General features: G+C 41.2%; 1 protein-coding gene and 2 pseudogenes across 1 annotated transcript; 1 reads left to right on the forward strand and 2 right to left on the reverse strand.

Moving 5' to 3' along the window:
• Positions 1–1,105: 1,105 nt before the first annotated feature.
• On the forward strand, positions 1,106–113,319 carry LOC109261428 (ankyrin repeat domain-containing protein 26-like). The gene is made up of 22 exons (XM_053902241.1): positions 1,106–1,371; positions 6,360–6,474; positions 6,622–6,795; positions 12,754–12,860; positions 16,769–16,839; positions 25,095–25,131; positions 30,516–30,588; positions 37,361–37,490; positions 37,810–37,871; positions 43,797–43,963; positions 54,689–54,859; positions 56,833–56,866; positions 57,444–57,594; positions 75,375–75,588; positions 77,758–77,941; positions 80,024–80,980; positions 82,754–82,895; positions 90,873–90,877; positions 104,859–105,149; positions 105,685–105,899; positions 107,139–107,367; positions 113,040–113,319. The coding sequence occupies exons 1-22, from the start codon at positions 1,121–1,123 to the stop codon at positions 113,121–113,123; spliced, it is 3,864 nt and encodes a 1,287-aa protein (XP_053758216.1). The 5' UTR covers positions 1,106–1,120; the 3' UTR covers positions 113,124–113,319.
• LOC128777030 (40S ribosomal protein S15a-like) lies at positions 58,034–59,086 on the reverse strand (annotated as a pseudogene).
• Positions 68,587–71,650, reverse strand: LOC109261188 (dnaJ homolog subfamily C member 10-like; annotated as a pseudogene).
• Positions 113,320–144,179: the final 30,860 nt, after the last annotated feature.

Raw genomic sequence — 144,179 nt, forward strand, 5'->3', positions numbered from 1 at the left:
GCGTGGGGCGAGAAGGGTGCCCAGGCAAGACCCGAGCACGGCGAGCAGAGGTGCTGGCTCTCGCTGGGTTCCGCCGCTTGCCCCCCCCTCCCGCTCACTGGAGCCCCCTCCCCTCCGTTCGCTGCACTGCGCTGGGCCTGGGTGGGGGCGCGTCGGAGCTGAGTAGTCTCCCTGGCATCCCGCCCCCACCTCCCTGTCTCGAAGCGCCCAACCCTAGGGCCTGGGACTCCCGCTCCCGCTGCCGTACCTGGGGTCACTCTCAGGGAGGGAGGGGGCTGTGGGAGCCCTGACGGCGTGGGGTGGGGGTTGTGCCGGGAGCACGGAGATGGAGGCGGAGGGCCAGGAGTGCGTGGATGGAGGGGCTGCAGCGCGGGTCCCCCGGGACGCCAGGGTCAACTCACCCATCTCCAGCCTGGTCTCAGCAGTGGAGGCAGCGGCGGCGGCGGCGGCGGCATCGTTGGCTCCGCGGCCCCGGAGCCCCAGGCTGGGAGATGCTGGCTTCCGCCGCAGCCTCTCGCCCCATCCCGGGATCCGGTGGCGGCTGCAGCGGGCTCCAGGCTTCGCGGGCATCGCCGGGCCCGGTCCCTATCCCCGCCTCACGCCCCCACCTCCACCCCTTCCCGCGGTCCGGGCACGGCCGCCTGGCTGCACCCCGGGCTGCGGCGCGGGGGAGGGGCCCCCCGGAGGCGCGCGTGGGGCGAGAAGTGTGCCGAGGTGACACCGGAGCGTAGCGAGCAAGGTGCTGGCTCCCGCTGGGTTCCGCGGCCTGGGCCCCCGCCCCACCCCCTACTCCCCACCGGAGCCCCCTCCCCTCCGTTCGCTGCGCCACGCCGGGCGTGGGGGGGGGGGGGTGGGCGTCGGGGCTGTGGGTACCGTTGACAGTTAGGCCTCTGTGCGCACGCGCAGTGACTGCCTCTTCTGAAGTGCGCAAGCGCGCTTGTGTTTGGCGGTATTGCTTGCGGCGGGTTTCTGAGAAGTGGCAGCTACCCAAACGCGGCTCCTCACTGCTGGGGTGTTGTGGCCAGGCGGGTTTGGCCTATCTCCGGCGCTAGTGTTGGGCTCGGGAGGTAGTGGAAAGGGAGGGCGGGGTGAAGTCTCTGGGGAGCCCGCAGGCTTCGCAATGAAGAGGGTTTCGGGGTTCGGGAGGGAGAAAGGCCCGTCGCCCTTGGGCTCCGCTTCTGGCTTGCCGAGGCAGGGCGGGGGCGTTGGGCAGAAGAATAATAGAATTGACAACTCGCTGCTGGGTTACCACGTCCGAGACAGAGATCTCAGAAAGATCCACAAGGCTGCCTGCGTGGGCAACGTAGCGCAAGTGCAGCAGATTCTGTTCTTGGGGGAAAATGGCGTGGATGATAGAGACAAGATGAACAGGTAATAGGGGCTTGGAGGCTGGCAGGGAGGAGGCGGGACGGACCTGGGAGAAGAGCACACCTGGCCTAGCTCTACCTGTGCGTCCGAGCCCTCCCTCGGGGATCTGGGTTCTCTTCCCTCCTGAGGTCCTGCTGCCCCTCGGTCGTGGGAACCCTACGTGGTCTAGCACCCAGGCCGACAGCGTGAGCGGCAAAAACAAAATCTTCAGCTGCCCTGGCACGTACACGTTAATTCCTGAATAGACCACTTGACTCTCAAGTTTGACGTGATTTACCCAAATTTCAATAGTAATACACACGAAATTAAGTGTCGGCAACATGTTGTTTTTAATGGACTCATTTTCATACCATAATGTCATACATAGAAAAGTGCGTGATGGGAGAAATAATTCCTGTAATCAACTCCTGGGCTAGAAATTCTTGGGACAGAATCCAGTATCCAGTTTATGTCTGTGTACACTTAGGTATGTGTGCTGTTTACTGAGGCGCCTTGGAAGGACCTTTTGAAGTGGAAGATGGCTCTGAATAGGAGGACTCCTTTTTCTCAAAATGTGTACCCTTCCTGTATTTGTCAGTTTTAGGTAAAGCAAATGAAAGCATCCTGGTTTTAAGAATTTTGAGCTACACAGGCTCTTCTTGTGATGTCATTAAGGAAATTTTTGGACTCACTGTCTTGTACATCTGGAACTGATAGAACACTGTATGTTAACGAACTGGAATTAACCTAAGAACTTATGTTTTTATATAGGAGGTAGATTTGCCCTTCCAGATATCCAAATGTACCTGAAATTTCCACAAATTATTCATTTACAAACAGCTGAAAAGACAGATAAAGGAGTGGTGCAGAGTAGAACATGACCAACGCTCAAATATACATAAGACTTTAGAATTTGATACTGGTGACCTTTCATATTAGTAGGAAAAGGTGAATTATTCGTAAGTAGTGGAAAAACAGCCGATTTGGAGAAAACTTGTTAGAATTTTATCTCCCTAAAATAGGTTCCAGATGGGATATAAATTTAAAAATTGTAATATGCAAAATAAGAAAAGTAACAGAAAAAACACCCACAAATGCCTCTTTACCCATCCTAAAAATGACTTGAAAAGCAAGACTTTCGGGGGGTGCCTGGGTGGCTCAGTCAGTTAAGCCTCTGACTCTTGATTTCGGCTCAGGTCATAATCTCAGGGGTTCGTGGGTTCAAGCCCTTCACCGAGCTCCCTGCTGTCAATGTGGAGCATGCTTGGGATTCTGTTTGGCCTCTCTCTCTCTCTTTCCTTCTCTCTCTCTCTCTCTCCCTCCCGCTCTCTCTCTCTCTCTCTCTCTCTATTTCTCTCTCTCAAAAAAAAAAAAAAAAAAATCGGGGCCCCTGGGTGGCTCAGTCGGTTGAGCGGTCTGACTTTGGCCCAGGTCATGATCCCGTGCTTTGTGGGTTCGAGCCCCGCTTCAGGCTCTGTGCTGACAGCTCAGATTCTGTGTCTCCCTCTCCCTCTGCCCCTCCCTTGCTTGCACGCTGTGTCTCTGTCTCCCAAAAATAAATAAATATTAAAAAAATTTAAATCAAGAATTCTGGAGATTGGTTTAGCAACATAAAAACCTAAAAGCCTCTATCAGAAAATAATATTATTAAAATAAAAGACAATGCACTTGCAAATATTTACAACATATTTGTATCAGACAACAGGGTATATCTTCGTTTTACAGGGAAGTCTTTGAAATCAAAACGAACAAAAAATCTGTAATTTGAAATCGTGCAAAGTACTTCTTTGCATATCTACAAGGGGCCAGTGGACATAGGGAAATATAGTGTCCCTGGGAAAAAAGAAATTTAAGTTAAAAAGGGACTGAAATACCGTTTTCCATCTACAACCTTTGTGAAAATAGAGTGATGGTGCTTATACTGCCGCTTAAAGTTTAAGTTGTTTTCGGCTTTCCAATAGACAGTTTGGTGTAAGTACCACATTTAAAAAATATGTATTCCTTTTACCCATCAATTTTATTTCTACTAAAATATCTTTAAGAAATCACTAGGGATAAATGACATACACTTTGCTTTTCTCAGCACTATTTAAAGTAGCAATGTATTAAGAAGAACTCGTCTAATGGCTTTTATAAGTAAATGGCATTACATCCATAAGATGGATATGTGATCATTGAAGGTGGCATAGATAATAGATATACACAGAGACGCAGAGCTGTGCTTTAGTTGATCATCAAGTGAGAACAAAAATCAGTGTGATCATAGGTACACACAAGCAGACTATGGTTTTATGTTAAGCCCAAAAATGCACAAAATGTGATGACATTTGTGATTTCTGAACCTTTGTATTTACATGCATTTGTCTTTTCCTTCAAAGAAAATCTGTGCTTTCTACAGGAAAAGGTGTATAAAGGTCCTATTAAAAGTTTATTATCAACAGAAAGGGTTTATTATCGTTGAAGTAATCCTGGAGAAGAGCAAGAATATGAATCTTATATACATAAAAATAATTTCTCACTTTGTGTTACAAAATATTTTTGGATGTAAAATAAGAAAAATGAGTTAATTAAAATGTCTTTTGAGGATTGGCATATCTGGACAACTTTTGGCCTCTTCAGAAGTAAAGGGAGTATTTTTATTTGCACTTGCAGATTTTATTATGCATATATTAAGCATATACATATGTTTTCTGTTATAGGTAGCTTTATTACATGTAATAGGTAAATGATTTATATTAATCATGAAAATAAAATATATTAGTTGTGTGCTTATGAAAAAAAATAAGCCCTAGCAAATATAAGTGATTATTTACTGTTTCAGAAGTATGCTTTCCTTTATATACCTTTTCTTTAAAACTATTGAACTCTCCAACTGTATTTATCCACTCTTTCCATCCATTTATTTATCAACTAGAACCTGCACATATATTATATAGCGGACATGCTCTACCCGAGATCCTTTTGTTCTCAAAGACTTCATTTTGCACAGTATGAGCAGGATGAGAAATTTTATTGATTTATTTTCTAAAGATTTTATTTTTTTAAGTTTCTTTCTTTATTTATTTTTTGAGAGGGGTGGGGTGGGGGTGGGGGGTGGGGGGAATGGAGGGACAGAGAGAGAATGCCAAGCAGACCCCGTGCTGAAAGCAGGAACTTTTCCAATACACTTTTCAAAGAGTCCCAGCACGGGGCTTGAGCCAGTGAACATGAGCTCGTGACTTGAGCCCAAATCAAGAGCTGCACCCTTAACAGACTGAGCCACCCAGCAGGTGCCCCAGCTTTTATCTTGTTTACTTTATGTTTTAAGTGTTGTTTATTGTTGAGGGTGAAAGCATGAGCAGGGGGAGGGGGACAGGGAGAGGAGGGACAGAGCATCGAAAGCAGGCTCTGCACCAGATTTTATTTTATTTTATTTTATTTTTTTTTTTAATTTATTTTTGGGTCAGAGAGAGACAGAGCATGAACGGGGGAGAGGCAGAGAGAGAGGGAGACACAGAATTGGAAACAGGCTCCAGGCTCCAAGCCATCAGCCCAGAGCCTGACGCAGGGCTCGAACTCACGGACCGCGAGATCGTGACCTGGCTGAAGTCGGACGCTTAACCGACTGCGCCACCCAGGCGCCCCTGCACCAGATTTTATTTTTAAGTAGTGTCTATACCCATCGTGGGGCGAATTTACAACCCTGAGATCAAGGTCCTATGCTCTACTGACTGAACCGGCAAGGCACCCCTAAGATGAGAAATTTTACATTGAAGTATTAGGACTTAATCTCAATGGAAGTTTTCCTCCTTCCTTTCAAAGTTTCTGAAGCTAGGAAATTGTAAAAGATAACCTTTACCTGCCCTTTTGAAATTTATGAGAGGAGTAAGTACTAATATTGATCATTGGAAATACTTGATTTTCGTACAATCTGTAGACCTCAATATTTAATAAAATGAGCTGTTCCTGGTCATTGGAATCCTGAGTTTCCTTTGGCTTAAACTTTCTTGAGAGGCAAAGTAAGAAGTCCTTAAAAATGTTTTCCTTTTGTTAATTTAGTCCTCTTTTCCTATAATGCTTTTCAGAACTAAAATTTATTTAAATGCCAATCATATGACTAGAACTGCAATAGACCTATTGTATATACCATCATTTCACATAATGGAAGGCACCAAGATTCTATGGTGTCCCACTATTCTATGTACCAATAATTTTTTTTAAAGTCCTGCCAGTTACAGTTGTAAGACATTGTGAGTTATAAATTGCATTCCAATGTCAGAGATATTAAAATGTGACAAAATGAGCATCTTAGAATCATTGGAATGCAGTATTCTTGCTAATCCTTAAAACATGTCTGCAAAGTAGGTGTAATTGTATCAAGGTACCTAATTGAAGTGTTGTCTATGTAAAGCAGTAGTAATGGTAAAAATTATATTATCCAACAACTATTGAGATGTTATTTGTGCTAGGAAGTGTTCTAAATACTTGCATAGATCCTCACTTAAGCATCACAACGAGGTCTTGTGAGATAACTACTATGTATTTTATTTTATTTTATTTCATTTCATTTTATTTCATTTTATTTTATTTTGTTATTTTTTTTATTTTTATTTTTTTAGTAATCTCTACACCTACCGTGGGGCTTCAAACTCACGACCCTGAGATCAAGAGTTACATGCTCTTCAGACTGAGCTAGCCAGGTGACCCGAGACAACGACTATTTTTATCCCCTTTTGTTGAGGACATTGAGGATAAGTCTAAGCAATAACTAGTGAGTGGCAGAGTTAAACTAGGACTGAAACCCTAGTGGAGCTGAATCCCGAGGTCATGCTCTTTCTCTTCAAACAGGCTGCTCTTTTATTAGTGTGAGGAGTCATCACTACTAAATATTGTACTTTCTCCAGAGGAAAACTGAATCTTTGTTTTGGAGGCATAGGAATAACATGCTACTTAATGTTTACAATTTCCTGAATTAACTGCATGTTTTGAGAGAGTGCACTATCATTTCCTAAAAAGTCCTCTCACTTTTTTAGGACTGCTCTCCATTTGGCCTGTGCCAATGGCCATCCAGAAGTGGTGACCCTCCTAGTAGAGAGGAAATGCCATCTTAACCTCTGTGATCATGAAAACAGGACAGCTCTCATGAAGGTGTGTAGTAGCAGCTATGTCTGCCTGAGATGGATTTGATGTCATTACTTAGAATGAAATGAACTTATTGCCTTGAAACAAAACGAATCGGTGAAACCTGTGGCATGCTTACTTTAAATTCTCTGTTTCTTGGCATATCACTGACAGGCCGTACAGTGCCAGGAAGAGAAATGTGTAAACATACTATTGGAAAATGGTGCCGATCCAAATATTAGGGATGTGAGTGGCAACACTGCTCTCCACTATGCGGCCTTTGGTGATAATATATCCATAATAGAGACGCTGCTGCTATACAATGCGAATACTGAAGCAAGAAATAAGGTAAAGAACTAATTTATACATTATTTGAAATTTTATATATATATATATATATATATATATATATATATATATATGAATATTTTACCCTCAAAATGTTTTATTTCACACACACACACACACACACACACACACACACACTCACTCACTGAATTCTATCCATCAGGCCCTGTCATCATAGAAATAACTCCAATGCCAAGTCAGGGAGGGCTAGAAAAAGGTAGTGCCCACAGAAAGGGCAAAGTTGTATCTCCCAGCCACCGTTCCACCCCAGAAAGAAAATGTTTCCATTAGTGCCTATAAGTGGATGGTAGTCTCAGAGCCCATAAAGGACTAAAGGTCTAGTGAGGGGAGTGAGGTGATGATGGAGGCTGGGTGCTATGCAGGGGCTTAGGCAAGGGGTGCTGCTGGGGATAGGTGGGAGGAGGAATGGAGACCCAGACCCAGCAGGGAGAGCTTGGATGTGTGCAAGCGGGAGGAGAAAGCAACAGGTTGTAGGTGCTGGGCACTGCAGGCCCCAGTGCTCTGAAGATGAGGGCATTGGGGTCAGGTCATGTCTTGACATCCAGCAAGGCATCTACTTGTGTTGGTAGCCACTCGGCCAGCCATGTACCATGTTGGGGTGTCCCACTTCAGAGAGTAGCTCCCGCTCAACCTTGTGTAGCTCCTCAGCAGGGTTGTAGCTGTACATGGGGAGTAGATGATGGCCATACTTGCTGGCCCACCTGCCTTTTCTTTGACATGCATTACCTCTCACTGCTGAAGCCCCTGAAGGAACACCCTTGGTTGACATGGGTAGGGTCAATTTTACGTATTTGGAAGTTCAAGTATTCCCTGAATGAAACTATTTGGAAACAACTTATTTATCTAAGATTTCTTCTTTCTTTCTTTCTTTCTTTCTTTCTTTCGTTCTTTCGTTCTTTCGTTCTTTCTTTCGTCCTTTCTTTCTTTCGTTCTTTCTTTTGTTCTTTCTTCCTTCTTATTATTTTTTATTTGTTTTTGAGAGAGAGAGAGACAGAGACAGAACAAGAGTGGGAGAGGGGCAGAGAGAGAGAGGGAGACACAGAATCGGAAGCAGGCTCCAGGCTCCCAGCTGTCAGCACAGAGCCCAATGCAGGTCATGAACTCATGAGCCGTGAGATCAAGACCTGAGTCGAAGTTGGATGCTCTACCAACTGAGCCACCTAGGCACCCCTAAGATTTCATTTTAAATAAGGATACTTCTAAAGAAACATTAGAGAATACTGCTTTGTTTTATGTATTTATGGCAAATATTTATGAAAACAATATATTTGCTAAAGGTAAAACTTATTTTGTTTTCAAATATTTTTTCCCATCCAATTTTTTTTATTAGTGAAAAACAACACAGGAAAGCAAAATTTGCCCTAGGCTTTGTCTTAAAACTCAAAGAAAACAAATGCATTTTACAATAAAAAATATTGCTGCTGTTGACAAGTTCACATTTGATAAAAAAGTGATTTATAAAAATGGGATTTATCTTTTATTGGCCAAGGCTTAAGAGGAAAAAGGGGAAAGGAGGGAGCAGTAAGAACTAAGTGGGCCAATTTGGAAATTTGGCAAGTGAGAGAAAATAACAAGAAGAGGCTGTTTGTTTTATTATTTTTTTTCCCTTCAGTTTATATGTTTAGTCAAGGAGTCTTCAATTTTCGAGGGGAATAATTGTTACTTAGGGAAAGAGTGAGTTGTAAACCTGCCTAGAGACCAAGTGTAAGAGGACTCAGAGGCAATCAGATTGGCAGTGAACAGGTGGTTGATGAAGTGGGCAAGGAGAGGAAAGAACAAATAATTAACTGTCATATAATCCTATTCTGGCAGAAACAGCCACTTAGATAAGAGTCTAAACTCTGTTCTGAAATCTAGAATATCTTGGTGGGAAGTAAGAAGTTTAAAAGTAATGAAATCAAGTTGCATTTTGTCTTTACATTTAGTCCCTGTTCTCCCTCTGCTCAGGGGAATTAAAGGCAGTTTTGATAAGTCATTCTTTTGGCTAAATCTTCAAATGATAGAGGGAGTTGGCCACATAGATGAGACTGATGTGATTGGCTGCTGCACCAGCTCTCACCTGGAATCGTGGTGGTGAATCCCAGTGCCCTGGGGAAGTTGCAATTTTTTTTTACAAGCCTAAACTCTCCCCTGAAGAGTTTGAGTAAATCTCGTAACATGTATACATAGACATGGATATTTAGAAATATTTTTTTTGAGACTGTGCTACAACTCTTGGTTAAGAACTACTGGAGTGTGTGGGTGGCTCAGTCGGTTAAGCGTCTGACTTCAGGCTCAGGTCATCATCTCACGGTTCACAAGTTCTCGCCCCGTGTTGGGCTCTGTGCTGACAGCTTAGACAGAGCCTGGAGCCTGCTTCATATTCTGTAGTCTCCCTCTCTTTTTGCCCCTCCCCTGCTCGTGCTCTTTCTCTCTCTTTCACAAATAAGTGGACATTTAAAAAAGAAAAAAAAAAGCTAACTACTGAAGGGAGGGGTACCCGGGTTGTTCGGTTGATGAAACGTCCGACTTCCACTCAGGTTGTGCTCTCATGGTTTGTGAGTTTGAGCCCCACATTGGGCTCTGCACTGATGGTGCAGAGACACATGAGTCTCTCTCCCTGCCCCTCCCCCACTCGCTCACACTTGCTCTCTCTCTCTCTCTCTCTTATATTCATAGCCATTTGGTTATTACAAGCAGTGTTTTCATGACTGCAATAGGAGAAAATCTTGAATCTTTTTTATTAGTTGAAGTTATGTGACAGACTGTCTTATGATGTCTGTTAAGTTCATATAGCCCTGGCATAATCCAAATGGTAGTTTTAAACATGGAAATGTAGTTAGTGACAATAGAGTTGGGAATTGTTTTAATAATTTAGTTTCAGCATAGTTGTGAACTAATTTGTCTATTTAACAGTCTGGGAGAATTAAACACAGATAGATTGCAGTTTTAATAAGCGTTGGAAAAAATCTTAAAGTGGGTGTTACGAGTCTTTTTGTTGTGATTCTTTTAGACAGAGAGAGTGTGAGTGGGGGAGAGGGGCAGAGGGAGAGAGGGAGAACCTCAGGCAGGCTCCAAGCTCAGTGCCAAGCCTGATGCAGGACTCAGGCCCACAACCCTGGGATCATGACCTGACCTGAAGTCAAGCGTCAGATGCTCAATTGACTAAGCCACCCAGGCTCCCCTCTTATGAGTCTGAATAGCAATTTTTATTACATGTTGGGGCCTAAGTGTTTGGTAAAACGTGATACTGATACTTCAGGAAAGATTTACATACAAATATTTACTTTATGCATAACCAAGATACCCGTGGGCTATTGACGAAATTTGGCCCCTGGATGTGTTTAGTTTCCTCCATAAATTGAGTCAACGTTACAAATTATGGCACTCATGCAGAAATCTGGATTTCAGACTTTTCTTATAGAATTATACCTGGTACTTTGAGCCCATACTACTGTTTGGTATGCATTCCAGTGGCTGCCTTTTTATATGAGGCGTGTGTGTCTCCAGTTTGCTACTGTCCCCACTTGGGTTCTTCACTTACCCGAGTCACCTACTTTGCCTCCATAAGCATTGCGTTTGCAATTACTGTTTTATGATCTATCTATATACATATACATATACATATACACACACATATACATATATATACGTATATACATATATACATATACATGTACATATATACATATACATGTATATATGTATATACATATACATATACATATATATGTACATATATACATATACATACATATACACGTATATGTATATATCTAAGCTACCAGGCGCCTGAGCTACCCAGGCGCCTCTGTTTTATGGTCTATTTTGATAAAGATTTCAAGGTTTTCAAGGCAATCCATATTGATTTCTAATATATATTTTGTATTTTATGTTAATGTCTTCGGAATAGGATTGAATTTTCCAAGTTAGACTTTCTAAGTTGTTTTTGTATTGTATTTATTTTTTTAATGTTTATTGATTTTTGAAGGAGAGAGAGCACGTGCATGAGTGGGGGAGGGGCAGAGAGAAAGGGAGACACAGAATCCCAAGCAGGCTCCAGGCTGAGCTGTCAGCATAGAGCCCAATGCAGGTCTTGAACTCACAAACCATGACATCATGACCTGAGCCAAAGTCGGCCTTTTAACTGACTGAGCCACCCAGGTGCCCCATAAGTTAGTTTGAAAACAAGACACTTTTTCCTTCTGTGTACTGTAAATCATCGTATTCCTGGGGCGCCTGGGTGGCTCAGTCGGTTGAGCGTCCGACTTCGGCTCAGGTCATGATCTCGTGGTCTGTGAGTTCGAGCCCCGTGTGGGGCTCTGTGCTGACAGCTCAGAGCCTGTAGCCTGCTTTGGATTCTGTGTCTCCCTCTCTCTCTGCCCCTTGCCCGCTCATGCTCTGTCTCTCTCTCTCTCTCTGTCAAAAATAAATAAACATTAACAGAAACAAAATTTGAATAATCGTATTCCTATTGGAATATTTGCAAACCGTATTACATTAATCATGGTTACAGTTGAATAGGTTATGCCTATTGCAGGCAATATTCTCTTTCTCCTCATCATTGTTCCCTAAAAATGCAAATAATGTAGTCACTTTCATTATGCTAAAAATGATCTGTAGAAACCAGTGTTTGAATTTTTATTGATAAGCCATTATATTTTTATTTCCGATTTATATTTTGCCTAAAATATAAAGTAAGTAGCTATTCCAGTGGAAACTGGAATACCGCTAGGATACAAACAGTTTTTTTTTAGAAGTAGATATGCATTAGGGTCCCAGGATTATTATAATTGAGAATAAAATTTCATATTGAGCTTCCTAACAGTTAAGATAAAACTTTAGCATTTTATAATAGGAGAAAGCCCAGGGGCTATTTAATGTTAAGGAATCAAAGTTCATTTGAAGCTTATCTCTTGGAGTTCTGAGCCCGTCTCCTTAGTGACCCATTTGGAGCAGGAATGCCTTACGTTGACATCTCGGATGTCAGTGGATCCTGATACCACTGACAGAAGACAAGCAAGTTTGTATAACTTGGGGAAAAGCTTCACCTTTATCGGAAAGCTCTCCAAACTATATCCCTGAAACTCTGATTCCTCAAATGTGAATGTTTGCCACAAAAAGGATTGTCAAATGGGGATTGAGCAGATTTAAATGGATTTCTGTAATGCCAGACATATAATGCAGTTTTATAATATTTCTCAAACATAGGTGATCATGAAATCTTTCCATTGGGACATAGTACTTACCTTCTGGCAAAGTATGTATTCTTTGGAAGATAATTTAAGAAACACTACTCCAGAGATCATCATTTAGGTTATTAGTTCAGTAAAAGTACGTAAAGCATTTACTGCTGCGTTTTGGAGTTTGGAGATATAGAGATAAGAAATAGCCCCTGCTCTCAAGAAGCTCTTGGTTTAGACAGGGAACAATAACTACAGTATACCATCATAAGTAATGTGATACAGGCAACGATCTTGGAACCAGTCAGTGTTTGAAGTGAATTTGGGAGAATGACTGCATATAATCTGTTGAAGAAGGTGGAGGAGGGCTATTTTATCAAAAACAATTTTTAATGTGTATTTCTTTTTGAGAGAGAGAGAGAGAGAGAGCGAGGGGAGAGAGAGAGAGAGTGAGACACAGAATCTGGAACAGGCTCCAGGCCGTGCGCTGTCAGCATAGAGCACAATGCAGGGATCAAACTCACAAACCCTGAGATCATGACCTGAGCTGCAGTTGGTCACCTAACCAACTGAGCCACCCAGGTGCCCCAGTGGAGGAGGGCTAGTTTAAAGAGGAGCAGCAGCAGGTGAAAGCACAGGGGTGGGAAGGAAGAGGCCATTTTTTATTTACTTTTTGTATTATATGTTTAAGTTTAGAGGATCTTTTGTATGTTTTAAAATTCCGTATGGAAAGGTGTAATTTTGTAAATTCTAAATTGTTTTTGCTCTTTTACAGGATAACTTCACACCACTTCTAGTTGCTGTAAATGAAAACAAACAGCAAATAGTGGAAGTTTTAGTAGAAAAGGCAGCAAATATACATGCAGAGGATAAATCAAAAAGGTGCAGTAGTTTTCTTTTAAACCTTAGTATGGTTCTAGAGTGGTAATAATTACTCAAGTCAGGAAGATTAACTTCAGAAGAAGAAGATTAATTTATAATTATATAGTGAAAACTGTCAACACATCACCAGTTAGGCAGAAAGCAATTATTCTGACTGGGCCACATGAAGAACAGGGTATAGCAGAATTCATATTCCTTGATGATGTTGACTCGTGTCATTTGCAGTGTTTATTTTTAAGCAGGTTCCATGCTCGGCCTGGAGTCCAACGCTGGGCCTGAACTCATGACTCTGAGATCAAGACCCGAGCTGAGGTCAGGAGTCTGATGCTCAACCAACTGAGTCCCCCAGTTGCTCCTGCAGTGGGTTTTTCTGTTTGTGTGTTTGTTTTTTCTGCCACATGATTTTGTGTTAACTGAAGGGATTTCATATTAGTTTTATAAAGGGTGGACTCTCAGCTCTTAATTTACTTTATGACACAATATTGGCCTTCTTAACCCTTTTATGGTATTGTTTTAAACTTCTACTTCATAGAGGCACCTGGGTGGCTCAGTTAGGTAAGCATCCAACTTTGGCTCAGGTGATCATCTCATGGTTCGTGGGTTGAACCCCACATCAGGCTCTGTGCTGACAGTGCAGAGCCTGCTTCAGATTCTCAATCTCTCTCTCTGTCTCTGCCCCTTGCCCACATTCTCGCGTGCACTCTCTCTCTTTCTCAAAATAAATCGTAAATAAACTTAAAACAAAAAGAACTTCTACTTCATATAGATTTTTCCTTCAAAGATGTATATTGGGGTGCCTGGGTGGCTCAGTTGGTTAAGTCTATGACTTTGGCTGTGGTCATGGTGTCATGGTTCGTGGGTTCGAGCCCCACGTCGGGCTCTGAGCTGACGGCTCGGAGCCTGGAGCTGCTTTGGATTCTGTGTATCCCTCTCTCTCTCACTCTCCCTCTCCCTTGCTTGAGCTCTGTCTCTCAAAAGCAAATAAATGTTTGAAAAAAGATGCGTATTAAATATAAATAGGAGTTGTTTTGTCTTTTGGATGACGCTTTTCTTTAAATTGCTTTTTTTTTTCTTTTTTGAGGAATACTGATGTCGTTAGGTGATCTCTAAGTGATGATTAATTGCTATTACCAGGTCTCATCAGGTTTTACCCTTTTTCATGTCCAGTATATGTATTTTTGATTTTATTTTTAATTGGTAGGAGTAGAAAGATGAAAGATAACTTTAACTGAATAGACTTTTCCTTTAATGAGGATAAGTTATAGGTGGGTGATAAAGAAGGAAGAGATGTGCTTTAGATTCACACAAGACTAGGTTGATTCATAGCTTTCCTACTGGCTAGGTGTTGTGACCTTGGGAGAGTTACGTATCATCACTAGATATGTTTCCTGATATGAAAAGGATGATGATAATATATCCTTCAAGGGTGGTTGTGCGTAAATAATATTTTATATACATAGCATTTAACTTAGTGCCTACCATACGCTTATCAGCATTGTTAACTATAATTATGCCTATTTTGTTAGCATTCGCATTAAAATATTATCATTTTAAGCCTGCAGATAGTTTCTATACTTACGTGACCTCTAGATGGCTTTGAAGTGCACTGTATCAGATTAAGGAAGACATGGGGAATTCGTTTTTAAAATCTTTACCTATTCGGATAAGTGACCTCAGCATAGTTTCTTGTTTATCAAAGGACTTTAAATTAGCAGCTCTATAATACATCACCCAAGTGGGACAAGAAGCTTCCTTTTTGTCCCTTCATTTTAGCCTTGGAGATCATTTACAAAGATGAACACTGAAACATGTAAATGGTCGATTCTGAACAGATAGGCAAGATATTAACCTGATAAAGTGTATCAAATTAGCTGTTTAAACAACTCTAGATTCCTAAGAGTGGAGTTATCTCTGTTATTTTAGAACAGCCTTCATGCTTGCTGTAAATTATGACTCAACAAATGTAGTCAGGCTTCTTCTTCAGCAAGGTATTGACCCTTTTCCTCAAGATGTATATGGATGGGCTGCAGATGAATATGCTTATATTAAGGGTTTTAATCTGTAAGTGTTTGTATTAAAATGCTAGTTATTACTAAACTGAGGTTTAAAATAATTTAACTGTTATCTTCGTATGTAACAGATGGGATTTCGTAGTTTGGTCAGGCAGTTTTGGAATGGCAGTCGGCTAGTCCACAACATGAGCCAGAAATCAAGCAAAGCACTAGACTAGTTGGAAGTAGGAATGTGTGCAGGATTCTTTATCTCAGGACTTTTGAGACCTTTATCCTCCAGGATTATGCATTTCATTTCAAGTATAAGCCCTCTGCATGGGGCACAAATAATGTTACATCTCTGTGTTTTCTAACTAGTAACCTGGGTCTTGAAATGTTCAGTTTTGTAGAAGACCCTATACTTTCCTTTGAGGGCTATCTCCTGTACTCTGTCCCTTGAATTTTCCAAGAACCTAAGGAGCACCCTAAGACCAAAGAGACAGTCCTCTTTCACAAGTCATTTGGAGGGGACAAAAGGGCATCTGATCATTCTACAGTTTTGTTTGATTCTGTTTCTGCGGCATTGCTGTTGAAACTGGTGCTGCAGTCTGGTCGTGATTGACCTTTGCTCCCAGGATTCCCTGGCTGATCCAGATTTTTCAGTCTTCGTGGTGATCCACACTTAGATTTCAAAGTTACAAAGTTTCTTTTGTTCACTGCACATGCACATATGCTCAGCAGCTATCCCAAAGCACCAGCACCCTGTTGGGGCAGCTGGGCCTCCTGGCTTTTGCCATACACCCCTGTCCCTCCACGCTCAAAGACCTTATGTGGAACCCATACCTTAGCCTAGACTTTCCTTATGAGTTACCCTTTGAGGATCTTGTTTGTCTTTTTTTGGCCAGAAGATGTTAGTTGGGACCATTCTAAGCTGTCAGAGAGGTTCAAATGATGCTGCAGGAAGAGATCGGACTTCCCTTTCTCCTTTGTTAGTAGATCTGTACACCTGCCTTTTTTTTTTAAGTAGGCTCCATGCCCAGCGTGGAGTCCACCATGGGGCTCGAACTCACGAGCCTGAGATCAAGACCCAAGCTGAGATCAAGAGTTGGATGCCCAACGGACTGAGCCACCCAGGTGCCCCTGGACCACCGCTTTAAATCCTGTGGAGCATCTTTTCTGAGGTCATGGAAGGTCTCATCTTGCCCTTCCCAGAGTAAAGAGCATCACCTAAGAGGCCATGGCCTGACAGGCCATGTTTTGGGTATAATATCTCATTAAATCCTCTTATCAACCTTGTAAACTAAGGCAGTAATTTCCCTTGTTTTATAGAGGGAGATTTTGAGCCAAAGAGAAGTGGCTTCTCCAAGAACAAATAGCTATAGGTTATAGAGCTAGGACTTCTGAGTTCCAAACACTTTCCATTCTGGCAAGCGAATTCTAATTATTCTCATTACTATTTGATGTGTATTTACTTTTGATAGAGGGAGATGGAGTACGAGCTGGGGTGGGGGGTGGTTGCAGAGAGAGAGGGAGACACAGAATCCAAAGCTGCCTCCAGGCTCTGCGCTATCAGCACAGAGCCCGACGTGGGGCTCAAAGGCATAAACCGTGAGATCGTGACCTGAGCTAAAGTTGGGCGCTTACCTACCCAGGTGCCCCGGGCAAGCTAGTTCTAATTTACTAAGCTAGAATGCCCTCAATTCATGACTGGCTCATCTTCCTGTTTTTTTCTTCTTTAAGTACAGACTTAATGAAAAGCTTCCAGAATGTACAAATTTGAAGTATATGGGGTAATTCAAGTTTTGGTATTTGCTCTGATATTATTTGAAATACTCTAAGAATTTGATGTATTTGGTAAATGTTTTTCATGTCAGCATTAAAATAGTAATATTATTTATCACCCTTTTTTATACATAGCAGTTACGAAATAATTTGCCACCATAAAGAAGAAATCATGCTTAAAAATTCTTTGCAAAATAGCAATCCAGGTAAGACTTTACATAGTGAATTGCTCTTGGTGGTCCTAACATAGGTAAAGTCAGAGTAAGGGTGTTTTGATAATGAAAGAACAATGAAGAAAAGAACACCAATGTGTAAATTGCATGTGTATTTATTTTCTTTCTTAATTTCTTTCTTTAGAGTCTAATGTTCAGAATGATTTAAGAAGTTAACTGTAGGTAATTGAAAATATGAGGCAGTATTATCTGAGAAGAAATTCATTATTTTAGTCATGACCCCTAAAATACCATGTGACATCTTTGTGTAATAAATACGAAAATGCTTTGTTAACTGTGTATTTAATTTTGAGAGAGAGAGAGAGAGAGAGACAGAGAGAGAGAGACAGAGAGAGAGCAGGAGTGGGGCAGAGGGAGGTAGACAGAGGATCCAAAGCAGGCTTCACCACTGACAGCAGAGAGACCAATGTGCGGCTCGAACTCATGAGCTGCGAGATCACGACCTGAGCCAAGGTCAGATGCTTCACCAACTGAGCCATCCAGGTGCCCAGAGGAAAAAAGATTTTTAAGTTAGTAGGTTTTATGTTTCCTCCATAAACATATTATAACAAATTGCACTTGCTATAAAAATGGATCTTTTATAAAATGTTTACAAATGGATTATATTTAGTAAATATTGTTACCTAGTGATTTGTCTCATTAAAAAATGAACCAGCCCTAAAACTGGGAATTCTACAGTACTTTCCTGGTACCATAAACAAATGGCAAATCATAAGAACTGCAAAACTTAGCTAGTGTGCAGCAATGCCAACGAGATTGTTTTTTACAGATAGCTGCCAGTAGTACCGAAGAAAAGCAATGCCCTGTTGAGAGGCATAGGTTATTTCACATACTGTATCAACAAGGTCTCACCATTATCAACTTCGCTCCTCATAAATCAAAACAGAAAGAGAGGGGTGCTTGGGTGGCTGCGCCGGTTAGGTGTCCAACTCTTGATTTCAGCTCAGGTCATCATCATCTCACAGTTGGTGAGTTGGAGTCCTGTGTCAGACTTCTCTGTCGGGCTCTTTGCTGACAGCTCAGAGCCTGTGTGGCATTTTCCCTTTTCCTTCTCTCTCTGCCCCTCCCCTGTACATGCATGCTCTGTCTCTTTCAAAATAAATAAACATTTAAAAACAACAACAACAACAACAAATCCAGAATGAGATATGTTGACTTCATTAGAACAATGTTTTCTTCTGTTTCTTGGAGAATTGTCATGACACTGTAATTTTGTTAGAATCAGATACTCCGTTGCCATTAGTCAAAATTTTATCTTCATAAGTATTCAAGTAGGGCAACTTGGGCTCCAGGAATTATAATAAAAGCACAAAGATGTTTCACAATCACACACACACACACACACACACACACACACACACACACAAACGCTACTGTTGCTCCCTAGTTGTGGCACCTAGTGCACTGTACAATCTGAAAAGTAGGATGAAAGCTTTAACTTGGTAGACTGTTACCAAAGACCTTCTGTAAGTCAGTTTTGGAAGTTACAGGAAAGGCAAAGATCGAGCAGACAGCGTTTGGACCACGAAGGTGCTCATAACAGAATAGAGCTGTCCCTGCGGTTTTTGAAACAGAAAAGTTTCTGTGGTTTTTAAAAATAATTTTCAAAGGAATCATTTTTATTCACGTCCATTTGTTAACTTCACAAGTCACTCTTAAGTGCCTTTTAGCTACTAAGTGTTATCCCGTTGTAGAATACAAACATTCAAAAACCAGTCTCTGCACCCGAGGAGTTTGTTGTTATCCCTGTCATTTGTATTATTTACTCTCTTTAGTGCTTACTGGGTGCCAGAGTCTCGTGGAGCTTATAATTACCATTGTTACTTTGTATTGGCATTTGTTCCAGTTACCGTAAGTTCATGGTGAGGAATCAGTTTTCAAAGACTGGGTAGAATCTACGGTAAGCATGCAGGGTGAGTAGTTCAGTTTGCCAGGTAGAGAGGCAGAATGACAATGTTTGGCAGGACCAACATTTGTATGTTTGACAATGTTTGTAAAGTGTCACGATTACGTGTTTGGCGGAGTACACAGCAGTGCAGAGGCGAAGGTGTAGGAGTGAACTTAGCAGGATTTATGAGCAGTTGGGTTTTGCTGGTAGAAAACGTGTGCTATGGGAATGGTTGAGAATGAGGTGAATACCTAGGTAAGACAAGCTTATGGAAGTTTGTTAGTGCTATAGAAAGGAGTAGATCTTACCCGATGGGCCTTGGGTGTTTCTTCGGTAGAATGCTTTTAGCAGCAAATAATAGGTGACTTCTAACAGTGACGAAAACAGTAGGAACCAGAAATGTTTTGATGGTTCGGTGATGTCATCAGGATCCCCGTCGTCTCTTGTTCAGTTTTGGAGTTGGTGGTGTTTTTATTTCTCTTTCCGGGGTGGCTAATTAGCAACTGCTCCAGGTATCATATTCTCACATGGCAACATCCAGTGGGTGGGAAGGACTGCTTTTCTTTAGGTGTTTCTTTTCACTAGGAAGAGTCTTGCAGTAGACTTCCTCTAGCATTTTAAAGACTAGGTTACATCACATACTCACTCCTAAACTGGTCCCTGGTAAATCAGGTACTGTGATTAGCTTAGAATAATCCTTTCTCTTTTTGAAGCCAGGGTGAGGCCACCTTCTTTGTGTATGGAGACAGTAATGTCCAAATAAAGTTGTGATTCTCTAGGAAGAATGAAGAATATGGAATGGCTCTTAGGGAGGGAGGCAGCAGTATTTGATGCAGGGATTTTGGAGAATTTGAAGCAGAAGACTAAGAAGATTAGATTTGAGTTAGGACACTCTGGTTATGGCATAAAATACAGATCACCAAGCCTTTTTCCTAAAGAGCCAGTGAATATTTTAGGTGATGTGGTCTCTCAGCTCTGCCCTTGTAGTGTGAAAGCAGCCGTAGCAATATGTAAGTGAAGACATGGGACTAGGCCCCAATAAAACATTATTTACAGAACCAGATGGCAGGTTGGATTTGGCCTGTGGCTGTAGTTTGCTGAACCCTCATATGGAGGATAGGTTATAGGAAACCACATAAAGAGACTGGGAGGCAAAGGAAGCTCTTGTTTTCTTAGCCTGGTATTAGTCCATTGTGAAACTTTCAGCTGTGTAGATTGAAAACGTCAGGGGGTTCAGTTTATTCCATTAATTTTTTTTTTCTGGGCCTTGTGTCTTTCTCATTTGTTTTGCTGAAAATTTTTTATTCGTTTAAGAAATAACAATAATATTTGGTGGCTTTTTTTTTCCCTGTGAAAATCATCAGTTAAGAACTCATGTTTGACTAGGGCAGTAGCAGGGGAAACATAAAGCAGAGACAGAAACAGTACAGTTAATATGAGTTTGTGATTCCTGAATATAAAAAGTTAGGGGGTGAGAGAGAACTCTCAGAAGATTCAGAGGTTTCCAGGTTGTGCGCCAGCATTTAAATTGGACATGAAGAATGAGTAGGACTTTATCAGATGAACAGAGGAGAGCAGCAGGAATGAGGAAGACCAGTAGTTTTCTGTATATGTTGACTTTGATGGAATATCCATGTAGGATATTCTCAGTCATTGGATAATTGAATAATAGGAGTTTCCAGCTGGAGATAGACCTTCAAGATTGGAGGTGCAGATTTGAAATAATCTGCTGAGAATTATTAGGCAGAGTCATAGCTTGGATAAAGATTGAACTTGTCCATGATGGAGAACATGGAGAATGCGAAGGCCAGTGAACAAACCCTGGGAATACCAATTTAGAGAGAATGGATGGAAGAGTGGCAGTTAGTAAAGAAGACTGAGGAGTGCTAGGGAAAAAGTAGGCGAGGAATTAGAGGAAGTGATGTTGAGAAAACTTTTAAAAATTTCAAGCAGGAGTATTTTATCAAATTACTACCAACAAAGTTGGATTTAACTTTTAAAAGTTCTCTGGTGGTAACCTTTTCAAAAGAACAATTTGTGAGTTGTAAGGCCTTTTATTTACGTGGTTGGTGCTTTCGGTGTCCAAATGTGGAAAAATAACATATCCACCAAGGTCCTATCTAACTTTTTGTAAATGCAACACCTACCCAGGCAGGGTCAAGGGAAAATGGTCTAGCCTGGTGAGTATACTTGCCCAGCGTTTTTCCATAATCGTCAAAACCTAGGAGTCAAGTGTGAGGAAAAGTGTTGTCGTTCTTACCTGCTTCTTGTGGGAGTACTTGAGGTTTTCCTCAAGTCTTTGAAGAACTCTTCTGGATGAATACTGAGACAAAAATCTGGCAGCAACAGCTGGAAGCCACTGTCAGGCCCTGTCTCTGGAATGGAATCCCGAGACAGCTGTACTTTTAATAGTTTGAAGTTTTGATCAGAAATAGTTTCCAGAGCAGCAGGTTGGAGAAACTGACCTCGTGTCAATATGTTATTGCAGAAAACTAATATCATAACAAGGAGAAAATGTCAGGTGATGCGCTGAACCTACTAGTTCTCAGTAGTTTGGGAATTCTAGTGATGTCAGTAAAAAAGTCAATACGGGATTATTTTTGCTTGTGTCTTTTTTGTTATGTTGGAATACCTGACTGTATTTTGTTAGTGCTGTCTCTCTTTATTTTCTTTTGATTGGCCTTCTTCTGATATCTCTCCTTTTAGTCTGCCTTTCTGAATTTCATCCCTAAAGAAAGCTCTAAGGAAAATTGTCTTGGAATCTACTACTATTAGAATACATTTCCACCATATGCATGTTGAACGTATATGTATGTTTCCTTCTAAGGCATTGGTCTACCTAATCTCAAGTTCGTGTCATCTTTATGAGTTTCTTAGGCAAAACGACTTTCTACCTGTACACACAGTGATAGTGATAGTGTCAGTGATGATGCTCTGTCAGGATTGAAAGCATTTTCTGGATCGTCAGGTAGAAATTTTTGTAGGGTACAGTTTTAAAGTGAACTGCTTTAATATTTTTTTCAGAAATTGGTAAGCTGTGACTTAACAAGAATACATGCCCAATTGGAATACCAAGTTTTGAACCAATTATATATAAGATAACTCACTTTGCCTTCCCCCAAAAGGGTCCTATTGATCTTTAATTCTCAAATCTGCTGTTTTCAGGGTGGAGTGGATAATTCCCCTGACAATTTGGACACAGTAATTATGACTTTTTGATTATTTTGGCAATAACTGCCTTTAATAGGTGAACTATATTTTTAATTTTCTAAGACATTAAGGAAAAGAAACAAAAAAAAATATAATCGGTAGTATGTTTTTATACTGGGTCTGATAGTTCTGTTTTTTCTAGAACGATCCCTGTTACTTCTTTGATTCCTATCTGCCAGAAAAATGAACTAAGTCCTAGTGAGTTGGAGAAAATGAACAGATTTTTCATATTTGAGAGGAACTTGTATATGGTAGAACATAGTGGCAACCACCAGGATTCTCTCTCTTTTGTTTTTCTGAGTAAAATAGGATTGTTGCTTGTTTCACACTTTCTGACATCATGATTTCATCTATTCCTTTGAAACCTTTCTTCAAATGGATATATAGGAATGTAGGAATTTTCTAGGCAAATACCAAGAAAAAGAGATTCCAGGACAGGTATTCTGTGACATAACCTTCTGACTGTAACCACGTGTAAGACATCGACCCAAATAATAAAAATGTCATATAACACAGTTGTGTTAGAGGCACCCCAACGACACCCAGATTTGATTATTCACTAGAAGAGCTCACAGGACTCAGCATATAGTTGCACTCATGCCTGTGGTTTGGTATGGGGACAGGCTAGAAAGGCCAATCAGCACAGAGAAAAGGTGCATGGGGTGAAGTCCAGAGGAGACCAAGCGCAGGCTTCCGGGAATCCTTTCTCTATGGAGTTAGCAGGATGTGCTTAACTCCTCCAGCACGAAATTAGGACAGCACAAGTGAAATGTTGTCTGCCAGTACGAGGCTTATGGATACTCAGTGCCCAAGGTTTTCATCAAACGCTAATCACATAGGCATCTTCTCCTTAGCATGTCCCAAAGTTCCAGGTTTCCAGAAGGAAATCAAGTGTACGGCCTTAAGCACATTGATTGTACCAGCACTTAGGCACAGTGAGCCACTCTTGACCAGGTAGGGAATGGTGGGAACCCTCCTTAAATCCACGATCCCAGGGAACAACCAAGGGCCAGTCATTCAAGTAGGATGTTCTGAGGGTAGCCATCTTTGGCCTGCTGGATGAAACCTGTTCTGCATAGGAATTATAGCCCTGACTTAATATTTGGTGGTGTCTTAAAATTTTATTTTACTAGCAAGTAATATGATGGTTACCATGGTACTGGTTTCAGTTTCATCATGCATATGAAGTAGGTATTTGTACAAAAAAGACTAGGGCCATATTAGGTCATTATAATCTTTTTTGATGTGATTAAGCTTTCCTTACGATTCTTAGATACGATCAACATAATGATTTTTTATTTAAAATTAGAATAAAATCTCTTAATTATATGCAAAACCCAGGTTTGATTCATATAGTGCTGAATTCCTGTGTATAGTTATAAGATATTTGATCCTATTCACCAATTGTTTTCTTTCCTAAGTATACAAATAACTTTTGTATTTTTGTATGTTGCCTTATGTATTTTCATATAATTCCATATGGGAGACAGTACCCCTACTGTGTTACTTTCATATCTATCTTAATTTTCAAGGTGACTGTATCATGCGTTAATATATGGTAAGAGTAGCTTCAATGGATACCGTGTTTTGTTGTTGTTGTTGTTTTTTACATTTAATGAGCCTTATTGTTACAGCAGTTTTAAGTTCACAGCAAAATATGATAGAAAGTACAGAGAGTCTCCATATGCCATACCATGCTCCCGTACACGCCTAGCCTCCCCTGTTGTCAACATCTTGCATGACAGTGGTCCATTTTGAGTAGTATCTTTTTCTCAGTTCCTTTGTTTAGTTTTGAGTGAGAGAGCATGCATGCGTGTGAGCAGCAAAGGGGCAGAGGGAGAGAGGAGAAAGAATCCTGTGCTGTCAGCAAAGAGCCTGATGCAGGACTTGATCCCATGAACTGTGAGGTCATGACCTGAGCTCAGATCCAGACTTGGACGCTGAACCAACTGAGTCACCCAGGCACCCTGACAACAGTGGTGCATTTTATACGGACACTAACTCATCATTTTCAGGCAAAGTCTCTAATTTGCATTAGTGTTCAGCCTTGGTGTTATATATCCTATGAGTTTTAACAAATGTGTAATGATGTGAATCCACCTTTGCGGTATCGTGTGAAAGAGCTTCACTGCCTTCAAGGTCCTCTGTGCTGTGCCCCTTTATCCCTACATTCACCCCAACCCTTACCTCCATAGTCTTGCTCTTTCCAGAGTGTCATATAGTAAGAATCATGCAGTGGGCATCTTGAATGTTTAGAAAATTAAAATTGCCCCGTACTTGAATGTAGGCATTCCAGATATTCTTTGCCCTTGGTTTTGTTTTGTTGCTCATCAGTAGAGGATCTGATAATATATGCCTTCCATGAAAAAAAAGCATGATTTCTCTAGATGTGTGTGACCTAATGGGGAGGGTTGAGAAAAATGACATCATGAACCACTACATAGCATTGGGATCATTGGGATCATCCTCCTCTGTGATGTGCGGTGGGACTAGACAGACTCTCTAGCAATGGAAGGAGACAGTCTCAAGAGGTTAGAACTTTATCAAACTGGACTGCCAAATCCTTCTTCCTTAACTTCCCATTGGAAATAAGGCCAGGGAGAGTCTGTTTGCTATGGTTTGGCCATGCTGCAAAGTACAATAGCTATAGAGCACACTTTGTGAGGGGGTGTTTCATCCTAAAACTGAACAGTGTGTACTCAAGGGCTGGGGAAGTTCTGCCGTGTTGCAGCAAAAATAAACATACTCTCTTTTAACTCCTCTAGTAGTGGAAGTCCAGAAAAATCATGCTAGTTTCAGTTTGACATTGTCAGCTTAGGATAATCATTCTCCTAATGATACCGTTTTCCTTCAGTGTCGTAGAGTCGGTTAGTGATGGTCATTGTAAACATCAGTCCACCTGTAAGTGTCAAATTCCGATAAAACCCATTCTTGCTTTTGGTCAATATAGAGGAGAAAGTCAGATTTCTTAGTGCTTTAAGCCTAACAATGGTATAATTACCATTCAGTGTAGTGTGGTTTCCAGGTGTGGTCCCAAAGGAAGACTTTTGAACAAATCATTAGCCATACACTTGTAATTTCCTATATTTTTCGATTGTTGATTAAACACGTATTTTGCTTTTTTCTTTAGGAGCAGATAAGAATGCTGAGGAAGACTCTATCACCAGGTAGGATTTTTATGGATTTGTAATCATGGCATTTATTGGGGCATCTGGGTGGCTCAGTCAGTTAAGGGTGTGACTCTTGATTTCAACTCAGGTTTGTGAGTTCAAGCCCCACATCGGGATTTGCGCTGACAGCCTCCTCGTGGTATCTTTCCCTCTTTCTGTGTGCACTCACTCTCAAAGTATAAAGGAATGAAATGAAAGGAAACGGAAAATGAAAGGAAAGGAAATGAAATGAATGAACTGAAAATTATGTGTTTCCTAAGGGAACGCAGAGAACAAAAGCAGTTTTGAGTCTTCTACCCTTGACTGGACATTATATCATATGCATAACATCTGTTAAGTTATATAGTCATTGCATAGCTTTACAAAGTAGCTGTGTTATTGTAGCCTACTTTTAATTACTCTGGCAACTGTGGTTCAGGGAGGTTGATTACTCGCCCCATGATTCCGTAGTTAATGAGCAGCTGAGGGGGTTTGGCCATCAGCCTGTGTAGCTTCCACATCCATTCTCTGGTTCCTCAGCAGCACTGAGATGAAGACACAGATCGTAGGACAGATCAACTCAGAATGTCAAAGGTAATGATGTCGGAACTCTAATTTGGGGTTTTCTTAAGAAACCAGGTTAGTGCAAGCATTTGCCCTTATATGTTTGACCACTAGTTCTCACAAAAGTAATTAGTGCAGTGGTAACTAGTCCCTTGTTTTTGCCATCAGAGATTTTAGGGTGGATGTCAGCTATGGCCATGGTGTCACGCTTTATACATAATAAGCAAGATCGAGTCAGGCAGGTCCTTAGATGTGGTGATATCCCATCTTCTTGAGACAAATGAGTTTTCTGTAAGGGAAGGATACCTAGTTGTAGACCATGTTACGTTAATTAAATTCAGCCTCTATCTCGAAGATATTGCTGTAAGATTCTCTGTTGCCTAAGTTCCCAGTCTGGTTTCCTTTTGGGCTAGTACCCTTGACTAGTTCTAGGAAACTTTTTCTTTTTTTCGAGATTTCTTTCCCCATGACTTTTCCGTACTGTGGTTTTACCTTTTTACTTTCTTCTCTGGTTTTCTTGGTATTTCTTTTTTTTTTCCATTAACTTTTCCACTTCTGCCAGCTAAGGACTCTCCATTTTTCCAGAGGCCAAATCAAAAGCACTTAGAATCTCAAGATGTAGGGAACCTCAGAGATTAACTCATCAAAATACCCTCTGGTACTTCAACCTATGTTTAACCTCCTTGCCCAATGGTTGTTTCCATGGAGAATTTGAAACTCAAAAGAGATTGAAGTGACCTATTTGGATATGATAACTGACAGAAATGAGATTTAAATTCGGGTTTTCTTTCTTTCTTTCTTTCTTTCTTTCTTTCTTTCTTTCCTTTCTTTGGTTTTGTCTTCATCTTGCAGGCAAATGTCTTAATAAGAGAAAGCTGGGGAGTGGGTCTAATGAATACAATGAAGGAGGGTAAGAATGGAATTAGCAGAGGAGACCAGGTTTCAAGAAGGACAACACTGAGTTGGATAGGAATAAGAGTTTTAGAAAAGATGTCAGAATATGGGGGTTTATGCCAAGTGAGATAAAGGTGAATGACAGGAATGAAGGACCCAGGATCAGGGGAGTTGTTTAGAAAGGCATATTCAAATAGAGAGTTCAAGAGGATCCTGACCAGGTTTCTGCTTTTGTGTGTGTTGGTTTCATTGAAGGTGCGAGCATACCTCAGATTTTCTGAGGAGAGAGATGAAAAATCATTTGAGCTGCTGGGAAGAGTCTGTTTACAGCAAATAGAAATATGATATCCTCTCCTTCCACCCCCACTAAGGGAGGAAGGCTTAGATCGTCTCAAGGAATTGGGGGTGGGGGGTTGGAGATTCTGAACTACAGAGATGTATGGCCCAAGGCAAGCTGTCTCCTCACTCCACCTCTGTTCCTAAATCTGTGATGCCCTTCCCATGTACCTGTAGGGCTGGGCAGGGGTAGGACTGACTTGTCAAATCAGTAGGGGAGCTTCATCTGGATAGGTGATAACATGCGTAAGTTGAGGTGACTGTGTGGATGACTGAGACTCTCAATTAGCTTGTTCCCCAGGAGCAGGACATGGCTCCTACCCTCGGTCATTTGAGCCCATCCTTGTTGTAGGAGTCTGTGCCTTCCTAGGCTAAAGATTGAAAGGTTGGAGAATGTCACTGAACCATGCCAGAGAGTGATGGAGGAGTGGGAGCTCATAGGGAAGAAAATATTCAGGCAGCATAGAGAGAAATGGAGGCACAACTACCAGGACCATTTTGATCGCAGTCTCTCTCCTTGGGTAGCTGAATGCCCCTGAAGGCTTGGAAGGGCTTGCTAGTTATTATGGACCTCAATACGGCAAGACCAGTGTAGGAACAAAGTTGGCCTTGGGAACTTTTAATCTTTTAATCTCTAGTTAGTACTTCCACTCATAACATAGAAACCTTCACTTTGGCATATTTACTTAAACGGAGGTCTACCAGACACACAATGTAATAGGTGATGCAACAACTCTGGATGCTCCACCATGCTCGCCATAAGTGTCGCTCCCATCTGTTAATGTATAATGCTATTACGATATCACTGACTAGATTCTCTATGGTGTACCTTTGAGCCTTGTGATTTATTTACTCTGTAACTGGAACCCTGATCTTCCCTTTCCCCTTCACCCATTTTGTCCATCCCCCCTCCTCCCCTCCCTCCTGGCAACAGTCAATTCTCTGCATTTATGGGTCTGTTTCTGCTGTTTCTCTGTTTGTTCATTTGTTCCCCTTTGTAGATTCTACATAGAAGTGAAATCATATAGGATTTGTCTTTCTCTGTCTGACTTATTTCACTTAGCCTCATACCGTCTAGGTATGTCCATGATGTTGCAGATGGCAAGATCTCATTCTGTTTTATAGCTGCGTAATATTCCAGTGTGTGTGTGTGTGTGTGTGTGTGTGTGTGTGTGTGTGTGTATGGGTGTGTGTGTACGTGGTCTGTTCATGTATCGATGGACACTTGGGTTGCTTCCATATCTTGTCTATTGTCAATAATGCTATAATAAATATATGGGTGCATATATCTTTTCAAATTAGTATTTCCATTTCCCTTGGGTAAATAAATACCCAGTAGTGGAATTACTGGATCCTATGGTATTTGAGTTTTTAATTTGCTGAGGCCCCTCCATACTGGCTTTCGCTGTGGCGATACCAATTTACATCCCATGACCAGTGCACAAGGGTTTTTTTTCTCCACACCCTGAGCAACCCTTGTTGTTTCCTGTGTGTTGAAACTGAGCCATTCTGACAGATGTGAGGTGAGAAGTCATTGTGGTAACTTTTATACATTTAATTCTCAACCATTTCAGAAAATTCCCTGCCTGTCACACTTGGTTATGGAAACTCAGACTGGGTCTTTCCTGGAGATTTCACAGGTTAGGAGAGGTGGAGGCAAAATAGCGAACTGAAAGCTTTTTTAACACAGGGTCCAAAGTATGAAAGACCTGTACCCTGGAAATCGTAAAACACTGACGAAAGAAATTGAAGATGACGGAAAGAAAGAGAAAGACATCCGATGCTCACAGATGGGAAGAATACATATTTTTAAAGTGTCGACACTACCCAAAGCGATCTACCGATGTAATGCAATCCCGGTCAACATACCAACAGCATTTGCCACAGAGCTAGACAAACAATCCTAAACGTTGTATAGAACCACAAAACCTTGAATGGCCAAAGCAATATTGCAAAAGAGGAAAACTGGAGGTATCGCAATCAGATTTCAAGTTTTATTCCAAAGCTGTAGTAATCCAAACAGTATGGTGGGTCCTGGTGTAAAAAATAGCCACACAGCTCAATGGAATAGAACCGAAAACCCAGAAAGAAATCCACAACTGTATGGGCAGTTAATCCTCCACACACAGGAAAGACTATCCAGTGGGGAAAAGGCAGTCTCTTCACCAAATGGTGCTGGGAAAACTGGACAAGCCACATGCCAAAGAATGAACCTGGACCAATTTCTTTACCATAGACAGAAATAAACTCAAAATGAATTAAAGACCTAAGTGTGAGACCTGAAACCATAAAAAATCCTTGAAGAGGGCACAGGCCGTCATTTCTCTGACATTTGGCTGTAGCAACATTTTACTAGTTATGTCTCCTGAGCCAAGGGAAATAAAGCAAGAATAAACTATGGGGACTACATCAAACTACAAAGCTTTCGCACAGTGAAGGAAACTGTCAAAACTAAAAGGCAACCTCTGGGATGGGAGAACACATTTGCAAATGTTTTGCAAATCCTGTAAAGGGTTAGTATCCACAATGTATAAAAAATTGATACAAGGCAACATACCCCCCTCCAAAAAAGCCCAGTTTAAAAATGAGCAGAAGACATAGCCAGACATTTTTCCAAAGACAACATGCAGATGGTCAACAGACACATGAAAAGATGTTCCCCAAAACTACAACGAGATACCCCGTTCACACCTGTCAGAATGGCTAAACTCCAAGACACGAGAATCAAGTGTTTGCGAGGATGTGGAGACAAAGGAAACCTCTGGCACTGTGGGTGGAAATGCAAATGGGTGAGGCCCCTGTGGAAAACAGTATAGAGGTTCCTCAAAAAATTGAAAACAGAACTATCCTATGATCCAGTAATTGCACTACTGGATACTACCCAAAAGAATACAAAAACTCGAATTCCATGAGACACAGGCACCCCTGTGTTTATTGCAGCATTATTTCCAATAGGCAGCACAAGTGTCCATGGACAAACGAGTGAACGAAGAAGTCCTATATTTATGTATGTGTGTGTATAAGTATATCCGTACACACACACACACACACACACACACACACACACATACACACACACACACACACACACACACTGGAATATTACTCAACCATAAAACAATGAAATCTTGTCATTTGCAATGACCTGGTTGAAGCCAGAGAGTAGTATGGTAAGCAAAGTCAGGGAAAGAAAAATACCATATGATTTTACTCATGTAGCACTTAAGAAACAACAAATGAGCAAAGGGAGAAAAAAAAGGGAGAGACAAACCAAGAAATAGGCTCTTAACTGCAGAGAACAAACAGATGGTTCCCAGAGGAGGTGAGTGGTGGGAGGGGTGAAAGAGGTGATGGAGATGAAGGAGTGCCCTTGTCATGATGAGCACAGGGTGAGTATGGAGTTGGTGAATCACTATATTCATAAACTAATATAACACTGGATGTTACTATTACTGGAATTAAAGTAAAACTTAATGAAGAAAACAGAGGCCGTTTAATTATACCAAGAAACTTGGTTGAAGAAACAGATAGCCGACCTTTCCCTTAATTTTTGAAATTTTGTTTTTCAATAAATGAACATGTTTTTGTTGTATATTTTTGCTCTAAAGGCTTTCTGAGAAACCTGGTCCTGATGATTCATGGCCTACATCAGCTAGCCAAGACTTCGATTTTGGTACCGAGGTAAAGTACCCTCCTGTGAAACTCACTTTCCTGCTCTGAATTTAGTTTTCTCTCTTACTTACTCTGAAAATTTAACAGTAGCCTGTGTATCATCATTTTACGTGTGTAACGGAAAGTTAGCAAGAACAAACCACTTTACAGATACATGACGCGTTGAATGTTTTGTTTTGTTTGGTTTTCCTTTGGTAAATCCTAGAGGTGGAGGCTGATCAAAGAATGGGCTGGAAAATATATAATGACCGTGCAATTATATTGGGAAAAGCTTTCCCATAATGGAGGAAATATGACATTTGGTTAAGGATAAGGATTCTTACTGTGATACTAACATGACTGATAATACTCATGACTAAATGAAATCTTATTGGATCCAAGTATCTATTGTAGGTTGCGCTCCGCCCCAGGAGTTTTTATTTTGGTGAGATACAGGATCTTCCCTTGTCTCTATCCTTTGTTCTACATTTAGACTAAAATAATATTAGAAAATGTAGAAATTTAGGTGTTTACCTTATTTCTCAACATTTACCTTACAAAAGTGTTCCCCTGTATTTTTGAAATAACTCCACGAAGAGTAAGTTACAATTGTGCATCTCCCTGAAGAATACGTATTTTGCTGAAGAGAGTAGCTCTATGAGCAGAGGCTCTTCGTAGCCAAGTTGTCAAATTTCTAATTTCAGAAATCTTTCCTATTCTAGCTTTTAAAACTATCTCCTCCTAGTCCTTGTGTCAGATTCTAAAATTTAAAGTTTCAGACATCTGATATTTATTTAAATATTCATTCCAAAGCCCCTAAATCATTAGAAGCTACTGCAGGTTAGGAAACATACTTGTTTGACTCGTGGAGCTCCTAGAATAAAGTCTTGCTTGGAAGAAGCAATGTCATAGTTTTTGAATGTGAATAAATGAGTAGGGAAATGGAATTCCGTAGAATGGAATTTGAAAAGTAACGAAATACACATGATATATCACAATTAAATATGTGAATTTAAAAAGTAAGGCTTCAGTTTATATTCCGTTTTGGTGTTTTATATGTAAAAACGCAAATGAATTCTATTGAGGAAATCAGCAGTTACATAAGAAAGAAGGTTACAGTATATTTTTAGTATCCTCCCATTGTGAGCTTAGAATTGCAGAGAAAAACTCCTCAGCCTTTGTTTTGTTAACCCCATCTGTGTCCCATTACATACATCCTTTGAAGGTTCACATTTCTTCCTAGAATTCTCATTCCCAATTCTTTCTCCATAGTGAAAGTTGATGTGTTAGGAACCTTTCTTGTTCTGTTCTTTTGTTAGTGTAGTAATAATTTATAGCTCTTAGGAAGTGATAGATGCCAGTAATTGAACAATTTCTTTTAGAGTGAAAAAAATTAAATTCTTTATTACAGTATTTATAACCAGATAACTGTAGAGTGATAAAAGTCAGTATTATCAGGGGTATTCTGTGAATCAAAGACTCTGTTTTATGTATACACTACATATATATATATATATATATATATATATGGGGCTCAAACCCACAATCCGTGAGATCATGACTCATGAGCTGAAGGTGGACGTTGAACTGACTGAGCCACCTATGTGTTTCCCCCACCATGCTCTTTTTTAATCGTTTACCCGTAGCCTAATGTTTCCTTGCAGAAACCATTTCTTTAGTGTCTGTTCTTTTAGTACATCACTTTCTGTCAACTCCCTTGTCAACATATTGGTTATGGAATTCTACGGTCTGTGTGTGGTTTTCGTCCATGACTCATTGCCCCACAAGGTTTATTATTCTTCTTTCCTCTTTGTTGGAAGGAGCTGAGCTAAATGTTTTTGTAATGTTTGTATTTCTCTTGGAAAGGGAGGGAGAGAGGGAAAGAATGAGCAAGTGCTCGTTGTTGTGATCTGAAAATATGCAAGGTATGATCTCAGTCCTTTTATATTTGTGGAGGGCTGTTTTGCGACCCAGGATGTCATTGATATTGGAGAATGTTCTATGTACACTTAAGAAGAATGTGCATTCTGCTGCTGTTAAATGAAAAGATCTCACTACATCTGTATTGATATCCATGTATCTAAATGCGTATGTTAAGTCCAATATATATCTATGTATATCTGAATACATCTGGTCCAATGACACATTGGTCCATCCAATTGGACCATCTGGTCCAATCCAACACATTGGATCTGTGTTTCCTTACTGATTTTCTACCTTGATGATCCGCCTATTGCCATGCGTGGAGTCTTAAAGTCGGCTACAACCATGGTATTTGTATGTATACATTTATTCATGTTTGTGATTAATGGATTCATCTGTGTGGGCCTTTCACTTTGGGGACATAAACATTTGCAATTGTTAGCTCCTCTTGATGGATAGACCCCTTAATTATGATTAAATGCCCTTCTGAATCTGTTACTACAGTCTTTGGTTTAAAATCTAGTCTGTCTGGTGGAAGTATGGCGACTCCAGCTTTCTTTTGACTTCTAGTAGCATGATAGGTGGCTCCCATTACCTTCACTTTGAATCTGGAGGTGTCCTGGGGTCAAAAATCAGTGTCTTGTTGACAGCATGTAGATGGATCTTGTTCTTTGGTTTTGTTTTGTGTTTTATCCATTCTGATTCCCTGTGTCTTTTGATTGGGGCATTGAGTGCATTCACATGCAGAGTGATTAGTGAAAGATACGGATTTAGTGTCATTGTGTTATCTGAAGGTTTCATGCTTTAGGTGAGGCCTCTGGTCCTTCTTAGTCTCTGCTGCTTTCCACTCACAGAGTTGCCCCTTAGGATCTCCTGCAGGGCTGGTTTAGTGGTCATGAACTCCATTAGGTTTTGTCTGTCTGGGAAAGCCTTTCTCTCTCTTTCGATTCTAAATGACAGCCTTGCTGGGGAAAGGATTCTTCGCTGCATATGTTCCCATTCAGCACATTGACCGTTTCCTACCCCTCCCTTCTGCCCTGCCAAGTTTCATGGGACAGGTCTCCTGCTACCCTTATGTGTCTTCCCTTGTAGATTAAGTAAGACCCGTTTGTCCCTAGCTGCTTTCAGAATTCGCTCTTTATCTTTGTAGTTTTCCGGTTTCGCTATGACATGTCGTGGTGTTGACCTGGTTTTGTTGATTTGGAAGGGAATTCTCTGTGCCGCCAGGACTTGGATGCCTGTTTCCTTCCCCAGATGAGGGAAGGTCTCAGCTATAAGTTGTTCAAATAAACCTTCTGCCCCTTTCTCTCACTCTTCTTCTTCTGGGGCTCCTGTGATGTGGCTATTATTTCATCTCACCGAATCACTTAGGTCTCTGGTACCTGCCTCGTAGTCTAGTAATTTCCTTTCTTTCCTTTCTCTGCTTCATCTTTGTCCATAATTGTATCTTCTATTTCACCTATTCTGTCTGCTGCTTCTCCCATCCTTGCTGTCACTGCATCTAGTTTATTTTGTATCTCCTTTACAACATTTCATTTTCAGCATTCATCGTGATGATTCGTTAGGTCCTTGATCTCTGAAGCAGCTTGGTTTCAAGCCCAGCTATGAGTCTTCTGAGTGTTATTCCAAAACCTTGATGAGATATATTGTTTCTGTCTCTTTCGAGCACTTCTCTGGCTGTCTTTCTTCCTGGAATTTTTTTTTTTTTTTGAGGAGAATTCTTCTGATTTGTCGTTTTGGCTAGTTTCCTGTCCTTTATGTGTTTTACTAGCTTGTTCTGTGTCCCACACCTGCGAGTACTACTATATTACAAAGGGGTCCTACACTCTCCAGGGCCTGACAGTTGAACACGTGTTTTTGGAGTGTGTCGTGTGCACTCTGTTGGTGCGTCTTTGGCTGCTTTTCTGGCTACTTGGAGTGGTGGTTTGGGCCTTCCACCCAGTGTGCTTTGATTTGTTTGTTGAAGTAATCTTGGAAAAAAGGAGAAGAGGGTGGTGAAGAATCCTTAGCCCAAACAAGAGAGAAATGACAGGAGTGGAAAAAGAGACCAGGCAGTGACTCAAAGGAGCTATAGGGCTTAATCCAGAAACAGAGGGAGGAAAATGAAGAAGGAGATCTGGAAAAGTATAGAGAACGTCCCCGATGAAAGCAACAAACAAAGAACCAGAACAGAAGAACAGAGGGGAAATATAAATACATATAAATAGCTTTGACCCAAAGTCAACCCGAGACTACTGGGCTGATTCCCAAGGGAGAAGAGGAAAGAGGAGAGTAGAAAGAGAAAAAAGGGAAAAGAGAAGAAAGGGAAAGAAAAGGAGAGAAAAGATGGGCTCCTGGGTGGCTCAGTTGGTGAAGCGTCTGACTCTTGAATTTGGCTCAGGTCATGTTGTCGCTGTAGGTGGGTTCGAAACCCCCATCGGGCTCTGCAGTGAGAGCATGGATCCTGCTCGGATTCTCTCTCTCTCCCTCTGTCGGCACCTCTCCTGCTTGATCACTGTCTCTCTCTCTCTCCAAATAAAGAAATAAACATTCAAAACGAAAAGAAAAAAGAATAATAATTCAAATGAAAACAAACAAACAAACTAACTAACTGAGATAGAAAACCAGAGGAGCGTTGTCTATTGGTGGCTGGGACTGGTGGCTGTGCTGGTCTAGGGGAGGGGCTGTCTGGTCCCATCAGTGTCAGTCTCACTCCCATAGAGAAGCAGTTACCAGGCACAGAGAGGCAAGGTTTGGTGTCATGGGCCTGCCTCCACTGAGGCTCACTGTCCATCCCCTGAAGCCCCACGATGTTGGTCATGGGGAGAGAAATGGCGACACCCCAGTCTCTCCTGCCCACACGAGGTGTCTCAAAACTCACTGTTTAGGCCGTCCTCACAGAATAGCCTGGGGGGCCAGCTTGCCTTGCTGCACAGTCTCCTGTGCTCCCTGAGCGCTGAGCTGGAATTCAAAACCCTGTAGGATCCCGCTTTGCTCAGACCTGGTTCTGGAGTAGCGCCACTCTGCACAGTGGACAAAGGGCCTCTGGGTCGTGCCTGCAGGTTCTTTTTCCCTTGGGGAGGGCAATACCTCCTCTTTCCACCATACTCAAGGTGTTCTCTCCCAGTGTTGCCCTGAGAGCCTACGGGCGACTCCCTCCCCACCAGGCATGGGAGGTGGCAGCTCTGGTCCAGAGAAAGTCTGGCAGCCTTGAAAATTTTTTTTTTAGCTTCTAAGGCTGTTTTGCAAAGTAGAAACTGGCTCTCTGGACATCTCCTTGGTCTGTGGTCCGGACAGGTTTTCTCATATCCAAATACACTTCCCACAGCCTCTCTCTCTCTTCCTTTCGTTGCTCCACCAAAGGGCTTCCCCCACTCCATGCCTGAGCTGTCCATTTTATTTCTGCCAATTCGCATACACACCCTTCTGTCCTGCCACGCTGTCTCTTTGCACCTGTGGAGATTTTCCTGTCCCTCTGCAGCCTGTATTGCTGGTATTCCAAGTGTTGTGACCTCAATACTGCTGTGTTTGAGGGACAAGGGAAATTCTGATCCCCCTCCTCTGCCATCCTAACTCCTCCCGCCTCCTTTTACTTTCCTTTTCACAATTTCACAGTTCTGTGTAGGATTGCATTATTATATCAGTTTCATATGTTTTATAGATATTTCAGATGGCCTTTTCTTACTTGAAATTCATTGATCTGAACTTTCTTTTTGTTTTTTTAAAGTTTATTCATTTATTAATTGGAGAGAGAGACAGAGTGAGCACACGTGGGGAGGGGTAGAGAGACAGAGGGTGAGAGAGAAAATCGCAAGCAGACCCTGCACTGTCAGCGCAGAACCAGACGGGGGCCTTGAACCCTTGAACTGTGAGATCATGACTGGAGCCAAAATCAAGAGTCAGGTGCTAACGGAATGAGGCATTCAGGCGGCCCTAACATTTTCTTTGGAAGTCCCCTGGGCACTTTAAATTTAATATGCCCTAGTTTCAAGACATTGTTTCTGACCCTTTCCCTTTCCTCTTTCCTGACTGTAATCTGCTCTGTCCTTTGTGTTCCCTAGCCTAAAAAATAGCAGCCCTGAAACAGGAAAAGTCCTGGACTCTGAACTGCCCTGAAATGACCGCATCCAGTCACTCACCACATTCGATATTTTGTACCTGCTGACCATTTTTCATATGTTATTCCTGTAATTCACTCGCTCACCTATAATTTTGCAGTACTCTTCTGGTTTTGCTTCCTTTACGTTCATCCTACATTGCTGCCAGGGTGACCTTTCTAAAATATACTTGTGACAATGTCACTCCTCTGCTTATTCAATGCATCCCCATTACCTGAAGGAGAAAATTCATGTTCTAGCATAACACTGCTCTTTGTTTTTTTTTTTTTTTTGTTTCGTCCTGATGTTCCAGTAATATCTCTCTATCTATCCAATTCCCAATAACTCTGTTCCAGTTTTGCCATATTGCATAGGTGTTGTCACTTACTATATTATTTCATAGTTGATCCTTTTGCTCATTCTAGAATGCCCTTCACACCCTCCCCGTGTACTTTGTCTGTCTTTTAAGATACAGCCCTATCTTCCCAGCTGAGCTGGGAAGTTTGCTGAGCTTCCCAAATGTAAGTGTTTTCTCCTTTGTGCGTTCACTGTACGTGATTCACTTCCCTTGCAGAACTAGTGGATGGTATTGTTCTGTCCTTACCTGTTTTCATGCGTCTCTACCGCTACTAGCATATAGAACAGACTCTGTCTTTTATTTATATTTCCAGCTCGTCCCCGGATCGTGGCTATGACTTGACAGATACAGTATGTGCTTGTCTTTCTGAGTGGGTGAGTGCGTGAAAAAGAATTAATGTGATGTTTTTCTGAAGTTGGGTTTTTGTTTTGTGCTGTTTTTCTAGGAAGGAACAGCAAAGTCAGCAATGGAAGCAAAGGAAGATGGTGTTGGTATTATTGAAAATGTGCCACCAGAGCAAACAGTTAATGACAGTTTGACTTCTGCTGGTGGAGTGCATGAAAATTACAGAAGTGGTAAGCTAGCGAATCTCTGTGAGTTATTTTCCTATGATGAAATGCCAGTATGAGAAAAATCTGAAAGTATGTAGATCCAAATATATTATCCTTTTTTCTTGAAGATATTTTTCTGTTGCTATCTTTCTTTATAAGTATCCCAGGTACTGCCCCCTTTTGCTTCCGGAAACTCTTGAACCCCCTGAACATCTTTTCTGCTATTGCTTTTATTTTATTGAAATAGTCATGAACGGAGATAGACATGTGTCTGTGTTTAAAATTCATAGTAACACATATTTTTCCTGTAACACATTAATTTATCTGTGACCGTATCCTATAGATATGATGTCAGCATTAGAATTGGGAGAAGAGGAAGATGTAGAATCAACTTCTCTTCCTGAGGTACTGTCTTCTTCTTAGTTTTAAGTATAAGCATGGAGGAGTGATGGTAAAACGTCCACGAGGTGCTTTGACCCTGACTTTTGGATAATTAAAATAACATCGCAGTCATACTTGTAGTAATATAAGTAAAGTAATGATGACCTATTCTAAGGTGACAACTAGGGAAGGAGGTAAAAAGGTCCTGATCTCTTAGGCTCAGGCAGCTGCTGCATAATGCTACAAGCACTGTATTTGAAATCAAAAGACATGCTAGCATCTTGGTTCCGTCACTTCCTAGCTGTGGGACCTTGGAAAAACTTGCTTGAATGTCAATGACCTCGTTCCTAAAAATGGCACTAATACCCACCTCTTGGTTATGTGTAATGAACAAATGTGGCAACGTTTTGTAACCTGTAAAGGGTGCTATAGAAATAGAAGACAAAATGATCACAGTGGCATATATTGACTTAGTAAATATTGAGGATACTTTTTTTTGGTGAATGTTTGTTTAGTGTTGAGAGGGGGTGGGGGGACAGAAGATCCGAAGCAGGCTCTGCACTGAGAGCAAGGAGCCCAATGCAGGACTTGAACTCATGAACTGTGAGAACACGAGCTGAGCCAAAGTTGGGCGCCTAAGTGACTAAGTCACCCAGGCCCGCCAAGAATACTTGTTTTAAATGTGAAGATGTCTGAAGGCCAATAAAATGGCAGTAGTGTCCAGAAAAGAATGGGAAAGTAGGAATGGGTGTTTGATTTTCTAATCTGGGGCTATGTGAAGTTCCTGTAGTCTCTTAGTGGAGACATCATATAGGTATACAGTTGACCCTTGAACCAGATGGGTTTGGACTGTGGGAGTCCACTTACACACAGATATTTTTCAGTAAATAGAGTGCCATCCTGTAAATGTATTTTCTGTGCCTTATGATTTCTTTTTCTTTTCATTATTTCTTTTGAGAGAGAGAGTGAGGACAGAGCACGTGGGTAGGTGAGGGCAGGGTGAGAGAGAGAATCTTAAGCCGATTCACACTGCCAGCGCATTTCTTTCTCTTTGATATTAGTTGATTTGGCTGCTAATAATTTAAAGTTATCCAATTCTCTCGTTATTAATCTTTAAAAAGTACTCAAATGCACTTTAGTGCTTGTTATAAGGGATGGTAAGCTAAATAGTTTTTAAGGTTTGTAACATTAAAAACCATCTAACTTAATTTTTTGGTCGATTTAACATGTAATGAATTGTCCAATTCCAAAAACTGACAAGCTGAAGTTTATGAGTTCATATTTTTCTTCTGTCTTAGGCTGAGCCAAGTTAGTTTTCACTTCTTACAGGAAGTTACAATCCAGTGACTTGGGAACAACTAAACATAGATTAAGAAAGTTAACAGTAAAATTGTAATTATTTTCTCATTTTTCTTTGTCCATACTTGATTACTTAAGGATAAGGTGTTTTTACAAACATGTATCCTGGCAGAAAATTCATGTGAAAATCAAAACAAGGAAGTTAACCATCCATTTTTGCAACTGCAAAAAGTGACTCAAGGACCAGCAATGGATAAGGAATGTGATAGGGAGAATGATATATCTGTACATTTAAGACATGCTTCTATGCAAAACTTTGAGGAAATGTGGATCAAATAAGGCAAATTAGACTGGAAAAAGAGCTTAAAACTCATCGCCAGTGAGTGAAAGCAGAAGTTTGGTGAAATTTGTTAACAATACAGCATTCCTACTCATCTTGAAGAAGAACCACCACAGGGTCACTCTAACAAGGAACCAACTGAAAGGAAATACCTTCGAATTGGACAAATACGGAAGAAGGTGCATTTGGAGTGTCTGCCTCGGTAGTATTTCAGGCATTTCCTGAACAAAAAGAGCCTAGTCTTGAAAATGTCATTCTCTCTCATTCATACTCTGGGTCCCCAGAATATGCTTGCCAGTCATCTTCTAAGCTTTCTTTAAATGAAAGCAAATCATCAGGGACATATAAATCAAAACCACACTGAGATATCACCTCACACCGGTCAAGAGTGGCTAAATGAACAAATCGGGAGACTATGGATGCTGGCGAGGATTGTGGAGAAACAAGAACCCTCTTGCACTGTTGGTGGGAATGCAAACTGGTGCAGCCACTCTGGAAAACAGTGTGGAGGTTCCTCAAAAAATTAAAAATAGATCTACCCTATGACCCAGCAATAGCACTGCTAGGAATTTGCCCAGGGGATACAGGAGTGCTGATGCATAGGGGCACTTGTAACCCTATGTTTATAGCAGCACTTTCTTTTTCTTTTCTTTTCTTTTTTTAACGTTTTTATTTATTTTTGAGACAGAGAGAGACAGAGCATGAGCAGGGGAGAGGCAGAGAGAGAGGGAGACACAGAATGCGAAGCAGGCTCCAGGCTCTGAGCTGTCAGCACAGAGCCTGACGTGGGGCTCGAACCCACAGACTGTGAGATCATGACCTGAGCTGAAGTCGGACGTTTAACCGACTGAGCCACCCAGGTGCCCCTATAGCAGCACTTTCAACAATCGCCAAATTATGGAAAGAGTCTAAATGTCCATCACCCGATGAATGGATAAAGACATTGTGGTTTATATACACAATGGAATACTACTTGGCCATGAGAAAGAATGAAATATGGTCTTTTGTAGCAACGTGGATGGAACTGGAGAGTGTGATGCTAAGTGAAATAAGCCATACAGAGAAAGACAGATACCGTATGTTTTCACTCTTTTGTGGTTCCTGAGAAACTTAACAGAAGACCATGAGGGAGGGGAAGTGAAAACAAAAACAAAAAAACAACAAAAACAACCTTAGAGAGGGAGAGAGCCAAACCATAAGAGACTCTTACAAACAGAATAAACTGAGGATTGATGGGGGATGGGAGGGAGGGAAGGGTGGGTGATGGGCACTGAGGAGGGCACCTGTTGGGATGAACCCTGGGTGTTGTATGGAAACCAATTTGACAATACATTTCATATTAAAAAAAAAGAAAGAAAGATAGTAATCAGACTATGAAAATGAGAACAAACCAGACATTGAGCATCTTTTTAACAACAATGAGGATTTTTAAAATGATATAGAAGATAAAAAAAGCAAGGAACCCACTAGTTACATTTAAAGTGAAAGAAGGCCAAGAGTTTGACATGCAAATGGCAAAAAATATGGACCCAAATACCACCGATTGTAAATTAGACCTCAGTCTAGTGATTCAGAGAGCCTTTTTGATTTGTGGCTTGCCTGCTGCGATGTGATGAAACGCACGGTTCAAACAAAAAGGGATGATATTTCTGCTGTCACAAACACTTACGAGAAAACAAACCAGTACAAGACTTTTTTCCAGAAGCCATTATATACAGATAATGCCAGTACTCATAACTATAAAAGTATTGATTCTGAATTAGAAATTGTGAGTTCTTCTTCAGCATCTCGTTTTCCAGCATCTGAAGTATATCTAAGTGAAGAATTACATCAAGATATGCAAAGGTTTAAGAATGAGATAGGCATGTCACAAGTAGAGTTCCTGTCTTTGGAAAGAGAGAAAGTTCAACCTCCAAAAGAGATAGAGGTCCGCCTTGCTGTTACTCTTGTTTTTTCTCTTTAGCAATTATCTGATCCATTCTGATTTTCCACTCAAGAGAACAAGAGTGTGCATACAATGGAATTGTCTAAATAAGTAATTGTGTCTGGAAATAGATTATTTCTGCTATCTAACAAATAGGAGTTCAGGAAAACATTCTTATGATTTGTTTTCCTTAAAGTTTCTGTGTCAGTCTTCCAAGTAGTATATGAACTGGGAAACCAACTTAGCTATGTAAGTACCATGTGACCTCATGAACCAGAATAACCAATAAAGAAACTGCTTAAAAAACATAATAATCTTCAGGTTTTTTTACAAAACATATTGGCTTAAATATAAATTGCATTTCCGTAAACAATAAAATGGGAAAGAAGCAATAACTAAGAGAAGGAATATACACAAATGTTCCCAGCTAAAGCAGTCTATTTATTGCTTCAGTATGTGTCTGTAGACTCTGGGTCTAGGGTTCTTGCTTGTCTAGCAAGACAGCAGCGGGATGGAGGGTTACAATGGGAGAGACAGCTAATGTCCCCGAGAACACAGGAGCCCGGATTAAGGGTCCTTGCTCTGTTTTTATTAGGATCAGAAGGCTTCCAAACATGGTGATGGACGTGCACAAAGAGACAATCAATCTGTGAACATGAACTCATGGGCATGAGGGAAAGGGGGTTTGAAGATACAGGGTGTTGGGGGTTTGGGTCAATATAAAACAAAATCCTGGCGCCTGGCAGATGGTTGTTAACAGCAGACCTGAGGCAGCTTCTCTGTTTATCTTAGCTAGTCTAGGGGAGAAGAGGGATGCTACCTCAGGATCCACAAGGCACCTTTCTTTTGCTAATTAGCTCCCCTCTGGGCATCTTCACCCTGCAGCCTACAGCCTATAGCCCTATTTACCTGTTTACCTAATTTGGTCCTTCCTTCCTGTGAAAGCAGCTTTCTGCCATAGTACTAAATTGGGGAGTGTGTCCTCCTGCATATCTAATCTGGTTTCCCTCACACACCTTTGTCTTGGAGCCTTTGCCCCGCCCTCTCTCTACTTAGTTACCTAATCTTGTTTACCCAAACTTGGGTGTGAGCATCCTATGGCTTTGTAATATTTTATGCCTGGTTAACCCATCAGTGCAGGCTCAGGGAATTCCTAAGCTTATTGCCCACAAATATATGCAGTCTTGTCTGCTTTACTCACAATCTTGGAACTTAGAATTTCAACAGGACCCCTTTGAGATAGGCTCAATAACAGCTATTTGTATTATCACTGCTTTTTTCCCCACATTTTTAAAATCATCATTCTCAGATGTTTCTGTTGAGTCAACCCTTCACTTTATGTTCAATAAAGTATGATACCTTTTGGCCTGTATGATTTTTACCATGTAGGTAGCACAAACCTTCAGCAAAGCTTCAGTATTGAACTCCAAGGGAGAAAACTGAGTTTTGAGATGTGTGGAGTTTAGAAATAGACAAAACCTAGAGATACCCTCCTTTAGAAGAATAAGTAGCTAATCCCCTCGTCCCCTATCAAGGTATTAATTTACTGTGCCAAAGGCACACTTTTCATGCGTCTGATTAATTTAATGAATTTGTGGTCATTTCTCTGAGTCAGCATTCAAGAATTGTATCATCTCTTTTGGCGCCATAGAATGCTAGGTAATGCCACTTTAGGAACTTGGGACAAATCATTTAACCTTTTCGAGTTTTACTCGCGTTATCAGTAGCAAATGGAATTAAAGGTGATCATTACGTTTATACCCTCTCCCTATAAAATGTTATGGTTATTGAATGTGAGATTCGGAGAGCATTACTAATGTCCCAGAATTCCACCCTAACGTCCGTTTCACTTTGTTCCTTTTGTGTTGTGGCAAACTTTGGTTCATAAATTTTAGGGGACACTGTCACTGTTTTTGAGAACCTTAGGATCCGAAAGAAAAAGAATTGTAAAAGGCAGTCAGGGAAAGAATAGCTCCGTGCAGAAAGAGGAAAGCTCCCTGTTTTTGTTACTGGAGCACCTCCATGTCCCATGTTTTAAATCTGGCTGTTGTGTAAAACCCAGGTGGTAAGGATAGCAAAGGACAAATTTTGTCTTTTGTCTTTTTATTTCTTTGTATCTCTTGGTCAGATGGGGTGGGGGTGGGTGGGGAATGTGGACATGAATAAGAGTACAAAATTAAGAAAGCCCTTTTAGAAATATTGGTAACTTTTGCTTTTTTTAAATTTCAACAGAAATGAAGCAGAGTTTATAAAAATTACAGTTACTTGTAATGATAAAGTAAACACAAAATATTTTCCTCCATTGAATTTATGACAAACTAAGTGTCAACTGATGAAACTAATGAAAAAACTTCTTTTTATTGACTGAAGTAACAATTACCTTTAGTATCAAGTTCCATTAAAGGTTGAAGAAAAAAAGAAGCACAGAGGAAGTGACATGGAAGTATCAGAAAACATACATGATGCTGCGGCTGCTGGATTAATTCCACAAAGACAGAATGGAAAAACTGATAACCATCAATTGCCTATTGGAGAAAAAAAAGATTCCGATAGGTAAGCCTATAGCAATATTTAAATAGTAGGTCATTGTTATTTTCCTATGCAACAAACTTTTCTAGTTTGAGCTAATGTTCACGATGAACAAATTTCGTATTTTTCGTGGAGATATTTCATCCTACGTGCTAATGAGAAAAATGTAAATACCAACGAGATACCATTTTTTGCAGTCATAGTGATAAATATTTTATTAAAAAAATAACCAAAGTTACGAAATGTGAGGAAAATGACATTCTTAGACACTGTGGCTGGATGAAATTGGTGACTCCTTTTGGAAAGGTGATTTAACGGTGTATTTCAAAATTTCAAATATGTCGGGGCACCTGGGTGGCTCAGTTGGTTAAGCGTCCAACTTCGGCTCAGGTCATGATCTTGCACTTCACGAGCTTGAGCCTTGCGTCAGGCTCTGTGCTAACAGCTCAGAGCCTGGAGCCTGCTTCAGATTCTGTGTCTCCCTCTCTCTCTGCCCCTCCCCTGCTTGTGCTCTGTCTCTGTCACTGTCAAAAATAAATAATATAACATGAGAAAAATATTTCAGGTAGGTCATCCCTTTATTCCAATGGTTTCGTTGCCAGGACTGGGTCCTTCTGAAATACGTGACTTCTATAAGCAAGGGCGTGCGCCTGTGCGTGCAAACACACACACACACACACACACACACACACACTGTAAGGGCATTTATTATATATTATTACATATACAAAATAGGACAGATATATTAAGGTTACTTATATAAATATGTTACATGTATATGTGAAGGATATTTATTATAGCTTTCCCATATCAAACATTTGGAGACAGTCTAAATGCTTATTTACTTCTTTTGAGAGACAGACAGAGAATGTGCACACTCAGAAGCCCAAGCATCGAGGGGGGGCAGAGACTGAGAGGGAGAGAGAGAGAATCCCAAGGAGACTCCACGTTAACAGTGCAGAGGCCAACACAGGGCTCGATCTCACGACCACAAGATCATGACCTGAGCCAACATCAACAGTCGGATGCTCACCAGACTGAGCCACCTAGGTGCCCCAGAGATAGGCGAAATATCCATTCATTAATAAGGAAGTTAAGTTTCACTTCTCTAAAGTAATGGAATAGGTGACCATTTTAAAAAATGAATTTAGGTCTATGTGTCCTGCTGGTTTAACAAAGTATATTTAAAGCATTTGGTTTGGTTTGATGTCATGTCTTATGCACATTTTGTTAGAATACTTTTAATATCTACTGAATTGCAAAAGGAAGTTCCCTGCTACACTGGCAGTCTACTTCATTACCAACAAAATTGCTAGCTATTAGATTTTTGGTTTTGTTTCCCAGTGCATGAGTGCTCCAATGTTGGACCCTCAGCTTAATCTGAATATTGCCAAGAGGTTTCACGTGGCAACATGTCTCATATTCTATATAAACATTTCATGACCCCTGTGCTATAAACCAAGATGCTGATAATGCAATGAATTGTTTTCATAAAGGTACCTTGCTTGCATTCCATTATCCTGCCTTTTTAGAGAATATATTTCAACATGCCCCACACCAAATTTTTCAACAGTGCCTTCATGTTATGCAATTGATGACAATTCAGTTCACAAAGTAGGACTATTTTCTGCATTCCCACCCCCTTTTACTTCTGTGTATAAAATTTTAATGGGACTAATTACTTTGGATAGTATGTAATAGCCTGGAGTTAGGTGACTTTTTTAAAAGTGTTTGTTTATTTTGAGAGAGAGAGTGAGCGAGCATGCACACATGAGTGGGGGAGGGGCAAAGAGAGAGGGAGAGAGAGAATCCCAAGGAGGCTCCGTGCTGTCAGTGCAGAGCTCGATGCTAGAGATCCTAGAGATCATGACCTGAGCCGAAATCAAGAGCTGGATGCTTCATGGACTGGGCCACCCAGGTGCCCTTAGAGTTCCATAATTTTTATCAAGCACAAATACTGCCCTTGAAACTTAGTTTTTCCGTGGTCTTTCTAAGCATGAGAAAAATGGTAATCAGCTTATATAATATTATATATCTAGAAAAATTTTAAGGATTCTTCTCATTGTATAATTTTGTGAGTTATTTAGTACCTTGGTGTGGCATTTAAAAAAAGCAAAACACACAAAAAAAACTAGTGTTACATATATGCAATTTTAAGACTTCCAAATATTGCAAATTACTACCTAATCATTATGTAACAATTGAAAACTACAGCAATAATAGAAAATTAGATCAACCATGACCACTCCACTTAGCTATGAAATCCTTCAAGAGCCTTCTTCACTCTTTGATCCTGATTTCCCTCCCTCCCATCCACTCTTGAATTCATTGTAGCAATTTTCCCTCTCGCTCCTCCAGAATTGTTTTTTCAAGGTTACCACCAATTTTCACTTTACTAAATCTAAACCTAATTTCATACATCTCATTTGACTTAACCTTTCAGAAATATTACACCCAATGGAAAACTCTCTCCTCCCAAGTTCTGTCTCCATGTTGCTTGTAGGATATCACTCACTCACCTGATTTTGCCGCTGCCTTTCTAGTCTGTACACCTCAGCCTGATTTGCTTGTTTCTCCTCGTCCCCCACCTTTTAACCCATTGATGTCTTCCAGGAATTGGCCTTTGATTTTCCTTCTCTTGACTTTTACTATCTTGTATATTCTAATGATCCTCAAGTTTATATCTCCAGCCCGGTTCTCTCTCCATAATTCCAGGCCCGCATATCAAACTGCCTACTTGATACCTCTTTCTGGATAGCTATTGCAAACTTAACATGTCCCAAATTGAACTCCTGATATTCTTTCTTAATATTTGCCTTTCATGTCTTTCCTAATTGGGTTAATAACAGTTCTATGAGTTGCTCTGCTAAAAAACTTGGTATTATCTTTGAGTCCTGTCTTTCTTTTTCTTTCTATTTTTCTTTCTCTTTTCTTTTTCTTTTTCATACACATCACATCTCATCTGTCAGCGAATCTTGTCCGGTCTTCCTTCAAATATATCCAGAATCCAAACACATCTTCCATGGCCAAGAGACTATCATCTGTTGTTTATATTGGAGTACTAGGTAACTAACTGGTCTTCTTGTTTGTTTGTTTCTTTTGTTTTTCCTCTGTTTCCGTTAATTCTAAACACATTGGATCTAGTAAAACGTAAGTCAGATTGTGTCCTTCCTCTGCTCAAGCCTAATTGCCTCCCATTTCACTCAGAGTACATGCCAAAACTCTTCCTAATGCCGACAAGGCCTGTATATGATCAGGTGTCTCCTCCTCTCTCTCTCTGATTTGAACTTTTTTCTACCCCTTTCATTCTGTCCAGCTATACTGAATTTCTCACTACTCTTTCAGTACTTTGGACATACTTCTGTACTTGCTGTTGACTCTATCTGGAATGCTTTCCCTCAGATACCTCATGGCTTGCTTTTTCCTTTTTTGTTTGTTTTTTCTTTCAGGTTTTTGCTTAAAAGTCACTTTCTCAGCAAGGCCTTTCTTGGCCATCCTGACTAGTACTGCAACCCCCTTTTCCCTATAACACCTCAAAATGTGATTTCTCTGCTTTAGTTTTTCTCCTCTAATACTGTATGTTTGGCCTGTGTAGCTTATTGTTATTGTAGGTTTACTTCACTCATGAGTAGGATTGTTATCTGTTCATTGCCATGTCCTCAGTGCCTAGAAAATGTTCTAGTCTATATAGTACTTATTCGGTAATGTTTATTGAGTGAACGGAGTTTAACCTGTGTGTATTGTTTCTAACATAATACTAGTCCTCACTTTTACAAAGTTTGGCATGGGTTCATTCTGACAACTAAACCTGCCAGTTGTATACATTTTTGGGGGGGGGGGTTTGGGCGGCCCAATATTGTGTTTACTTGCTACTTATTCTTTTAGTTGTATTTATGTTAGTTTTAATTATGGTGAAATGTATCAAAGGAATAGCAAACTTCCTTTATATTTATTAAGGAAACTAAAATATGGTGGCAAATTATTATACGACTTTAAAGATTCTTGCCAAAGGATTCTGAGCCCTCAAGATCTGAAATAAAAAGATGAAGTTGGCATTTATCGCTTACAAATAAGAGCGAGCTATGCTGGTTAGGTATAGTCTTTTCTAACAGAGGAGTCTGCTATTCTTATACAGGGTTTGGGGAAGAGTGGAGTTTAAGGATTGGGGGACTTTCAGAAAATTAAATGGTTTGTCATCATTTGAAGCACCATGCTTATTCGGGTGCTTGGAGACTGTTGTGGATTGGTTGGCAGCACACGCTGAAGCATGTGTATTGGAGTGGTTTTTGTCCTTTATTGGCTGTCTTTCAGAAGGAAGGAGCTGAAATGGATTGGTTGGTGAGTAGGGCTGGTGGGCATTGATTAACACGTTTAAAACTGATTCTGGTGGCTTCTTGTTACCATGGCTACGTGTTAGGGGGGTTTTGTTTTGTTTTGTTTTGTTTTGTTTTGTTTTGTGTTTTTCTAAGTTTGCGGTGGCTTTCACCAGATGTTTTCTACTTAAAAGTTGCTTGTATTGACTGGGTTCAAAATGAAAGCCATTTTAAATTCTATAATTACAGATTCATTTTTGATGTTTGGGTCGAGAGGAATTGTTTGATAATTGCTTTCAGAAAGATTCTTCTTTTCTTGGATGTTATTTCAACAAGAAAAGTTATCTGTATAACAGTTTTTTGAAAAAAACACAATTGCTAGTTTTGTTTTTGTTTTTGGTGCTCTTCGGGGCTCATGTTTAAGTCCTAAATAATCTGTGGGAAATTTCATTCTTTTTGGAAATGTACGTAGCTGTATGGTAATAATATTCTGTTGCATGCATTTAGCCCATGAAAAAAGAATTATAATTTTCTTTTTGGTGAATCTCCCAGTGTTTTCTATCAGGACTAGATATTAGGCTAAAAGTATACAAAAGTTACCAAATCATTTTTTTTAAATTTTTTTAAACGTTTATTCATTTGGAGAGAGACAAAGTGAGAGTGGGGGAGGGGCAGAGGGAGGGTTCCGAAGCAGGCTCCAGGCTCTGGGCTGTCAGCACACAGCCCGATGTGGGGCTCGAAGCCACAAACCCTTAGATCACAAACTGAGCCAAAGTCATACACTTAATGGACTCAGCCAATATGAGTACTTTTGAATTTTTGAAGTTTTTCCAGATTTATGAGATATAAGTAACATACATCTGTGTAACTGTAAGGTATACGTGTATTAATTTGGTACATTTTTATATTGTCAAATGATTACCACAATAGTGTTAATACTTCCATCAGCTCACATAATTATCCTCTCTTGTTTGTGATGATCTACTCTTGTAGCAACTTTCAAATGATATGATACAGTATTGTCCACTGTAGTCACCATCCTGCACATTAAATCCCCAGAATTTATTAATCTTGTAACAGGTAGTTTGTACCCTTTGACCAATATCTACCCATTTCTCACAGCCTCCTAACCCTGGCAACACCAGTCTGTTCTGTTTTCCGTGCATTTTTTTTTTAATTCCACATATAAGTCAGATCATACAGTATTTGTCTTCCTGTGTCTGACTTCTTTTCACTAAGCATAAAGCCCTCAAGTTTCACTCATGTTGTCACAAATGGCAGGATTTCCTTCTTGCTTGTGGCTGAAAGTATTCCATTGTAAATATATACCATATTTTTTAATGCATGGATCCATTGATGGATGCTTAGGTTGTTTCTTGACTATTGTAAATAATGCTGCAATAAACAGAGGGCTGCAGCTATCTCTCCAAGGTAAGGATGTCATGTCTTTAAGATATATACCCAGAAATGGGATTATTGGCTCATATGGAGGTTCTATTTTTAGTGTGTTGAGGAGCCACCATACTGTTTTACATAGCGGCTGTCCCAATTTACAGTCCTGCAGCAGTACAAGGAATTCCTTTCCTGTACATCCTTGCCAACGATATCTCTTGTCTTTTTGACAATAGCCATTTTAATAGGGCAAAGTGATATCTATATACTGCAGTTTTGATTTGCATTGCCCTGATGAATAGTGATATCGAGCACCTTCTTGTGTACCCTTGGCCATCTGAATATGTTCTGAGGAGAGACGTCTATGAAGGTGCCTTGCCCAGTTTTTAATTATATTTGTTTTTAGCTGTTGAGTTGTACGAATTCGTTACACATTTTAGATATTGACGTTTTTCATATTTGTAGCTTGCGAATGTTTTCATCCTTTCCATAGGTTGCCTTTCCGTCATGTTGCTTGTTTCTTTTGCTGTGCGGAAACATTGTTGATTGCATCGGTTGTTTTTGCTTTTATTGCTTGTACTTTGGATGTCCTATCCTAAATCATTCGTAAGATCTATGCCAAGGAGCTTTTATCCTGTGTTTTCTTCTAGGAGTTTTATGATTTAAGATTTTATATGGAAGTCGTTATTTGAGTTTGGGTTAACTTTTGTGAGTGGTGTAAGGTAGAGGCACAGTTTTATTCTGTTGCATGTTAATGTCCACTTTTCTCAGCATCATGTATTGAAGAGATTACCTTTTCTCTTGTGAGTATTCTCGGGTCTCTTAACAAAGAGACTTTATGCATGGGTTTTTAGTTGACTTCATGCATGGGTTTATTTCTGGGTTCTTGATTCTGTTTCATTCATGTTTGTGTTTGTTTTTGTGCAACTTCATACGGTTTTTATTACCATAACTTTGTAATAGTTTGACACCAGCAAGTGTGATGCTTCCAGCTTTGTTCTTCTTTCTTAGGATTGCTTTGGCTATTTGGGGTCTTTTTTGTTCCTTACACATTTGAGGAATGCTTTTCCTATTTCTGTGAAAAAGGTCATTGGAATTTTGACAAGGATTGCATTGACTCTGTAGGTGGTTTCAGGTAATGTGGATATTTAATGATACTAATTTTTCTAATCCATAAACAACGGGGTATCTTCCCATTTGTTTGTGTCTCTGCTGTTTCTTTTCCAATGTCTTGTAGTCTTTACTGTACCTATCTTTCAGAAAGTCCTTGATTAAATTTATTCCAAAGTATTTTGTTCTTTTTGATGTTTGGGGGAAGGGGATTTTTTCCTTATATTTCTTTTTCAGCTATTTCATTGTTAGTGTGTAGAAATGCAACTGATTTCTTGATGTTGATTTCGTAATTTTTTTTACTAAATATAATCTATTGTCAAATTGGTTTCCGTACAACACCCACTGCTCGTCCCAACAGGTGCCCTTCTCAATGCCCATCACCCACTTTCCCCTCTCCCCCATCTCCTATCAACGCTTAGTTGATTCTCAGTGTTTACGAGTCTCTTATTGTTTGCCTCCCTCCCTCTCTGTAACATTTTCCCCCTGCCCCACCCCCCCCATGGTCTCCTGTTAAGTTTCTCAGGATCCAGATATAAGTGAAAACATATGGTATCTGTCTTTCTCTGCCTGACTTATTTCACTTCGCATAATACCCTCCAGTTCCATCCACGTTGTTGCAAATGGTCAGATTTCACTGTTTCTCATTGCCAAGTAGTATTCCACTGTATATATAAACCACATCTTCTTTCTCCATTCGTCGGGTGATGGACATTTAGGCTCTTCCCATAATTTGGCGATTGTTGAAAGTGCTGCTGTAAACATTGGGGTACATGTGCCCCTATGCATCAGCACTCCTTATCCGTTGGGTAAATTCCCAGCAGTGCTATTGCTGGGTCATAGGGTAGTTCTATTTGTAATCATTTGAGGAACCTCCACATTGTTTTCCAGAGTGGCTGCACCAGTTTGCATTGCCACCAACAGTGCAAGAGGGTTCCTGTTTCTCCACATCTTCGCCAGCATCTATAGTCTCCTGATTTGTTCATTTTAGCCGCTCTGACCAGCGTGAGGTGGTATCTCAGTGTGGTTTTGATTTGTATTTCCCTGATGAGGAGTGACATTGGGCATCTTTCCATGTGTCTGTTGTCCATCTGGATGTCTTCTTTGGAAAAGTGTCTATTCATGTCTTCTGCCCATTTCTTCCCTGGATTATTTGTTTTGTGGGTGTGGAGTTTGGTGAGTTCTTTACAGATTCTGGACATTAGCCCTTCCTTTATCCGATATGTCATTTGCAAATATCTTCTCCCATTCTGTCGGTTACTTTTTGGTTTTGTTGATTGATTCCTTTGCAGTGCAGAAGCTTTTTATCTTGACGAGGTCCCAATAGTTCATTTTTGCTTTTAATTCCCTTGCCTTTTGAGATGTGTTGAGTAAGAAATTGCTGCAGCGGAGGTCAAAGAGGTTTTTCCAGCTTTCTCCTCTAGGGTTTTGATGGTTTCCTGTCTCACATTCAGGTCCTTCATCCATTTTGAGTTTATTTGTGTGTATGGTGTAAGAAAGTGGTCTAGTTCCATTCTTCTGCATGTTGCTGTCCAGTTCTCCCAGAAGAAAGAGACTGTCTTTTTTTTTTTTTCCGTTGGATACTCTTTCCTGCTTTGTCAGTGCTTAGTTGGCCATACATTTGTGACCCCAGAATAGAGACTTCTGGGGTCTCTATTCTATTCCATTGGTCTGTGTGTCTGTTTTTGTGCCAATACCATACTGTCTTGATGATCACAGCTTTGTAGTAGAGGCTAAAGACAGCTTTGTAGTAGAGGCTAAAGAGACAGAGTGTGGACAGGGGAGGGCCAGAGAGAGAGAGAGAGAGAGAGAGAGAGAGAGAGAGAGAATCCAAAGCAGGCTCCAGGCTCTGAGCTGTCAGCACAGAGCCCAATAGAGGGCTTGAACCGCAAACCACGAGATCATGACCTTAGCCGACATCAGAAGCTTAACTGACTGAGCCACCCAGGCACCCCTGCATCTTTATGTTAATTTTGTATGCTTCATCCTTTGAAAAGAAAAGCTTTTTGGTGGTATCTTCAGGATTTTCTATATATAAGAACATATCATCTGCAAACAAAGACGGTTTTATGTCTTCTTTTCTGATTTGGATGCCTTTCATTTCCTTTTCTTGCCTGACTGCTTTGGCTAGGACTTCCCGTATCCTGTTGAATAGGAGTGGTCAAGTGGGCAACTTTGCCTTGTTCTTGAACTTAGAGTAAAAGCTTTCAGTTTTTTACCACTGCATATGATGTTGGCCATGGGCTTATCATATTGGACTTCACTATGTCCAGGTGTGATAATTCAGTACCCACTTTATTGAGAGTTTTTATCCTGAAAAGATGTTGAATTTTGTCAAATGCTTTTTCCTCACATGCTGGGATGATCATATGATTTTTTTATCCTGTTAATGCAGTGTATCAAATGTATTTATTTGACTTGATTTCCGAAGGGTAATTTTGCTGAGTAAAGTATTCTTGATTGGTAGTCTTTTTTCTCTTAGCACTTTGAATATGTATAATCCCACTGCCTCCTGGTATGTAAGGTTTCTGCTGAGAAATTGCTAGTAGCCTTATGAGGGTTCACTTGTAGTCACATAGTCTTCCCTCACTCTTTTTCATTCTTTTTACTTTGTTCTCTGCTGACTGGATAATTTGATAGTTCCTGTCTTTAAATTCACATTTTTTTTTGCTTGATCCATTTCCTGTCAGTGATCACTCTTGCTTTATTCATCTCCTTCATTATACACTTCAGCTCCAGGATTTTTGTTTAGTCAGTTTTTACTATTTCCAGCTCTTTGTTAAGCTTCTCATTTTATTCATAGAGTGTTTTTCTGATTTTAATGAGTTGGCTTTTTGTGTTTTTCTTGTAGCTCACTGAGTTTCCTGAAAACTGCTGTTTTTGAATTCTCTTTTGAATAAATTACAGATCTCCATGTGTTTCCGATTGATTACTGGAAGATTATTGTGATCCTTTGATGGTATCATATTTCCTTGATATTTTATATTCTTTGCAATTTTGCATTGCTGTCTTTGCATTTGAAGTAGCAGTCACCTCCTCCAGTCTTTAATGACTACCTCTTCAGTGTGTCCAACCCTGATTTTTTTGCTCCAGTGGTATGCTGGAAATTCTCTGCAGGACACCTGGTTTTCCAAAAAAGGCTCTCTCATCCACGGGTGATTATCCTAGACAGTGTTTTCTAGGGAGGGACTCCCAGATGTGGCTGAGAGGGAGGGACTGGAGGCACTTTATGGGCTATTGCTAGGTCCACAGTTTAGACTGTAGTATGTATGCCTGTTACCTGATGCACGGGTAGGCAAGACTTTTCCTCGGTCCCTCGGAATATGGTGCTAGATTCCCACAGCTCCTGCAAAGGTAGTTTTGCCCTTGGGTGGATAAGATGCCAGTTTGTTGCAGGTGGGGAGACGCAACAAGGTACATCTTACTCAGCTATGATACTGATATTGCTCTGACATATGGGTATTTTAAAAGTAGTTTTGCCCCTAAGATATTTCCCTGATTTCTTCTTTCATGTTATATGGACCTCATGCTATTTCAAAACTTTGTTGAAATGAAGCATTTTTATATTTAAAACAAAAGCCGAAAATATAGCACAAATCTAGTTATTACTTCCATGTCTGAGTCAGAATTTCTTTCCTGACTCTTACTACTTGGTTCCATGTATCTTATGCTTTTTTTCCAAGTTCCTAAAAGTATACTTTTCCTTTCAAGGCACCTAGATGACATCTATGTAATCTTTGTGCTTACATTCTAATCTCTAAGAAAATGGTTTTCTCCCGTTTCTTTTCCTGGTGACCTCTCCTGTTTCCTTTCCCTCTTCAATAAAGCCTTTCTTGTTCAGAACTTGATGAAAATTGTCTTTTTATTCTTTATCAGCAAAATTATTAGAAAACATTGGCTTTTTTATGGCTTTTTAATGGCTTTTTTTTTTAAGGAGTGAACCTGGTTTACATATGAAGAAGTTAAAGGAAGGTGAAAATGAAAAAGGGACATCAAAAGGATCTGTGATCACACCAGTGTTGAAGAAGGCCGATTCCCTAACTGGTGGTCCACTACAAAAGAATGATGGCAGCCATTTCAGTGAAAAGGATCAGCATGAAAGCAGGTGAAATCTATAAATTCTTTATGTGCCTGTGAAGGAATTTTAGCAGTGATTACCTTTTGTGGAAATAAGATGCTGTAGTGTAGGTAGGTCCAAGCTAAAGCAAGAAATAACTCAACATATCAAACACACTGCTTGAAAAGTTGTGATGAGGGTAAGTGACTTTGTCAAGGAGCAGTTTCAGTAGTCACCATGGAAGCGTGGAAGATGAGTAAGTGTAAACAACTCCTTAGAGCATTTTAATTGGGAAAGGTAATAGAGAAATGGATGATAACTGAAAAAGAATGTGAGTTGCAAAGGCATTTTCTTGCTCTTTTTATTTTAAGATGGGAGCTTTTAGAGTATGTATGCTGTTGGAAATGATCAATAGAGATAGACATGGTTAGTTAATTTAATTTTGTTTGCGTTTCCAAACATTAGGAAGTTTGTTGAGTGTATTACAGTATCTTTTAAAGATTATAGTAACTGTCTTTAGTACTCCTATTCATGTAATTTTGTGGAAGAAGTTGGTTTATTCAGAATTGGTTCCACAATGGGGTATTCTCCTATAATTGAATGTGCAGATTTAAAAATATATATATGTATGTATGCAAGTATATATATATATATGTATACCTGTGTGTAAATTCTATATGTATATATAAGTATATGTGTGTGTGTGTATGTATATGTACATATATATACATACATATATATATATATGTATATATATATATATACATACACACACACACTCACACTTATAATAAATGTATGCAAACACTGAGGCCATTCTGAACAGAACTAATCCTTCCTTGATGATTTTAGATATTCAGTGCCTTTGATAGCGTCATGAATAGCTATGATTTTGTTAGGGACTTGAAAGTATCTGGTTATATCAAGTTAATATTTATTTACTTTCTGGGGAAAGGGGAAGATTTTGTTTCTTTACAATTGGAAAATAAACTAGTAACCCATCACAGATTATTCCTTTTGGACTGGAAAGCTCTAAATTACAAAAGCCATGCTTCCTGTACCAACAGTGTCATTGACACAGATTATATGTTCAAGAAGTATGTGTTGAATGTGGGAATAAACAGTTGAATGAACAAATGAATGCCTGTTGATGAACTTCTGTAGAAGAAGCAAATCTGCAGTTTATTGAAAGTAGATTTCCAATATTGCCTAGGCATAAAGTCTCTTAAAAGAATGTGTAAGATTCAGAAATTGTTATGTACAGCTATAGCTAGAAATAGAATAATAATGTAGATTCATTTGCTATTATATTAGTTAGAAACACTTAAGTATTACTTTAACCACATGTTATCAAACACATGCTTTGAAGGCACATTCCTGGGTTTGAATTCAGGGTGTGTTCTTGGCCAGCGATTAGGGCTTCTTGGGCAAGTCACTTCGACTTTCTGTGCCTCATTTTCTTCCTGTGTACAATACCGACTATAATAACCTACTTCATAAGATTGTTGTGGGGCTTCAAATACCTTGAAGACATGTAAAGTGCTCATAGTAATGCCTAGAGAGTAGTTGCACAGTGAGTCTTCAACACGTTAATATCACGATTGTTAAAAAGGGGTCCTTTCATATAGGGACTTAACTTGCACTTTCCAAATAGGTTTTAGTGCTTGTAAAAGCTTATTTTTAGTAAAAATGGCAACAACAAAAACAATGGTATCATGCCTATCAAATAATGCAAGTAGCCTTAGGATTTTCCTTTGCTTTTGTTAGTTTTTATCTAAATTTAGTACTTTGTTGTTCTCGCTTCAGCAGCACATATATTACAACTGGATACATCTAATCCTTTGTTAATATTAGTAGTAGTATATTTTCTATGCTGTTTAATGTTACTCTATTGTTTAATCCCCTTTGTAGAAAATTAGTTTCAAATGCAGAGATTTTATATCAGAAACAATAGGTTTAAGTATTCTTTGTATTTTAAGTATTTAATATTTGCCTGAAAAGAATTGTTGGGTTTTTTTCAGACCTGCAAAGAAAATTTCTAAGAAAAAGAACAAGGTAAGAAAAAATAGACAATGTAATTTTATTTTATTTATTTATTTTATTTTTACTTTATTATATTATTTTGATAAATATTTATTAGAGATATTGTTCGGTGGTAAAAAAAATACTTTATGAAAGATGTAGTGAAAAAATAGAAAATCTTCCTTTGTTGTAGAGACATTTGCTGTGAAAAAGTTACTTAGAAATACTAGCTATTGATAACGGTGTCTTTTTGATAAAAATCCGTTCTTTTAAAAAGTCTCTGTGATTTCGCTTTTAAATGTTTATTCACTTATTTTTAAAATGTATTTTGAGAGAGAGCATGCACGAGTGGGGTGGGGCATGGGGAGAGGGAGAGAGAGAATCCCAAGCAGGCTCCATGCTGACATTGTGGAGATCAACGTGGGACTCAAACTCAGGAACCCTGAGGTCATGACCTGAGCCACAATGGAGTCGGATGCTCAACCGACTGAGCCACTCAGGTGCCCCTGTGTTTGCTTTTATAAAAAGATGGGTATTTATCGCTTCTCTACACCCTGTATATTTTATAAATATTTGGGGGACATTTTGAAATGGTATTCTTTATTTGTAGGTCAAAAAGCAAATTACTTCTATGGATGACCTTGTCGACTTCATTCATCTGAATGATTCATCTGAATCTGAAACAGCCTCAGAGGATTGTGAGTTGCCTTACTCTAAGAATTTCATGTTGCTGATTGAACAACTTGGCATGGATTGTAAAGGTAGGAAGGCTTTTTACGTATATGGCTGTAGCGATATGTGCACACCTTGCCTAGTACTGCACCATAGAACACTGCTGTATTGTAGAGCTGCTCATCTCAGAAATATGTTTTATATTAAAATAAAAGGAGAACTATTGTATCCTCTCAGCCAAAGAGTCATCATTTCTACTGTACCTTTCTTAGTGGAAATGGCACATCTAACGTGTTTGTTAACTCTGCTTCTCTTCTGTGCCTTCACCCAGGTCAGGTCATTATTTTTCTCCTAGATGACTGAGATAACCTCAGGACTGTTTTCCCTGCCGTTCAACCTCCCAGGACCTTGGTCTGCACTGCAACCATAATTATTATATATTTTTTAAAAAATGTGTATTTCTTCATGTTACCTCCTTGCTTAAAGCTTAGCTGTTACTTCTCATTGCTATTAGGTTAAAAGGCCACAGTCCTCTGGCTTCGTCTTGCATTGTTTGACATCCTTCTTTCCGTCTGTGTCTTATCCACTGTTTTAGACGTTTCTTCCTGTGAAAGAGCTTTTCGTTTCCAACAGCTTTAGTTAGGTAAACTGCACATATATGAAGTGTGTCATTTGATAGTTTTGACATATGTTTACACGTATGAAACGATAACCGCAATCCAGACAGTTAACATATTCATCACCCTTAAAAATCTCATGTCCCTTTATATTCCCTTATTATGAAGCTGCCAAATCGTTTTCTAAAGGAGTTGTACCGTTTTCCATTCCCACCAGCAGTCTGTGAGAGCACCAATTCCTACATACATATTCATGAACACTTAGTATTGTCAGCTTTTTAAATCCTAGCCATTCGGATGGATATTTTATATATCATTATGGTTTGAATATACATTTTCCTAATAACTGACGATGTTGACCATATTTTCACATGCTTGCTTGCCATCTGTATATCTTCTTTGAATTGTCCAAATCATTTTTTATTTTAAAAATTTGTTTGTTTTCTTGTTGAGTTTTCAGAATTCTTTGTATATTCTAGACACAGTTCCTTCTTATTTTGTTTTCTTTTTGGGTTTTTTTTGTGGTTGTTTTTGTTTTTGTTTTCCATTGAGGCATTTTATTTGCACATACGTATTACATCCCTAGAAAAAGAATCCCAGGATTTCCCCTTCTGTGTGTTTTCATCTTGCTTCTTCATGGTCCATGACTGTAGCTGAGGTGGTCAGTATAATGAAATCAAACTGAGCAGATTATTCTGCCATTTTTCTAGATCTTTGCATTGTCCATCAGTTCTGGGGCCAGTCACTCCATGCTTGCTTAACCTGCCTGTGAGGTTCACAACAATTTTCCCAACTCTGTGATCATCAATGATTTTAAATTCACCAGTGTAACCATGCTTCATCATCACAGTTAGAAAGTGGACAATGTCTTTGGAGCACGGCCTAGTAAGAACCTGGCGTTTGCTTCTCTTTTCAGTATTGTTATGCTTTGGGGAGCATCTGCCATGACATTCACATGCATCATGATGGTGGCACAGAAAGATGGTGGAAAGAGCTAGATACAGTTCCTTTATCACCTCTCTTTTTTTTTTTTGCAAGGTTTTTCTTGTCCCAGTCTGTGACTTTTCCTTCTCTCAACAGTGTTTTTGAAGAGCAGTTTTTCTTTTTGGTGAAGTCCAGTGTACGCATTCATTTGTTTTTGTATGATTGTAGGTTTTGGTTTCCATATCTAAGAAATCTTTGCCTAGCACAAGGTCACAAAGTTTTTCTCTCATGCTTTCTTTTAGAAGTGTTATAGTTTGAGGTCTCACATTTAGATCTATGACCCATTTTATATTCTTTTTTTATGATGTAAAGTATGGATACAAGTTCATTCTTTTGCATATGGATATCCAGTTGTTCCAGCACCGTTTATTGAAAAGGCTGTGTTTTCTCCACTTTATGCCATTGCTCCTTTGTCATAATCAGTTGGCCATATATGTGTGGGTTTATTTATGGGCTCTATTCTGTCTCATTGATCTCTTTGGCCATCTTTGGACCAATATTATGCTGTTTTAATCACTGCCAGCTTGTAAGAATTTTTGAAATCAGGTAGTGTTAGTCGTCCTGCTTGGTTCTTTTCAGTGTTCTTTTGCTACACTGGATCCTTTGCATTTCCATGTGAATTTTAGAATAGTTTGTCAGTTTCTTAAAAAAACAAACAAACAAACAAAAACCCCAACTCTGGTGGTCTCCGGGAAATGAAGTTTAGATTATGTTGAATCTACAGATTTATTTGGGAAGAATTGACTTCTTGACAATATTGAATTTTTTAACCCCTGAGCAGAGGATGTATCTCTCCCTTGATATAGGTCTTTTAAAATTTTCTCAGTAATATTTTGTAGTTTTTAATATATAGGTCTTTCTGTCTTTTATGATATTAACTGTGATTATTTTTTATTTTCAGTGCAGTTGTAAATAATATATCTTAAATTTAAATTTTTTTTGTACTGTTTACCCTTGAGAGAGAGACAGAGCATGAGCTGGGGAGGGGCAGAGAGAGAGGGAGACAGAATCTGAAGCAGGCTCCAGGCTCCAAGCTGTCAGTACAGAGCCGACGTGGGGCTTGAACTCACCAACGTTGAGCTCATGACCTTAGCCAGAGGCCAGCGCTTAACCAACTGAGGCACACGGGTGCCGTGAAATTTTAATTTTTGATTTTTTATAGCTAGTATATAGAAATACAGTTGATTTTTGTGTAATGATTCTGTATCTTCCAACCTTGATAAATTTATATGTATACATATATTTAATTTTAGAGAGAGTACATGAGCAGGGGAGAGGGGCAGAGAGAGAGAGAGAGAGAGAGAGAGAGAGAGACAGGGAGAATCTTAAGCAGTCTCCATGCTCAGTGCAAGCCTGTCATAGGGCTCCATCCCATGACTCTGGGATCATAGCCTGAGCTGAAATCAAGAGACACTCAACCGACTGAGTCATCCATGTACCGCTATAAATTCATTAATTCTAGTAGCATTTTTCTTAATTCTGTCAGATTTTCTACATAAGCAAAGTTCATTAAAATTCATTTTTAATTACTATTTTACTAACAATGGTAAATATTGTAGACTTGTAGCTAATACATTCTCTGTCGCAACTAAACAGCTTTGCCATTGTACTATAAGGTTAGTCAATAGATACTGCATACATTAATGGACATGGCTGTATTGGATAAAATTTAATTTACCAAAACAAGTAACGTGGCCCACAGGTGGGAGTTTGCCAACTTCTATTTTGTGACCATGGCATTGCTATAGAGACAGTTTCACTTCATTTTCTATTTGGATGTCCTTTGTTGCTTCCTCTTGTTTGATTGCGTTGGCTAGAACTGCTAGTATAGTGCTGAAGAGAAGAAGTCATTCAGTGAATGTCCTACTTGTCTTCTTCCTGATCTTCTAAGTGCATTCAGTTTTTTACCATTACATGTAACGTTAGCTGTAGAGTTATCATGAGTTGTTTTGTTTTGTTTTAAATCATATTGAAGTTCCCTTGTATTCCAGGACTGCTGAAAGTTTTTATCTGGAATGCGATGTTGAATTTTGACAAGGGACTTATTTAACCTACGGAGATGATCATATAATTTTCCTTTTTTAAAAGTTTGTTAATATGGTGAATAACACTAATTGGTTTTTGAATCTTAAACCAACTCTGCATTTCTTGGATAAAAACCATTTGGTCATAACAAATTTTCCCTTAGTGTATTGTTAGATTCCACCCCCCCACACACACACGGCTATATTTTAATTAATTAATTAATTAATTAAATATAATTTATTGTCAAGTTAGCTAGCATACAGTGTATACATTGTGCTCTTGGCTTTGGGAGTATATTCCCATGATTCATTACTTACATACAACACCCAGTGCTCATCCCAACAAGTGCCCTCCTCAATGCTCATCACCCATTCTCCCCTTTACCCAACCCTCCATGAACCTTCAGTTTGTTCTCTGCATTTAAGTGTTTCTCATGGTTTGCCTCCCTGTCTGAAATGATTTTTCCCTCTTCTGTTCCCCCATGTTCTTCTGTTACGTTTCTCAAAATCCACATATGAGTGAAAACATGGTATCTGTTTTTCTCTGACTGCCTTATTTCACTTCACATACTACCCTCCAGTTCCATCCATGTTGTTGCAAATGGCACGATTTCATTCTTTCTCACTGCCAAGTAATATCCATCGTATATATGAACCATGTCTTCTTTACCCATTCATCAGTGGATGGACATTTGGGCTCTTTCCATAATATGGCAATTGTTGATAGTGCTGCTATACACGTTGGGGTACATGTGCCCCTTTGAATCAGCACTCCCGTATCCCTTGGATAAATGCCTAGTAGTGCAATTCCTGGGTTGTAGGGTAATTCTATTTTTATTTTTTTGAGGAACCTCCACACTGTTTTCCAGAGCAGCTGCACCAACTGTGCATTCCCATCGACAGTGCAAGAGAGTTCCCATTTCTGCACATCCTCACCAACATCTGTTGTTTCCTGAGCTGTTAATTTTATCGACTCTGACCGGTGTGAGGTGGTATCTCAATGTGGTTTTGATTTGTATTTCCCTGATGATGAGCGACGTTGAACATCCTTTCATGTGCCTGTTGGCCATCTGGACGTCTTCTTTGGAAAAGTGTCTATTCATGTCTTCTGCCCATTCTTTCCCTGGATTATTTGTTTTTCAGGTGTTGAGTTTGGTAAATTCTTTATAGAGTATGGATACTAATCCTTTATGTCATTTGCAAATATCTTCTCCCGTCCCATTGGTGCCTTTTAATTTTGTGGATTGTTTCCTTTGCAGTGCAGAAGCTTTTTACCTTGATGAGGTCCCAATAGTCCAATTTTGCTTTTATGTCCCTTGCCTTCAGAGATGTGTTGAGTAGAAGTTGCTGTGGCCAAGGTCAAAGAGGTTGTGGCCTGTGTTCTCCTCTAGGGTTTTGATGGTTTCCTCTCTCACATTGAGGTCTTTCATCCATTTTGAGTTTATGTATGGCGTAAGAAACTGGTCCAGTTTCATTCTTCCGCACGGTGCTGTCCAGCTCTTCCAGCACCATTTGCTAAAGAACCTATCTTTTTTCCATTGGATACTCTTTCCTGCTTTGCCAAGGTTTAGTTGGCCATACATTTGTGGGTCCATTTCTGGATTCTCTATTCGGTTCCATTCGCCTTTGTGTCTCTTTTTGTGCCGATAGTATACTCTCTTGATGATTGCAGCTTTGTAGTAGAGGCTAAAGTCTGCGATTGTGACGCCTCCAGCTTTGGTTTTCTTTTTCAACATTACTTTGGCTATCTGGGATCTTTTGTGGTTCCATACAAATTTTAGGATTGTTTGTTCTAGCTCTGAGAAGAGTGCCAGTGCAATGTTGATTGGGATTGCATGGAATGTGTAGATTGCTTTGGGTCGTATCGACATTTTCATAATATTTCTTCTTCTAGTCCATGAGCATGGAATGTTTTTCCATTTCTTTGTGTCTTCTTCAATTTCTTTGATATTTTTCTATAGTTTTCAGGATACAAATCTCTTATATCTTTGGTTAGGTTGATTCCTAGGTATTTTATGGTTCTTGGTGTAATTGTAAATGAGCTCAGTTTCTTGATTTCTCTTTCTGTGGCTTCATTATTGGTATATAGAAGTGCAATCAATTTCTGTGTGTTGATTTTTGTATCCTGTGACTTTGCTGAATTCATGTATCAGTTCGAGCAGCTTTTTGGTGGAGTCTTTCAGGTATTCCATGTAGAGTATCATGTCATCTGCGAAAAGTGAAAGTTTAACTTCTTCTTTGCCAATTTGGATGAGTTTTATTTCATTTTGTTGGGATTGCTGAGGCTAGGACTTCCAACACTATGGTAAACAACACTGGTGAGAGTGGACATCCCTTTCATGTTCCTTATCTCCGGTGGGGGTGGGGCAGGAAGTTCTCTGTTTCTCCCCATTGAGGATGCTATTAGCAGCGAGCTTCTCATATATGGCTTTTATGATGTTAAGGTATGTTCCTTCTATCCCAACTTTCTTGAAGGTTTTTCTTAACAAAGGATGCCGTAGTTTGTCAAATGTTTTTTTCTGCATTTATTGACAGGATCATATGGATGATCGTATCCTTTCTTCTATTAATGTGATGTATCATTTTGATTGATTTGCGAATATTGAACCAGCCCTGTAGCCCAGGAATGAATCCCACTTGATCATGGTGAAGAGTTCTTTCATGCACTGCCGAATTGGATTTGCTAGTGTCTTGTTAAGAATTTTGGCATCCATGTACATCAGGAACATTGGCCTGTCATTCTCCTTTTTAGTGGGGTCTCTATCTGTTGGGGAATCAAGGGAATGCTAGTTTCACAGAGTGAGTCCGGAAGCTTTTCTTCCATTTCTTTGTTCAACAGATTGAAAAGTATAGGTATTAACTCTGCTTTCAATGTCTTGTAGAATTCCCCTGGGAAGACTTCTGGCCCAGGACTCCTATTTATTGGGAGATTTTTGATAACTGATTGGATTTCTTCGCTGGTTATGGGTCTGTTCAAATTTTCTATTTCTTCCCATTTGAGTTTGGGTAGTGTGTGGTTGTCTAGGTATTTGTCCATTTCTTCCAGGTTGTCCAGTTTGTTGGCATATAAATTTTCGTAGTATTCTCTAATAATTGAATTTCTGTGGTGTTGATTGTGATCTCTCCTCTTTCATTCATGATTTCATCTCTTTGGATTCTCTTTTCTTTCTGAGAAAGCTGGCTAGGGGGTTATCAAGTTTATTTCTTCGTTAAAAAAAAAAGCAGCTCTTAGATTCACTGATCTGTTCTACCCTTTTGTGTTTTGTGTTTTGTTTTTTGGGGTTTTTTTTTTGGATTCTATAGTGTTTATTTCTGCTCTAATCTTTATTATTTCTTCTAATGGCTGTAGGGTTTCTTTGCTCTTCTTCTTCTAGTTTCTTTAGGTGTGAGGTTCGATTTTGTATTTTGGATTGTTCTTATTTCTTGAGAAATGCCTGGATTGCAATGCGTTTTCCTTTTAGGGATGCCTTTGCTGCATCCCAAAGGGTTTGGACTGTCATGTTTTCATTTTCATTTGCCTCCATATTTTTTAAATTTCTCTTTTCATCGTCTGGTCGACCCATTCTTTCTCCAATAGGATGTTCTTTAACCTCCATGCGTTCAGAGGCTTTCCAAACTTTTTCTTTTGTTTGATTTCAAGTTTCATAGTGTTGTGATCTGAAAATATGCATGGTACGATCTCAGTTCTTTTATATTTATTGAGGGCTGTTTTGTGACCCGCTGTGTGACCTGTTTTGGAGAATGTTCCACGTGTACTCGAGAAGAATGTGTATTCTGCTGCTGTTGGATGAAAAGTTCTGAATAGATCTGTCAAATCCATCTGGTCCAGTGTATCCTTCAAAGCCTTTGTTTCTTTCTTGATTTTCTGCCTAGATGATCTGTCCATTGTTGTAAGGGAGTATTAAAGTCACCTACAATTTCCATATGATTATCAATAAGATTGCTTATGTTTGTGATTAATCAATTTATATATTTGTGGGGTCTCAAGTTGGGGCCACCAACATTTACAATTGTTAGCTCTTCTTGATGGATAGATCCCTCAACTATGACATATTGCCCTTCTTCATCTCTTGTTAGAGTCTGTAGTTTGAAATCTCATTTGTCTCATCTAAGTATGGCTACTCCAGCTTTCTTTTGATTTCCAGTCGCATAATACATGGTACTCCATTCCCTAACCTTCAATCTAATGGTGTCCTCATGTCTAAAATAAGTCTCTTGGGGCGCCTGGGTGGCTCAGTCGGTTAAGCGTCCGACTTCAGCTCAGGTCACGATCTCGCGGTCCGTGAGTTCGAGCCCCACGTCGGGCTCTGGGCTGATGGCTCAGAGCCTGGAGCCTGTTTCCGGTTCTGTGTCTCCCTCTCTCTCTGCCCCTCCCCCGTTCATGCTCTGTCTCTCTCTGTCTCAAAAATAAACATTTTAAAAAAATTAAAAAAAATAAATAAAATAAAATAAAATAAGTCTCTTGTAGACAGCATATAGATGGATTTTGTTGTTGTTGTTGTTGTTGTTGTTGTTGTTGTTTTAATCCATTCTGATACCCTGTGTGTTTTGATAGGGGCATTTAGTCCATTCACATTCAGAGTGATTATTTAAAGATATGGATTTAGTGTCATTGTGTTGTCTGTAGGTTTCATGCTTGTGGTGATGTTTCTGGTCCTTTGTAGACTTGGCAACATTCCATTCACGTAGTCTTCCTGCGGATCTCCTGCAGGGCTGGTTTAGTGGTCATGAGCCCTTTTAGTTTTTTTCTGGGAAAGCTTCTCTCTCCTATTCTGAATGACAGCCTTGCTGGAGAAAGGATTCTTAGCTGCATATTTTCCTATTCAGCACATGGACTTTCTCCTACCATCCCCTCCTGGCCTGCCAAGTTTCAGTGGACAGGTCTGCTACTACCCATATGTGTCTACCCTTGCATGTTAAGGCCCGTTTGTCCCTTGCTGCTTTCAGAATTCTCTCTTTCTCTTTGTAACTTGCCAGTTTTACTATGATATGCTGTGGAGAAGACCTATTCCTGTTGAATCTGAAGGGAGTTGTCTGTGCCTGCTGGATTTGGATGTCTGCTTCCTTCTCCAGATTAAGGAAGTTGTCACCTATAATTTGCTCAAGTAAACCTTCTGCCCTTTTCTCTCTCTCTTATGCTGGAACTTTGATGATATGGATATTATTACATTTCATTGAATCACTTAGTTTTCTAATACTCCCCTCATGGTCTAATATTTTCTTATCACCCTTTTTCTTGGCTTCATCATTTTCCATAATTTCATCCTCTATGTCACTTATTCTCCCCTCTGTTTCCTCCATCCTTGCCATTACTGCATCTAGTTTATTTTGCATCTTATTTCCAATATTTCTTAATTGTTGTGACTATTTCTTAGTTCCTTGATCCCTGCAGCAATAGATTCTCTGCTGTCTTCTATGCTTTTTTGTAAGCTCAGCTGTTAATCTTACAACTATTATTCTAAATTCTTGAACCAGTATATTTATTGTCTATATCTGTTTGGAGCAGTTCTCTAGCTGTCATTTCTTCCTGGAGTTTCTTTTGATGAGAATTCTTCCATTTCATCAGTGTTCAGTACTTTATGTGTTTTCCTACTTGTCATGTGTCCTGCACCTGAGAGCACTACTATTTTAAAAAGGGGTCATACACTGTCCAGGGCCTGGCCCTTCAACAGGTATTTTTGGAGTGTGTTTCATACTCTCTGTTGTTGTGACTCTGGTTGCTTTATTTCCCTACTCCTATTGGTGGGTTGGCCATTCCACTAGGTGTGCTTAGATTTCTTCATAATGTAACCTTGGAAAAGAATTTAAAGTGTGGGGGGAGGGCGGTGGTGATGGAAGATGTCTTATCCCATACAAAGGGAGAAATGACAGGGGCAAGGGAAAAGAGAAGAAGACAAAAAATTGACCAGGCAGAGAATCAGAGAAACTATACAACTTAATCCAAGGAGGGAAGAGAGAGAGAGACCGAGAGAGAGAGAGAGAGAGAGAGGAAAGTAAAGAAGAAGGAGATACAGAAGAGGTGCAGAAAATATAGATTAAAAATCTCCATGACCTGGCAAGTTGTCCCCCCGGGCCCCTGGAGATGTTTATGTCACTCTGTAGCCCGGATTCCTATATTTCCACATCTTCTTGCCTCACTGCTGTGTTTGAGGGATGCGGTAATTTCACGTCCCCCTACTTCTCTGTCATGTTGACTCACCCCCTCTTTAATGTAGTGTTAGATTTGATTTGTGGATGGTTTCTTCAGAAATTTTACTCCCATGTTTATGACAGAATTTTCTTTCTTATAGTATCTTTGTCTAGTTTTGGTTTCAGGTAATGCTAGCATTATAGAATGAGGGGAGAAATATTTCTCCCCTCCATTTTTGGGGGAGACTTTGTGTAGAATAGATGACATCTGTTCCTAAAATGTTGGTTGAATTTACCAGGGTAGCCACGTGGCCCTGGAATTGTTTTGTGTGGAAAGATCTTTAACTAAGACTTTAGTTTCTTTTATAGTTATAGAGTTAGTTAGCTAATCTATTCTTTTTTTTCCTTTATTCTATTTTTTATTTCATTTCATTTCATTTCATTTTACTTTATTTTATTTTTAAGCAATCTTTATACCCAACATGGGGCTTGAACTCACAATCTAGAGATCAAGAGTCACATGCTCTACCAACTGAGCCAGCCAGGTACCCCTTATTCTTGATTGAGCTTTGCTAATTTCTGTCTTCCACGGGATTTACCCACTGCATCTGAGTTGTCGAATTAATTATATAAAGTTCATAATATTACTTTGTTATTTTTTTAGTATCTGTGAATCTCTAGTAATGGTACATTACTAATTTCTCATATATTGTTAATATTTCCTTTGTTTCTCTTCATTTCAGGATCAGTCTTGGTAGAAATTTATCCCTTTTTTCACCTCCTGAAAGCATTTAGTTTCATCGGTTATTCTCTATCATTTTTCTGCTTTCTTTCATGTGATTTTGTCTTTGAGTTTTATTAGTTCCTTTTGTCTGCTTGGTTGGCTTTAATTTGTTTTCTTTTTCTAGTTTCTAAAGGTGGAACCAACAGACCTCTCTTCTTCCTCATCCTCTTCTTCTTCTTCCTCTTCTTCCTCTCCTTCTTCCTCCCCTCCTTCTTCATCCCCCTCCCATTCTTCTTCTTCTTCTTCTTCTTCTTCTTCTTCTTCTTCTTCTTCTTCTTCTTTCTTCTTCTTTCTTCTCCTTCTTCTTCCAGATGCTGTAGAAATCTACTGGAGTTATGTTACCAAAATTTTTCTCAATTGTGAAAAATTAAATTCAGTTCTTCAACCTTTAGAAAGAAAGAAGAAGAAAATCTCTTCACTAAAATACAGCATGAAAATCAGGTATCTGCTGGCCACATGGTGGCCATTTCACACAATTTTTAAGACAGGTAACTAAATACCAAGTTATTTCCTTTCAGGCCAGCCACAAACCTTTAAGGAATAGACCCTAGACATATATGTACATGACAGAGCAGGCTCCTGTTTGAGCCAGGCAGTTTTAGTATCATTGCCAGGGCTTAGCAATCTATGGCCCATGGACTGAATGTGGCTTGGCCTGTTTGTGTATGGCCCTGAGCCAAGAAAAGTTTTCAGACTTTTTAAAGGGTTGTAAACAAAGCAAAAACAAAGGACTATGTGACAAATGTAAATGGTCTACAAAGCCTAAAATATTTACAGTTTGGCCTTTTACAGAAAAAGCTTGCAGACCCTTCATTTATACCAATGTTGTACAGAATTCAGATGGTGCGATTCCACTTCTGAGATAATGTTCCTTTATTCCGACCCAGAATGTAGCAACATCCTACAAAGTTGATCCTCTGATGTCATGTGTTAGAATTCCTTTTCTCTTTTTTCTTCATCTTCACATCATTAAAGTTCATCCTTATCTCTCTTTCCATGAGTGTGGAGATTTTTCAGTTTTTCATATATTAAGGCAGCGATCGCTTTTGCATCTCTGGCATCTATTTGCTCTCCCCAAATGTTTCTCTTTGCTTTTGCGTAGGGATAACATTTAACAGTCGGATAGGCTCTGATGCCAGCTTTCTGGCATGTTTGAGCGTAAGCCTGACAGTCAACTTTTCTAGCTTTCACTTTTCCTTTCATCATCCTAGCCAAGAGCTCAAACTCGGGAGCAAAATTTTGGCAAGGTCCACACCAAGGAGCATAGAATTCAATCCCCCAGTGATTTTTCCCTTGCATAACTTTTTCATCGAAATTCTGAGGCATTAGATCTGTGGATGCTTGAGGTAGAAATCCTAGACACCAAGTCTCTCTTCTAACCATTGTAACTGTGATACTTAAAAGCTTTATTTGGTTTGGGGGGAAAAATCTTATCTCAGGGTATCCCTGAACATTTTCTTGGGCACAAAAAGAACAATACTGTTGGCAGTCTATACTGCCCACAGTAACTGTCCAGTTAGTGTCCGGGCCATTCTTTTCCATTCTGGCATTAGGCCTTGACATGGATGACACCATGGGGAGTAGAAGTCAACCATCCAGACTTCATCATGTTTTCTTTGTTTAACTAGTTCATTGGAAGTGGTGGGCGTCAGGGAGATCACTGAAGGAGTCCTAAGATCCTCTATGAATTCCAAGATCTGTTGTTCAGCAGAGTGATGTCTTTCATATTCATGAATCTTGGATTGGTTCAATGCCACTGTTGTTGGATCCGCCTGAATGCTTTATGTGTTACAGGGTCCCTCGTGAACCGTACAATCTAGTGTACCAAACGTAAGCTGACCACACAGATGCTTTGAGGCTTTTCGTAACTCTGGCAATAAAGCTCGACATGGTGGACAACATGGCACAAACAAATCAACAAGCCACGGTTCCTTGTCATCGGCAGGAAAAATTTGAGGTCCAGGCGTGGCAACATGAGAATTACTACTTTCTTTGGCAAAGGCCAGTATATCATATAGAATCTTCTTTCCGTGATGAATTTCATATTCTTTGCTTCCTTGTCCTTTAAATACTGCTAGACATGGCTGAAATACAGAGAGATTACTACAGATGTCTGGTGCAGAGGCACAGTCAGCCTTGCCAACTTGAATATGTTCACTTTGGAGTAGAGTTTTGAGTTTCTTCAACTCAGGATCATTTGAATTTTCATGTTTTCCAAAACTAAACAATAAGAGCCACCAATGACGAGCCAATCGACCCATTAGTGTATTTGCCGAAAGCAGTTCAAAATCTGGAAGATGATGCACGATTTCCAAATATATTTCTCTAGCATCCAATGAATTAAGGAACAAAACGCTGCTTTTCTCTCTGTTATTTAATGTGGCGCCAGGAGGAAAATAGGCAGTAATACTTGTCATAATACCAAACTTTTACACAGTTTGTCCTGGGTGGCACAGTCCATCCGTCCTACATTAACAACACTATCCAACATGCCGCTGAGCCTGAGTCGTGTCTATGAAGTTAAACAATCTCCTCCTTTGCAACAAAAAATGATCAGCCGGCCAACGCCAGCAGCAAAAGCAGTTTCTATGGAGTGAACAAAATTTCCTGTCCATAATTCCGTCACTGTGCTTCTAACACGCTGCATGGGTAAACTCACCAAACTTTCCTTTGATCTGTCACCGTGATATTTCACTGTGGCCATTCCAGACCTGAAAGGGAAGAGGCTGGGAGATCCGTTGACTCCTTTCATTCGGGAAAGCAGTCTATCATCACCACAGTTAACAGCACCAATTCGAAGTAATCCATCTACTTCTGTAGCACAGTCTCTCCATGTGGGAGCGAATTCATGGCAGTGTGAACATCCTGGGGAGTAAAAGTTCACAAACCACAGTTCTCCAGAATTAACAGCAGCATCCAGTTCTCTTCTATCCAATGTTCTGCTTTCAGGATCATCGTCATAAATACCAAAGTCATAACAACCATAATCCCAGCTTTCATACGGGCCATTTTCTGCATTATCTGCAAGTCCCTTTTCTCCATATTTGTCATACTTTTCCCACAGATCTTCATCTTTGAGTACCTCATATGCTCTATTTATTTTTGAAAAATCACTCCGTACTTTAGGGTTATTCATTTGTTTGTTTGGTTGATTTATTTATTTATTTATTATTTTTTTAATGTTTATTTACTTTTGAGAGAGGCAGAGACGGAATGCAAGTGGGTTGGGGCAGAGAGAGACGGAGACACAGAATCCAAAGCAGGCCCCTGGCTCCAAGGCATCAGCACAGAGCAGGACGCGGGGATCCAACCCACAACCTGTGAGATCATGACCCGAGTGAGCAGGAGGTGGACGCTCTGATTGAGCCACCCAGGCGCCCCGGGTTATTTGTGTTTTTTTTTTTTCTTTTTTTAATCAGGATGTAGCTTCAATGCCAATTTCATGAAAGCTTGTCTTATTTCTCTACTGCTTGCAGTGCTGGATACTCCAAGTAAACTGTAAAAATCCCGATCTGTGCCCACTAAAATGTCCATATACACTATTAGGAACCAGAATGACCCTTTTCAGATCTCGGAGGTAGTCATTTTTGTTGAACCAGACTCCCATTCTTTCTCTTATACAAGTTCTGATGGAAGTGAACATTCAGATATACAGCTGGTTCCAGCTGAGAGAATATGCAGGTTTGAGAACTTGTGTTTACGTTACCCCAAGAGCGAATCAAGCATCATGAAATTTTCTCCCAAAGTGTCAATCTGTGTAGGGTCAGTAATCTGCACTTCCTCAGATCACAAAAGATATCAAAATACTTTGAGAAATCTAACCTTCTTAACATTCTGTTTCTCCTTTCTTCCTTTAATCCTAAATGTCGAAGTCTTCTCCTTGCCTGCAAATGGTCTCTGGCTCATTTCTAACTCCTTGTCATGCAACCAGAACATACCTTTGTAAAGTATAGCGGTGGAGAGTAACAAGTATTCAGACTAAAATAAACAACCCCAGGAAAACAGAGAACATCTTGTCCAATACCACCATGGGACAAGTGGTTCTCCTAGGGGTCCTTCGCAGCGTGGGCGTGGGCGTGGTGGACTTGATCTGCGCCAAGCCTCAGGGCCAGGTGGAAACTGCCGGTAAACGCAATAGGAAGGATTTCTGGCTGCCATCAGCCCCGAATAGGATGTGGGGAGAGGGGAAGGACGGGGACATCCCATGAAAGAGACTATTAAGTGCTGCTGGTTGTGCGAAGTCTCTGGCAGGACTAGGGTGAAAAGAGCCTGAGTAACTGAGGCTTAAGTGAGAGAAACTGTGGCAAGAAGCTGGGAAACGAGGCCGGCTGGAAGAAGGGTGATGATGTAGGTAATCAGAAAAAGATGGGAGCTAGAACACAAAACCCATGGCAGGGGTGGAGAGGAAGGGAGGGGAGACAGGTGCACAGACATTGGGCTCTCCCTTCCAGAAGGGCCCATGCCTCTGCCACTGTCGCCGCCTGGGCTCCAGCAGAAGGGGGGAGGGTGGCGGGGGCGGGCGTTGGCGCTGGCGGGGTGGTGGGGGTGGGGAGTGGTGGGGGGGGTGGCGGGGCCTGGTGGAGTGGGGGGCGGGGGGGTCCGTCCCCTGCCCACCTCAGGGTAGGGTGGTCGCCTCCTGCAGCTACTCTCCCACCTTCAATTCCGGGCAGGTGGCGCACCCCGCCCCCACCAGGCTGAAAGCCAGCTCTGTGGGCAGGTGAACAAAGTTCTAGCTCTCCAGCTGCCACAGGGGCAGGGTGGGGAGGGGCGCCTGGGAAGCAGCGGAGGAGCCACAAAGGCAGCAAGGAGCATCGCACTTCCCTCTTCTTTTTTAATGTATACATTCAGTGCCATCAGTCTTCATGTGAGTGCTACTAAAGCAGGACTCTACAAATTCTACTGTGGTTTCATTCTCATTCAGTTCAGAATCCTTTCTAATTTTGTTCTCTTTTCATTACTTCTTTGACCCAGGGGATATTTCGATGTGTTGTGTAGTTTGCAAATAGTTGAGTATTTTCCAGAGATATTTTTGTTCTTGATTTCTGATTTGATTGCTTTGTGGTCAGGGGACACACTTTTATGACTTCAGGCCTCTTCTTCCTTTTATTAAGATTTATTTTATGACCCAGAGTATAGTCTCTTTTGGTAAGTGTTCCATGGATCCTTGGGAAGAATAGTGGTGGTCAAGTCTACTGTGTCCTTGCTGATGTTGTGCCTATTGAAACATCAGACTATAATTGTGAATTGGCCTATTTCGCTTTTCAGTTCTATCAATTTTTGCTCCAGGTACTTTGAAGCTATTAACAGAGCCATGAACATTTAAGATTGCTATTCATTGACCCTTTTATGATTATACAATGACCTGTTGTTTATTGCTGGTAATAATTTTTTGTTTTGAAACTGTTTTGTCTGGTATTCATATAGCCACTCTAGCTCAGCCTTCTTTGGTCAAGTGTTAGTGTGCTATGTCATATTTCTGCCTTTTGAACAAATTTCTGTCTTGACATTTTAAGTGCATTTTGTATAGGTAGCATATAGCTGAGTCTTCCTTTTTTATCCATTCTGACACTCTGCGTCTTAGTTGAGGCTTTTAGACCGTTTTCATTTGCTGTGATTATTGATATAGTTGATTTGAATCTGTCATCATGCTGTTTGATTTGCATTTGTTTGATTTGAATCTGTCATCATGCTGTTTGAATGCATTTGCATTTGTCCTATCTGCTCCTTGTTCCTGTTCTCTTCTTTTTCCGCTTTCTTTTAATCGAGTCATTTTTATGATTCAGTTTTATCCATTTCTTATTTATTTATTTATTCACTTATTCACTTATTCACTTATTTATTTAGGTTTCCTAGCTAGAACTTTTCAGTTTTGCTATTGTGGTGGTTGGTTTAGGTTTTATAGTCTGTGGGTTAAACAACACAGTCTAGCTTCCATTAATGTTATACCACATCGTATATAGTTTAGGAAAATTACAAGAGTTGACTTCCATTTCTTCTTTCCTAGACAGATCCTTCCTGGGTCGGTGGGATTATCGTTTTCATGAGGTTTAGGAATATTTGGGCCATTTTTTTTCCCTGTCCCTTTCCCCTGCCTCTTTGGGCAATTGTGTATTTCCCCCTTGAAGTTTTCTCCCAGGTTTCCAATGTTAAACTTCAGTCTTTTGTTTTGTGATGTCTAACATGTGTTTATTCCTGTCCATCGTATTGTTCATGTCTAACATAATTTACATCTCTGTAAGTGCTATTTGGTTTTTAAAACAGTAGCTTCTATGCCTCTAGTTATCTTTTCATGCTTTGTTTGGAGATATAGTTAGGTTACTTACAAACAGATGGATCCTTTAGTGTTGCTATTACGAATTATTGGATGAATCCAGAGAGGTGATCAGCCTAAAGCAAATTATGAGTTTTTCTATCCTAGCTAATGTGAATAGATACTGTCTCTAGTGCTGTGGGAGCACCAGGCAGCGTTTCCTCTATCTTTTCAGATTTTTTTCCCTTGATGACTTCCTTCCATGTATGCATTGGTTGTTACTCTGCTGAGTAGCCAAAGGGGACCCTCTGCAGATGTCCAGGGTTCTTTCTGTGTTCTGCTTTCTCCTCTCCTGGATGCTGACCTGTCATCTCTATGTGCCTTGAATTCACCAGACTCTCAGTTTCGTCACCTCGACTCAAGGAGTCTGGTGGAGTCTATTTAAATCATTTATGTCTCCTGGGTCGTAGCCCGAAAACTCTCTCAAGGCAGTGAGCTTGGGCATGTGTTAGGCTAACGTGTTTTGTTTTCAGGGATCATTGTCCTTCATTGTCTGAAGTTCTGTGTCTTGAAAATCATGTTAAAATTGTAATTTGTCTGTTTTGGTTTTGCCTGCTTCAGGTAGGAAGATCAATCAGTACGTGTTACTCCATGTCGGCCAGAAGCAGGTTACAGTGGAACTTCGGCACATGCTCTAGACTGTCGAGAGTGCTTGTCTTCCTCCTTTGCTTAATTGGCTCCTGCTCATCCTTCATTCCTCAGTATAGTTACCTCTTCTTCAGGGAAATCTATCTTTCTTGGGCCCAATCTGGATCAAGTTATGATCACAAAACTCTGTTTTCTAATAGGAACTATCTGAATTTAGACTTATCATTTGAGTTGTCTTTCTCCTTCACTAAACTTTAAGCTAATCGAGAACCAGGGGTCTTCTCTAGTGTATCTGTAGAGCTGACTATAATGTCTTCCATTGAAGGTATATATTTATTCAACGTGTGGATGAGTGAATTGAAGATGCACCGTCCTGTATATGCAAGAAGTACTCATATATTTTATTTCTGTTTCTGTTTCTCCTCTGATGCAGATTCTGCTGGCTTCTTAAATATCCAAAATATACTTGTTTCCAATGAAAGATTAAAGAAACGTAACAAAAATCACTGTAAACTACTTACCGGAAAAATTAAAAAAATGGAAAAAACGGTTAGTGCACTACAAAACGAGCTACGAGAAGCCAAAGACGTGATATCACGGTTAGAGCATCAAAAAGTGGAATGGGAACATGAAGTATGCAGTTTGAGGTATAGCATGTCGGTTTTAAAGAAATATTTGAACTCTTTACTTTTGTACGACAGATGTGTAGGGGCAGTTTTGTAACTGCAAACTTAACCTTAAAGGATTTTCCAGGAAAGAAGCCTTCTTTAGTGTTGTGAAGTGTGAGATTCTTGGAAATAACACAGCACGTTCTTAACAGTGAATACTTCTAATAATTTAATGTCTATTCCAAATCACAATTTTAATGGCCATGGAAAAGTCCACCATAGTCCAAGAAACATCATTATTTAACCGATTGAATTCTGCTTGTTTTTCATCTTTCTGTATTTTAATTAGTGCTGTCAAGAATGTCTTTTATAGACAGATACCATATGGTTTCACTCTTATGTGGATCCTGAGAAACATAACAGAAACCCATGGGGGAGGGGAAGGAAAAAAAAAAAAAAAAGAGGTTAGAGTGGGAGAGAGCCAAAGCATAAGAGACTGTTAAAAACTGAGAACAAACTGAGGGTTGATGGGGGGTGGGAGGGAGGGCAGGGTGGGAGGGAGGGCAGGGTGGGTGATGGGTATTGAGGAGGGCACCTTTTGGGATGAGCACTGGGTGTTATATGGAAACCAATTTGACAGTAAATTTCATATATTAAAAAATAAAAAAAAATAAAAAAAAAAAAAAGAATGTCTTTTATATAAATCTGTTTCTGCATTTCTGGTTACTTGGAATAAATTCTTCAATGTAATATAATTTGGTTAAAGTATAAAAATTTTAAAAAAGGTCTTTGATCCATATTTTTAAATTGTTCTCAGGAAACCTTATATTAATTTCTGTACCTACCAACAGAGTATAAAGTGGTCATTTTTCTCAAGACAGTAAAATTCCCGAAAATTGATTCCATTTGATTCTTAACATGCAGGGGTTAAAAGGTAAAGTGGGGGTGCCTGGGTGGCTCAGTTGGTTAAGCATCTGGCTTCGGCTCAGGTGATGATCTCGTGAGTTTGAGCCCAGCTTTGGGTGGGCTCAAGCCCTGCTTGGGGTGAGCACGAGCCCCACTTCGGGTGAGCCCCTCTTCTCTCTCTCTCTCTCTCTGTCTCTCCCTCGCTCTCTGCCCCTCGTGGGATTCTGTCTCTCTTTCTCTCTCTCTGCCCTCGTTCACTTGTGTCATCTCTCCCTCAAGAAAAAATTTAAACAAAGGAAAATGGGGGTGCCTGGGTGGCTCAGTCATTCAAGCGTCTGACTTTGGCTCAGGTCATGATCTCAGGGTTCGTGAGTTCGAGCCCCGCATTGAGCTCTCTGCTGTCAGTGCAGAGCCCGCTTTGGATTTTCTGTCTCCCTCTCTCTCTCTCTCTCTCTGCCCCTCCTTTGTTTGCATGGGCTCTCCCTTTCTCTCTCAAAAATGAATAAACATTTTTAAAAAAAGTAATACGGAAAGTGATTACTGATAAGTTTTTCCAACATGTCTGTCATAGGTAGATAAAATTAATTCAAAAGTGTATGCTGAAAGCTCATATTACTCTCTATTGTTTACTTAATTGATATGTATCCTGTGTTGTTCTAGAAGGGATTTTTAAGTGATTCATAAAGTAGGTAATCATCAACAAGGTAAGTTGCAAGTGTTGGGAAGAAGAAACAAAATGTATAGGGCAACAGATATTAGACTTGCTAGCCTAGACTTGGATGACAGTCATCTGCATGTGTATGTTGTGTAAACAACATCTGCAGATGCTCTCTTACACTGCACATCATTTTTGGAGGTACCTATAATGTTTTGTCAAGTGGAAATTGTATTTCCAGTGAATTGATAAACTTGTTTATAAACAGCAACTTCTCTTTTTAATGAGTAACTGAATTATCTGTCCTGTGGAGGAATAATTATACCTGTGGGAAAAGGGGTAATTTTCAACTCTCACTTTCTTGAATAATTTCAAACTTCTTTCCTACAACATCTACCAGAGTTATTACTGACTAAAAGTAACTAAGTTGCATAATGCTTTGTCCTTGCTTCTTTTCAATGGTATATATGTTTTGGAAGAGATTGAAGTGACAAATTAAAAACATGAGCCCTAGAAAGGAAAAAAAAAAAACTTGAGAACATAGAAATTTCATTTGGACAGTAAGCCAACATATGTGGAACCAGATCATAAGAGGAACTTTTTATTTCTATCAAAACAAATTTTAAAATAAGCACATTTAATTGCAGATTTACTTTAAAACAAGAGGAAGAAAAAAGAAGAAATGCTGATATGTTGTATGAAAAAATTAGGGAGAAGTTAAGAAGAATAGAAGACCAATATAAGGAAGAAGTTGAAGCAAAACAAGAATTTGAACTCACTCTTAGAACACTAAACATGGAATTGAAGGCCGCAAAAGATAATTTGAATCAGGTAAATTAGTTTTTGATAAAAAATTGTATATTTCCATCAATATTATATAGTGTATTATACGTATATTTTATGGTATCCCTTTGATTCAATATATATTATTTAGGTTTAAAATAAATTAAAACATGAGATCATGTTCCTTGGAACATTTGTCTAAAGCTTTCCTCTTCAGCTTTTGACTTTTTTTTTAACGGTATGAGACCAAAATCGTGATGAAATGTATCTCCAGGTTGTAGAAAAGCGCAGTGACAGTGGCAACTTTCTCCAGATCAGAAGGCCAGAGTATTACAAGATGGAAGTCTAAACAATCACTTTTACAAGCAAAAGGTGCTAGAAATGGCTCATAAGAAAACGAATTCTGAAATATCTTCTTTAGTCATTTTGAAGTACATGTGTGTATGTATTTGTATACATTCTATTTTTTAATTATTATTACTTTTTCTCCATGTATGTATATATAAATTTTAAAAACCCAACACTGTACATCATGGAAACTACAGAGGGTTTTAAGAGCACATATATTTTTGGGGAGGGGCATGGGGGACGGTGGCATTTTTGTTTCATCGGATAAAATAATATTCTTGATTAAATGCATTTGTCTGCAACAACTAGTGACATTCATAATGTCCTCACCCAAAGGAGAGGCTTTTATTACTTTCTGTAGGAATCGATGAGCTTTCCCTAATCTCAAAACTATTGCTACTAGCAACATGTGTTTTGGTTTTGAACAGTTACTTCACTGCCTTGATATATTAATAGATCAGTTGAACACTTCCCCTAATGGACAGGAGGACGAGTATAGCCAGTTCCCAGATCATATTGTCGGTATCAAGTCTCCTACTTTTGAGAAAAGTAACAGTTTGCTTCAAGTAGCATCCTCTTTCATTACAAGGAACTTTTGAAAACAATGGTATGCTACAGTATACACTTGATGACAATTTATTGATAGGTATTTTATTCCTAATAAAATAGTGGAGTGTCTCTCCCCTCTTTTATATTTATTACTATTTTCAACATGAAGAGGAAATACAAGGTATTGCAGCAGTAAATAATTTCATGATTTTCTAAGAGATGTATAAATTTCACCTTATTTCCTGTCAGCAGTTTGAAATCCAAGACTTCTTTCATATTTGTGTATTTACACTAGAGAAGTAGCAGTGGTTGGTGCAAGAGCACTAGTTGTGGAGTGAGAAGACCTGGGGAGAGTCCTGCAGCTCACCGTTTTAATCTCTCCATTCTAGAATTGTGATAACCAAATGAGTTCTTTGATATATGGAGAAGTGTTTATATTATAATACATTGCCTAGATTTGTCAGTTATCAATAGATCTATTCTTATAACTGACTATAGAAATGTTAGCAAAGTAGATATCTATGAAATATTCTCAGGAAGAAAAGAATTTTAGGAAATGTAATCTGTCCAAGTAGATGCAGAGCTAACGATTTTACTGTGGGGTAGCTGTGTTTTTGATATCTACTGTAAACTCAATTTTTAAGTGTAGTCAGAGTTATTAATCTTTTATTTCAGGCCTTCTGGTTTGTTGTAAATCAGAGAAAGGCTTTTCCAATTCTGAGATTCTGAAAACTTCTCACGAATTCTTTTTTACTTTTATGCCTTCATTATCTTCAGTTAAAGTTCTGAACTTTTGGGAACTTATGCTTGTATAAAATTTGGGATTTGGAGCCAACTGCATTTTTTTCCAGTTGGATATTCACTTACTATAATCTTTCTTTCTTCCTTCCTTCCTTCCTTCCTTCCTTCCTTCCTTCCTTCCTTCCTATGATTCTTTTTTCATTAGAGAGAGAGAGAGAACGCAAGCAGAAGAGGGGCAGGGAGAGGGAGAGCGAGAATCCTGAGCAGGCTCCTGACTGTCAGCACAGAGCCTGACGTGGGGCTTGAACCCACAGAATGTGAGATCATTCCCTGAGCCAAAATCAAGAGTCAGACACTTAACCAACTGAGCCACCCTGGCACCTCCTGTAACCTTTTCATTGTTTAAACATAGATTATGCTTTAATTTCAAAGAAAAGCATGATAATGTCATTTTATTGAATGTGATCTGAAAATGTCCTTTGTTTTACTTAGCTTTCTGATAGTCGTGAGAAAATACAAGATCTGTTGCATAAAAACTACATGTTGCAGGATGAAATCGCCATGCTAAGACTGGAAAGAGACACCATAAAAAATCAGAACCAGAGAAAGGAAAGGAAATATTGTGAAGACATTGAAAGTGTAAAGGAAAAGAATGACAACCTTCAAAAGACCATAAAACAGAATGAGGAAACATTATCAAAAACAATATTCCGATATAGTGGACAGCTTAATGTTCTGACTGCTGAGATTACGATGCTAAAGTCTAAACTGGAGAATGAAAAACAAAACAAAGAGAGCCTGGAAGCAGAAGTTGAATCATACCGTGCTAGACTGGCTACTGCTGTACACGATCATGATCAGAGTCAGACATCAAGAAGAGACCTAGAACTTGCTTTCCAGAGAGCAAGAGATGAATGGTTTCACTTACAGGACAAGATGAATTTTGATGTGTCTAAACTACAAGATAACAATGAAGTTCTTTCTCGGCAACTTTCTCAAGATGAAAGTAAATTCAATGCCCTGGAAATTGAGCTCCATCACATAAAAGATGCTCTCCGAGAAAAGACTTTACTTTTAGAATGTGTACAAAGGGACCTAAGCCAAACACAATGCCAGAAGATGGAAATTGAACACACGTATCAGAACGAACAAAGTAAAGTGAATAACTACATTGCAAAGCAGGAATCCTTCGAGGAAAGGTTATCTCAACTACAAAGTGAAAATATGTTGCTTAGACAGCAACTAGATGATGCTCACAACGAAGCTGACAGTAAAGAAAAGCTAGGGATTAATATCCAAGACCCGTTTCAGAATATCCAAAAAAACCTTAAAGCTAAACGTGGAGAACAAGGTCTTATGCTGGGAGAAAGAAATAAAGAGTTAATCGATGAATGTAAACACTTAAAAGAAAGAATGTATAAGTATAAAAATGAGAAAGCAAAATTAAAAGTAAGTATCCAGAAAGATAAAAATTTTTCAGATTTCCAGAAAGAAAACTCAGGTAATATTTGATTATGGCTGACTTGTGAATCTAGTTGAATATTAAAAAAAAAGACTATAAATCAACAAAAAGCATAACTCGTATGCAGCAAATAAAAATTAGACCTGAGAGGTGTTTTGATTTGAGTACAGATACTATGTCACCTATGAAACTTTAAGAGGTTAAGTTATACACTGTTACTAGTCTTACACTGCTATAATAATATATTTTTTAAGTTTCTTTTGAGAGAGAGTCGGAGAGAGAACATGAGCTGGGGAGGGGCAGAGAGAGAGAATGCCAAGGAGGCTCTGCACTGCCAGCGTGGAGCCCGACACAGGACTCTCAAAGTCAGGAGCTGTGAGATTCATGACCTGAGCTGAAATCAAGAGTTGCTTGCTTAATCGAGAAAGCCACCCAGGCACCCCTACAATAATAATTGTAATCTTTGCCACCACATTTTATTACTGTGGTGAGCTGGTAAATGAAAATGCTGAAAGGTAAAATGAGTATTTTGAAACTTAGATTCAATTAATTGAGTTAACTGGACAGTCACTTCAGATTTCCCAGATGAAATGAAGTGTAGGTGCTCTTTCTGGTAGTACTTTTCCTTTGGTAGCTTTTTATACATTTTAAGTTGGTATGATTTTATTTTTATTCACATAAATTTCAATTTTCAGTCTCAAATCATGTGTTCCTACAACCTCCTAATTGTTTAAAGGTATCTACTTTTCACTAAATCATAATTTGGGACAACTGTGGTGAGTGTCAGGAAAGCCATGTTTGAGTAATCTTCCCACTGCTGTTTATAAGTTATTTTAAATATTTTTACAAATAATTTGCTCATTTCGAAGCTCAGTAACTGTCATGTGGGCATAAGTTTGTCCAGTACAAAGAGAATTGTATCTCTCTGTGATTTATTAATTTGGCATTGGATCTCCATTTTCAGACCAAGGAGGGGTTGCAGGATTCTTGCTTAGCAGGAATGGAGTGAGTAGGGGAGAGAGCTGTAGGAGCTGAGGTCAGGGGAGGGGGGTGGAAGCAGGGGCCATTGGAATGACTTTACTTTGGTTCCGAGATAGGAGTCTATTAGAAGGATAAGAGCAGAGGATTGGATATGTGAGGAACTCTGATGGTAACTTAAGCCTGCCATAAAAAAAAGAGAGAAAACCTTTCATAATAGAGAATTTACGACTGCTGTGCCCACTATGTCCCCATTTCTTTTTGAGACTTCCATAGGTTATGAAGCTTTGCAAATTCACCAGTGGAGAATGGATAGTGAGGCTGAATTCATTATCTAAGTGACATCATCCTGACTAGGCAGGAAGATAACACTTTTTGTTCTTTAACTGAATTCAGTGAACAGGAAAGTGTATGTGTTGCTAAAATAAGGTGAATTGGGGCGCCTGGGTGGCTTGGTCGGCTAGGCGTCCGACTTCGGCTCAGGTCATGATTTCACGGTCCGTGATTTCGAGCCCCGCGTCGGGCTCTGTGCTGACGGCTCAGAGCCTGGAGCCTGTTTCAGATTCTGTGTCTTCCTCTCTCTCTTCCCCTCTCCTGTTCATGCTCTGTCTCTCTCTGTCTCAAGAATAAATAAACGTTAAAAAAATTAAAAAAAAAATAAAAGAAGGTGAACTGATGTATGTGGTGATATTTCTCAAAGTACGCATGTTAGAGTTGTCTATTATTAACATAATTTAATAATAAGATGATTTAGAAAATCAGTAACAGAAATGTCTTATTAGGTAGTTGTGAGACAACTTCAACAAGGACTGGCTGATACTCTGAAGAAACAGTCTATGTCGGAGGCTTCCCCCGAGGTTACGTCACATCTTCGTCTGGAAGATGAGACACGGGATCTCAAGAAGAAATTAGGTCGAATCAGAAGTCAGATATGTAGTAAATGTAACCTGTCAACAGTTAACTTATAGCTGGTTAAATAATATAAGGTGTTTTAGAATACTAATTTCCATGGACCGCTTTCTTTTGTATTTTCATTATAATTAATTTATTATGATTTTAGTATCTTTCCAATACATTTATTTCGTAAACTCTGACTTTCATTCTACTATTTGCGTTATACGTTTTTTTCTTATCATACTTGGGAAAGTTGAGGCTTTTGTATCCTTCCTCACAGAAATTGAGAGACTTTTTTCTTTCTTTCCTTAATGTAAAACTTTTTTTACAGTTGATTTATTTATTTTGAGAGAGAAAGAGCGAGAGAGAGTGTGTGCGTGCATGTTAACAGGGGAGGGGCAGAGAGAGGAGAGAGAGAGAGAATCCCAAGCAGGCTCCATGCTGTCAGTGTAGAGCCAAGGTGGGGCTCAGTCTCATGAACCGTGAGATCATGACCTGAGCTGAAAGCAAGAATTGGACGCTTAACTGACGTAGCCACCCAGATGTCCCAAGAGATTTTGTCCCCTGCTAAACAATGTTTTTTAATGATATCTCTATAACCATGATGAGGCAAGCTGGATAAAATCAGAAGAAAATGTTTAATGGAATGTTTCAGATAATTGTCTTAGTTCTCATCTTCACTTTCGGGAAGAATCTGTATTGATTTCAGGATGACTTGTACAGAAAGATCACTTAACAAACCACTTGAACTTAGGCATTTCCTTCATTTTCTTTGCCTTTTAGACATGTTGTCAAAGCACGGAAATATTCAGATCATGTATAGTATGTACGCCCAAAAGCGAGAATTAAGGACATTATCTGTGTCCTGCCATTGGGTTTTTTTAAAGCCTTTTTGAGGTCCAATACACATCCCATAAAAGTCACCCATTTGACACGCACAGTTCACTGTCTCTGTGTACGCTCGTGCAACCATCACTGCCATCAAGTAGAATGCTTTCCTCACCCTGAAAGGAAACCCTTACCCGTTGCCCCCAGCCTCAGGCAACCACCAGTCTACTACTTGGCCTCTCACTGGAGTTGCCTCTTGTGAATATTTCATATAAATGGAGTCACACAACGTGTGGTCCCTTGGGACTAGCTAGCTTCACTTAATGTTTTCCGGGTTCATCTGTGTTGGTTACAGCTTATATCAGTGCTTCATTTCTTTTTATTGTCAGACAGTACTCCATTGTGGGCTAAGGCCCTTGTCCATTCATCAGTTGATGGACCTTTGGGTTGTGTCCACTTTTTGCCTGTTAATACTGCTGCTTATGAACATTCACGTAGTTCTTGTGTGGACACCTGTTTTTAATGTCTCTGTCATCAGATTTTATCCTCCGAGTTAACTGAGTTGATTTCACCATCTCTCTGCCGTTTACTCATGCTGTCTTTTTAGTTTCTGTTCCTCTTGCCTAAACCTATGTTATTCAGACTTGTCTCACAGTCTCCTTTCCTATGAACTTTCTCTGACTGTTCTAACTCCCATTAGCCTTAACTCTCTTGACACTTGTCATCTAGCCTGCGCAGAACAATTTAGTCCTTTATTCGATGTTGTTTTTATTTTTTTATGACAGGTAATTTCGTCTTCCTAAGTATAAATTGAAGGGATAATAATATTTGATACGTGTGGTACTTATCCTTGTATAAATTGAAAATATTTTAACTTAACAGTTTTTCCGATAAAATTAAGTACTTTGTACCGTATCAATAAATTCTTCTTGGAAACATTGGTATAACAAAGCTTTTATTCTAAATGTATGCTAAGAAATGAAATACAAAATTGAGGGGTGCCTGGCTGTCTCCAGTCCTATCAGAGTCTGCCTTTGGCTCAGGTCATGATCTCCACGTTCTTGAGACTGAGCCCTGCATCGGACTCTCTGCTGTCAGCAGAGCCTGCGTTGGATCCATTGTGTCCCTCACGTTCTGCGTCACTCAGACTCGTGCTCTCTATCAAAAAATAAATGTTAAAAAAATGTGTGTATATCTACACACACACACACACACACACTTATATAAGTAAAATTATTAATAAAAGCACTTAATCAAATAGAGGAGAAATGTTCAATCAAATGTTTGGGTTTTTTTTTCCCTCTCACTATGAGAAAGCTCTCTAAATTTGTCTTTCTTCCTTACACAGCCAGAACTGGGATTTACAGATTTATAACACTTTACCAACTGCAAAGATCTGGGTACAGCTTTTCTGATATGCTTTTACCACAAAGCCTTAATGTCTTCATCAGAGTACATGTTAAAGCAGCCTAACGTAAACAGTATATACGGACATGAAATGATTGAGGAACTTTAGTTTAGCAAGACTCGATTATTTCCATGTCAGTGGCTTTCCCTTGCCTCTGATGGTCATGTAAAGGATCTACTACTCAGTCAAGGAGGTGCTATTTGTACCTTGGTCTGTGAGCATTGTCCACTGAATGGTATAGAGAGGAAGTAAGTTAAAAGGATTATAAATGGAAAAAGCACTGTTGGCTAGTGGCATTGGCGAAAGTTGTGTGAAGTACTGAAGAGAGATTCTGGGCCTCATGCTCCCCATTTGCTGCCACTCGCGGGGGAATGAAGAATAACTTCAGTATAATTTGTATAGGGGAACACTTGTGTTGGCAGGCCACCTGCCTAAACTATCACACTGTATTGGAACGCAAAATACAGCATCAGTAATCATGCTAAATGCAGACACTTAGAGCTGACTATGTGCCACGTACCCTTCTAAGTTGTTCATCTGTTATTTCCTAATTTAATATTCCCAACATCCCACTGGGGTAGATACTATTAGTATTTATTTTGAGATCACTTTTTTAAGGGCCTTTGTTTTGAGAGAGAGAAAGAGAGAGAGAGATTGTGGGGAAGGGCATGTAGGGAGAGAGAGAAAAAGGGAGAGAGAGAAAGAGAGAGAGGGAGAGAGAATCCCAAGCAGGCTCCTCGCTGTCCATGCAGAGCTCAATGTGGGGCTCAATTACATGACCCTGAGATCATGTCCTGAGCTGACATCAAAAGCCAGACACTGAACCGACTGAGCCACTCAGGTGTCCCAGTAGGTGCTATTACTACCTTCATTTTACAGATGCAGAGACTGAGACATGGGAGTTTTAGGTAGTGTGCTCAAGGTCATACAGCTTATAACGAGCAGAACTGGGAATTCAGACCCAGGCATTCTGGCCCCTACTAGGATATTGCTTCTCAAATTCTTCCATGAAACATCTTGTTGTCACTGAAGGCAGCATGTTCAGTTTTATAATCATGAGAATAGCAACGTCAACACCTATGTGAATATATAAAACCATAGTTGATGTGGTGCTTGGGATATGAAAATAGAAATGTTTACCATAAGGTAAATTCCTATATTTCCTCCATTTGACCAATAGATACATTTGTACATTTATCTGATCATATATAATTTAAAAACGTTAACAATGTTATGTTTTGTAGGAGAGTAAGGTTAGTAAACTATTCTGTAAGAGTATTGAAACATTTCGTTTTGTCGGCCATAGTCTCTGTGTAGCAGTTCAACTCTCCTGTTATGACCTCAGAGTAGCCATCAATCAGCATGTAGAGGAGAGTGTGGCTGGCTCCAAAAAGATTTTAGTTACAGGGGCACTTGGGCGGCTTAGTTGTTTGAGCGTCCTGACTCTTAATTTCCACTCGGGTCATGATCCCAAACCCCACATCATGAGACCGGTCATGAGACCGGTCATGAGACCGAGCCCCACATCAGGCTTCACCCTGAGCTTGCAGCCTGCTTACCATTTTCTCTGTCTCTCCCTCTGCCTCTCTTCCCCACTTCTGCATGCTCTCTCTCTGTCTCTCTCTCAAGTCAAGTCAAGTCAAAAAAAAAAAAAAACGTTTAGTTACAGAAACAGGTGATGGTGTTCTACTAGATTTTCAGAAGTTAAAATTATTTTTTTCTTTATTTTAGTTGCAAGAAGCACAGGAACGACATGCAGAGGCCGTAAGATATGCTGAGGAGATGAAAGATCATATGCAAAAGTATAATTTAAACCTCACAGAAAATAACTTGTTTACTTATAAAGCAGATAAGCAGTGTAGTATGGGAAATGTATTACTTATGCCAGTATATCATTGTTCAGCTGGATACAAATTCCAGCTTTGAGCTATTTTGAAATGCAGAATTGTGGCATCTCATCTCTCAATGTTGCACCTTGTCCACAAAACACAATGAGAAAAATGGCACAATTCCCAAATCTTCCTCTTGACACCATTTTAAGAATTTATGTAATACCCTCATTTGTTCAGAAATTATACGGTGTTGTTTTAAATTTATGTGTGAGCATAATTATCTCAAGATCTGCATTTTAGGCTACAGGTGAAAAATGCCAGGCAAGAAGAAACCATCAAACATCAAGCGGCCCAAATTCAAGATCTTGAGAGCAACGTGATAAAGACAAGTTTGGTAAGTCGATCTCTTAATGTCTATCCTACTGAAAAGGAATCCTTATTTCACTAGTGGTACATAAGAATGTTTTGGATCATATGAAAAATCTCACAGATCAAAACAGTAGGTTCATATTGTTCCTACTTGCTACTAGTGATGTAATTCTTCTATATAGATGAAGTTGATTGAATTCATAAAGTAATGATGTTTATAGTGAGATTTTCATAAAAAAACATTGTGAGAGTCTAAAAAAACCAACATTTTGTATATACCATAGTGAGCATTTGGTTTAGTCCACCTTTGGCTACTGTTAATAATGCTGCTGTGAACGTTGGCATACAGATGTGCGAGTCCCTGGTAATATTTCTCTGCGTGTTTCAAACGTCCCCAATCTTTGAGTGATCATTTCATCTTGAATTCTGACTTCCTCTTGTAATCTCATCCCTTCAGTGAGAGTTTGAGTTGGGTTATTTTAATGATGATTTGTTGTAATTTGTAATTACAAATTTGCGATTTATTCTCTTCATCAACAATGACTAGAGGTCATTACGCAAACGTCCTTCTCAAAGGAATGGACTTTTCTCCTTGTTGGATTTTGTAAAGGAAAAGAAATGCCAGTGAAAAACTAGAAATGGCTGCTCAGTCAGGGCCTTACCTAGAAACATAGGGCTCCTACCATTGCAAGTTCAGAAGCTCTTTTTTTTTTTCCATTCACTTGAGTTGATCAGCCTTTCAGAGATTTCACAATTCAATCTCAGAAAAGACTAATGTGCCATTCAGGATTCTAATTTATCGATATGTAGTGAAACCCCAAATGTTTTCCAAGCAGAACAGTTAATGTCATCCCACTCTCACCCTCCTTTGTAGGACTCACATTGTAAATCCTAAGTGGGAGCAATGAGGTAGATACACTGACCAACTCGTTTCTGTCAGTCACAAAAGCTATATAATATACATGCAAGTTTCATTGGACAGCTATACCCGTCAGGGGAACTAGAACATTCTGTTGACTGGTCCTTTTTGTGGCTGAAGAGACATTGAAAATTATTTTCTTTTCTAGACCTCTTATCAATGAGTCACATTGTATTAGGGAACTTCTCATGCGAGTAACATGACACTCTGTTGATCAGTCTTCTATGAATGAGAGTGCCAGGCGTCGTCCTGCTGCTGTGTCCTAAAGAAATCTTTAAGGTCTCTAAAACTAAAATTTGTAAGAATATCCGATACTGATGAAGCTTAGTAAAGAATAATGAGGGATTTTCTGTAGATGCCTATAGAAAGGAATTAGGGTTATGGCATGAAATTATCCGCCACTTTAAAGTCTTCCCTGTGAAACAAAAACTTAGATAGCTTTCAGCCAACTCATTCCATAGCTCTGACTTCTCTAGAAGGTCCTTATCTCCTGAATCCCCAAACCAGAGGCTTCCTGGGTTAGAAAGTTTTGGTGGGCGGGGGGCGTTATTCTTTTTGTTGTATCTTAGTTTCTATTTATTTTAAATTTGCATCCAAATTAGTTAGCATTTAGTGAAGCAATGATTTCCGGAGTAGATTCCTTAGTGCCCCTTACCCGTTTAGCACATCCCCTCTCCCACACCCCTCCAGCAACCCTCAGTTTGTTCTCCATATTTATGAGTCTCCTCTGTTTGTCCTCCTCCCTGTTTTTATATTATTTTTGTTTCCCTTCCCTTTTGTTCATCTGTTTTGACTCTGAAAGTCCTCATACGAGGCAAGTCCTATGAATTTTGTCTTTCTCCGACTGAGTAATTTCACTTAGCGTAATCCCTCCAGTTCCATCCACGTAGTTGCAAATGGCAAGATTTCATTCTTTTTGATTGCCGAGTAATACTCCATGGAATCTATATACCACATCTTCTTTTTTTTAATTTTTTTAATGTTTTATTCATTTTTGAGACAGGGAGAGACAGCATGAACAGGGGAGGGTCAGAGAGAGGGAGACACAGAATCTGGAAAAGGCTCCAGGCTCTGAGCTGTCAGCACAGAGCCCGACGCCGGGCTTGAGCTCACGGACCGCGAGATCATGACCTGAGCCGAAGTTGGCCGCTTAACCGACTGAGCCACCCAGGCGCCCCATACCACATCTTCTTTATCCATTCATCCATCAGTGGACAGTTGGGCTCTTTGCATACTGTGGCTATTGTTGAGAGTGCTGCTATAAACATGGCGGTGCATGTGTCCCTTTGAAACAGCACACCTGTATCCCTTGCATAAATGCCTAGTAGTGCAATTGCTGGGTGGTAGGGTAGGTCTAATTTTGGTTTTTGGAGGAAACTCCATACTGTTTTCCAGAGTGGCTGCACCAGCTTGCATTGCCACCAACAATGGAAAAGAGATCCTCTTCTCTGCATCCTCGCCAACATCTGTTGTTGCCTGAGTTGTTAATGTGAGCCATTCTGACAGACGCAAGGTGGTATCTCAGTGTGGTTTTGATTTGTATGACCATCTGGATGTCTTCTTTCGAGCAGTGTCTATTCATGTCTTTTGCCCGTTACTTCACTGGATTACTTGTGTTTCGGGTGTTGAGCTTGAGAAATTCTTTGTAGATTTTGGATACTAACCCTTTATCTGATATGTCATTTGCAAATACCTTCTCCCATTCTGTCGGTTGCCTTTTCGTTTTGGTGATTGTTTCCTTCGCTGTGCAGAAGCTTTTTATTTTGATGAGGTCCCCCTAGTTCATTTGTGCCTTTGTTTCCCTTGCCTCCGGAGACGTTTTGAATAAGAAGCTGCTGCAGGCAAGATCTAAGAGGGTTTTGCCTGCTTTCTCCTCGAGGATTTTGATGGCTTCCTGTCTTCCATTGAGGTCTTTCATCCATTTTGAGGTTATTTTCTGTGTAATGAACAACTTTTTATGTGAACATGTTTTGATTTCTCTTGGGTATATACCTATAAATACAGTTGCTGGTTCATATGGTAACTCTGTTAAATAAACCTTTTTTGTTTGTTTGTTTTTGTTTTGTTTTTTCAACCTTTTGAGGAGGGGCAGGCACCTGGGTGGCTCAGCCGGTTGAGTGGCCAGCTCTTGATTTCAGCTCATGTCATGATCTCAGGGTTGTGGAATCGAGCCCTACATTGGGCTCTGCCCTGAGCCTGGCGCCTGCTTGGGATTCTCTCCCTCCCTCTCCTCTGTCCCTCTACCCCACTTGTGCACTCTCTCTCAAATATGTTTAGAAAAATTGTTTTTCTAGTTTAACCTTTTGAGGAACTGCCAGACTGTTTCCAAAGTGGCAGCAACATTACATTTTCATCAGCAGTTTTTGAGAGTTCCCGTTTTCCTGGTTCTTGCCAATGTTTGTCATTATCTGTTGCTTTTATGATAGCAATTCTAGTGGGTATGAAATGGCATCTTGTGGTTTTTGGTTTGCATTTTCTTATAACTAATGATGTTGAACATGTCTCTTTTATTTTTGAGAGAGACAGTGTGAGCAGGGGAGGGACAGAGAGAGAGGGAGACACAGAATCTGAAACAGGCTCCAGGCTGCGAGCTGTCAGCACAGAGCCCGATGCGGGGCTCGAACCCACGAACAGTGAGATCATGACCTGAGCCCAAGTCAGAAGCTTAACTGACTGAGCCACCCAGGCACCCCGAACATCTCCCTTTGAACGTGATTATTATCCATTTCTATATCATCTTGAAAGAACTAATCCATTCTTTTGCCCTTTTTTATATTGGATTGTCTTTTCATTATTGGAAGAGTTATTTAAATAGCCTACATACCAATCCCTTAGCAGATATGGGATTGTCAGGTATTTTCTCCTATTTAGTCACTTGCCTTTTCACTTTCTTGATGGTGATATTTGAAGCATAGAAGTTTTTAATTTTGATGAAGTAAACTTAATCCGCTTTTGTCTTTTGGTGTCATGTCTAAGAAATCATTGCCAAATCCAGTCACAAACATATACACGTCAGCTTTTGTCTAAGAATTTTATCATTTTAGCTCTTAGATTTTAAGTTAATTTTGTATATATGCTATGGGGTAGAGGTCTGATTTTATTACTTTGCATGTGGATATCCATTTGTCCCAGTACCATTTGTTACAATTGTTACAATACTGTAACTATTCTCATTCCATTTAATTGTCTGGCACCCTTGTGGTAAATCAGTTCACTGTAACGTGAGAGTTTATTTTTAGATTCTCAATGTTAATACATTGGTCTATATGTCTGTCCTTATGCCAGTACCGTATCAAATTTTATGAAAACTTTTTCCTAGTTATCTTGCAAATTACCAGTCACTTATGTAATAATAAAAAGTCAATGTAGTAGAACTTAACTTTGCTCCTATAGAGATTTTTGCTTCCTGAAGGACCCTTTCGCCAGCCTATGCCTTGCTGACCCCATGACTCGATGTGAAGTCAGGCTCAAAAAGTGAAAATGCTCTTTCTTTAGTGTGTTCAGACTTTATTTATTTATTTATTTATTTATTTATTTACTTATTTATTTTTATATTTTTATTTTATTTATTTTATTGTTTTTTAGAGCATACACAAGCAGGATGTGGGTGTGTGTGTGGGAGAGAGAGAGAGAGAGAAGAGAGAAGAGAGATAATTTTTAGCAGGTTTCACACTTAGTGTGAAGGCTGACAGGAGTCTTGATCCCATGACCCTGGGATCATGACCTGAGAGGTTGAGGCTCAACTGACTGAGCCACCCATGTTCCCTGCCTGTGCAAACTTTTAGTCTCTCAGTCAGTGCTGTCAACTTTCATTTCCATCAAATCTTGGCCATAGGATGTCTTGACTCAGTCTACCACTTACTTCATTATATTTTATTCTCTCATTATAATGCATAGACTCACCCATACTTTTCACCATCTAGGAAGGAAAAGATTAACTCTGGGCTATTCCTCTTTCCTGTTAAGCAATCTTGCTAATCCATCATCTTGCAATTCACAATGAGATCCTCTTCTGACCTGGTTCTTGTGTGTAACACTGGTGTTAATCCTATTCTTGGCACAGATCCTACATTCTTGGAAAACACAGTAGCCTCTATGGCTTTCTTTCACTTAAATAGAAAGATATGCATAGCTATGCGTTATAGCTCAGCGTATAATTAATGGAATATACATTACATCATTCAAATAATACAGCTGTACAAAGTGAGGTAGTATTATGTTGATTTATCAGAGACAAATAGTAGATTGGTAATTTGAATGACAAAAAATTTTTGAAGCCAACTTGTATGATATGGAGAAGCATTGTGGGACAACACAAAGATGAAATGGTCTTACCTCCCCCCACAAACAAGGTTGGAGTAAGGTAAAGGAGAATGTGCAGTTAATTGAAGTAGTGCTAAAGGACAGTACATTTGTTGTGCTACTGAGAAGATGAAAAATGATTTCATAACATTCTCTTTATTTCCTCACTGAGGGAAGGAGAATGAAGATTGAGTATTCAATGGATTAAAAAATACTCAAAGCTGCCTATTCCCTTTAATTGAAATCAGATCAAAGGCCCAATTTTGGTTATCAGATTGACTCTTTCTAGTTTTTCAACTATTGTGCTTCAAATCATATGTCTCTGTGCTTCTACCTTCACCTGAGGGGAAATTCTAAAGAGGCATTCCTGCCTACTTGTAAGAATTGTTGTAAGTGAAGGGAATCTTAGGAAACTATCTTAGACACAGGAAGATGGCAGAGGAGTAGGAGGACTCTAGGCTTGCCTCATCCCACGAATACAACTAGATAACAATCAGCTCACCCTAAATACCCCAGAAATCGACCTGAAGACTGACAGAACAAACTCCACAACAAAAGGGAGAGAAGAGGCCACATCAAAGAAGGTCCTTGATGCAGAAATGTCGTCTAGAAGAGAAACCGATCCTGGCTGCTGCAGAGGGGAGGGAGTCGAGGTTGTGGATAAGGGTGAGAGAGAGAGGAACGCACAGGGGAACGCATAAAGAGAACATTTCCCCATACCCACTGGCTTGGAAAACAAGAGGGACTGAATTGCGTGAGTTCTTGCCACCAGTAGTGCTTAAAGTCTGGAGTTTTAAAGGGCATCCGGTTTAGCTGGGATAGAGCCCTGAGGTACTGCACTGCTCTTGGGCAGAGGGCAGGCAAACAACGTGGGAGCATACAGCATGGATACAGTGATCTGAAGAGTGCCTGGGGCACACAGTGGGGAGATTATTTGCTCTTCTCAGAGCACGTCCCTCAGAGGCAAAGTTCAGAGAGACCTGTCTGTAGGAACAAAGCCGCTGGCTGGCACCATCTCCTTCTCCTGCCCCTCACCACAAACATAAAGCCACCTGCAGGAAGCAGTGCATTGCTAACACTGGCTGCCTAACTTGCTTACACCAAGCACCACCCCCTTGCCCTCTGGTGGAACTACCCTTCTCAATCACTCTTGCTTGAGTTGCAGCACAGCAGACCCCTCCCCCAAAAGACCAGGACAAACACCTGCCCACACTACATCTCCCAACCAGAGAGTTTCCCTTGGCCTCAGTTCCAGTAGAGGTGGTGACAGGTCTCATTTCCTAAGCAGACCAGAGCACACCTAGTTAAAACTCACTACATTCAGGCCAGGGACCAAACACTCACCAGACCAGGTAGGAGAGCCTCTGCAGACGACTGGCCTGAAGGATAGCATAGCCGGAACACAACAGCAGGACACATGCAGCACACACTGGTGACACTCCCTGAAGTGCTAGACCCTAGGCATTACATGACGTCTTTTTCCTCAGTCCATTACTTTCGGGAGCAGGTGACATAACTGGCTTCTTTAAGACACAGAAGCTGTCAGATACTTAGACAAAATGAAAAGACAGAGGCATTTATCCAAATGAAAGAACAGGATAAGGCCATGGCCAGACACCAAAATGGGACAGATGTAAATAGCACGCCTAATGGAGAATTTAAAACCATGATCATAAGGATATTCAGTGGACTTGAGAAAAGAATGGAAGACATCAGTGAGACCCTTACCACAGACATAAAAGAGTTCAAGGATCAGAGATGAAGAGTGCAGTAAAATGAACAGCAAGCTGGAAGAAGCAGAGGAGCAAATTAATGACCTAGAAGACAAAGTAATGGAAAACAATGAAGCTGAAGAAGACAAAGAAGAATTATCCAATGAAGAATAGACTTAAGGAACTCGGTGTCTCCGTCAAATGTAAAAACATTCATATGATAGGAGTCCCAGAAGAAGAAGACAGAGAGAAGGGGACAGATAATTGATTTGAAGACAAAATAACTGAAAAATTCCCTAATGTGGAGAAGAAAACAGACATTGAGATCTAGGAGACACAGAGAACTTCCATCAAAATCAACACCCAAGACATGTTGTAATTAAATTTGCAAAATATACTGCTAACATCTTTTTTTTTAGTGTTTTGTTATTTGTTTTGTTTTGTTTTTGCTTTTGATTATTCTGTGACAGAACGCAGACACAAGCAGGGGAAGGGCAGAGAGAGAGAGAGAGAGAGAAATAGAGAGGATCCCAAGCACTCTCTGTGCTGTCAGTGTAGAGCCCACTGGAGGCTTGAACCCAGGAACTGCGTGGTCACGACTTGAGCTAAGATCAAGTCATGCTTAACCGACTGAGCCACGCAGGCGCCCCACTGCTACAAATCTTAAAAGCAGCAAAACAAGTCATTAACTTCCAAGGAGAAACCCACAAGGCTAGCAGGAGATTTTTCAATAGAAACTTTGCAAGGCATAAGGAAAAGGCATGATATATTCAAAGTGCTGAATGAGAAAAATCTGCAGCCAAATATACTCTATCCAGTAAGGCTATCATTCATAATAGAAGGAGAGATAAAGAACTTCTCAGACAAACAAAAATGGAAGGAGTTTGTGACCACTAAATCAGCCTGTAAGAAATATTATCGGGAACTCTGAGTGGAAAGGAGAGATCAAAAGTGACAGTATAAAGGCAGAAAATGTAAAAGCAGTAAAAATGTATATTTCTGTAAAAAAATCAGTCAAGGAATGCCCCCAAAAAGGATGTACAATATAATAGCTTATCTAAACCATGGGGAGGAGAAAAAAAATGAGTTCTAACTTCATTGACCATCAACTTAATATAGACTGCTACACGCAGAGGAGGTGATATACAAATTGATGCTTATCATATACCAACACCCACTAATAAACATGCAAAGAATAAAGAGAAAGAAATCCAAATATATCATTAAAGCAAATTAGAAAGACATCAAAGAGAGAAAAACAATAAAGGATTTGAGAAAATCTCCAGAAACAACCACAAAACAAGTAGTAAAATGACAATAAATAGATACCTGTCAATAATTATTTTATATATAAATGCAATAAACACTCCAACCAAAAGACCTAGGGTGACAGGATGGATTAAAAAACACGACCCATCTGTATGCTGCCTATAAAAACCTCATTTTAGACATAAAGACACCTGCAGATTAAAAGTGAGGGGATGCTTGCACTGTTGGTGGTAATGCAAACTGGTGCAGCCGCTCTGGAAAACAGTGCGGAGGTTCCTCAAAACAACTGAAAATAGAACTACCCTATGACCCCTCAATAGCACTACTGGGAATTTATGCAAAGGATACAGGAGTGCTGATTCATAGGGGCACATGTACTCCAATGTCTAAAGCAGTGCTTTCAACAACAGCCAGATTGTGGAAAGAGCCTAAATGCCCATCAACTGATGAGTGGGTAAAGAGATGTGGTGTATATATACACTGGAATACTACCTGGCAAGGAGAAAGGGTGAAATCGTGCTATCTGTTGCAATGTGGATGGAACTGGAAGGTATTATGCTACATGAAATAAGTCACAGAATGACAGGTATCATAAGTTTTCGCTCATATGTGGAACTTGAGAAACTTAACAGAAGACCGTGGGGGAAGGGAAGGGGAAAAGTAGTTACAAACAGAGAAGGAGAGGGGCAAACCATAGGAGACTCTTGAATGCAGAGAACAAATAGAGGGTTGATGGGGGGAGCGGTGGGTGAGAAAGGAAAGTGGGTGGTGGGTATTGAGGAGGGCACTTGTTGGGATGAGCCCTGGGTGTTGTCTATAAGTGATGAACCACAGGAATCTACCCCCAAAACCAAGAGCACACTGTACACCCTGTATGTTAGCCAAGTTGACAATAAATTCTATTCAAAAAAAATGGAAACGAGGGGATGGAGAAAAATTTATCACGTTAAAAGAAAAAGTAGCGATACTTTTGTTAGACAAAAGAGTCCTTAAAACAAACATTGTGGGGCACCTGGGTGCCTCAGTCATTTGAGCGACCGACTAGGTCTTGGCTCAGATCATGATCTTATGGCTGGTGGCTTTGAGCCCCATGTTGGGCTCCAGGCTGACAGCATGGAGGCTGCTTGAAATTTTCTCCCCCCCTTTCTATGTCCCTCCCCAACTCTGTCTCTCTCAAAATAAATAAACTTAACCAAAAACAAAGACTGTAGCAAGAGCCAAAGAATGCTACTATATCATAATAATTCCAATAGGAAGATCTAACAATTGTAAATATTTATGCACCCACCCACTATATCATAATAATTCCAATAGGAAGATCTAACAATTGTAAATATTTATGCACCCACCATGAGAGCACTCAAGTACATAAAACAATAACCAACATAAAAGAACTAATTGATAATAATACAGTAATAGGGTAATTTAACACCCCATTTACATCAATAGATATTAGTTAAAAAAATCACCAAAAAATACATCTTAACAGAAAATCACCAAAGAAAGAGTGGCTTTGAGCCATACAGAGAAAGACAGATACCATATGTGTTCACTCTTTTGTGGATCCTGAGAAGCTTAACAGGAACCCATGGGGGAGGGGAAGGAAAAAAAAAGAGGTTAGAGTGGGAGAGAGCCAAAGCATAAGACACTCTTAAAAACTGAGAACAAACTGAGGGCTGATGGGGGGTGGGAGGGAGCAGAGGGTGGGTGATGGGTATTGAGGAGGGCACCTGTTGGGATGGGCACTGGGTGTTGTATGGAAGCAAATGTGACAATAAATTTCATATATTAAAAAAAAAAGAAAGAAAGAATGGCTTTGAATGGCAGAGAGGACCAGATTGGATTTAAGAGATATTTTCAGAACGTTCCATCCTAAAACAGAATACACGTTGTTTTCAAGTGTACATGGAATATTCTCAAGAATGGATCACAAACAAAAAACAGGCCTTAATTATTAAAAAACAATACATGCAGGTTAAATAACGTGCTACTACACTGGAATGGGTTAAGCAGGAAACACAAGAAGAAATTTTAAAAAATACATGTATACAAATGGAAATGAGAAAACAATGGTCTGAAACCTTTGAGATGCTGCAAAAGTAGTCCTAAGAGGGAAGTACAAAGCAATATAAGCCTACTTCAAGAAGCAAGAAAAATTTCAAACAACCTAACATTACACCTAAAGGAGCTAGAAAAAGAACAACAAATGAAGCCTGAAGCCAGCAGAAGAAAGCAAGTAATAATGATCAGAGCAGGGGGCCCTTGGGTGGCTTCACTGGTTAAGTGTCTGACTCTCGATTTTGGCTCAGGTCATGATCCCACAGTAGTGAGATCGAGCCCCGTGTTAGGCTCTCTGCTGGCAGCATGGAACCTGTCTGGGATTCTCTCTCTCTCTCTCTCTCTCTCTCTCTCTCTCTCTCTCTGCCCATCCCCCACTCATGTGTGGTCTCTCTCAAAATAAAATTAAAAAAGAGATTAAAGCAAAAATGAATGATAGACAAACAAAAAACAGATAAAACTAGAACAGATCAATGAAACCTAGAGCTGGTTCTTTGTGAAAATTAATAAAACTGATAAGGCGTTAGCCAGAGTAATCAACAAGAAAATAGAAAAGACCGAAATAAATAAAACCACAAATGTGAGAGTAGAAATAAGAACCAACACCACAGAGATACAAACATTTATGAGAGAATATTGTGAAAAACTGTATGCCAACAAATTGGACAACTTAGAAGAAATGAATAAATTCCTAGAAACATATAACTTACCAAACTAAAACAAGAAGAAATAGAAATTTGAAAAAAAACATCAATAACCAGCAAGGAAACTGAATCAGGATCAAAAAACTCTCAACAAACACAAGTCTAGGACCAGATGACTTCAGATGTAAATTTTAACATGTAAAGAAGAGCTAATACCAAAAAAGAAAGAAAGAAAGAAAGAAAGAAAGAAAGAAAGAAAGAAAGAAAGAAAGAAAGAAAGAAAGAAAAGAAAAAGTTTAACCTGTCCTTTTCAAATTGTTCCAGAAAAACATAAAAGGAAGGGAAATTTCCAAATTCATTCTATGCCAGCTTTACCCTGATACCAAAACCAGATAAAGACACCGCAAAGAGAATTACAGGCCAGCATCTCTGATGAACACGCAAAAATCTTCAAGAAAATAAGCAAACTGAATCCAACAATACATTAAAAAATCATTCACCAGGGGCAGGGGCAGCTGGGTGGCTTAGTCAGGTAAGCATCCAACTTCAGCTCAGGTTACGATCTCATGGTCCGTCGGTTTGAGCCCAGTTTCAGGCTCTGTTGACAGCTTGGACCCTGGAGCCTATTTCAGATTCTGTGTTTCCATCTCTCTCTGTCCCTCCCCTGCTTGTGCTTTTTCTCAAAAATAAATAAACATTAAAAAAAATCATTCAGTGTAACCAAATGGGATTTATCCCTGGTTTGCAGGGGTGGTTCAGTATTTGCAAATCAATGAATGTGATACCTCATATTAATTTTCAAAAACATAAAATCATATCATTGCAATAGATGCAGAAAAATAATTTGACAAACTATAACAAACTATAACATCCATTCATGATGGATGTTTTCTTTTTCATCTTGTTTATTTATTTTTATTTTATTTTTTTCAATATATGAAATTTATTGTCAAAATGGTTTCCATACAACACCCAGTGCTCATCCCAAAAGGTGCCCTCCCCAATACCCATCACCCACCCTCCCCTCCCTCCCACCCCCCCTCAACCCTCAGTTTGTTCTCAGTTTTGAAGAGTCTCTCATGCTTTGGCTCTCTCCCCCTCTAACCTCTTTTTTTTTCCCTTCCCCTCCCCCATGGGTTTCTGTCAAGTTTCTCAGGATCCACATAAGAGTGAAAACATATGGTATCTGTCTTTCTCTGTATGGCTTATTTCACTTAGCATCACACTCTCCAGTTCCATCCACATTGCCACGAAGGGCCATATTTCGTTCTTTCTCATTGCCCTGTAGTACTCCATTGTGTATATAAACCACAATTTCTTTATCCATTCATCAGTTGATGGACATTTAGGCTCTTTCCATAATTTGGCTATTGTTGAGAGTGCTGCTATAAACATTGGGGTACAAGTGCCCCTATGCATCAGTACTCCTGTATCCCTTGGGGAAATTCCTAGCAGTGCTATTGCTGGGTCATAGGGTAGGTCTATTTTTAATTTTCTGAGGAACCTCCACAGTGTTTTCCAGAGTGGCTGCACCAATTTGCCTTCCCACCAACAGTGCAAGAGGGTTCCCGTTTCTCCACATCCTCTCCAGCATCTATAGTCTCCTGATTTGTTCATTTTGGCCACTCTGACTGGTGTGAGGTGATATCTGAGTGTGGTTTTGATTTGTATTTCCCTGATAAGGAGTGACGTTGAGCATCTTTTCATGTGCCTGTTGGCCATCCAGATGTCTTCTTTAGAGAAGTGTCTATTCATGTTTTCTGCCCATTTCTTCACTGGGTTATTTGTTTTTCGGGTGTGGAGTTTGGTGACCTCTTTATAGATTTTGGATACTAGCCCTTTGTCCGATATTTCATTTGCAAACATCTTTTCCCATTCCGTTGGTTGCCTTTTAGTTTTGTTGGTTGCTTCGTTTGCTGTACAGAAGCTTTTTATCTTCATAAGGTCCCAGTAATTCATTTTTGCTTTTAATTCCCTTGCCTTTGGGGATGTGTCGAGTAAGAGATTGCTACGGCTGAGTTCAGAGAGGTCTTTTCCTGCTTTCTCCTCTAGGGTTTGGATGCTTTCCTGTCTCACATTCAGGTCCTTTATCCATTTTGAGTTTATTTTTGTGAATGGTGTGAGAAAGTGGTCTAGTTTCAACCTTCTGCATGTTGCTGTCCAGTTCTCCCAGCACCATTTGTTAAAGAGACTGTCTTTTTTCCATTGGATATTCCTTCCTGCTTTGTCAAAGATTAGTTGGCCATACGTTTGTGGGTCTAGTTCTGGGGTTTCTGTTCTATTCCATTGGTCTATGTGTCTGTTTTTGTGCCAATACCATGCTGTCTTGATGATGACAGCTTTGTAGTAGAGGCTAAAGTCTGGGATTGTGATGCCTCCTGCTTTGGTCCTCTTCTTCAAAATTACTTTGGCTATTCTGGGCCTTTTGTGGTTCCATATGAATTTTAGGATTGCTTGTTCTAGTTTCGAGAAGAAGGCTGGTGCAATTTTGATTGGGATTGCATTGAATGTGTAGATAGCTTTGGGTAGTATTGACATTTTGACAATATTTATTCTTCCAATCCATGAGCAGGAATGTCTTTCCATTTCTTTATATCTTCTTCAATTACCTTCATAAGGTTTCTATAGTTTTCAGCATACAGATCTTTTACATCTTTGGTTAGATTTATTCCTAGATATTTTATGCTTCTTGGTGCAATTGTGAATGGGATCAGTTTCTTTATTTGTCTTTCTGTTGCTTCATTGTTAGTGTATAAGAATGCAACTGATTTATGTACATTGATTTTGTATCCTGCAACTCTGCTAAATTCATGTATCAGTTCTAGCAGACTTTTGGTGGAGTCCATCGGATTTTCCATGTATAATATCATGTCATCTGCAAAAAGTGAAAGCTTGACTTCATCTTTGCCAATTTTGATGCCTTCGATTTCCTTTTGTTGTCTGATTGCTGATGCTAGAACTTCCAACACTATGTTAAACAACAGTTGTGAGAGTGGGCATCCCTGTCGTGTTCCTGATCTCAGGGAAAAAGCTCTCAGTTTTTCCCCATTGAGGATGATGTTAGCTGTGGGCTTTTCATAAACGGCTTTTATGATCTTCAAGTATGTTCCCACTATCCCGACTTTCTCAAGGGTTTTTATTGAGAAAGGGTGCTGAATTTTGTCAAAGGCCTTTTCTGCATCGATTTACAGGACCATATGGTCATGATGGATGTTTTGAATAGCAGCACACCTCAACAAAGTAGGCTTAGAGGAACCATACCTCGACATAATAAAGGCCATATATGGAAAATGAACAGCTAATATGATCCTAACTGGGGAAAAACTGAGAGAAAAACTTCTTAGATCTTGCTTCTAGTTATCTGCTTCTTCTCATTAGCACTGTGGGTTGTTAATAAGTTAATCTTAACATTTATTACAACCTACTTTAATGGAGACCAACTTCTCCTATACAAGTTTATGTGTCTTATCTCTTTTTTTCATCCACTGTTCCATTTATCATTTTTGTTTCTTCTTAACAAACTCCCCAAAGGTTAGATTTCTTTGGTTCACAAATCTGTTAGGAGAAGTGTGCCAGGACAGCTAGTGTCTGCCCCACTCTGCTTCAGGTGGGGCAACTGAAAGGTTTGGGGCTGGATCCATTTGAAGACTTGTTCACTAACGTCTGGTTGTTGATGCTGGCTGTTGCCTGGGACTGCAGTTCAGGAGGCAGCAGAAGCACTTAAACTGACACACCTAGACCCTCTTTGTGGCCTAGACTTCCTCACTAGATGGGGAGCTAGATTCCAAGTAAGCAGCCTGAGATACAGAGCAAGGCAGAAGCTGTATCGCCTTTTGTCACCTAGGCTTGGAATACACACAGCATCATAGTCACATATTCTGTTCATTAGGAGCAAGACACTAAGGTTGTACCATGGTCTTTTTTTTATGGAATTAATATTTGAAACCTATGGACACCTTTAAAAAGCAGTATAATTTACCCACTGGCCACAAATGTTTGTATTCCTCCCACCTGAAAAATACATTCACTCCCCTCCCCCTCCAATACCTCCTGCAAGTTTCAGTTATCATGGCATCAGGTTCAAGGCTTGAGTCCAAGATCTTACCATCTTAATCAGGTGCAGTGGGGATAAGCTGCCTGGGTTATGGTATCTAAAGTATAGCCCCTTGAGTGCAAGTGTTCTCAATATGAGGACTTGAGAACAAAAGAGACAGTTATTTACCACTCACAAATGCAACATTCTGGTCAACTGCTGAAGACTCTCCCATTCAGAAAAAGAAGATGGGAAGCACCCTAGTCCATAAGAGTTTTGAAATATAGCCTGATGCATGCTGTCAGTTCTTAAGTTCGGACTTACTCCTAACCACGGGAATACTTTTTCCATGTCTCTTCCCTTTCCTTACTCTTTGAGCTCTTGGTTCCTTCCTTTTCATAAGGAATGACCTGTATTTGCAGCTGTTTTTTCATCCTGCTTCCTCCCTGTGGGACTTCTAAGACCCAAAGGCCTCTTTTCATTTTGCACGATTTGGTCTCTTTTAGTCCAAGCTAGCAAATAGTATGTTTGCTACTATAAATCTCTTACCTTTTTTTAGTTTTCTGTAATTATTACTGGGTTTCATGCCGTGTTTTAGCAAAGCGACCCTCCCAAGTCCTTTTGAGATCAGCTTTTCGCTTCAGGTTTCCTGTGAAGCTCTTATATGACAATGCCTTTAAAATTCGTCTACTCTTGGGGCTCCTGGCTGGCTCAGTTGGTAGAGCATGTGACACTTGATCTCTGGGTGCTGAGTTTAAGCCCCATGTCAGGTGTGGAACCTACTTTTAAAAAAAATCTTATACTCTTAAGATCCCTAAAGAAATTGGAGGCATACCTTAAATCTTTCTGTTTTCCTGGTAGCACCCTGGATTTTCTCGTAACCCAAAAGCCATTTCTTCATGTCAGCATTATTTGACAGTTCCACATGTAGAGAGGCTGTAAATGAGAAACAGATACTTGAACCCACTAAGTCCTGGTTCCTTTCAGTTGCATAGTCTTTCTTTAGTTTCTCTTTCCTATCCGTTTTACTCTCAGGTATTTTGTAGCATGACTTCCCTTTCCTCAAGTGTCATTTTCTTCACTTGCTTAGAAACCCTTGCTGTCAGCCTCTTCACAGGCCATCAGGCTTCCACTAAGAGTCTCGTGGAGGCCCTTTTTGGGTCTCATTCTTATGCTTTTCTACATCTTTCCAGGTTCCACCTACCTCCTGGTTCAAAGGAAGTTTAGTTTTAGGTTTTTTGAATAGCAGCACACCATTTTTAGTATCAGTATCTGTGGTAGTAATTTACTGCTGCATAATAAGCCACCTCAAAGCCTAGTAGTTCAAAACATCATTTATCTTGTTCACCAATCTTTAGTTTAGGCAAAGCAGAGTAGGGCAACTCATTTCTTCTTCGTTTGGCATCAGCTGGCATAACTGGAAGCTGGAGACTAGAATCATCTAAAGGCTTGTTCATGCACATGTTTGGCTGTTGAAGCTGGCCTTTGGCTAGGACGTTGGCTAGTCTCAGCTGGAGTATCTACATGAAGACTCACTAGGTAGCCTGGGATTCCTCACAACGTGGTGGCTGGGTTCTAAGGGTGAGCTTCCCTAGAGAAAGAAAGTGAGATGGAAGCTGTATCACATTTTCCAAGCTGGCCTTAAAAATCACAGCAGTTCTGCATATTCTGCTCACTAGAAACCAGTTACTGAAGCCAGCATATATTTAAGGGGCAGGATTTTCACAGAAGTATCAACAAATTTATAAAACGACCACATCCACTCACCTTGTCTTACCAATCATATATAATGGATGGAAGACCTTCCCAACTCAGCATCACTGAAACTCCAGCCAGTTTTGTTGTTGTTGTGGTTGTTGTTGTTGTTTAGTATGATCTCTTATTTCCTAGAAAGTAACAAAGGATTACAAGATAACAGTATTGAATTAATTTTTTTGTCTCAAAAAAATATGTGGATTATCCAATTAAAGTTTTATACTGGGAGATGTGATTTCTTAACCTGGAGAATCATTTCTCCCGGGAACGCAGTTCAAATTAGCATTAAAACATTTGCAGCTCCGAAAAAGGCCGTGGCATTAGAAACATTACTTGTAGATTCATGAATTAGAGTCTTATTTTCAGAGTCTTATCTTGGGACGTATTTTTGAACTCGGGCATACATAAGTCAATATGATATTGCTAAAACTTCTTTAAAAATTATGGAGTGTTAAGATCGGGGAAGGGCTAAGAGACTTTCTCCTAAGAGGGGACTTATTTTATGAAAGAAAGATATGAAAGAATGATAGAAAAATAAAAGTATAGAATCAAGTGCAAATGTTGTGTAGTAAAGACAATGATAGCAAAGATCTATTTCAGTAACACCTGATGGCTTTAACTTTGCTCTTGATTTTCTGAGTTGTTTAAGGGTCCACATTCTAAGACAGGGAACATTTTATTGCAAATGAGTTTATTTAACATTTTGAGTGCCTGGTTGGTTCAGTTACCCTTGATGTTGAGATTGTGAGTTCAAGCCTCACACTGGGCTTAGAGGTTACTTAAAATCTGAAAAAAAATTTGATAGTAGTTTTGGGTTAGAGTCTTTTCACTCCACTTCCAAACTATAGTGTTTTATTCATGCAGGCTGATGTCCTTACAACACAACTGGAAACTACATCTTCAAAATGTCTACACCTGGATGCAAAAAATCAAATTCTTCAACAAGAGTTATTATCAATGAAAGCTTTCGAAGAAGAACGTGAAAAACTAGAGAGCGATAACAAGAAGTTACAACAAGAAGTAGTAAAATTGAAACAATTTATGGAAATGAATATGGTAGAGCGCAGTCAAGTGGAACAGTATAAACGGGAGATTGAAGAAAGAGCACGACTGGACATAGTAGAAAAATTACACGAAGTCAACCTGTTTTTACAGGTTAATTGATTGATCTGTAATGTGCTTTCATTCATTTCACTACAAATTCCATTTTGGATAGATGTGTTGTATGGGTTTCCTCTACTTGCTTTATGGTAATTTGTAGACTTCTGGAGGCATTTGTTCCTCCTTTTAACGAGTTCAGTTTTCATCATTGTTCCTACTAAATCGAGAGGATAAGAAAAAATGATGATTTAAACGACTAGTCTCGCTATTAAGAGGAAAAGAAAAATTATGATTTAAAAATTGCACTGTACTTGGATTATTCTTAAGGTTATTGTCGACTTTAAAAATTTTGTCATTGATTCTATTATATGAATTATCAGATTGCGTGAATACTAATACAAGAATGATTGAACTTTAATTTTATAAATCATATTTAATTCAGTTGACATTGATGATAAATATTTTACACTTGAGCTTTTTTTTCATTTAAAATTGCTCTCTGAATCATTGACTCAGAACTAAAGGAAACAGGTATAATTAATTATTCAGATTATAGCTATTTTAAAACTATCCCGTTAATTTGCTTTAGGCACAAGCAGCAGCTAAAAACTTGGACCAGTTAAGAGAAAATGCTCATGCTTCAACGAGAAGTCAAATGGAACTTAGAATTAAAGATCTGGAATCTCAGGTCTCTACAATGAAGATGTCTCAAGAAGAATCTACTAAAACAGAGTTGGAAACCTACAGGCAACTCTACCTAGAAGAATTAAAAGTTAGAAAGTCCTTGAGAAATAAGCTGAACAGGTAAGCCAAAACAGAATCATAGACAAGAAATTTAGCTTATTAATTTGCCTCTAAAGCATAATTTCTGTGGAGCCAAGATCATGAGATGAGTAGGAAGTGAAAGCCAACTAGATCGTGTAATTTTGGAAAATGATGTTTCTAAGTAAACTTACCTTTGAAATGTTAGTCCAGGACAGTTTGCATCCCTCCTCTTCTTTTTGGTTCTTTTTGGTTTTACAGGACCTCTTCCCCCACCCCACCCCCGCACCCCCCGCCCTGTATATTTTCCATTGATCGGATCTGCTAGTCTTTAAGTGCATTGTTTGAAGCTTTCTCATTTAGAAGTATATTATTATAAAATTGCTTGCCAGAAGTACCCTAAATAGAAATGTCGATGAGTTCATTTTTGGAAGATGACATCTTTAACCTAAAAGCTCAAGTACTACTACTACTACTCATCCTGGCAGCTTGGTACATTTATTCTCTTGATTGTGAACTTTGGTATTATTACTAGAGTGGGCCTTGAGACAAACTATCCTTTATGGTTTTTCTACTTTACATAATGGCACACATGCGAAATTCAGAAGGACTCACACAGGGCTGAAGGGGAGTATAATTCCCAAAGTGGCTAAAACGAGCACCATGGTGGGAGGGAGACAGAAAGGGCAGATTCTGCCTCCAGTGCCTTGGTAACTGTTATAAGCTAACTGCCTCTGTAGCTGTTTTAGTTCTTTCTGATCACACCTCTGCCATCTACTATCTCCCCTAGAGCTTGTTGGTCTCACTGATTCCTCGGTGTCAAATGCTCAGTTTCTTTGAGATAGTAAGTGAAATGTGCAAGAGTGGTGAAAGCAAATGCTTGAAAATGACTTTGAGGGATGGTTTATTTTTATATCTGTAAACAGGTTTACGAAATAGAAGTATGTATATATAATGGCATCCTGAAGGATCCTGCCGGTACAGCCATTCCAGAAGACAGCAAGTATTATTCATTAAGCCGTGTACATCACTGATAGCCACTTCTCTCCCTTCCCTCATTTGAATTGTTCATTAGGGGTCCCCCTGGAAACATAAGTATTTCTTTAGAACAATTTTAAAAGTATAATTTTAGATAGTAGGTGTGCTCTGTCACATGTTCAGTGTTAAAACACTGTTCAATGGCAAATGCTATTTACTATTATGGAAACTTAAAAAGATGTAAGTCATTTAGGAATGATTTAGGGAAAAAGAAAATGTATTTGTGTTTTTTAATCTTCACAGGACTAATGAGAGGCTGTCAGAGAGCAATACAAAACTTCTTGCGGAGAGACAGCAGCATCAAACTTTACTCAGGACTCTTACTATGAGCCCAGGCCTGGAAACACCTTATTGTGGACATTTTGAAAATAATTCAGTGCTCAAGGGAAACCTTACTCCAAGAGGAAACTTGGTGATTCCTACCTTAAAACCACGGCCGTCATATGACCACTGGGAGACTTCCTTGTGGAAGGTGAGTTATATTATCTGTTTTACTTTGGGTTTCAGATATCTGATATAATTGTTGCTTTTAATTTGGTGAAATTCTGAGTTGTTTAAGTAACTAATACATACGAAGTAAAAGTCATAATTATATGTGCTAAGAAAGAATTGAGGTAAATTTTATACATATATATATATATATATATATATATATATATATATATATTAGTCCCTTGATCTCTCATTTCCAAGAGATACTTATTTTTATTTTATTTTAGCGAGAGAATGAGTGAGTGCATGCAGGGGAGGGGCAAAAGGAGAGGGAGAAAGAGAATCCCAAGCAGGTTTCATGCTCAGCACAGAGCCCAATGTGGGGCTCAGTCTCAAAACCATGAGATCATGACCTGAATCAAAATCAAGATTTGGACACTGAAAACAACTGAGCCACCCAGGTGCGCCACAAGAGACACCTAGTATTAACTGTATTCAATAAATATAACTAAACTGACCCATGTTAAATTTCTTGAAAAGCTTTCATTTAAATTTGATTTTAGAAAGTAAATGTTATTGCCTGCTGACCACAGGTACACTTAGATGCTTGAACTTATTTTCAGTTGGCAGTGGTTCATAAACATTTGAAGGTTTTGCTATCATCCAGTTTTTGCACCCCTGTATGTCAGTGAATGATCGTCCTCCAAACACTTAACGACATATGAATGTTTACTATTTAAAAGAATCCAAGGGGGTGCCTGGGTGGCTCAGTCATTTCAGCGTCTAACTCTTGATCTCAGCTCAGGTTTTGATCTCAGGGTCATGAGTTCAAGTCCTGCATTGGGCTCTACACTAAGCATGGAGGCTACTTTAAAAAAAAAAAAAAAGAATCCACGATAAGTCCTTTTTATGAATTAAATCAACTTGTAACACTAAAATGGTTAATTTCTCTTTTAAGTTAAATTTTTGCTATTTTCTTACATGAGAATACATCTTTAATTGCTTTCTTACTTATGGCACTCTTTTTTCTTTTTCCTTTTTTTTGACTTATAGCACCTTTGTTTCAATTTTTATTGAATCGCTCTTGATGAACGATTGTAGAGCATTTTATAAATAGCTAAATCAAGAAAATATTTGAATTTTTAAAATGAAGCTTTTATTTCTTCAAATGAGTTCTTTGCCCCTTTCTCTTTTCTTTTTCTGGAACCCCTTGAATGCAAGTATTATTACACTGGATGTTGTCCCACAGGTCCCTTAACCTAGTCTCACTTTTAAAGTTCTTTTTTCTTTTTGTTTTTCATCTTGGATGATTTCTACTACCCTGTCTTGCAAATTGTTGATCTGTTCTTCTGCATCTTTCTACCTGCTGCTGATTCCCTCTAGTGTATTTGTCATTTCTGTTATTGTATCCTTCAGCTCTGATTGGTTCTTTTTTATATTTTCTATCTCTTTGTTGATGTTATCACTGGATCCATTCATTCTCCTCCCAAGTTCACTGAGCATCTTTATGACCTTTACCTTGAACTCTTTATGAGGTACATCACTTATCTCTGTTTTTTTTTTCTTAGTTTTTTTTTCTTAGTTTTGTTAGTTTCTTTTTTCTTAGGTGTTGTCATGTTCTTTCATTTGGAAGGTATTCCTCTGTGTCCTCAGTTTGTCTGACTTTCTATGTTTGTTTCTAAAATGGTTTCTTTCAACTTTTGCTCTCTTTTGAGTGGGCGTTGCTTTTGAACAATGTACATTGGTTATGAAGCCAAGGAAGAAGAGAATGTTTCTGTAAGTGTTGTCTAGTCATTTTTCTTGGTGGAGCTGTGACAGGTGACACTGGGTAGGCGGCAAGTAACACTGCTCTTCTCTTTCTAAATTCAGAACACAGGAGACAGGGAGATGGAGAGAAACTTAGTAGCTTTATTACTAATACACACTAACAAATTGGAGGATATGATTTAGGTTATGTTAGCCACATTGGGCTTCCTCCCAAATTGGGCACTTCCCCACACAGTTGTAAATTGAGGAAACAAATGCTTGACCCCCACGCCGGGGGCCGGGTGCTTACCCCAGAGCTGAGCGCAGACCCAAATTCATGTTACTGTGGGCAGGCACATCTTTTCAAAGAGGAGATTCAGAAACACATAAGCACTGCTTAGCTCCTTCTCCCAAATTCACCCGTTAGGTAAGTCTCCCTTCCTGTCGGGAGGGAGAGAGAGATAAGTCCAAATGTGAGAAGTGAAGGTTCACCTATTATTTCTGACCGGATTTAAATTATAAATAAAGTGAATTGTGTCTTTTGTACATACCAACTAATGATGAGAGGTTAGACAGAAGCATGCTAGATGGGAAAGAGAAATCTGTTGGGTTTTAAATTTTGCTGTAAATAACCACACCATGGGTTCCCTCATTTGTTGATTGATTTTGATAAACCAAAATTTCTTGGGAAGAAATAAATCATTCTTTCAGGAAGAATTTCCTCAGTTTCAGCTTGCTTGCTTCACCTAAAGCTTCTCTCTCTCAAGTTCTCTGTCCTGTGGTTTAAAAAAGTTGTGCTTAAAAACTGACTGCTGCTAAAAGGAGTTAACATAATTTCTGTTCCTTTATTTTTATTCATGACTTTAAAATTTGTAATTTAGTTAGCGAGCTACTATTGTGTGCCTCATACCTAAACATTATTGAGCCACATGACAAAGTTTTATGTATTCATTTTCTCTGAGTTATACTTAAAATATACATATTTTTCCTGACTATGAGGAAGTAACTGGCATAGAACTCTAGGCTTGGTAAGACCAGAAGTGTATTTATTCCTGGTCTGCATCTAGTTGGTTTCATGACCTCAGGCAAAGTACACTCTCTCTGAGCCCTTTTTGTCTATTACGCAAAATTCGGGATTTTGACTAAATTAGTGACTTTTATACCTTCAAAATAATTTTGTTTTCAAAGAATAGAACGTAATTTTTTTTTGCATTAAACTGTATTGTGTAAAACAGAGAGAAGTAGAGCTGTCTAACTAAAGGAGAGATGGAGACTATGGCTGTGACTTCCTTGTCCCTCAATCCTACAGTGTCCCCAACCGAACCTTAGATTTCTATGGGCCATATTTGAATGCTAACAGTAATGAGAAAATCCTTCTAATTAAAAATTCTTTAAAAATGTTCTTTGAATTAAAATTTGCTGATATATAGTTTTTCTGTGTAAAATTTTCTCACCCTCTTATATTTCTGATAAATGGAAAGGTATACATAAAAGTACACATGTGTCCTTATTCATGGACTTGAAAGCTATTTTCACCATCGAAACACAGTTTTTACCTAGAAATAAACATAAAGGTCACAGAGGTAAATATTTAGGAAAAGAGCTTTTGGGGAAAAGATGCAACATTACCTTGGTAGTTCCTTAAGTCATGTCATGTAAAAAACGTGGTTTATATTTTATATCGTATTTATTAATGGTAATATAAAGTTGTTTGAATAAAGCCTTCCCCCATCATCTGGTATTGAGTTATTAATTTTATAAGTCTGGTATAGTAAAGTTGTCCCATTCATTTTATACTGCCAGAATATAATGCTATTGTCAAAAAAGTGTTATGGTTCCTCAAAAACTTAAAAATAGATATTCATTAATTCCACTACTGCGTATTTACCCAAAGAAAATGAAAACACTAATTTGAAAAGCTGTGTGCATCCCTATGTTTATTGAGACATTGTTTGCAATAACCAAAATATGGAAGCAACCTAAGTGTCCATCGATAGATGAATGGATAAAGAAGATGTGTAATATGTATACAATGAAATATACCTCAGCCATCAAAAAGAATGAGATCTTGCCATTTGTGACAACATTGATAGACCTAGAGGGTATTATGCTAGGTGAAATAAATCGGAGAAAGACAAATAAATACCATCTGATTTCACTTACATGTGGAATATAAAAAAACTAAACAAGTCAACAAACAGAATCATAACTACAGAGGACACATTGGTGGTTGGTAGGGGGGAGGTGGGTAGAGGGTAAGGACAAAATAGGTGAAGAGGAGGAAGAGGTACAAATTCCAGTTATAAAATAGGTAAGTCACAGGAATGAAGAATACAGCATATGAAATATCCTCAATAATATTGTATTAATGTTGTATGGTGACAGAGGGTAACTACACGTACGGTAGTGAGCATAGCATAGTGTCTACAATTGTCCAATCTGAATTTGTATACTGAAATTAGTGTAACAGTGTCTGTCAACTATACTTCAATTAAAAAAAGGTATTAGGGAAAATAGTCTCTGAAAATATTGGGAAACATGTCAGCCAAAACATTTGTCCTCACACCTACATTTGTAAAGACATTGGAATCCTTATCACCAGTGTTGATTATGTTCAGTACACTATTTTGGAGCCCGTTTGGGGCATTCAGGGAGAGGCTACCTTGCATAAGAAAGATCTAAATAAGAACATTCTAGATAGGAACACTTGTAATATACAGTTGACCCTTGACCAACATGGTTTCGAACTGTGCGGGTCTACTTTACTTACACATGGATTATTTTTGGACACTGTATAGTACTGTAAGTGTATTTCCTCTTCCTTCTGTTTTTCTCAATGTCATTTTTTTGCCCTGGCTTATTCTACTGTACAACACATGTACGAATCGACTGTTTATGTTACCGGTAAGGCTTCCGGTCAACAGTAGGCTATTAGTAATTAAGTTTTGGGGGGATGAAAAATTATATGCAGGTTTTTGACTGCACCGCAACCTCTGTGTTATTCAAGGGTCACCTGTAGTTGGAAATGTTCGTACACATTTCATAAGTAGATAACCATAACTTTAATAAGTCAAGTGTTTCCAAACTGGGTCCTAATTTGGAGAAAGGAAACAAGTTACAATTGAAAATTGTATATTGTTTTCCTTATCTCTAATTGAGAAAGTTATAAATCAGAAGCTAAGCTTGAAAACTGTTGTAACCCTCTATTTTTCCTTTCTTCAAAGAGATTTTCTGAAATCTTTGTGTGCATATGAAAAGAAATAAGTGTTTTAGTCATAATACAGATAGCAAAATATTATTACTCAATTTTTTGCCAATAGAATTTCCACATGACAGTATGACAGTCCCACATTCTTCATTTTATATGTATTTAAGAGTCAGTCCTGAAAAATTAATAGCAAAAGCATTGCTTCAAATTTTGTTTTTCTAAAAGTGAAAGAATGGAAAGCCCATTTTAAGGAACAATTCATTAAGGTAAAAAACTGATTAAACTTTCATAAATGGCAGGTTTTCTAATCATTTCCCAGTAATAATTCAGTATACAATATGATTCTTGTTTAAACTTTTTTGTACCAGTAAGATCAAACATCACCTTTCAGAGATTATACACATTCAATAGATCAATATTAATTGTGCTTTTTATCAGATTCACTTAAATGGCATTATATATACGTATACACACACACACACACACACACACACATATATATATACACACATATATACGTGTGTGTGTGTATGTATGTATGTATGTATGTATGCATCTGTTCTCAATTATCTAAAACTAACATAAAATAGGTAGGAATTTATTTTATTCATGTGATTGTCTTTCTATGTAAGCAATCCCTAACTTCGGTTTAATCTCTACAAGTATTGTTTCAAGACCACATGTCGTAAGCTATATATAATTCCTACAATGTCTTTTGTTTACCTTACACATTCTAAATAATATTTGACTTATTTCAGATGCAGCGGGAGTTGGAGAAAGCAGTAACCAGAGCACCAGAAGAAGGTATGTTGCCAAAAATGTATGAAGTTAGATATCATTGATTTCTGAAATAAACTATAAATAGTAAATGGCATCCCTTTCCATTGTTTGGATAATGGATACTGCATTCACATTTTTTTTGTACATATCTAATAAAAAATGTAAAAACATGAGCCTAATGAAGAACACACTTCTTCCTCATTTAGTCCTCATGTTTCATAGCTCTTTTAAAATCTCCCAAAAGTCTAGGGGCACCCAGGTGGCTCTGTCGGTTGGGCGACTGATTTCAGCTCAGGTGGGTTCAGAACCTACACAGGGCTCTGTGCTGAAAGCTCGGAGCCTGGAGCCTGCTTCATATTCTGTGTCTCCCTCTCTCTGTGCCCCTGCCCGCTTGTGGTTTGTCTCTCTCTCAAAAATAAATAAACGTTAAAGAAGTTTTTTTCAATCTCCCTAAATCTATATATCTGTTATTATTTCTGGCGATAATCTTCCTTCACTGGTGCCATCCCTATGGAACTGTCAACCTGCACAAGTCTCAGAAAAGGTGTGCTTTATCAAATTGTTGTTTCCGCTAGTGATAGAAGACCCAAAAAGCCAAAGTCGTCTTAGTAATGCTTGGTTAAGTAATTAGAGGTCATATAGCTGTCACTTGACAGGTAACGGGTTTCAGTCTTCACTCACTGACTTTGTCATTGCTTTTGCCCTTGGGAAAAACTTTAAATTCCTTAGCATGGAATGAAAACACCCAAATCAGTTTGCTTCTTGCCAGATTATTCAGCCTTGTCTCACTATTTCCCTACTCTGCTGCTTTGCTCTAGCACCTTCTCAAACTAAACTACTCATAATTGCACAAGTGTTCTTCCTCACTTCTAGCTCTTTGTATGTGCTTCTTCCCTCTACCTAGCATACTCTTTCCTTGTCCTTCAGGTGTCAGATTACATATCACCTTCACCAAAAAGCAGACAATATTGACGCAAAACTGGGATGTCCCTTCTGTATGTTCCAGTAGTGCTGTGTTTTATACCTGTCACTTACATCTGTATATCAAGGAAGGTCCTGTTCAGAAATGTTGGGAAATGCCTGTTTGATTTTTCAGTTTATAGTTTATGATTGTTCAGGGTGGACTGTGTCCTCATCTTGTGATTTCACCTTGAAATGAAAAAACCAGAAACTCTGATATTTATCCACAATAGCAATTAATTCAGTGTGCAACCCTGAGCAAAATATAATTAATACTAATCTTGGGTTTCATATTGCAGTTGTACGTAGTTATTTTTCAATTTTCTTAACACCTTTTCATAAAGGCCCCAACTTTCTTTTGTTCTTTTTCTTTTCTTTTCTTTTCTTTTCTTTTCTTTTCTTTTCTTTTCTTTCTTTTTTTTTAAGGACTTGTAGTGAAAAGTATTTTGGAGAAAGAAGATAATTCTTTCTTTTCCTTTTCAGCTGCTACCGAATTTGAACGAGGATCCTGTAGAACTCCTTTAGTATCTACTGATGATTCAATTCTAAATCAAGATCCAGTATGGAAAGCATCACGAGAATATGTACAGATTTTGAACAAAAATTATATGATTTGAAAAATAAATAGAAAAAATTTACTGGATGCTTACAAAACATTGTCCACTATATGGAAAAATCTTGATTAAAGGAAAATGTTTTTGTGTCACATGTGTGTAATGAAAATCTGTATAATATTTTAAACTATGTTTCTTGGCATCTCATTAAATTTTAAGCACATTTTGTACGTGGAAAGCAGCACTAGAAGGTTTGACATACATCAGACTGTTCCACTCCCTGCTGTTTGAACAGCACACAAACAAACAAGTTGTCATTAATACTTCAGTAGTGTTCATGGATGGCTTTTTTGTATTTTCCAATTTTTATCACTATATGTGGGCCTAAAGATTTAGACATTAGTTTGATGTATTCCTGCTATGGCTATTGCCAATGTTTGTACATATTACAATTTTTTATAGTGCCATAAAACCTATTTATAATTTTAATTGTCAACACTGATTCATAGCTCTTTCCACATGGAGAAATAAAATTTGCCTAAAGCTTTTTACCTTTTCTATTTATTTATTTAGCTAGTTAGTTATTTTTGATTTGCTTTTTGGAAACAAAGTTAGAGAAAAGAAAAAATAGAGAAACAAAAAAAAAAAAGAACTGCCCCTCCCCCACCCCAGAGCCATTTGCAAGTAAATTGCTAACGGGATGCCTGATTCCTGTAGCATTTAAATCCTACAAGTCAGTACATTCCACATAACTACCATACAACCTTCACAATCAGAACATTAACTCTAATACACTTGTCGCTTGAACAATGGGGTTAAAGGCTCTGACCCCTGCCCCCCACCGTCAAAAAGCCATGAACAACTTTTGACCCCCAGAGACTTAACCACTGCTACTACCAGTGGTCTTTTGTATATGATATGTATCGTACTATATTCTTAATGTAAGCTACAGAAAAAAAATACCATGAAGAAAATTATAAAAGAAAATACATTTCCAGTACTGAAAAAAATCTGTGTGTAGTCAGTGCACCCATCAAAACTCTTTTGTTCAAGGGTTCAGTATAATTCTATCATTTATTCCTCATAATTCTTTTTAAGTTTGCTCACTTATCTGTAGTATACATAATACCAAGGAAGGTCCTGTTCAGAGCCATGTATTGAATGCAGTTGTGTGTCTTTGTCTCTTTCAGTCTAGAACAGTTCCTTTGTCTTTCCTTGACTTTCATGACTTTTAACCTTTTGACGACTAAATTCCAGGAATGTGGAATGTCTTTCAATGTGGATTTTTCTTAGGTTTCCTTACGGTAAAATTCAGATCATACATTTTTAGCAAGAGTATCACTACAACCTACTCTTTTCATTGCATCCTCTCATGGTGACCTACAATTTTGATTTGTCCCAATACTGGTGATGTTAATGTTGGCCAGCGGAGGTAGTATCTGCCAGGTTTCTCGCCTGGAATGTTAACTTTCGACTTTCCAATTAGTATTTTGTGGGGAAGTACTTTGAGACATGTACACATATCCTTTCTCAGACACCCTGTGCCAGGCCACCTCTTCTGCAGATGGTTTGCCCCCCTGCAGGTTCTGAAAACCCACGCTGGGCCATGCTTCCCCTGTGCAGATGCCTCCCCACCCTGTCCAGTCTGTGATACTTCATTATTCTATATCATTCACTTTTCAGGGATGCTCTCACTTGAGCTCCAACACTGTGCAGGGTGACTGTCCCACACGTAATGCCTTCCCCATTCTGTCTAAGCTCCAGCACCTCACTTTGGACCCCCACAACTCCATGCCTCTGTTTCTAGGACTGGAAACTAAAATGTTGGGGATGAGAAAGAAGAAAGGAAGGAAGGGCTCCACAGGTCTTCTTTAATCAACTTGGCAAGCTCTGCAAAGCCGTTTCTCATTGGAATTGCATTGAATCTGCCAACAGTTTGTAAGGGAAGACATTTCTTATACTGATTTTTCCAAACAACTAGTCTTTTAATTGTCTAAACTTATTCCCCACAATATATTGTTTCTTACTCGAGTGTTTTATCTGCAGATTCCTTTGGATTTGGGGCATGCAGCGACATATAATCTATAAATAGTGGCATTTGGGGTTCGTTCCAATTCCTAGAGCTTTCATTTTTTTTTTCTTTCCTACTACAAGAATGACGTTGAGTAAATGTGAGGATAGTGAGTGTTCATGTCTTCTTGAAATTGCAACATGTAAAAGTAGTTTTCTACAACTATGTAGATAGTGGGGTTTTTAAAAGTGTATATCTTTTATCAGTCTCTTAGTTTGCTCTTGCCGTTTACAACAGATCACCTTCAACACAGTGTCTTATAGCCACACACATGTATCTCACATTTTTATGGGTCAGAAGCTGAGCAATGGCTTAGCTGGGTCCTTTGTTCAGGTTCCCACAAGGCTGTACCCAAGGTGTCCGCTAGACGGCCCTTCCCCATTTAGGTGCTTCGATGGGGAAGAATCTGCTTCCAAGCCCACTGCGTTTGTTTTTAAGAGAATTTCCTTGTGACTGTATGACTGGACTCATTTCCACAGCTCTTTGCTAGTCGGCTAGTTGGAGGCTTAGGTCCTAAGCGTTCCCAGACACTTTTCTTAGTCCTTTTGGGCTGCTCTAACAAAATGCCATAGGCTTATGAAAAAAATTTTATCTTTCACAGTTCTGGAGGCTGGGAAGTCCAAAATGAAGGCACTGGCAGATTCAGTGTCCAGCGATGGCCTGCTTCCTGGTTCATGGACGCTGGTCTTGCTGCTTGGCACAGGCCAAGGGAGCTCTCACAGCCCTCCTTTATAAGGGCACTAATCCCATTCATGAGGGCTCCACCTTCATGACTTAATCACTTCCCAAATCCCCCACTTCTAAATACTATCACGTTGAACATGAAGATTTAACACATGAGTTTCGGTGAGTGGGGACACAAATATTCAGCCTAGAGCAAGGCTGTTCCTTGTTCGTGGCCACGTAGACTTCCTCGATATGGCCACTGAGTTTAGGAGGCCAGCAAGGGGAATGTCACTTCAGAGAAGGCTCAGTCCTCCTCAAAGGGTGTTCACATGATCAGATCAGGTTTGCCTAGCATAATCCTCCTTTTGGTTGACTTTGAATTAACTGAATTAATTATGTCTGCAACAGTCCTTTACATTTGCCATATTCTAATAGCTAAAGTCAAGTCACAGATCTTAAGAGAAAAGAATTATAAAGAAAAGGTGACAACGCTAAAGGGCAGATATTATGGAGTCACTTAGGGTCTTTCTGCTACAAGTATATTGAGGAAGTTCCCTCATAATACTAGTTTTCTAAGTTTTGTCATGAATGACTATTGAATGCTAACAGATGTTTATTTCACATCTATTGAGATAGGTTTTTTTAACTGTTTATTTTTGAGAAAGGCCAAGCAAGCCAGCAGGGGAGGGGCAGAGAGAGAGGGAGACAAGATCTGAAGCAAGCTCTGCGCTGACAGTGGCGAGCCCAATGCGAGCCCCACGTGGGGCTGAAACTCACACACTGTCAGATCATGACCTGAGCCTAAGTTGGATACTTAACCGGCTGAGCTACCCAGTCACCCTGTGATAAGTTTTTAAAATATTTGTGAATGGGGGGAGGGGCCAAGATGGCGGAACAGCATGGAAGTTTTGTGTGTGTCTCACACCCATGAAATACAGCCAGGCCAACACGAAACCATCCTACACACCTAGAACACTGATTGGAGGACTAACACAACAATCTGCACAAGCTGAACCACAGAATTCAGCAGGAATTTACCCCAAAAGAATGAGCATGAAGAAACGACAGCCAGGGATTTAACCAACACAGATAGAAGCAAGTTGTCTGACCCAGAATTTAGAATCACGATAATAAGAATATTAGCTGGGGTCCAAAATAGATTAGAACCCCTTTCTGCAGAGATAAAAAAAGTAAAAAATAGCCAGAATGAAATTAAAAATACTACCACTGAGCTGCAATCACGGATGGATGCAGTGGCGGCAAGGAGGGACAAGGCAGAACAGAGAATCCGCGATATAGAGGACAAAGTAATAGGGAATAACGAAGCAGAAAAAAAAGAGGGAGATTAAGGCAAAAGAGCACGATTTAAGCATTAGAGAAACCAGTGACTCATTAAAAAGGAACAACATCAGAATCATAGGGGTCCCAGAAGCGGACGAGAGAGAGATAGGGGCATTAGGGTAATGTGAGCAAATCATAGAGGAAAACATGTACGAAAGCTGGGGAAAGACACAGACGTCAAAATCCAGGAAGCACAGAGGACCCCCATTAGATTCAACAAAAACCGACCATCAACAAGGCATATCATAGTCAAATTCACAAAATACTCAGGCAAGGAGAGAATCATGAAAGCAGCAAGGGGAAAAAAAAAGTTCCCTAACCTAAAAGGGAAGACAGATCAGGTTTGCAGCAGACCTACCCACAAAAACTTGGCAGGCCAGAAAGCAGTGGCGGGATATATTCAGTGTGCTGAATCAGAAAAATATGCGGGGGCGCCTGGGTGGCTCAGTCGGTTAGGCGTCCGATTTCCGCTCTGGTCGTGATCTCACGGTCTGTGAGTTTGAGCCCCCCGTCAGGCTCTGTGCTGACAGCTCAGAGCCTGGAGCCTGCTTCGGATTCTGTGTCTCCCTCTCTCTCTGCCCCTCCTCTGCTCATGCTGTCTCTCTCTCTCTCTTGCTCTCTTTCTCTGTCAAAAATTAATAAACAAACAAATAAAATAAAAAATAAATGCAGCCAAGAATTCTTTATCCAGCAAGGCTGTCACTCAAAATAGGAGAGAGAGAAAGTTTCCCAGACAAACAAAAATTAAAGGAATTTGTGACCACTAAACCAGCCCTGCAAGAAATTTTAAGGGGGACTTTCTGAGGGAAGAAAAGATGAAAAAAATTACATATACATACATACATATATATACATATACATATATATATACACAGATACATATATGTATCCGTATATATATACCAAAAGCAACAAAGATTAGAAAGGATCAGAGAACACCACCAGAAACTCCACGTGTACAAGCATCATAATGGCAATAAATTCATATCTTTCAGTACTCACTCTAAATGTCAATGGACTCAATGCTCCAATCAAAAGGCATAGGGTAACAGAACGGATAAGGAAACAAGGTCCATCTATATGCTGTTTCCAGGAGACCCAGTTTAGACCTAAAGACACCTTCAGATTGAAAATAAGGGGATGGAGAACCATCTATCATGCTAATGGTCAACAAAAGAAAGCTAGAGTAGCCATACTTATATCAGACAATCTAGATTTTAAAATGAAGACTGTAGCAAGAGATGCAGAAGGGCATGATGTCATAATCAAGGGGTCTATCCACCAAGAAGACCTGACAATTGTAAACATTTATGTGCCACATGTGACAGCACCCAAATATGTAAATCCATTAATCACAAACATAAAGAAACTCATCGATAGTAATACCATAATAGTAGGAGACTTCAACACCCCACTCACAGCAATGGACAGATCATCTAATTAAGACAATCAACAAGGAAACAATGGCTTTGAATGACACACTGGACCCGATGGACTTAACAGATATATTCAGAACATTTCATCCTAAACCAGCAGAATATACATCCTTCTCCAGTGCACACGGAACGTTCTCCAGAATAGACCATATACTGGGACATAAATCAGCCCTAAGTAAGTACAAAAAGATCGAGATCATACCGTGCATATTTTCAGACCACAACACTATGAAACTCAAAATCAACCACAAGAAACAATTGGGAAAGGTAACGCATACTTGGAGACTGAAGAACATCCTACTAAAGAATGAATGGGCCAACCAAGCAGTGAAAGAGGAAATTGAAAAGTATATGGAAGTCAATGAAAGGGATCACACCACAACCCAAAACCTCTGGGATGCAGCAAAGGTGGTCATAAGAGGAAAATAGATAGCAATCCAGGCCTTCCTAAAGAAGGAAGAGAGATCTCAGATATACAACCTAACCTTATGCGTTAAGGAGCTGGAAAAAGAACAGCAAATAAAACCCCAAACCAGCAGAAGACAGGAAATAATAAGGATTACAGCAGAAATCAATGCTATCGAAAGAAACAAACAAACAAACAAACAACCCCACAAAAATACCAGTTGAACAGATCAATCAAGCCAGAATCTGGTGCCTTGAAAGAATTAACAAAATTGATAAACCACTAGCCAGTCTGGTCAAAAAAGAAAAAAAGGAAAGGACCAAAATAAATAAAATCAAGAATGAAAGAGGATACATCACAACCAACACAGCAGAAATAAAAACAATAATAAGAGAATAGTATGAGCAATTATATGCCAATAAAATGGGTAATCTGAAAGAAATGGACAAATTCCTAGAAACATATACACTACCAACACTGAAACAGGAAGAAATAGAACATTTGAACAGACCCATAACCAGTCAGGAAATCGAATTAGTAATCAAAACTCTGCCAAAAAACAAGAGTCCAGGGTCAGATGGCTTTCCAGGGGGAATTCTCCCAAACATTTAAGGAAGAGTTAGCATCTATTCCATTGAAACTGTTCCAAATCATAGAAATGGAAGGAAACTTGCAAACTCTTTCTATGATGCCAGCATTACCTTGATTCCAAAAGCAGACAGAGACCCCACTAAAAAGGAGAACTATAGACCACTTTCCCTGAGGAACATGGATGCAAAAATTCTCAACAAGATATTAGCCAACCGGATCCAACAATACATGAAAAGTATTACTCACCACGACCAAGCGGGATTTATACCTGGGATGCGGGGCTGGTTCAATATCCGCAAAACAATTAACGTGATTCATCACGTCAAGAAAAGAAAGGGCAAGAACCATAGGACCCTCTCAATAGACGCAGAGAAAGCATTTGACAAAACACAGCATCCTTTCTTGATAAAAACCCTCAAGAAAGTAGGGAGAGAAGGAGCATACCTCGAGATTCTAAAAGCCATATATGAACAACCCGACGCTAATATTATCCTCAGTGGGGAAAAATGGGAGAGTCTCCCCCTAAGGTCAGGAACAAGACAGGGATGTCCACTCTCGCCACTGTTACTCAACATAGCATTGGAAGTCTTAGCCTCTGCAATCAGACAACCCAAAGAAATAAAAGGCATCCACATCGGCCAGGAGGAGGTCAAACCTTCCCTCTTCGCAGATGACACGATAATCTATATGGAAAACCTCAAAGATGCCACCACAGAAAGGCTCGAATGGATTCATGAATTCAGCAAAGTTGCAGGATATAAAATCAATGCGCAGAAATCGGTTGCATTCCTATACACCAACAATGAAGCAACAGAAAGAGAAATCAAGGAATCGATCCCATTTACAGTTGCACAAAAAGCCACAAAATACGTGGGAATAAATCTAACCAAAGAGGTGGAAAACGTATGCACTGGAAACTATAGAAAGCTTATGAAAGGAATGGAAGAAGACACAAAAAAATGGAAAAAGTGTCCATGCTCCTGGATAGGAAGAACAAATATTGTTAAAAGGTCGATACTACCCAAAGCAATCTACATGTTCAATGCAATCCCTATCAAAGTAACACCAGCATTCTTTACAGAGCTAGAACATATAATCCTAAAATGTGTATGGAACCAGAAAAGGGCCCGAAGAGCAAAAGCAATCTTGAGAAAGAAAACCAAAGCAGGAGGCATCACAATCCCAGACTTCAAGCTATACTACAAAGCTGTAATCATCAAGACAGTATGGTACTGGCACTAGAACAGACACTCAGATCAATGGAACAGAATACAGAACCCAGACATGGACCCACCAACGTATGGCCAACTGATCTTTCACAGAGCAGGAAAGAATATCCAACGGCGTAAAGACAGTCTCTCCAGCAAGCGGTGCTGGGAAAACTGGACAGCGACATGCAGAAGAATGAACCTGGACCACTTGCTTACGCCATACACAAAAATAAACTCAAAATGGATGGAAGACCTCAATGCAAGACAGGAAGCCATCAAAATCCTCGAGTTGAAAGCAGGCAAAAACCTCTTTGATCTTGGCCGCAGCAACTTCTTATTCAACACGTCTCCGGAGGCAAGGGAAACAAAAGCAAAAATGAACTACTGGGACCTCATCAGACTAAAAGCCTTCTGCACAGCGAAGGAAACTATCAGCAAAACGAAAAGGCAACTGACAGAAGGGGAGAAGGTATTTGCAAATGACATATCAGATAAAGGGTTAGTATCCAAAATCTACCAAGAACGTCTCAAACTCAACACCCAAACAACAAATAATCCCGTGAAGAAATGGGCAAAAGACATGAGTAGACACTTCTCCAAAGAAGACATCCAGATGGCCAACCGACACATGAAAAAATGCTCCACATCACTCATCATCAGGGAACTACAAATCAAAACCACACCGAGCTACCACCTTACGCCTGTCAGAATGGCTCACATTAACAACTCAGGCAACAACAGATGTTGGCGAGGATGTGGAGAAGGAGGATCTCTTTTGCATTGTTGGTGGCACTGCAAGCTGGTGCAGCCACTCTGGAAAACGGTATGGAGTTTCCTCAAAACACGAAAAATAGAACTACCCAACGACCCAGCAATTGCACTACTAGGCATTTATCCACGAGATACAGGTGTGCTGTTTCGAAGGGACACATGCACCCCATGTCTATAGCAGCACTATCAACAATAGCCAAAGTATGCAAAGGAGCCCAAATGTCCATCGATGCATGAAAGGATACAGAAGATGTGGTATCTAGATACAACGGAGTATTCCTTGGCAATCAAAAAGAATGAAATCGTGCCATTTGCAACTACATGGATGGAACTGGAGGGTATTATGCTACGTGAAATTAGTCAGTCAGAGAAAGACAAAAATCATATGACTTCACTCATATGAGGACTGTAAGAGACAAAATAGATGAACATAAGGAAAGGGAAACAAACATAATATAAAAACAGGGAGGGGGACAAAACAGAAGAGACTCACCAATATGGAGAACAAACTGAGGGTTGCTGGAGGGGTAGTGGGGGGGGGGGAATGGGCTAAATGGGCAAGGGGCACTAAGGAATCTACTCCTGAAATCATTGTTTCACTCTATGCTAACAAATTTGCATGTAAATTCTAAAAAAAAAATAGAAAAATTAAAAAAGTAAAAAAATAAAAATAAAATATTTGTTACTGTGGGGAATTACATTATTTGCTCATGTTAAAGCAACTTTGCATTTCTCAGATTAACTGAATATAGTTGTGATTTCATTCGTTTTTTTCATTATTTTATTTTATTTTTTTGTTTATTTTTGAGAGAGAGAGAGCCGGAGCGTGAGCAGGGGAGGGGCAGAGAGGGAAACGCAGAATCTGAAGCAGGCTCCAGGCTCTGAGCTGTCAGCACAGAGCCCGATGCAGAGCTCAAACTCATGAACTTCGATATCATGACCTGAGCAGAAGTGGTCACCCAAGTGAGCCACCCAGGTGCCCCTATTTTATTTTATTTGGGGGAGAGAGAGAGAGAGAGAGAGCGCACAAGAGTGGGGGAGGGGGGCAGAGGGAGACAGAGAGAAATTCTTTTTTTTTTTTTTTTCAACGTTTTCTATTTATTTTTGGGACAGAGAGAGACAGAGCATGAACGGGGGAGGGGCAGAGAGAGAGGGAGACACAGAATCGGAAACAGGCTCCAGGCTCCAAGCCATCAGCCCAGAGCCCGACGCGGGGCTCCAACCAACGGACCGCGAGATTGTGACCTGGCTGAAGTCGGACGCTTAACCGACTGCGCCACCCAGGCGCCCCAACAGAGAGAAATTCTTAAGCAAGCTCCGGGCTCGATGTGGAGCCAGACGCAGGGCTCAATCCCATAACCCTGGACTCCTGACCTGAGCAGAAATCAAGAGTCGCATGCTTAACCCATTGAGACACCCAGGCGCCCCTGGGGGCCTACATTTTCATTTGGCACTGGGCCCCACAAATTCTGTCACTGCAAAGTCCCCACCAGGCCACGCCCCCCCTCCCCTCGACCCCACCTGCACACTAGTCTCCCTCAGAATGAAATGCAAACTCCTCTCTGGGCCCACAGACCCCGCCAAGCTGGTCCTCGAATCTTTGCTGCCCTCGCAGCCCTCGTCCACTAGGCCCTAGTCATAGTCCCCACCTTTCAGTCGCAGGGTCCTCCCACTGGCTGCTCCTTGGCCTGGAATGTGGCTGCCTGCTCAGAGGGGCCCTCCTGGCCCTCCAGCTACAGCGACTGTCCCCTGCCCTGGTCTTCTGCTCCCCAGCACTCACAGCGGAAGCTAGCCGGTTCCTTGTTTACCTGTTCATGGTCTGTCTCCCCCACCCACACCCTGGCGCTCAGAATGTCAACAGGAGAGCAGGGTCATCTTAAGCCTGTAAGCCTCAGTCACCAGTCACCGGTCGCGGTGGCGCCCCACTCCCAGGACCTAGCCTGGCCGGAGCAGCGCTCCCTAGACAACTGTTCCCTGAGGACAGACCTTGCCTGAGAAGTGATGACAGACTCTGAGTGCCAAGTACCATCTAGTGTGGGGCGGCAGGCCCGGCCAGTGCGAGCCCAACCTGGCAGGGTGTTCTCCCCTGATCCCAGGCCCAGAGAACCCGCTCCGCCCCCGCACCCCCCGCACTCCCCACCTGGATCCTCAGTGCCCATGAGATCAGCACAGGGTGTCGGGTAGTGCCAGCCCCTCCCAACAGGCTCCCCCCTCCCCCAGGGGGACAACTTACAAAGGGCCACTTCAGCACGCAGCTTCAGCTCCATCTCTAGCCCACAGGCCTGAGGTGGGGGAGGGGAGGGGAGGGTGTGCCCCAGCCTTCGTCTGTCCTCATGGAGCCTGCTCTAGCACAGGGCCAGGAGGGTGACAGATTCAAGCTGTAGTGGGGAGAGGCTTTGTTCCAGGAGCTGGCCTTGAGGCGTGGGGGGGATGCCCTTGCACAGCAAGGGGATGAGACACATCAAAGAACAGGGTTGGCATGCCGGGTCAGAGGGTGGTCCCCGTGGACCCAGGCAGCAGGAGTGGAGTGGCGTTCCCCCATGTGGACAGGGCACAGTTGCGAGGTGCAGCCCTGCAATCAAGAGGCTAAAGTGCCTGTAGGGTTAAGGGAGAGAGAGGAGCAGACCCGGCGGGGTCTGGGCCAAGCTGCAGGGCAGAGGCCTGGGCTCAAAGTCCGCTCCCATCCTGCCTGGGACCCTCTGCCACAAGACCGGCCACAAAGAACTCGCTCAAATAGTGCTTCCTGAAACCTGAGCTGATAACCCAAGATACGACCATCCACCCAGTCTCCCAGGCCAGGAGCCCGGCAGTCATCCTGAATCTGGCTTCTCGCTGACCTCGCGCTCCCCATCGCCAGGCATGTCTCTTCCATGTCCAGGTACTTGTCCCACCCGGCCCCCTGTGCCACTGTCCCACGCTGCCTGCGCCACCATCTACGCTCACCTGGACAACAGCAGCAGCCTTGCCAGGGAAGGGGCTCCTGGCTTGAGTCCCACGAGCCAAGCGAAAGCCACATCTGATGCTGCCCCTCTCAGCTTCGAACACCTAATCCCAGGATAAAGTCCAAATCCTCTAGGAGGCTCCAAGTTTCTGTGTAATCTTTCACTCCCTGCCCAGGGAGGCTCAGCTGAACTGCACTTCCCCCAGGCTGAGGAAGGACTGAGCTGCCTCACCCTACACTGGGCAGTGCTGCCCAACTCTCCTGGGGCCCCACACAGAGCCTGATGCAAAGGAGGCACTGACCTTGGCCTGTTGAATGAATAAATGACACCCCCCCATCCGCCCCCAAATTCACACACCTGCACCTGCAGTCAGTGCTGCTGGGCTCTCAGAACTGGTCTGGGGTTCGAAAAAGTCTAGTCCTGCCTGGGCAAGGCACACCCCGATGAGGTGGCTCATGTACAGGAACTCGACGGGTCCCCCACAATGGGAGGGAAGTGGTGGAGAGCGGAGACACGGGGAAGGACTCCAGCCTTCCAAGCGCTCTGAGCAGGATGGCTGATGGTCCGGAGGAGACTAGGCAAGGAAGGAGGGGAAACAGGAAGGGATCTCGGTTCCCACCTGGGTGCTCAGTGCCTGGCACCATGCCCGGCTGCTGCTGCCTCAAAGGATGGGCTGGAACCCTGGCTCCAATGCCCCCCGCCCCCAACTCTGGAATCCTGCTCTCATGGAGGCGGAAAAGCGGGGGCTGGTAACGCCGCCTCACAGGGATCTGGGGAAGTGACCAGGCTGCTCCTGGCCCAGATCCTACAGCTCCAGCTCTCTGGGAGCCCGAGCAAGGTCGTCCACCTCCTTCAGGAGAGGTGGCCTGGAGCAGGTGCACCTGGGGAGCCTCCGTGGAGCTGGAACAATGAGCCCTTTCTCTTTTCCCTTCCCAATCCACCTCTGCCCACCCCTGACTTCGAGGGGCTGCGGCGTCCTCAGCTCAGGACCCGACCGTCTCCACCGGGGGACACTCAAGAAGCCCTCACCAAATGGCACAGGGCACCATGAAGGGCTGTGGGCACCGGGCCCCTGCTCCTTCATATGGAGCCGCCAGTCTGTTCTTGCTCCTCTGATTAGTTAGTCTTTTCCCTCTGCTAGATCCCGAGAGCATTCCGGAAGAGGGCCGCAAGTGCCCAAATGTCCCACTGAGTGTGAGAAAGAAGAGAAAGGAACAGCAGTGACCAGACCATCACCACAAGGGGACAGAGTCATTCAGGAGTCAGGTGGCCAGGGTCCAGGCCTTAGCCATGCCACTAGCTTGCCAGGAGAGCGTGAGCACCAGGTGAAGTGCTCCATCTTGTCTCACCGTCATGTGACCATTTCACAGAGGGGGAAACTGAGGTTTGGAGAGGGGACGGGACTCGCCCGAGGTCAGGCAGCAGCCAGCTGTGGGGAGGTCCTGGCTCAGCAGAGACCACGTGCGTGCCACTGCAGCTCACCAATGCTCAAGGCCTCCCCGTTCCTGCCGGACCTCAGTTTCCCCCACTGACCACCGGGGGCACAGACTGGATCTTCCAGCTTCCGGCCGACTTGAGTGTTCCAGGTTCTAGAAGGCCCACATTCTAGGTCTGCTGCTCCGTCTTCCTCCTCTAAGTTCCGTGATCCCGCTTCTCTGGTCTGGATCACGGGGTTCTACTTTCCAGGTGCTGTGTTCCGGTGCCTGGTCCCCAAGTTCGCCTCTAGAAAGGTCTGCAGCCCAGGCAGGTTCTCCAGCCAACATGCTTCATTTTCATTCCCTGTATTCTTTCCCAGCCCCCAGCAGTCGGGGCCCACGGGTCACCACCTGGAGCTCCGGTTCCGTCGGCCCTCGGGGCTGCTTTAGGGCATGAAAATGGCCGGGGAGGCCTGTCCCAGGCCCCAGATCACTGGGCTGAAGGGGATACTGGAGATCATCCTCACAGCTGGGCAGGAACACCCTTCCCCGTGTCTCCAGGACCACGTTTCTGACCACCCCCAGCCCTGCCGGCCTCTGCCCCCACCAGCCCGCACTGCGACAGCCCCCAACACGGCACTTCCCGAGGACAGAGACCTTGGGTCATGTTTCTTTGGGGTCAGAGCCTGGTACTTCCTTAGTGGGTGTCTGTTAAACACTTGCAGAATGAATCAACCAGGTGTGCCCAGAGTCCCGGCAGGATTACACACTGTCACAGTCTCAAAGGCCAGAGTTCAAATATGACAGAGATGCTCACGCTGTGTGTGCGTGCAGGTGATGTGCACAAAACACGTGCTCAAAAACACAGACACGTCACACCCTCAAGTCAGCAGATCTGTGCCCCTGGCACGTAGCCTGGGCCCTGGCACTTGGCTGAATAACAGCTGACCGAATGAATGGGTGCTCTGTACTAGGTACATGGGGGAGACGGAGATCGAATCCTCACCCAGGATCAAGGCTCAGCTGTGATTCCAAAGACCATTTCCACGAGGTCGAACTTGACTACATTGTAGGAGGACCCCCTGGAAAGGCACTTTGGGGCCAGAGTCGGTAAGGAAGGCAGTCAACAGTGCTACGCACCCACCTGGGCACACAGATGGAGGTGAAGCAAATAGCCCTAGGGCCACCTCTGGCTGGGAGGGGCAGAGGTCAGCCTGGGGTGGGGTGGGGTGGCTTTCCAGGTGGAGGTGGGAAGGCGAGGGCCCTGAGGCCTAACCCCCACCCCCCCGCGTACCTTCTTGCTGGAATGAGCTATCGATGTACATTTCCTGCCAGCTTTAGGACAGCAAGCATTTTCTCTAAGGAGCTTTGTCCTCCACATGGGAAGACTGAGTGCAGACCTGAGCCCTGGGGACTTTGCTCTCCTAGGCTTCTTCCCATCCCCCCCAGACCTGATCTGGATCCTGCAGACAAATGCTCCAGCTGGGGACCGGAGTGGGGGAGGGGTACGGCCACATAGCCCTGGGCTCTCCTCTTACAAGCCACAAAGGGACTACTAACCACTCCCCAGGGTGCTCTAGGTCAGTCCCAAGGACCTCGGGCCTTCAACATTCCCTCTGTGAAATGGGCATGTTTGGCTAGCTATCTGGCCTCAAGGCTCCCCAGACTGGTCTCCTCTCTGGGCTGCAGGGACAGTCGCCTGAACTGGGCTGCACCTTACAGCTGCTTTCCCTGTCCACTCCACTGGCATCTCAGACCAGGCCCTCAAGTTTTCAGCATCCTGTGGAGCAGCCAGATAGAAATCCTGGCAGGGCAGATCAGCCTGGCCCTTGGGGTGGGAGTCAGGCAGGGCTTCCTGGAGGGGTCTTAAAGGATGAGCCAGCAGCTTCCAGGAGAGGAGGGGAAGGCCATTGCAGACAGAGGGATAGCATCTGCAAAGGCCCAGCGGCAGGGCGGGGCGGGGGTGAGGGAGGTGTGTGTGGGGGAAGCCAGCACCTGGATTTCTAGTCTGGGTGGGGTGCTGGTGCATTTTGCCATCCCTACATGCCAGTGCCTGGAGGCAGACCACAGAGTCTGTTACATCCCCCACTGGTGGCTACAGGACCACTGCCCCTACTCAGGTATGGCCCCGAACTTCCGTGACAGCAATAACATGCCAGGCCCCACAGCAGTCCTGGACACCCCTGAGAGGGGTTTGCCTGGGGACCCTTTGGGGCCAGGCTCTGTGGTTGATTGGCTCTGACAGAGGTCATCCCGCACAGACAGAATCCCCCTGACCCATTCCCCTGGACCTCTCGGCCGTGGTGGAGGAGCCTCACACCCTCTGCTCTAGTCCTTATGGCAGGTATGACCTTGGACCCGTCACCCACACCCTGTGGGCCTTGGCTCAAAGACTGAAGACTGATCTGGGCTGTTCCAAGGTCCAGATGGGACCAGAGCTGGCTCTGCCTGAACTGACCACAGGGGTCCCCAAACACCTACTATGTGCCAGAGCCCCCAACACTGCCTCTTTGTTTCTCTCTCCCGCCAGCATGGAGGCGGGATCTCTTCCCACCACCGCCCCTTACAGACACAGAAGGCCCCTGGATGCAGGTTTTCTGACGCTGGGATGTGGGCATAGGTGAAAACGTAGAGCCAAACCTCCAAGCCACAGCTGGAACCAACTGAGATAAGGTGTTACTGCTTCATAAATTGTAGAGTACAGACTCATTGATTTTTTTTCGCACAACAGGCAAGGCTCCGTTCTGCAGGACCCCCTCCCAGCTGTGTGACCCTACTAAGTCACCTGTCTAGGGCTCAGTTTCCATTGAACGAAATAAGGATTACATCAGCACCCCCTCCCAGGGCTCATGAGATACTGAAATGAAATCAAGCAAGAAAGCACCAGCCCCACTCCCATCCGAGCCATAAATGAGTTCGGACCATTAATATTCACGGTCCTCAGAGATGGCCCGGAAGGCACCTTCTCCATCTTTTGCCTAAACCGGCCAATCTGCACTGCTTCCGAAAGTGGCTCTCACCTGTCACACGACCCATCACCATTCATTAAGCAGTTAAGAAACAGTCATCAACTGCCTTTTGCATGTTAGGCAAGGTGCCGGCCCCCAGAGAGTGCCTGTGCGCCCAGCCTAGAAGGCCCACCTGTCATGGGCAGCCCTCCCTTGTTCCACCTTCCCCGGCCACCATCGCTCACCCACCACGATTCCCCCAGGCTGTGTGCCAGGCCCGGGCTAGCAAGAGCGGGGCCGCGATCGACCAGTCCAGAGTATTACACAAGCTCTGTGGGGTCTGTGGCCAGCTGGGACCTGTTTCCAGAAGGAAACAGCGGCAGCAGGTGCCTGGATAAAGGCAAATTGGGGCGTGGGGGGTCAGTGTGGTGTGGTGTGTGCAGAGCTGGGTTAGGGTAGCAGGGGGCAGAGGCTGAGAACACAAGTGGGGGCAGGGTCATAGGGATCTGGGTTAAGGGCAAGGGAGTCTCTTAAAGCAGCCTGAACACCACTGGGCCGGGCAGTGATTCTGGGAGTCCACAGGCCTCTGTATCCCCAGGACAACATTTTAAAATCTGGGTTTCCAGCCCCCTCTCCTGCAGTGGGATTCTGACTCAGCAGGGTGTGGCAGGGCCTGGGAAATCTGTATTTTCCCCAAGCCGCCCAGGTGAGGCTACACGGGGCTTCCAGAGGCAGAGCCCCAGGACTATGGGGAAGAAGGGAGTGGCAATCAGGGCCACAAGGAGGGTGGCCTGGAGGCCAGGACACCAGTGACGTGGTTGTCTCGGGCATCCAGGCTTCAGAGACCGTTCCCTTTTGAGTGACTGAGGGGCCTATCTGAGGGGCCCCTTCAGGCTCTGGGGGTCCTACAGGCTGGATACAATCCCAGCCCTGCCACTTCCCGGCCCCCAGGCACCCTCAAACTGCCAAATGGGGAGAATAATAGTACCTGCTTCAAGGGAAGTTAGCAGGCATAGCTGGGATGATGCAGACAAAGTGCTTGGCCCAGCGCCCAGCACATAGTAAGTGCTCGATACAGCAGCAAATTATCATGACTCAGAGGTCGAGGTGGGGTAGAACAGCCTGGGAAGTCATCCATTATGGGTCTCGGTCAACCAGAATCCTGGAGACTGCCTCTGGCCACCCTCCCTCGCTCCGACCCCCATCTGGGCTGCTGCTTCTGGGAAGTTCCCAGCCTGCTAGGAGAGGGCAACTGGAGGGCAGACCCTAAGGAGGCCCCAGTGTCAGCGCAGACTCTGGCCTCCTGCCTTGGCCCTCACCCTGCCCCTCCCAGGGGATTCCTCCTTCACCAGGAGCCAAAATCTAGAGCCAAACCGGCTCTAAATTCAGAAAGCAACGGAGTAATTAGGGTGTGTGAATGATTATTTCCAACTTTATTTTTCTAGATAAAACGAAAATAAGTGGGCCAACAGGGGAATTTCCACTTGGGGCTGTGCAAGTAAAAGTATTTGGGGACCCCGTTAACTTCCTGGGTTACAGGCAGGGCTGTGGGCCCATGTCAGCCCCACTCTAGACCACAGGAGGGTGGTGCACTACCCTTCTACCATGCCTGCTTTCGGCCCCGCCAAAGCCTCACTTCCACTTCCCTTCTGGCAGGTGTTGCCAAGCAGGGTCCCTGTGACCATCCTTCCATGGTGTGAGGCTGTCCTCTGAAGGGTCTGTCTCCTCCCACAGGGATGAAAAGGGAGGAGGAATGGGTAAAGAACAGGGATGCTCCCTGGGGCTGAAAGTCATTCATTCACTCATTCATTTTCATTCACTCATTCACTCATTCACTCATTCATTCATTCATTCATTCGAGCTCCTATAGGATAGGGAACTCACGGCCAAGTGGAACACGCCACAGCAAACACACTGAAGAAAGAGAAGTGGTGCTCTGCCCAGCCCACAGCAAGGAGCCTCCTTGCACAACGAACGGATGCTCAAGCCGAGAGGCAAAGGATGGGTGATCGTTAACAAGACAGAGCCTCCATTCCCCCATCTACAAAAGGGATTATCACAGTACCTCCATCACAGGTTGCTGTACAGATGCAATGTTAGCTACTAATATTTTTATGGGCAGGCAGGGTGCACACGAGAGGGGCTGTAAGGCCAGAGGAACAGCAGAAGGGGAGAAGGGTCTGTGGGATTTGGGGTGGAGGAGGCTTTTGAAGGGTGACAGAGTTTCAGGGCACATAGGAAGAGGTGGGTGGAACAGACATTCAGGCAGAGGGAACAGCATAAGCAAGGAAATAGAATCTGACGTTTGAGACCCGTCTGGACCATTTCTCAGAGCTCTGTCAGGTTAATGCTTGGGATCCAGCTAGGTCCTTCTGTGCAGACAGCCCAAACCAGGCCAAGGTCAAGAGGATCCAGAGCAGAAGTGACGCAGGGTCAGAGGTGCAGAGGTTCCCAGGAAGGGAGGACACCAGTCCTCATTCCCCTCTGCCCTCCATCTCACCACGGGTTACTTATTCAGAGTGGTCTCTTGTCCTGGCCTCAGCCTGTCTGATGCCTCCCTCTCTCAGCTACAGTATGGCCTGGCAGCTCTCCAAGTCTTTGGAGCCTTCTGTCCTTATTCAACCATCATTTATTAAGCACCTACTGAATGCCTGGGTGCTAAAGCTGGCTTGGACCAGCTCCCACTGTGAGATGTTGAAGCTGTTGGTAGCTTCAAATGGGCCTTGCTGGAAGATTTGCACCATGGAAACCTGCCAACACTGTTGATCAGGTACCTTTTTCTCCCAGAGGGCCTGTTGCCAGCACACCATTGTCCCCTGCCCAAGCAACGGACACAGAAAGGCAGGCCCCCGCCTACAGGGACTCACACACAAAAGGAAGAGGATAGCCTACTGGAGCAGGCTGTGTAGTCTTCCAGGAGGCAGGGGTGAACTGGGAGACCCATTCTGGAAAAGGGGGTGTAAATGCCCACCAGAAACTGAACCAAGCTGTTCAAATAGCACTAGTGTGCCTCGTTCCCATTTCAGAAGCAAGGAAACAGAGGCACGGAGAGGCAGAGTCACCAGTCCACGTTCACACAGTAAGAAGTGGCAGAGTTGAGATTTGAACCTGGGCCACTGGATCTGGAGTCCTTGCTTTTCACTTCTGCCCTTGACTGTCCCATGGTGCAATTATTGCAACTCCCAACCCCCCCACCCCCGCCCCCCCCACACACACCCTTAAGCAGCCAGCACAGGGCTAAACAAGACCATGGAGACCCGACTGGTTTTGCTGCCCAACTACATTCCATTCTCCTGGGGCTAAGGTCTGTGTCCTCTCCACCCGGCTGCCCATGACAGTGCCCCTCACAGGAAGATATTGTGTTTGTTGGTCTCAGTGTCTGAAGACCCTTCTGGAAGGGAGCCCTGGTCCCCCATGTGCAGGGCTAGGGCTGACTAGGAGGAAGGGGTGCATCGTGCAGCATGGAGAACAAAGAGGCTTTGGCCTTGGGGAACACAGCAGGGTCCGTTGAATGCCATGGCTAAGGTGCCCATGGGGGCACAAGGAGGACCACCCCGCCCCGGCCACCGCTCACTGCTTCTCTCTTCTTCCAGAATAGCATGAGTACACGGTCTTGCAGTGCCCCCAGCCCCTGGCTTCCCCGGGTCACATCCAGCCCTCACAGGATCCTCATCGCCACCGGGTAAAGTGAGCCTGGCCCACCAGCTGACATCAAGGCCCCATTTTCCAGGTACGCAAACTGGCACAGCGGCCAAGGATTTCCCGAGGCTTTCTCAGGTGCTGGGCTCCCTACACTCATCACCTCATGCAGACCTCCCCACAACCCTATGGAGGAGTCTCCCCATTTGACAGATGTGGACACTGAGACTCAGAAATCGGACTTGCTTGGGGTGGTCCAGCCACTGGCAGATGTGGGCCAAGCAGCCCTGACCACAGCAGGGACCCTGGGCAGACTCCCAGAGGGCCTGCTGTGCCAGATGCCAGCACTGCCCGCCCCGTCAGCGCCTCGCTGTCCTTGGGAGCTTGCTTGTGCCAGCTCGCTGGGATGGCCTGACACCTCACCTCCACCTGGCCCTCTTTCCCTTCGTCACGTGGGTCACTCCCATGCCTGACCAGCCCCCCCCTTCCACAACTCTCCACCCCTACAAGGCGCTCACATCTCACAGCTTCTGCTCCAGCCATTCCCTCTACCTAGAGTGCCCTTCCCTTCTGTGCTGAGCAAGCCAACTCTTCCAGCAACTTCTCTCTCCTCCCTGGGCTGCCAGAACCTCTTCCAAACTTTCCCAAGACCCTGTGCCTATCTCCTCAGCACCCGGAGGCCTGGATCTTCAGTACCTGCCCTGCCTGGGGAGGTGACCCGCCAGTATCCACAGCTCCCCATCAAGGCAGGTCAGGACTGGTGTCCCAGGAGTGGCAAGGAGTGCTATGGGGATGAGGCAGTGCCACTTCTGGGGCGCCATGGAGGGGGTCTCTCTGGGGTAGTATTCCTGCCCACAGGCCTTCTAGGGAGTCTTCCAGAGCCAGGAGAGTCACCTGACCTCCCGCTACTAGGGCTGGCTGAGACCCACCTCTGCTTCTCGTGGCGTGCCACCCAGCTCAGACGCCACCGTTCCCATTTACACCCAAGCTCTCCTCCCCACCCCAGCTTCCAGAACTCACTATTTGCAGATATTGATAGGGCCCTCCCCCAGCCAGGTTCCCTTCCCCACCCTGGGCAGTGCAGTGAAAAGCGCCTGAGCCTCGCCGCGCCCCGCCCCCGCCCCAACCCCAAGGAAAGAACTAGGGGTGCTCTCCCCATGCCCCTCCACCTGGTCCCCACAAGAAGCCCCATTCCCAACCTCCGCACCCGCCCTGTTCTGGAACTGCGCCTGAGGCTTGGGTGGTGGGGGGCACAGCGCACAAAGCGCCTTTTGAACCCCGCACCTCGGGGACGCCCCCCGCCCAGGCCTAGGGAGGGCATCTAAGGCATGAGGCTTTGCCCTCTGGGGCCTGGGAAACGTCCTGGGGCCAGCCAGGTTGGGGAAGGGGGCGTCAGAGCCCAGTAGTCTCCCTGGAATCCCGTCCCCACCTCCCTGTCTCGACGCCCACAACCCCGGTCCCAGGGCTCCCACTCCCACTCCTAGAGTCACGCTCAGGAGGGAGGGGGCTGTGCGAGCCGTGACGGCGTGGTCGGGGGGCGGTTGGTGCGCCGTGAGCCAGGAGATGGAGGCGGAGGGCCAGGAGTGCGGGGATGCAGGGGCTGCGGCGCGGGCTCCCCAGGACGCCAGGGTCAACTCACCCATCTCCCACCGCGTCTCAGCAGCAGGGGCAGCAGCGGCGGCGGCGGGGGCGGCGGCGGCAGCGGCGGTGGCTCCGCCGCCCCCAGCGAAGAGATGCTGGCGTCCGCCGCAGCCTCTCGCCCCATCCCGGGCTCAGGCGGCGGCTGCGGCGGGCGCCAGGCAACGCGGGCGGCGCGGCCCTGGCCCGGCCCCTATCTCCGCCCCACACCCCCACCTCCACCCCGTCCCGCTGTCCACGCACGGCCGCCTGGCTGCACCCCGGGGCCGCGGCGGGGGGCCGGCGAGCGCACAGGCGCGGGGGAGGGGCCCCCCGGGAGGCGCGCGTCGGGGGAAAGAGGTGTGTTGAGGCGAGGCCCGAGCGCGGCGAGCAGAGGTGCAGGCTCCCGCTGGGCTTGGCGTCTCAGGCCCCTGCCCCACTCCCCACCGGATCCCCCTCCCCTCCGTTCGCTGCGCTGCGCAGGGCCTGGGGGCGCCTCTGGCTGCAGTCTCTGGCCACAGCTTCGCGCCTCCCGCGTGCGCGATCAAGTGTGTGTGTGTGTGTGTGTGTGTGTGTGTGTGTGTCTGCCTGGCGTGTGCCAGGGTCCGCGTGTCCGGTTCTGGTGTGTGCGTGGATGTGTGCGCCCGTGTTCTGCTGTGTGCATGGGACTGTGTGACCTACAGCTCCCGGGAGTGCATGGGCGTGTACATCTGTGTTAAGGTGTGTGCCCGGTCTTGGCGGCCCTTCCTGCCTGTACCTGAGCCGGGGTTATGTGCACGTGTCCGTGACCGCGTGGAGAGGCCTCTGGGGCCTGTATGCGTGCGTGGCTCTGGGCAGCTGTGCTTACGTGTACACCCATCCATGATCGTGTGCAGAGGCCTGGGCTTCTATTGTGGCGCGTGCATGGCGCTAGGCCTTTTACCGAGTCTACACAGGTCTGTGTCCATGCAGGTGGTCAGAGTATACCGCCACTGGAGCACGGGCTTTGTCCACCTGTATCCTTCTGACTCCCTCCATCGCTGTATATGCCCAGAGTCATCGTGGCCCCGTGACTCCTGGCCCTGGAAGTCCAGGGCGTAAACCTCCCCCTCCCTCGCCCCCCTCAGCGGGCACTAAAACTCCCATGGTCGTCGCTCTCCCCACCTCTTGAGTCTCCTCTCCTGCCATCTGGCCACCAGCGGTTCTCCAAGCGCCCACCACTTCACACTCTGGCCCCTCACGATCTTGCTTCGGGCTCCCAGGCGGCCTCCCTGGCGGCCCCCACGCGCTTCCCGCCCTTCTGGAAGTTCCTTCCGCCTCATTCATTTATTTTATACATTGCTACTCTCCATATGCTAATATCTTGGTGAGGATTTTCTTGTCTCTATTTATGGATAATAATAATGCAAGCAATTTTGAACACTTTAACTTCACTTAACATCGCTCTGCACTTATGTGTGTTGTTGCTTTGTGTTTTAATTCTGTCTTGTGTCTTTTAAAAATACTCAACATTTTTGTAACTGATATGATACGTCCAATGTTCATTTCAATTTACCTGTATGTTTAATTATTTTTTTCCTCTCCTTGCATCTCAGAATTTCTATCTGGGACCATTTTTCTTCTGTTCATTTATGTACATACTTCAGAATTTTCATGAGTGAGAATGGCCTGGTAATGAATCTCTGTTTAAGAAATGTTTTTATTTCCTCTTACTGTCTACTCATTTTCACTGAATAGACAGTTCTAGGTGGGTAGTTATTTTCTTTGATCATATAGGAAGTGTCATTCCACTGTGCTTTGTCTTTCCTAGTTGCTATTGAGAAATTAGCTGTCTACCTGTTTCTCCTTTGAACATAATTTATTCCCTACCATGCCCCTTTCCTGCACAATCTTCGGTTACTTTTACGATTTTACTTTTTTTTTTTTTAGTGTTTACATATTTTTGACAGAGACAGAGAGTGAGTGAGAGAGAGAGAGAGAGAGAGAGCGCGCGCACAAGTGGGGGAGGGGCAGAGAGAGAGGGAGACACAGAATCTGAAGCAGGCCCCAGGTCCAAGCTGTCAGCACACAGCACCGACGTGGGGCTCAAACTCACGGATCACAAGATCATGACCTGGGCCTAAGTCAGATGCTCAACTGACTAAGCCACCTTGGTTTTGGGTTTTACTGCAGTTATGTTATTATGTGTCTAGGTTTTGATGTCTTATTATTTACCTTAATAAACAATGAATATTTTGTAATTTGAATTCATTTGGCTTTTTGATTCTGTGATTTAGTGTCTCAGATTAAATATATTTAGACTTTCTTATCTAGCTTCCCTGTTACTTAACCTCTCTCGTGTATCCATGGTTGTTTTTTTGTTGTTGTTGTTTTGTTTTTGGTCTCTTTCTTATATTCTCAATTATTTCTTCTATTTTCCTTGTTAATTGTCATTTATGCTGTATCCAATCTACTCTCTATAGAAATTTTGGTTGTTGCATCTTTAAAACAGTTTTCTTGGGGTCTTAAACAAGTCTAAAGGGGTGCCTGGGTGGCTCAGTCAGTTAAGCATCCAACTCTTGATTCCAGCTCAGGTCATGATCTCAGAGTGTGTGGGTTTGAGCCCTGGGTGGGACTCTGGGCTGACTGCATGGAGCCTGCTTGGGATTCTTTTTCTCACTCTCTTTCTGCCTCTCCCCTGCTCATGCTCCCTCTCTCAAAATAAATAAGTAAACTTTATTTAAAAAGCTATTAAAATAATATAGGTTTTTACTCTGTGAAGAATATAGTTTTTATATCATTTACTGAAAACGTGCTTTTAACAAGATGTAAAGGATAAGGGTAGGGATCACAAGTCAGAAAATGGGAATGACTACACTTTAGTTCCTTTTTTGTTTTTCAGTGTTAAAGTGTGCAATGTGATGAATTGATATATGTATACATTCTGAGAGGATTTCCATGGGCTGAGCAATTAATATATTCAATCCCTATGAATATATATATTCAATCCCTATATATATATATATATATATATATATATATATATATATGAAAACACTTAAGTTTTAGTTTGGTAGCAAATTTCAATTATAGGACACAGAATTATCAAGTATAGCCACCATGTCATACATTAGATCTTCAAACCTTGTTCATGTTATAACAAAAGCTTATCTGCTTCTATCAACCTCTACCCATTTTCCCCACTCTCTAATCCGTGGCAACCAGGGATGTGCATATATATACATAGTGTGTGTGTGCGTGTGTGTGTGTGTGTGTGTGTGTGTGTGTAACATTTACTTTATCCCTCAGTCCATCAATGGAAGCAGGTTTTTTTTCCCATACCTTGGCTATTGCAAATAGTGCTGTTGTGAACATGGGAGTGCAGATATCTCTTTGAAATAATAATTTAATTTCTTTTGGATAAATATACTCAGAAATGGGGCTGATGGGTCATATAGTAGTTCTATATTTTTTTTATGAGAGAGAGAGAGAGAGAGATGGAGGAGGGGCAGAAGGAGAGAAAGAGAATCTTTAAGCAGGCTCAATGCAAGGCTAGATCCCAGGACCCTGAGATCATGTCCTGAGCTGAAATCAAGAGTCGGGTGCTCAAATGACTGAGCCACCCAGGCGCCCCAATGTAGTTCTATTTTTAATTTCTTGAGGAACCTCCATAGTGTTTTTAGTGGTAGCAGGACCACTTTACATTCCCACCAAAGGCATATGAGCGTGTCCTTCTCTCCTCTTGTTTTTTGGATAATAGACATCCTAACAAGTATAAAATTGTGTCTCATTCTCTGTTAATCCGCGATGTTGAACACATTTTCATGTATGTGTTGGCCATTTTTATGTCTTGGAAAAAGGTCTATTCAGGTCTTTTGACCATCTTTCAATTGAGTTTTCTAGCTAGCTATTGCATTGTATGAGTTCCGTATATGTTTTTAGATATGAACCTCTTATTGGTTATGGTTTGGAAATATTTTCTCCCCATTTCATAAGTTGCCTTTTCAAAAACGTTTTTATTTGGGCTCAGTTGGTTGGGCATCCAACTTTGGCTCAGGTCATGGTCTCAGGGTTCGTGGATTTGAGCCCTGCACTGGGCTCTGTGCTGACGAATCAGAGCCTGGAGTCTGCTTCAGATTCTGTCTCCTTCTCTCTCGGCCCCTCTCCTCTCCTGCTTGTGCTCTGCCTGCCTCTCTCTCTCTCTCTCTCTCTCTCTCTCTCTCTCTCTCTCCCTCTCTCTTCAAAAATAAACATTAAAGAATAAAATAAAAAGTTTTTATTTTAATGAGCCGGTGTTCATCATAACAAGTGCCTTCCTTAATCCCCATCACCTATTTCACCAATCCCCTCCACCCACCTCCCTTCGGGTAACCATCAGCTCTCTGTAGTTAAGAGTCTGTTTCTTGGTGTCTCTCTCTGTTTTTCCCTTTGCTTATTTGCTTCGTTTTTTAAATTCCAAATATGAGTAAAATCAGAGTATTTGTCTTTCTCTCTTTTACTTAGCATTATAGTCTCTAGTTTCATCCATGTAATGGCAAGATTTTGTTCTTTTTTGAATGTTTACTTCCCTTGCTCTAGGAGATACATCTCAACAAATGTTGATATGACTGATGTTAGAGAAATTACTGCCTATGTGGTCTTTTAGGATATTGATGGTTTCAGGTCTCACATTTGGATCTTTAATCTACTTTGAGTTCATTTTTGTGTATAGTTTCAGTAAGTGGCTCAGTTTTATTGTTTTACAATTGGCTGTCCTGTTTTCCCATCACCATGTATTGAAGAGACTATCTTTTCCCCCATTTTAGATTCTTGCCTCCTTTGTCATAGATGAGTTGACCTAATAAGTGTATACTTATTTCTGAGCACTTTCTGTTCCATTGATCTGTTTGTGTTTTTTGTGCCAACACCATACTGTTGTGTTTATTTTTTTTTTACTTTTTATATTCTCATTGTTATTTCTTTTTCTTCCTTTTAACTTTAGAGTCTGTCTGCTTTTATTTATTTTTCTTTTTTAGGACCATCTTGTTTTGATTACTACAGCTTTGTAGTATATCTTGAAATCTGGAATTGTGACACCTCCAGCTTTGTTTTTCTTTCTCAAGATTGCTTTAGTTATTTCAGATCCATTGTGATCAAGAAAAAAAGAGACAGACCCAAAAAATAAAATCAGAAATCAAATAGGAGAAGTCACAAAAGACATCACAGTAATACAAAGTATTATAAGAGAATACCATGAACAATGATATGCCAACAAATTGGACAACCTTCAAGAAATGGATAAATCCCTAGAAACATGTAATCTTCCAAAACTGAATCAGGAAGAAATAGAAACTCATTTCTGATTTTGTTTGTTTGAGTCTTCTTTTGTTTTCTTTTCAGTGCAAAGTTTCCTCAACCCTTTCTTTTAAAAACCAGCTTTTAGTTTTGTTCATCTTTTCTATTGCTTTTCTGGCTTCTCTTTTCTTTCTTTCTTTCTTTCTTTCTTTCTTTCTTTCTTTCTTTCCTTCTTTCTTTCTTTCTTTCTTTCTTTCAGGTTTGTCTGTCTGCTGTTTGTTTATCTATCTAATCTATTGATCTATCTATCTACCTACCTATCTATCTATCTAACTATCTAGGCCGAGAGAGAGGGAGAGAATCCCAAGCAGGCTTCGCACTGTCAGAGCCCGACATGGGGCTCAGTCTCACGAACCACAAGAACATGATCTGAGATGAGATCAAGAGTCAGATGCTTAACCAACTGATCCACCCAGGTGCCCCATCTGCTGTCTTTATGTCTGCTTTGATCTTTATTATTTCCCTTCTTTTCCAATATTTACTCATTGATTTTCTGTCTGGATGACCTATCCTCTGTGGTAAGTAGGGTATTAAAGTCTTCCATTATTGTATTGTTTGTTTTTCTCTTCAGGTCTATTAGTATTTGTTTAATATACGTAGGTGTTCTTCATGTTGCGTGTGTATATATTTATGAGTGTTATATCTTCTTAATCAATTGACTCCTGTATCATTGTATAATGACCTTCTTTGCCCCTTGTTACTATTTTTGGCTTCAAGTCTATTTTGTCTCATGTAAGTATAGCTACCCCTGCCTGCTTTCTTGTGGTTTCCACTTGCGTGGAATATCTTTTTCCATCCCTTCCCTTTTAGACTATGTACATTAAAGCTGAAGTAAATCTCCTGTAGGAAGCATACTTTGGGTCTTATATATATTTATCCATTCAGTCACTCTACGTCTTTTCATGGGAGAAGTTAATGCATTTCTTAAACAAGTTTTATTTGAGATGGGGGGAGAGAGGTAGAGGGAGAAAGAGAGAGACTCTCAAACAGGCTCCATGGTGAGCATGGAGCCCCTGATGTGGGGCTCAATCTCATGACCCTGGGATCGTGAGCTGAGATGAAATCAAGAGTTGGGCACTTAACCAACTGAGCCACCCAGGAATCCTTTCAATACATTTTCACTTAGAGTACTTACTGATACGTAAGGACTTGCTTAAGCCATCGTATTGTTTCCTGGCTGTTTTGTGGTTCCCTTCTACCTTTCTTCCTCTTTTGCTGCCTTCCTTTCTGAACTGATGTTTTTCTTTAGTGGTATGCTTTGATTCTCTTCTGTTTATTGTGAACCTATTGTAGGTTTTTGCTTTCTGGTTACCATGAGACTTGCACGAAGCATCTTACTTATATAACAGTCTATTTCATACTGATGACAATTAAATTTCAATCACATACAGAAATCCTACCCTTTTGCCTCCTCCTTTTACATTCTTGATGTCAAAGTTTACTTCTTTTTATATTGTATATTCATTAATAAATTATTGTACCTATAGCTATTTTTTTAAACACTTTTGTCCTTTCACCTTTAAACTAGAATTAAGTAGTTAACACACCATCATATTGGAGTAGGAGTATTCTGAATCAGAGTATGTTTGTCTTTACCAGTGTGTTTTATATTTTCATGTGTTTTAATGTTAGTAATAAGCATCCTTTCATTCCAGCGTGAAGGACTCCTCTCAGCATTTCTTACGAGACAGGTCTAGCGGTGGTGAGCTCCCTCAGCTTTTCTTTGTGAGGGAAAGTCTTTATTCTGCCTTCATTTCTGAAGACAACTCTGCCAGTTAAGTCTTCCTGGTTGGCAGTTTCTTTCCTGTAGTACTTTGACTATATCACTGCATTCTCTCCTGGCCTGCAAGCTCTCTGCTCAGAAATCTGCTTTAGCTTTATGAGGTTTACCTGGTATGGGAGTTTTGTTTTGCTTTGTTTTGTTTTGTTTTCTCTCCCATTGCTTTTTAACTTATTTCTTTGACTTCGATTTATTCAGTTTTATTATAATGTGTCTTGGAGAGGATTATTGTGGATTGAAACTTCGTGGTGATTTAGTAGCTTCATAAACTTGGACGTCCAAATCTCTCCCCAGGTTTGGGAAGTTCTTAGCCACTATTTCTCTGAATAAGCTTTTTTATCCCTTTTTCTCGCCTCCTCCTGGGACTCCAATGATACTTACATTGTTTGTTTGTTTCTTTGTTTGTTTGTATGTTTTCGTTTTTTTGGTGGGGCCCTTAAGTTTCATAGGTTTTCTTTATTCTTTGCCATTCTTTTTTCCTTTTACTCTCCTATTGGGATAATTTCTCAAAAAAAAAAATTAATGTTTATTTATTACAGAGTGAGACAGAGCACGAGCAGGAGAGGGGCAGGAACAGAGGGAGGCACAGAATCCAAAGCAGGCTCCAGGCTCTGAGTCGTCAGCACAGAGCCCGATGGGGGATCTCGCAAACTGCGAGATCATGACCTGAGCCGAAGTCGGACATTTAACTGACTGAGCCACCCAGACGCCTCCTTATTTGGATAATTTCAAATGATCTGTGTTTCAGCTCACTGATTCTTTATTCTGCTTTGACAAGTCTGAGAGTGAAGCTCTCTACTGAACTATTCAGTTACTGCATTCTACCAGGTCCCACAGTTCTTATTGCTGTATTTAAAAATAGTGTCTAACTCTTTGTTGACCTTCTCAGTTTCTTCTTGTGTTGTCTTCCTGATATTGTTAAATTGTTTATATGTATTTTCTTATAGCTCCATGAACATCTTTAGAACAACTGCTTTGAATGATTTGTTGAACAATGCTTGGATCTCCATGTCTTTGGGGCCAGTTACTGGAAGTTTACTCTATTCTTTTGGCGGAGTCATGTTTCCCCAATTCTTTGTGATTCTTATTGCATTTTGTACATCTGTGCATTTGAAGAAGTAGTCACCTCTTCTGGACTTTATGGCCTGACTTTGATAAGGTAAGACTTTCACCTCAGAGTGGGGGCATGTTGATGCAGGACCCCAAGTGTAGGGTGTGGATGACACTGGGTCTTTGGCTCAGGCCACTGGGATCCACAGAATCTACATCCCTGTGGTCCTTGGCAAGCGTTCGAGGGGTCCATAGTGGTTTAAAGGGCACTTGGGGTTCTCAGTGGCACCTCCACATATCGTGGTTAGGGAGCAGGCAGGTAGTGGTGGTGGCCAGAGCTTGTGGTGACATACTTGGCTTCAGGGTCCAGCTGTAGGTGCCTGTGTAGTTTCATGTACCACTCGGACATGCAATGTAGTGGTGGGGTC

The sequence above is a fragment of the Panthera pardus genome, unplaced genomic scaffold (genome assembly GCF_024362965.1).
Source record: "Panthera pardus isolate Hobbes unplaced genomic scaffold, ASM2436296v1 HiC_scaffold_15, whole genome shotgun sequence".
Taxonomy (NCBI): Eukaryota; Metazoa; Chordata; class Mammalia; order Carnivora; family Felidae; genus Panthera; species Panthera pardus.

What these genes read in the sequence shown, in the direction of transcription:
- LOC109261428 (XM_053902241.1), top strand. Translation starts at nt 1,121, where the DNA reads ATGAAGAGGGTTTCGGGGTTCGGGAGGGAGAAAGGCCCGTCGCCCTTG. An exon ending in ACAGGACAGCTCTCATGAAG is followed by an intron (nt 6,475 to 6,621) that starts GTGTGTAGTAGC and finishes TATCACTGACAG; the next exon opens with GCCGTACAGTGCCAGGAAGA. An exon ending in CAAAAGATAATTTGAATCAG is followed by an intron (nt 77,942 to 80,023) that starts GTAAATTAGTTT and finishes TGTTTTACTTAG; the next exon opens with CTTTCTGATAGTCGTGAGAA.